Source organism: Chenopodium quinoa, unplaced genomic scaffold (assembly GCF_001683475.1).
Source record: "Chenopodium quinoa cultivar QQ74 unplaced genomic scaffold, ASM168347v1, whole genome shotgun sequence".
NCBI lineage: Eukaryota > Viridiplantae > Streptophyta > Magnoliopsida > Caryophyllales > Amaranthaceae > Chenopodium > Chenopodium quinoa.
In genome coordinates, this window is record NW_018742393.1 from 1448711 (window position 1) to 1571346 (window position 122636).

The window sequence follows — 122636 nt, forward strand, 5'->3', positions numbered from 1 at the left end:
AGTTCAGGGGTCCGAATGTTCTCTCGCAAAGTTCTCAAATGTGAAAATGACCAAAGTCAGCACTTCCTTATATAGGCAAAGTGAGAAGGCGAAGGGTCGCTTCCAAATTCAAAATTTGGGCGGGAAAATCTCTCGGCCATCTGCAAGGTGACACCTGTAGCAGGTCGTCGCCTGTCACCATGCGACACCTGTCACAGGTGACATGTGACCAGTCACGTGCCACCTGTGAGGGGCAAATGATTAGGGGATTTTTATCCACCAATCGCCGTCTGACAAGTGGACCAACCAGGTTCCGCCACGTGTCCTTCACGTGGGCCAATAGGAGCCTGCCACGTGTCAGTCACAGATATGTCCTCTACGGACCAGTTGAGACACGCCACGTGTCCACCCATGCCAAATGGGAAAACCGGCCACCAAGGCCCAATCCTGTTATGAGGCCCAGTCAGCCCTAGGTTTACCCTAAACCTAAGACTGGCACGCTTCTCGAGGTTATAAATACCCCTCTTAATCCTCATTAAGAGGGAGAGAACTCGAATAACAGAGATTACACACATTAAACACTCTCACCTAGAGAGACCTAATCACCTTTATTTCCGCATTTATTACTCCTTAATCAGGTACTAACTTGACCGTTGGAGGCGGAGCTCCTACCACAGGGAGTCTTCGTTGTTTTGCAGGTACAGGCGTCCGGTTCCAGTCTCGGTGTTGTAACTCTCCCGAAGGACATCAGAAAACCCCGAAACACGTTGCATTTGTTTATTCCACATAAGTTGCCTCATTTTTGTATTATATAACAATTAATTATGGGAAAAATTTTATTACAACCGTGCATCGTCCGGGCACTAATCTAGTTAAGTCTAAAATGAATGTTTCAAGTTGGAAAATTTGGGCAATTGGTCAACTCTTTACATTCCAGACATGTAAATTGAGGTTTGATTTTATGGTGAATATGTTGATAAATTAGTTACCATATATATTTTGATAATATCAATATTTTATATTTATATTAATACAAATATAAAATTAAAAATATTTTATGTATTGGCAAATGTGTCCAGTCACACTACTGCAATTAAGAAAACGCACTTAATGACCACCACTATTGGGTTGATTTGGTGGCAAGTCTAAGAGACTACTCTTGTCCTTGAGGAGCAAATTGACATTCTAAAATGCACCATTTACATATATATTAATGACTAGGGTAATTATAGAGTACTCTACTATTTTCATTATTGATTAGAGTACTTACTCCATTATTTTAGATTGTTGACCTTATTCTTTATTTTTACTGATTCCCTTTTATAATTATTATTACTAGGTTAGAACTTGGGCGATGCATGGTTTATATAAAATCTATTTTTATAATTTATACATTTTTAAAAAAAATAGATAAATATAAATAAGAATTATGCACCCTGTACAAGAATATTTGTAATTTTAAAATTTTAGATTTTCATCAAAATTATGATATAATACATGTTCAACGTCGACTAATACATATTTCAATGTAGGAGTCCATTTATTAGTGTGCTATTTACAATTGTTTTTTTTTATAGGATAAATTGATAGATTGTAGTTGTAATGTAATATTCAAATTTCAAAATTGTTAAATATGGTAGCTCCACAAAAAAAAAAAAAAAAAAAAATGACATCATTCTTGTATTTAGGCGGAATTTTTTTTATTATGAGAGTGACAAATGGACCGTGATGAAATCAACAACATTTTATTTTGGTAATTGTTAATAGAATAAATTAATAGATATTTACTAATTTTTTCTTAATTAAAATAATTTTTATTGAACTAAACTTATTTTCATTGAATTGAAATTAATTTTTTAATAAATAATTTTTTTTTTCAAGGTGATGAGAAAAGGACCTTCATCCAAGACTATAAAAGCCGTGAAATCATCGTTTTTATCTTTCCCTCCTTCGTTAAGAAGCTTCTTTCAGCAGCGCCAAGTCCCAAAACCTGTGCATTACTCGTTGCAGCAGGTAATCAAATCTCTCTCCTTCCAAAATCATATGATTTGCATTTTTATCCTAGGGTTTCCTTTGAAATTTATCATAAATTTCTGTTATATTTATACAAAATACATCATGAAATTCAAGAATTTGGTTAATTTTCAGTATATTTTGGTTGATTGTTACTAATATACTACGTACATTTCATTGTGTTTTAAATTCTAACTGCAATTTAGCTTTGAAACTCTAGATTTGTTAATGTACTCTTGAAGAATTTTGATTCTAGTACTTTATTTGTATTATACTTGTGCAATTTTGAGGGCTTTCAATTTTATAGCAAACTACTTTGTTGCTGATGAATGGAGACTAGTAATTAGTAGAAATTAGCCAGTGGAGTGAACTTTAGTTGGAGCGGTCGGAAAGGCGTTACATTTCCGGAGTTTGTGTAGGGAATTCTCCTCTCATAAGGAGCATGCTTTAGAAACATGGCTGTTACATTAGGAATGATGGGTGTAACAAATAATCAAGTTTAATCTGGGGATACTGAGCGGCGATATTTCTTTGTACGTGGATGCATTGTCTCGAGTTTCTTGACTTGGAGAGGATTGTTTGTTGGGATATTGCTTTGTAAATGGAATTTGAAGGAGCTAATATATTGATTGTGAATGAACTATCATTTCGAGTCGTGTTGATTATACTAGGCTGAAATTTTTCATAGCTATTGCTACGTGGTTTTCCTTTCCCCTCATAAGAAGAGTCGTTGGGTTTTTCACACTGGAGTAGATCTTTTAATTTGGCATCAGTCTATACAGGGGTTTATTGTATATATTTTACCAATCCTAAACCAAGTAAGCCGTTTTCCCACATGACAACTTCCTCTACAAAGTATTCTTCTTCTTAGACATCTTTCCAACTCGTTATACCTCTTCAATTTCACACTAGCTTCATATTTGAATATTTGAATCATCTTAGGTGCTGTCCATCTCAGCTCCGTTCCCCTCCCAAAAACCAAGCCACTGCAGTACACCCCACAAAATGGGTATATGATTACTTGTTTGTCTATATGATTACTTGTTCAGAGTTCTATTGCAACACCCTATCTCCTCTAAACCCTATTAAGATAACCTAAGGGTTGTGTAGATGTGTGGGCATTGCTCTAGGAAAATAAATAATACAATGCCTTCTAGAACGTGTAAGTTGCAACCAATATATAGTTCCATCTGTTATGTACATTCTTATCAAGAACGATTACGTTTGAACTTTGAAGTGAGATAGGTTTGTAGAGAAAATTGGTCACAATGTATTAGTATAACACAGTTTACATACTATTACTAATATTATGAGAGTAAAAAATAAGCAGTCTTTTGCATTGGTGGAAAAGAACTTGTGGTGACGGATTTACTGATAAGTTATATAGATACAAAATAAAGTACATCAAGATTGACTACAATTATATAGCAGTGAATTCATTGTCAGCAATTTTAGGAGTACTCTGATGAAGATTTAGATGGCTTAATGCATGGAATTGATGGTTAATGGAAAATTCTATGGCTTATCTATACATTTCTGCTCTTGAGAGTTCCTAGAGCCACTTAATGAGTTCATTGCTCTTAGAGTATAACTCCTTACGTTGCCCAGTCTCGACTCATCCAAATCTTTCATTGTTGTTCTGTATTTCCTTTTTATTTTAACAATCAATATTTCCAGGGAGGTGGATGGGGATATAACTGATATATCTTATAATCTGTACCTGGTTTGGAGAAGTTTGGTGGTTCTCTATGTTGTGCTTGGTTTCAAAAGAGGGTTCAAGATGCTGCAATATTGTTAGTGAAAGATACTCAACTCATGAGAGTGATTGCCTTTATCCACGGGGTTAGCAGGAGGTTCTGTTCTAGTATTGGTATTTTGTTCGGAAAATAGTATATTGTATTATGGTTGGATTGTGCAGTGTTAAGGCTCTTTTCTCTATGGTTTAATTTAGCCCCAAATAGAGTACTTAACTATTAAGTTTGGCTAATATATTTTTTTTACATATTTGGATGAAGCAAGGATTGTATGGACATCTATGTTTAGAGAATTTCCAGCTGAATTTCACTGCACGTGTGGACGTGCCAACATGTATCATATTATAATTCCCCAATATATTTATTTAAAGTCAGGACTTCAACTACTGTGATCTTTTGCAACTTATTCTGCCAATCTTGTTATAGATTAGCTTACCCAATCCCAGAGATAAATTCATTTTTGCATTTCCATATGTATAATGGTACTAGTGTACTACCTATTGGGAAGTAATAAATCTCTTACATTGTAGTCTGACATTTCTTAGATATTGTAAAGATCGTTTGTGATGCACATCCTAAGACTTAACCAATTTTTGTCAAAATGATAGGGGTTCTTGTCACCAAGAGCTTCATCAAGGGAAGAGGACTAGCCCTTGTATTTGGAGGTTTCCCTGAACTGAAGCAGCCTTTCTTGTCTATTCTATGTATCGACGGAGTAAGATCATATTATATTGGACCAATGTGGATTCTAATGCTAGTAAGAGGATCATATTGAAGAGTAAGTTTATTTTAACAATTCAACTGCCAAATTCTTCATTGGATGTTATTTAATCACCTCATACTACTATAAAATAATTGTATAAGTGTCCTTACGTACCGTTCTATTCATTGCTGCTATACCTACTAATTTATGTGCAGAATGTGCTGCATGTTGTTCAAATTTACTAATAAAATCTGCTGTCTACTTCAGTATTTGCTAACCTTTTCCATAAGTACATTAATTAATTCAATTCTTAATAACTCTTTTGTACTTCTCTTAAGGCTTAAGGCTTAACACCATGAAAAGTCAAGGAGGACAAACACTTGGAACAGAGAGGGAGTTATAATTTATGGTCAAAGATTAAACTTGTATTCTAAAAAATTATGCAAGATGTTAATTATCAATATTAGCTAGATTTTTAAGAAAAGTTAATTGTTTATAAATTTTGTTCATCTACCCATGTACTCCATGCTAATTTAAATTATGTTACTGGATAGTTTATTAGTCTATATAAACTATTAGCTTGGTATCCGGTATCCCTTTTTTTTATACTAAACAATAAAAGGGGTAATGCTAAACTCTGAATTGATGGCTTTTGATTTTTTTTAAAAAAAGTGAAAGTTACCAATAACGATTTCTAAAATTTTGAGCAATTGTTATCCATTTATTTAAGTACCTCTTCCCTTCTTTTTATTTTTGGTTAGTTTTCTTCCGTGACTGAGGATCAGGAACCCCACCACCAAGTTGCCAGTATCTGTGTAACTATTACTTACGTGCACACAGTACCTATCATGCGACTACTCTTGCATCAGATTTAGACACCTGATATGATGAACCCTCATATTTTGTTATTTTATAAACTTTTTTCAGGCTATTTCCTATGTTTGATGCAGATGGGGACTGATTGTGATCAATATTTAAGGATCATGGTTCCTGACAGGAAGATTTGGGTCAGTAACTTCATAACTTGAGGCTATGGTTGAATGACATTCTTGAATCTTCATAAATAATTTTATGGCATGTCTGCATGATTACATTTTTGTAGTGTGGTGTCACTGGTTAGATGTGTATTAAGCTTGTCTGAACGCATGTGTGAAACTCTGATTTTATTGAAAAAGTCTGAAAAGAAGCAAATAACATGTAGCATCTCATTATATGTATGATAGTGGCAGGAATTCTCTCGATGTATTCTTGCCTGCACTAGTTTTCCTCGAATAGGATACTGCTTAAAAAGAGGCAGAGACAACGACTAATTGACCTAACCCCATGAAGAGGTAGAAACGGATATAAAAAGGTAAAATCATAGTCATCCTAGAGGTAGTGAACCCATGGAACTTTAGGTCTAGTTTGGTGACTCGTCTTCAAGGTAGGCTTCATTAGCAACCTCCTCTAAATCTCTTAGAGCGGAGTAAGGGCTACTGAGCTGCATGTCAGTAATCATCTGACGAAGTCCAGAAGCTTCTTCTTTAAGTTGAACATTCTCTTGAAGGACGCGGTCGTGGGACTCCGTAACATGGTTCAGCTTGTCAATGAGCTGGTGATTCTCATTTCTGAGCCAAACAACCTGGGACCAGAGCTCATCCAGGTGTCTCTGCTTGCGCATACGTGATCGACGTGCAGACTCTCTGTTGGATATCATCCTTCTTTGTTTCCTCTCATTAATGATACTTAACTGTTGCTCATCAGCTTCATCAGATGTTGAGTTATTGCTAAAACATGATGGAAGTGGATTGAGTTCTTGAAGCTGTGGACCAATCTGGATATTGTATAATAGGTTGGTGTATTTGTTGATCTGATATGGGGATATATCATTCTGTGCCATACTGGAAAAGTTGGGGTATGAGCTTTGGCTTGAAGGATATAAATATTGAAGACCTGCAACCCCATTAGACTGCATGGTGATAGGTTTAAGCTAGAAAACTTGAAAGGAATGTGAAGTGTAGCTGAATGGAAATTGATTATAATAAAGAAATGGGTTTTGAGAGGGAAAACCAATGAAAAATATGAGACGGGTAGGGAAGTGGGTAGCCAGGTCTTATATAGGATGGTAAAGATAGTAGTGGACATAAGTAGTAAAGTTATTTGAGAGAAATTATGTGGATTATGTCTGTGAATATGTAGTATTTATTCAAGTATTTACAGCCGGTAAGCATTAATCCTTCAAATTTCTTCAATGGATCATATAGGCACGCGTTATGTGACGTATTTACCCCGTGCAGTTGCAGACATACATTGACAGATAAGAGTTTTTTTTAATGATTTTCATGTGAAAAAAAAAAGGCTGCTTACATAAGAGAGAGAGAGAGAGAGAGAGCTCACTTATTTGGGGACATTATTATATTTGTGATGAATTTGAATGGATAATGAAAGAAAGGAACCAAATGGGGTCATGGAGTCAATTTTTAGAAGGTGGACTTCTGGTGCCAATCAAAGTTAATCTAGATGATTTTGGATCTCAGAACTCTTTGAGCTAACTGTTGAGTATGACGTATTTGAAGAAAGAGGAGTAAGGTTAATAATAATATTAGGAAGCTTCTTTTTCTTCACTATATATATTTAAAGGACTTAATGAGTCAGCCACTCACAAGTTGTTGGCAAATCTTCATATAATATAATCCTAATTTGGCTTTAACTCAGTTAATTAAGGAGCATCATCTGTAGGCATGTATCATTATGTGCAAATATTGTGTGATAGGATGCTTTAGTCATTTTACTATAAATAGAACAATGCATACCATAATAGGAAGGGTGCCCCATACTTCATTTTGCTGCAACATGCAGCCTGCAAGCTATTTAGTTATGTTGCTATAAATTTATCTGGCGACTTTTATTTCGATTGTCACAGAAGGTCTCCAGTGTTCAAATCAAGAACACCTTATCTTCATGTAGATAGCTAGATGCAAAGATATGCTTAAGGTACATTACAGGTTTACAACCATTATAAATTATTGTTACTGTCTATGTTAATGGCTTTGAAAAACTGTTTAAGCTCATGCAATAAAAGTTTCCAGTCTTGTGCTGTGTATGCTAGTTGCTTAATAAAGACAATGCTGACAGTGGTAGGTAGTGTCATTTCCATATCGTGGCTTTATTTTTCATTTCCATTGATGGAGGGGTAGGTGAACATTTTTGCTACAATATGACTACAGGAAAACCTGCATTAGTGCAACCTTTTTGGCTATTCGCTACCCCTGCAAACAACGGTTTAGACGTACGATGGTACATTTTTGAACTAGTTTAACAAATCGAGGTAGCAAGTTGGATTCCTGTACCAGTTCTGTGTACCAAAATATTATGAATTAGGTAACATTGTCCTGAATTGGTTAATGATTATTTGACTTTCAGGCAGCATGTTTTTAGTGCATATATTCTATATATATTTTTTTTTTGTGAGACTTCCTCTTAAACTCCCTGGTTTTGTTGGATATTGAGGGGAATGGAATATGTTATCATAGATAAGCATGCTTTATTTGGTCAGAGTGGACATCCTTAAGATTGTTTGTACCTCTGGCCCTTGAATTTCAAAATTATTTCATGATAAACTTGGATTTATTGACAAAGTGTACATTAGATTGCAAATCATTGTCATGAGTTTATGACTAAGTTGAATTAGTATTTAATGACCTTCTTAACCAATCAGGTTGTACTTGAATTATGATCAAGTTGATTTGCACTTTTAATCTTCAAGTTAGTTTTGCAGGTTTAGACAGGATCACATGGACAAGTAGTATTTGTCGCAACCATATATCGGAATTGAGGTTGATAAAAATCTTTGTTCATAAGATGGTGGGAAGGGACTGGCAGTTGTGGATGTGCTTTTAAAAAAAAAAAAAAAAAAAAGGGAAAAAACCCTCCACTATGAAAATGTGACCTGAAGTAGAATCCTATGGAGGTGAGTCTTTCTCTACTTTAGGTTGGCCCAGATTAAGTGGACTGTATTTTCAACAAGATAATTAAGACAGATGTGGACTAAACTTTCTTTTGTTGTCTTCTTGTGTTTTCTTTGATCAATACATCTTTCCTTATTGCAAATTTTTATATATATAAATTTTCTTATATTTATCTATTTTCAAATTCTTCTAGTAACATTTCCACATTTCACCTGTGCGCTCTGTCATTGAATACTATAGAAAATACTTGTGTATCTATGTTCTTCTGTCCAATGTACTTCTTGCCCACATAGTACTTAGCTTTTACATGTTTAGTTGCTCCACCACCTGGACTTATTCTTTTATTTTAAGAAACTGACCTCCCAAAATGGTCAAAATCTTTCACATTGTTGCTCCAATTATATTGTAACTTCTTCAGATTTTTCATCTAAAAAAATGTGTAAATGCTCTTTGTTCCTTGAAACTTGAATTTAGTTTTTCCTGCCAAGGTTTACTTTTCGTTGAATGGAAAATAGTTAGACTCAAACCTGATCATGCATTTGTACTTTATATTTTTATGGATGGAATCAACATTTGGTAAATTAGCCTGTTCATCATACTGACACGTATATGGATTGGTTATCCGTTGCCTTCGGTGTGATACAAAATGTTCTGTGCTAATTGTTTTATATAACAGCATTGTTGCGGTCTTAAGGAGACATACCCTCACAACTCAGTAACATGTTTTGAGTGATAGACCAACAACTTAAGTTGCTTGGACTCAAGGACAAAGATCGGTTGAGTGTGGATTTGAGTACAGCGCCTTTATGAGGCATTTATTCTTGTCTAATCTATATTAACTTCTGAATATAATATGTATCTTTGTTTCAGGCATTGGGTTAAAATGTAAAATCCAGTTATTAGTACTATTAAATTCATAAGCAACCTCCAATATATTTCATGTATTAGGCTACAGCCTACAGGTACCTCTAGATCTCTTATTTTCGTCGTTTTCCTGCAGTCCAAACAGAATTGGCACTCAAATCACTCATGAGATCACAAAATGGTTTGAGAAATCAAAATTTTCAGCAAGTAATCATGATATGATTTTTTTTTTCCTCGAGTTATCTGAATGTGCTTTGGAGCCGGCCAACAGCGCCCTTCAGGTATGCTAGTCATTGAAATTAAAATCACGCATTTGCTGAGCCTTATATGGTGTAGGCCTCAAACTTTTAATTTTCTATTTATTTATTTTTTATTTGTGATTATGCTTTTTGATAAGGCTCACCATTCTACAGGAGCAAAAGGGGAAGACAAGAAATCTATTTGGCCTGATCACCAGGTGATCTCTGGAGATTTCCCTGTTATTCTTTTGACAGCACTATGAATTATAATTTGTTACTGTGTCTGTTAGGATAGCAAAACCTTTTTCAACCTTTACTTTTATCTAAATGTTTATATTTACATTGGATTGAAAGACTTTTTGGTTGAAATTTCATTTTCTTTTCCTTCTTGAGAATACCTCCTTTGAGGTGTACGTGAATCTGCAAGATTTTGGTGAAACTGACTGAAAAGGCCAAAATGATTAGGAACTTCTGGAATGCAAAGAACAAATGCCCTTGCCCTTGCCCTTCCTCTTGTTTTGGCCTTTTTTTTTTTTTTTTTTTTTTTTTTTTTTTAAGTTAAAAATTGGGGTGTGGTTTTTCGGAGAGATTTTTTCAATCTTCCCATTAATTGCAATTTGTTAATGGTTTCGAACCACCTAAGTTTAATGCTTAGGAAATTTCTGTAAAAAAAAAAAAAAAAAAAACCACCCATCACTTTTTTACCCCCTTCTTTTTCCATCAATACACTTTCTTATCTTTAGATACACACTCTCTCGATCTAGTGATTAATTTCCGACACGAGGAGAAGTGCTCAATCTCATTGCATCATGAGTTTTTTGCTTCTTCCGTTTCGGTGTAATTGTAGTTTTTACTTCTTATGATAAATGCAAAAGCATATTAGGATGATTAGGGAAAAGATTAATCATCAGTCTTCTCGGTGCTTCATCCAGGTTGTAGACTTGATCAAATCTACTTTGATTGGGTCCAAGGGCTAAGATAAACAAGATTTAATCCAATCGTTTATTTCAGAATTTTTTCTTTCCCACCCCAAATACTTTACCTTGCTTATGTTGAGTTGTTGACTATGTTATTGGCAATTGTGAGTTGTGGTTATATTAAGAGTAGAAAGAGTAAGGCGAGTTAGGTGGAGTCTCCTTCTGTAGTGATGTATTGGAGGAGTAAATGTGGGAAATGGTAACAAAAGTCAAGTAGAGTAAGGATTGAGGATTGAGGAGAGTCAAGTAGAGTCCCCGAGGGAGAGAGTTAAAAAGAAGAGTGGTAACTTGGTGGCAAATTCTATTTTTATAGATACATTTTACAAAACCTACATTTGGGAAAATTATCCATAACTAATTAACAACTTTATATTTGGGCTCATTTCTTAATACATTAATATATTTTGAGAATGTAGACAAATTCTTGGGTATTGATTGGTTCAATGGTGTAATATCTTGCTTATTAGAAAAGAAAATCATGTATATGGTGTTTGGACATCTCTCACCATATAGTAAAGCAGGAGAATGATGTACTGTAGTAAATTTCATACTTATGGACAGATTAACTTTGATTGTCTTATAAGGCTGTTGTCTTTTGTTTTGTTTTTTTTTTTCTTTTTCCAAATTGCGTCAAGCAATCTCTCAAATACAAAATGCAATGATTGAAGTAAGCACCAATTTATTACTCCCTAAATGAGTGGGCTCGTCTTATCTAAGTACTTTTTTTCACCCAAAAAAAAAAAATTTAAATATAAAATTAAAAATAATTCTCATAAATCATAATATTTTCCACTCTCCACAATTTTTTCATAAAGTACCAAAAACAATGATGGGGACAATTTTGGAATTGAAGCGACTGACATTCTACCAATAAGAGGCAGTGCCCCTAATTTAACGGGTGAAGTTCTTGCATGGAGGGGTACCCTATTTTCTTACTTTGTCTGTTTTAGGCTTCTAGGCATTGGTCTTTTTTGTGTACTAGAGTACCTACCTATTAAACGCAAACACTAGAAAGTTAAAGCAACAAAAATCCCACTTTGTATTAAAATTTTTAAAAAAGAAGTCGACAGTATGAGTTGGGTTAAACTTGTGGCCTCTTTGAACTCATCTTCTTGAATTAAAAAGGATGATTTAAAAGGAGTAAAAAATCAATCATAATTTCTATAGGTTATAAAATTCATTTGAGAGCGTGTGTTCGTGTAGGCGTGTGTGTTACAAGCGTCAACTTTAAAAGCTGTACAACGCATTATGTTGCAGCTTTGGGCCAATATATCTATATATACAATTACAATATATGCCTATTGATACACTTTTTTTTTTGGGTGAAAAGACACTTGTTTTATGTATATGGATAAATTCAGTTTCAATTCTAAAAAACACCTTATGATTTGAGGTCGGTCTAACCTAGAATTACACCGACGTCAACAATGTTTAATCCTAACAAATTGGCACATGGGCATCAATTTGTTACCAGTTTTGATTGTGAAACTAGGTTGACCCTTTCTCCCTTATTAAATAGGTAATTGCTTTCTCCATCTCAACTTATTTGTTCCCATTTAAGACATCTTAAATAGAATTACAAGACAAGTAATATAAAGCAGATGGAGTAAGAGGAAAATGGTGGTGCACGATAACCACGACCCACAAGACCTTGCTAACGAGCGCTCATGGGTGTGGGATGCACCACCTGCTCACCTGTATTATATGGCCTGTCACTTCAACCAAAAATACTCAACTAAGAAGAAGAAGAAAAAAAAAAAAAACTCTTGGTGGTACCATTCTTTGTACAATTTGTGCACCCCATTTAGGTTACCTTAATTTCTATATTTCTTTATATCATGGTTTGGTCACTCTCCTGAGTCCCCACAATGATCATCAAATGGAATACACTACATTTTACTTTGGTTGTTTTTCTTTGACGATCAAAGTGTCACATCTTTCTCACTACTAGTAGTAAAATTTGGGACTCAGGCCATATGAAGATATGGAATTGATTGGTGCCTGAGGGCCGGAGCAGCAGGCAGCAGTGACTTACCCGAACAGTTTGTACAAAGTATTGTGTGTAACAGTGATACAGTAATTATTAAACATAGCGGCCATGATATGATTGTAGGGATAAACCTGTTGTTAAATCAACAATGTCTTGCTATACAACTCCTTGAAGGCAATGTTCCATTGCTGCTGGACTAAAATCATCTCAAATGTATATAACCATGAAAATGTATTTTGAAATTTTTTGTAGGTACATTCGAGTTATGAGCATGAGTGCATGACCCGTCTATCTCATGGATTTCAGTTCCAAGGACGGGAAGGTAGGGTAAACTCCCTACAAGCGCTAGAAGTTGGAACCATGATATAATTCTTAGTTTGCAAAACATGAAAAGGCGAAAGCAACAAGTAAATCATAATTTAACCATTGAATTAAAACAATATATTAGAAAACTGTTACTACTAACTTTTTAAATGGATGGAAAGTAGTGGAATCAGTTCAATAGATATAGATATATGACAACAATCATGAAGCTTAATGATGCTTTATTCACTTAAAAATTATTTGATTTGTATGTCAAATTCCGTGCTCTTGCGTACTTTGAAGATATTTGATATCTAATCCACTACTAAATGATGTGGACAGCAAGGTGTTTGATTTTTAATTAATGTAATTATTATTTGATAGATATGCCTTTTCCCTGTTTATTTAGTGAGATGACACAGGTCAATACAAATAATACTTCCTTGTATTATTTAGTGTATATTTTTTCGCATTAAATTTTACTGGTAAGTATTTTAGTACAATAATTTTGGCAGATCACTATTTCAAACAGACAAACAGGCATCTTAATCAACAATACTTTGTATAATTTAATTTTACGACTTGTTACTGTCATTATTATTATTATTATTTTTTTTAAGTAACTGTTGTTGCATTAGTATATTTTTTTGTTATTGGAAGATCATTTTTCTCAGTAAGACAATCTAGTGGACAAGGATAGCGGGTCATTCGTCAGCATATCGGTTCGAATTTATTTGGTCTTGATCTGATCATATTCGGGTGTTCAATTCCTCAAAAAAAAATATTCGGGTGTTCAATAATTTAGTTTGATTTTGGATTTCAAATCGGATCAATTAAGGTTCATATCATAGTCAAACTTATTATGAAAATCCAATTACTATTTTCACATTTTTGAGTTGGTCAAGTTACGATTGGTTTATACTTCCTCTGTTCCATTATTATTGCAACAACTGGACTTTTGCACTATTCATCACTCTTATTTGACCATATAATATGATTTCTACGTTAAGCAAAATATAGTCATGTGGATCTTGTAAATTCCTCTCATAAAATATTTTCACAATATCAACTTTTTATAATTTTCTCTTATGCAATTATAGATATTTAGCATACAAAATGTGCTTTAGGCTGCGTAATTTTATCCCTATTACAATATTATTGGAACGGATGAAGTATAGTGTTTGATCAAATACTGGGATACATGTTAGTTTTGTCTAGTCTACCAACAAACATCTTAATCACTTATGCTATTTATGCTAAGTAGTGATAATTGTTTTGATTGGTTATTGTCATCTTTTTTTTTTTTCTACTATGATTGCTAGTAGATTGAAACGTGTGAGGTGTTAAGTCTGTTAATTATGAGAAATTGTGAACCATGTATCCGCATAATTCCGGAGAAATGGTGTCTTTGTCAAAACAGGTTTCATTTGATTTTAGGTCTGACTTCATTTCTTTGGTGGACATTGATTAGTGTTGTCTTAAGTTCGTTTATGTCTAAATCACTAATTAATTAACTATTAATTTGATTGGCTTTAATAGTATTATATTTCAAGCGAATGAAAGATACTAATTACGGTTTTAATTAACGTTGGTGGGGAGGGTTTTAACTGGTTTTCTTCTTCCAATAATACATGCTTAAGTACTAATTACGGTTTTAATTAACGCCACAAGCTTAGCACACTGAGTGGCTTATTTAATTCAGCTAAGAAGTCATCAGTTGGTTGATACTCCCTACATTCTTATTGGTAGTCACATATTGAATTTATATGTATTCAAGGCACCCCTTTGATTGAATACGAGGTTTAAGATATTAATATATGTTTCAATGCATGTGGAATAACAAAAAAGAGGAACTTAATCTTAGCATTCAAAATGTTTAATACTTATGTCACATACCAGGTAATGAATACGAATATATAAAGTATTAATTAATATGTTTGGGAAATAACTTATGTTACTATTGTTTGAAATAACTTATGTGACTATTGTTTCTTGGTCTTATAAGAGAGCCACAAGGGCGGGTGTTGAAAATCGATCCCGTGATCTCCTGAAATCGGAAGGAAAACTCTAACCACTTGAGCTATCCTTCACTCTCTATGTGACTATTGTTTGAGTCAATGAGTGATGTTGAGAATAAATGCGTGTTATATAGAAGTATCGTATTTTGAACGTTTATCAATAATTCACATGTAATTTGGACTTAGTTTGTTACATTATTGTATTCCTTTCTAACAATTATATGTTTGAGTCCTTTGAGACAATCAAGTTGTTACTTGTTATAGTATAGTGGATGAAGGCATGAAGCACATTATAATATAATTACACCATTTAAGTGTTAGTAGATGAGTATATATATACTATTTAAAACCCTACTTAGTCTAATTATATTTATTTAATATTTTCAAAATTAGAGTGGACGAATAAGAAACCCACAGCGATTATGTAAGGATGATTTGAGTGTGACATTAGAAAATACAAATCATTGACACGAAGTTGAATCGTACCATAAAAATGGGTGCTCCCTTTACGGCACTTATTTACCAAGGCATCAAGATTTTATCGAGGTGGGGTGTTCTGTCGACTTATGCTTCTCAGCCCTCTTAGTTAATGAGCTAAGCTTAGGTATTCAACAAATTACTCACTTTCATTACGAATTACTTGTCACATTTTCATAGATTGTAGAACCAAATTCAAGTCTCTGATTATTTTTTGGTTGAATTGGCCATATATTATTTGATTAAGCATGTTTAAAAAAAAAAAAATTGCGGATTTTAATCTTATTACAAGGTGGAATATTCCATAATTTAGTGTTGGGTATGATTGTATGAGGAGAAACATGCTACATGTTTCAAACCTTTCAGGCTCTCAACTTGGAATTTTAACTATCCGTTTAAATTTTAGTTGAGTTGATTCTTTAGCACATTATTGTTTATTGACAACAATAAGAGTGAAAATTAGAGAGATGGATAAAAAATCTTTACTCTCGATGTGGAATCTAAGTGAAAAGAAAAAATATTACTATAAAACAGATGTGACTAGTGAATTGAGGCAATCCAAAAGGGAAAATGAGACCAAGTAAAATAAGATAGATGAAGTAATTTTCCATATCATACTTGTATTATATATTTTTATAATAATGGCAATGGTCAAATTGAAAGAAAAGTTAAAAGAAAATCCAATATGGTCGGCTACTTTACACTCGATGATAGGAAAAATGGTAAAATGATCACATTTTATTCATAAACAAAAGGAAATCAAAGTAGGAAACACAGAAGTAAAAGAAAAGACCGTGTGTATTCGCTAAAGCCAAAATGATAGGCATTACACTTTCTAATTGTAATACTACTTGGTACGAGAAAAAAGAAGCACCAACCATTTTAGGCATATCCATAAAGATTAAAGATTAGGGTTCTTTTATCTTTTACAATTTGATGTGTTTAATGCATAGCAAACAAATTTACGAAAGATTTCAACACTTTATGTAAAAATATGATTATTGATGTTTCTCTCAATCTGGGCAATAGATTCTTGTCAGCCTACGAAATCAACCCAAATATCTCAGCTTCTTGTTCGATAAGAAAAGAATATCAGGCTGCCTAGCCTATTTTAGCCACATTCCAAACAATCTTCACCTAATAATTCATCTAACATAGGAAAAAGAAAAAGGAAATTTATTGATAGACCAATAGTTATTTTTAGAATTTTCTCGAGATTATTAAGGATTAGAACAAATAAAATGGTGTAGACAATGTTTTGACTCCACTAATTATTTATGTCACGACAAGTTTTCAAATCGCTTTTTAGTCCACGAACAATTATATGTGATACTTAGAATAGAAATTGAGAGAAGAAAGCATTTGAAACTAAGATAAAGTATTGTTGAGATGTAATGTGATAAATTTTGAAATGCTCCAAGTCAAATGATCAAGTTGCACATTGTTCTCATAAAACATATCTTTCTCTAATTGTAACAGCTCTAAAAATCTAAGTTCAATATACCTTACTGGTAGACATGAAAGTGATTTTAATTCTAAATTTATTTCGAATCCTTGATTCCACAAACTGAAAGTTAGAACTCTAAGGGACTAAGTAACTTGTACCAAAACTTGATTTCCAAAATTCTTTGAGTGTCCAATCTTGATTGTTTTTATTCCTAAAACTCCCCTAGTACGTAAGAAAACTATAAAATTTCCTTCAATATAGATTAATTGGAAGATTTTTGTCGATGACCACACGAGAATAATTATTTTTGATTCATGTAGCCGACCCCACCTATGGCATTAAGGCTTTTATTGATTGATTGATTGATAGATAAATTGAAGGCAGTCAAGGGCAAGGCCTCCAATTCACAATTTGATAACGACGGAGTATTTGTTGCTACTTGCCTTAAGTGTAAGCTTGCGTACGTTTTGCTTTGTAAGTTGCCTTGCAATCAAGTAGCCCAATAGAGCTATATTGTTTCTCTCGGATCCAAATTTAGACTTCGTATAATTACATTAAATATTTACCAATTGAGATTACTTGTAGTAATTGAAGGTGGACGGTTGTTAACAAGGTGGTGACTATCGTAGTAATAATGGCTAATGGTCAGAACATGGATGAAATTGGTGAGTTAAGTGGTGGTTGATATAGGGGTTAGATTTTATAATTAGTAGGATTATAATGATAGTAATTTTGATAATATAAAAGAAGTGTGGTTCTAAATTGGGCTAAACGGTGGATTCATGGGTGGGTCGGTGGCTGTGGTGTGAAATGTAATGGTAATCGAAAAGGTGGCTGCAAATCGCAATTGCACCGGTGGTTGTAGTGAAATTCATTTAACAAATTGTTCTTGTATAGAGGTGGTTGCGGCAGTTTTTGGGTATATAGTGGTGTAAGGTATGGACTATGGCGGTCTTGGAATTGAGATAGTGATGGTCGATTGGTCGTATTGGTGTTAGCTACGGTGGATATAATCGCAACTTGTGATGGCTATGGACTACGGTGGATTTCGAATTGAGATAGCGATGGACCTAAAATTGCTATGGGGGTGCTGAGACTGCTGAGGGATTAAATTTAAGAAGTTTTTGAAAGTTAATTAATAAAATAAATAAATATGGCCATTATTCTCACTAAAAACAAGAAAGGAAACGTCCAAAATTTAATATCAAAATCGTAGAGATGTTAAGTTCTATATAAGCATAATGCCATAATATAGCCTACACTTGCATAGACAAGAGGCGACACTGTATATGGATTTGCTCCCTACAAATATCATTCCTAATTCTCACGCTTAAGGTTTAAAGGAGATATCTACGATTTGACGTCATAAATATTATGCTATGAATCTTTTATATAATTTTCCATGGGTCCCAAGAATCATCCCAAATCCCAATCAATAAATCAACAACCTTGACGCTAAACGATTTATATCTTGTTGTCGATAAATAATGTGTGAAGAAGGTCAAGTAATGAGGAAAGAAATACTTTCTCCGTTTCATATTATGTGCAACAAAATGGGTTGTAAATTTCCCAAGAAGAAACTTTTAAGATAGATTAATTAAAAAAAGAGCAAATAATTAAGGTTATAACAGGACATCAACACCACCACCAGAAACTACCAAAACCCACCTCCACCCACCTTGCTACCACCGTAAACCTAGAAACGCAACAACCACCAGACCTACAACCACCCAAGGTCCACCAAACCCACAACCACCCAAAACCGACCAGACGCAACCACTAAACCCAAAACCCGCAACCTCGTAAACACCCTCCCCTCTCCCACCCAGACCACCAACCACACACCGTCTCCCCAAAACCACAAGCACCCACCCTCGCCTCTCACCGAAACCCACAACCACCAACTCACCCTCCCCTCTGCACGAAATCCACAACCAACCACCCTAAAAATATGAAGAAAAAAAGCTTAAATTTGGAAATTATTACCTTCTCATGGCTAATTTGGGGTTTATTTGGTCAAATTTGACCATAAAAACCTCAACTTTAAGCTTTAATGGTGTTGTAGAAACTATAAAAGAAGAGAGAGGAGGAAGCCGGCGATCCGAATTGACGAGGAGGGTGGTGGCGACGACTTTAATGAAATATCTTATGGTGGTGGTGGTGTAGTGGTTGTGAGAGAAGAGAGAGAAGATTGGTGGTGAGGGTGGCTTGAAAGAGAGGAGAGAGAAAATAGGGTGGTGATGGGTGGTGGTTGTTAGAGAAAAGAGAGTGAAAGTGAGGGTGACTTGAGAGAGAAGAGAGAGAAAATATGGTGGTATGGGTAGTGGATGTAGTTGTGAGGGAGGAGAGAGAATGCGTGTTAGTGTTATTATTGAGGGTTAATTAAGTTGGGTTAATAAGTTAATGTGTTAATTGGATTGAAATAAGGGTCTTTTAGTAAATTTACTCAAAAAAATTTACTGTATAAGAAAACTTTTTTTTGTTGCACATAACTTGTAACATCCCAAAATGACAAATGTTGCACATAATATGAAATGGAGGAAATAGATCAAATATCAAATATGGGATGGAGGAAGTAAGGATGTTTTATTCAAATGAACGGACTAGTATTTATTTCCCACTCAAAAAAAAAAAAAAAAAAAAAAATAACAATAATAATAATAATAATAATAATTCCAAAGGGATATATTGTACTCAATCAGAGCCAACACAAATCCAGACTTTAATGAGTAAAAGCCCATCCCCAAACCCAAACAAAATCAAGCACCTTCTGACTTATAAAATAATCCAAAAGTTCGAGTACAAGAGCTCATGTACAAGTTATTGCAATGGTTTTGGTTTCCCTATACTCAACCTTGCTCAAAGAATCAAATCTAAGAAATTTACTCCGTATCTCATATTCTACTCGTAAATCGTCACTGTTGTTCATTCTATCCTTTTACAACGCATACACATATATATCACTTATTCCCCAAGCATACAGGAATCGGCTTCCTCCTACTTATTCCTGAGCTAATTAAGGATCTCGAGCTAGTGTCAAAGGTATCAAATTCCTCAGTTGCATGCTGCCTCAGCTAAGTACCGAGCAAAGCATTCAACAGAAAAATAAAGTAATTCTTATTCATTTACAGGGGATATCTCATGGTAAGCTACCAAGCTTATCAACTAGATTAAAATTGTTTTATAAAACTTGATAACCTAGAGTCTAGACAGTCATACCAGCGATATTAAGATTTTCCTAAACCCCGATTTTTTATTTTTTTTGCTAGGTCTTAATCAGATGAAGAGAATCTTAGTGACGGGTAGATCTAGTTTTCCATCTGCAGATTGACCCGAGCCTCCAAGATTCTAAATATAACATCTTTCAACAAACAAGTACCTATTTTCTAACAAGAATGGCAGGTAGCAACATTGATCTTTAAAAAACCCTGCTGCGTGAGACTGACACTCCCTACGTGATATTAAACTTGGATGGTTAAGAAAGAGAGCAGCCTCTCCCAAGATCAACAGCAAGATCTAAAACTGGAAGCCACGACATGATGTACCTTATGGCCTCAAAATCAACTAGCATAACCTGCCTATAAGGATGTAATCTAAAGTTTTGGCAAACGCTTACATGCTGTTTCCTCTGGTCTGCATGATATCAGTTATTCTCTCTGATATACACTCACATTATCTGTCACTGACTATGTTTTCCTCTAAAGAAATAGTAATGCCACCGGCCATTTTTTTCACTAGCCATAAACTCTATGTCCAGTAGATTGATATCTTGAGCACAATACTCAATTTGTTCCAACTATACAGCCAAGGTTAAAATTTATAAAGTTACAGCTCTATTCCTCATCTAACTACTGTGATAGAGAACCTGACTTTGCCATTACAATTTAACTTCCACTCCCATGAAGTATAATTTCAATATGTTATCAGAAAATAAAGGTAGTCACTCCCAAGGCTACGACACTGCCAACACAATGATTCCAAACAAAATAAAAAACTTCAGGCCTAAAAGACAGCAAATGGTTAGTCACATTGATCACTGAGGCTCTCCTAACTCTGGATCACCAACAAAAGCCTATCTATACTTCCTCCTCTAACTTCCGTGATTCATAACCTGACGTTGCCATTCCAATTTAACTTCCACCTCCACAAAGTAAATTTCAGTTTTTTTTTTTCTGAATATAATGGTGTTCACTCCCAAGGCTACGACACTGCCAACACAATGATTCCAAACGAAATGAAAAACTTCATCAAAGACACATTGATCACTCAGCCTCGCCTCGCCTAACTCTGGCATCACCAACAAAAGTATATCTATACTTCCTCATCTAACTTCCGTGATTCCGAACCTGACTTTGCCATTTCAATTCAACTTCCACTTTCATGAAGTACACTTTCAGCGTGTTTTCAGAATATAATGATATTCACTCCCAAGGCTACGACACTGCCAACACAATGATTCCAAAGAAAAAAAAAAAAAACTTCAACAAAGACCTAAGAGACAGCAAATGGTTAGTCACATTGATCACTCGGACTCTGCTAACTCTGGCGTCACTAACAAAAGCATATCTATACTTCCTCATCTAACTTCCGTGTTTCAGAACCTGACGTCGCCATTCCAATTTAACTTCCACTTTCATGAAGTATAATTTCACTGTGTTTGCGGAATATAATGGTGTTCACTCCCAAGGCTGCAACACATCCAACACAATGATTCCCAAAAAAAAAAAAAAAAAAAAAAAAAAAAAAAAAAAAAAACTAAGAGACAGCAAGTGATTAGTCCAGATTGGTCACTCAGACTCAGACCTAACTCTGGCATCACCAACAAAGGTATATCTATACTCAACATGCATAGGGAAACGACAACATCCACAATTCTTAGCTCTGTTTCTTTTAAATAAAATTAAAAAAAAAAAAAAATACCTCAATTTGATCACTCTTGAAGCATTTGTCGAGGATGCAGGCTGCTTTGGCTATGAACTACCAGATATTCTATTCAATCTATTTTACATATTTGACTCAGGAATATTCAAAGTCAAAAGAAATCTCAATCAAATGCACATATGCATCCAAACAAGTATCGGCCTTTTTTTTTTTTTGGCAAACAGATTATACAGTATTCCACATTACGCTTAAAAAACATGACCATTTGCCAATTGAGTTGAGCAATTGCCATTTTTCAATTTTAGAGTACATTTGACAAACTCGCTTGTTTTACCAACTTAGCCTCCACTTGGGTTAAATGGGCAACTTACCCATTCAAATCAAAGGACTGAGCATTGAGCAACACTAGACTTTGCTTTCAAAAGAAGAACATATATCTTAACCACATGTCCACATCATATTAGCAATCACAGAGGGCCACAAAAAGAATTCTACAACACCACATGATTTTTTTTATACTTGTGCTATATTTACAACTTAGCTACATCATACAAGCAAATCATACAGGGCAGCAAGAAAGATACCAACAATGGCACGAAATTCTAAATACTTGCGCCATAATTTTCAACATATATACTGTACAATTTTCCAATTTTAATTTAAAATTACAGTTGCTTAAATTTGCACCAGAATGATCCAGCTAACTTTGTTCTGTTGCATTGACTATATGACATTTAAATAGCTCCAATAAAACAATGGAGGCATCCGACACTTATCAAGACACCAACATTCATCAACATCATACATGACGATCAAAGAAACACATGGAAATCAAGTCTAACCTGTGCATCCCGTGACAAATCTTCATGAGCATCAACATTCAGCCCTTCTTCCATCTCCCTTTCCCTCTTCCTGTACTCATACTCAGCATCATCAGTGGGCAGCTCATGCCGACAAACAGGACAAGTGTTTCGCATTTTCAACCATGGAACTATACAATCCCAATGGTAATAATGCAAGCAAGGAAGCTGCTTCACCACATCCTCCCCTGAAACTTCATCCTTACATATTGCACAAACCACCTCACCCTCCCCCAAACCCTCACAAGACAATAGAACACTCGGAAGGTTATCAATAACGGAGTCAGCAGCCGGAGGACTTCCCCTCCATTCGTTCATACGCTCCTCCACCTCACCGAGAATTGCCTCGTACATATCCACATTGAAGTCCATATCATAAACCTCCCTATTGAAATTATTAACAGCTAACAAGATTTCCCACTCCAAATCACGAATTGCTTCCTCGCCACCGAGTTCTCCCTCCTCATCAGATTCAATAGCAATCTCCTGCTGTTCCGCCCTCATTTGATAAGTATCGAACACATTCGATACATCAGTATCCAGCTGAATTGGTGTTTCTTCATCATCATCATCAATAACAATAACATCTTCTTCAACAAAAAACCCATCAAAATTATCATTCACAACACTAACAACATCAGATTCTGGCTCTTGAACCTCAACATTTTCGCTACGATTTCCATTGTTAAACCCCAGATAATCCCAGCAATACGGCGGACGATCAAAATCACTAACCCCACCAAACCCTCGATTCCGATGATCACCATTCTCAGAATCTGAATCAGAATCATCAATATTCACAACACGCAAACCCTCAAATCGCTGCGTTTCTTCATTCATCGGAGATACATGATTAAAACGACAACCAACATCAACAACACCTAACCCTAACCCTAATTCTAAATCAACCCCATTATTATTATCATCACTCAACCCATTAATCCTCTCACCTTCACCCAAATTCCCACAATTCGGGTCACCCGACCCGGTTCCCAACCCTAACCCCAACCCAATTCCAGCATCAGAAATAAACGCGTTCTGAGAAGAACTACGCTGAAACAAGTTCGAAGCAAAGCTCACCTGATCATACCGACGATGATGATTTCGAACATCTTCTTCATCAGGCTCAAAAATCGGGTTCGAGTTCGGGCCCAAATCGCAAGAATCGGGCTCAGAATCCGAGAGAGAAGGAAGCGAAGGATTAGTTGGGCTTTCAAACCCAGCAAAGAACATAGAAGAGAGAGAAGTGAAGGATTGAACTCGCCGGCGTTGGCTATGGTGGGGTTGTTCAGATGGGTCCACTTCCGCCATTGCTGTTAAGCTTGAAAACAGAGAAAAAATTGATTTTTTTTGTGAAAGATGGAAGTTTTATCTGGAAAAAACCAAAAAAAATAATGAATAAAAAATGAGGAGAGAGAAAAAAGAGTATTGGGAAATGGGAGAAAGAAAGGACACGTGGGTGAGGAAGAAGGAGGAGGAAGAAGAAGGTGGTGAAGTGAGTAGTTGTTATCCGAGTTCCCGGCGGCGGTGCCGTTTGTTTTCGTTTTTCTTTCTTTCTCTCTCTTCTTGTTTTTCTATGGTTTTGAGTCTTTTGACCTTTTTGGTTTGGGTTAAGTGAGGAATAGTAGGAAACAAAAATGACCAAAATGCCCATGTGAGAATGTCTAGTTGTGAGGGTATTTTTGTAAATTACCAGTGTATTGTCTAATTAGAGTGAGAAAACCATATTACTACTCCCTCATTTTTTAAATGAAACGTTTTGAGTTTTTCCATTGCTCAACCTTAACTAACGTGCTTTATACCTAAAAAAACATAGTTTTGTGGATATTTATTGAAATTATCTCAACTACGAGTGATAAATTATTAATATTTAATTATTATAATTTTTTTATTCGATAATTAAAGATATTGATTAAAGATTCATAACAATATAGCATAATAGTGTTCTTTTTTTTTTCTATTACTATATAGTTTTTATGTGGATCACATGTGAATATGTGACGGAGTAAGGAGTGATAAAAAATAAAAAAAATAATAATAAAAAAAAACATATAAAATTCATAAAATTCTATTGGTACTAACAAAGTTGTGTAGGAGTATTAAACTTCAGCTTACTTGGTACCAAACTAGAGTGAATATAGTGTGTATTTACAAACTTACCCCTTAATAAGTTTATAAAATTATCACAATTAGAAATCGGACAACCCTTGTTTTTTTTTTTTTTGGAAACAAACCCTTGTTTTAGACTATGTTAACCTATTTTCTTCCCCTAAAAAGGTCATTTTTTTTTGGGTTGGTAGGAAAAGAGTCATATCAGGGCGGAATCTCTCACAGGTTCTCCTAACCCGAATTAGTGGGCTAGGAGCTTTGAAAGTGGGGGAAAGGATAAGGAAATCCTTACCCTAAAAGCCTAAAGTGGCTCTAGTGAAGTTTGATTTCACAACCTCTGAAATAATGCGTGGTTGGTGCACCCGGGTGCCTCATGTGCATGGTACACCCAGAAAGAACATTAGGTATATTTAAAAGAACATGAGTGAAAAAAGAACATTATAGACATTTATAAAGAACGCGAGCATAATATGTTCTTTGAGTTTGATTATTATGTTTTTTGAGTTTGAAATATATGTTCTTTACATTATACAATATGTTCTTTAATGTATGTACGTACAAAAATGTTAAATTCAACCACCTGAGTAACTAAGAAAAAGATCATGTTCTTTAATGTATTATCATATTCTTTTTGTAAGGACTTTATGGACCTAATCATACTTAGCCCAGCCCGAAATTTTATTTTTTTTGGACGGGTTTGAGAATGTGTTTTTATGCATTTTTAGTTGTTTTTTTTGGCCCGGCCCAAAAAGCCCGCACGACCTCGCCATCTAGGTGGGTTTAGGCACAAAAATTCTAGCTCGAATCTTGGCCTGACCCGAAAAGTGGGCTATTTTTTTGCTCTCGGCCCGCCCAATGATCACCTCTAAGAGTTAATGTTCTTTGTAATGCCATGTTCTTTTGTCAAATATAGGGTTCTTTTTCAAACACATTTAATCACCTGAGTAACCATGAAAAGAACACGTTCTTTTTGTAAAGACTTATGTTCTTTGTAATGCCATGTTCTTTGTCAACACACAAACATGTTCTTTTGTCAATTCAAACACGGGTATGTTTTTTTTTAAATTGGTAAAAATAATCCCAACTTTCACGTATTTGCTTTTAATAATCCCAACTTTGTATTATTATTAAATAATTCCAAATTTGGGGTGTATTTGCTTTCTTTGGTCCCTAACCGGTTACTAACATGTTATAACAGGTTTTTGGGACACGTGACATCACATAATTGATTTTAAGAAAAAACTAAAAAACTTTTTTTTTTTTTGGAAAGGAAACTAAAAAAAAAAAAAAAGCTTAATAAAAAGAGAAAAGTTAAAAAAACAAACCCAGCCCCCCACTACCACCATCTCCACCACCAACCTCCGCCCACTCCCGGAACCCCCATTTCCGCCGGCACCAAGACGCCCAATCCCGCCAGTACACAGCAAGCTCCGCCGCGACAAGCACCAGCCCATCCACAAACACACATCAATCACAACCACCACGAAACCACCTTGTGGCAGCCCCGCAAAAAATGACCACAATCCAACCAAGTTTCTCCTTAAATTGATCTGGATTTTTCGCAATCAAGTCGCAAAGCTCTGTTAAAGCTTCTATTGATGATTCTACAAAGATTAATCTAGAAATTGCTGCAAAATCTAGGGAAAATTATTAGGGTTAATTGCAAATATCAAAGGAGGTTAATTTTTGCAATGGAGGTTATGGGGGTTTTGGTGGTTTAGGGGTACGGAGGAGGGGGCAGCTTCGGAGTCAGCACCGTCGCGGGGGAGAGGGGGTCTGGGCGCGACGATTAGGAGCGGCTGATGTTGCCGTTGGTTCGGTTTTTTAGGTTGCTTGCCGTGGTTCGATGGTGGCTGTTACTTGTTGCATTGGGGGTGTGGGCAACAGTGTTGGGGGCGATTGGGTGGGTGGCAGAGGTTGTGGTTGTTGGTGTATGCGGTTGGGCGGTGATGGCAGGGGAGTTTGGTTCGGTGGGTGTGAGTGGTGAGGAGCAAGAGAGTTCTGGGTGTGGAGATGCGTGGTTGTTGGTGTTTTCGGGATGCCGACAGGTGGTGCGGTAAGCGCAAGTTGCTGCGTAGGTGATGGTGGTTACAGGGGTTGCTGCACAGGTGATGGTTGGAGCGTAGGTGGTTAAAGATGATGGTGGTGATGTTGCCGTTCGAATTTTGACTGTTTTTTTTTTTTTTTTCACATTTCAATCAATCACGTGGTGACACGTGTCACATAAACTTAAAAAAAAAAATTACCTCTTTAACAGGTTACTGGTCGCTTGGGACTAATTTGAGAGAATACACCCTAAAGTTGGGATTATTTAATAATAATCCAAAGTTGGGATTATTAAAAGCGAATACGTGAAAGTTGAGATTATTTTTACCAATTTTTTTTCAAATACTAGTATGTTTTTTTTTCAAATGCTAGTATGTTCTTTTTTTCGTTCATGTTCTTTAAAATATGCCTAATGTTCTTTGCGGGTACACTATACTATTTTCACCCGTGAAAAATGCAAACTTTACCTAAGACAAAGGTCAAATTAAACATAACATTCAGTTACTCATTACTAAGTACACTGTCCAAAACCCTACCCAAAAGCCCAACTAAAAGCGCGCGCAATCTTCCCGCTTTCTTTGACTGCCATTATATACTTAACCCTTCGCTTTCTTCATCCCCTGCTTCGCAAATCGTAATTAGTGAATTAATTGCTTTCCTCTCTTTGTAATTCAGGTTATTTTCTTTCATATTATGTTCGTATTTTTCTAATTTAATTTCATTCATATGCATTATTTTTGTTACTACAATCATCTGGGTTAAGTTCATGAATCTTAACATAATTAAACTATTGATTAATTTTTAAATTGGATGTATTGTGTTCGTAATCTTTGCTCATGTTATTGTGTAATTGTATTTTGGTGCTAGACGATACTCCGTAATCCTTATATTTACCTATGTCCGGCACTCCAATTTCCAATAGAAAGCGCCGTCGGAGTACTATATCGAAACAAGTTCGTGGCAATACCTCAGGCAAGTTTTGTTATATCCGTTCTTTTTTAGTTGACACGTTTCTTTTACCAAGTATTATATTTGCCAATCCATTAAAGTTGAACTGCCAGTATCTATCTTTAATTATCAATGGTTAAAAATTAGGAAAAGATGATGTTTGATTGTAAATTGATCATATATATTTGTTTTAATATTAGACTATGGAGAAGCCCCATTTTATCATATAGACAAAATTCGTGATCGTTTATTTAGTGGTAAATAAATCAATTAAAGTCTAATATATCTATTAACTATTACTAAAACAAAACATTTTCTGACATCATCAACTTTTAAATTATCCTACGTGTCATTCTCGCATTAAAAATTTTCCCTCCATTACTAAGTGTGATGTCATCAATTTTTTTTCTAAAAATCTACACTATATTTTTCAAACAGAAAAACTAACCAATATGTATAATAATAATTTTTTTTAAATCGTGCCACGTAATGAGTCTAATCTAGTTTTTGTAAATAAATAAACATTTAAGGGTCCACATTTAATAAAAAAAAATAGGCAAAATTGGCCGCAACACTCTAAAGTACGATTTAGGTGCATTGATCACTCTAAACTTTGCGTAGTAGCCAAAACACCACCAACTATGGTGTTAGGTGCAACGCGTGCCATAAATGAAAATTTCCGGCAACTTATTTCACCGTGAAGAGGTGAATCTTCACTCTATACAACAATTATATAGTCTTCCATCCACTTAGCACGCATGGATTTTCCTCCTCCGATGAAATAAGTGGTCGAAAATTTTCATTAAAGTCATGCGTCGCACCTAACACCATAGTTGGTGGTGTTTTGGCTACTACGCGCATAGTTTAGGGTGCTCAGTATACCTAAGCCATACTTCAGCTTATTGCGGTTAATTTTGCCAAAAAAAATATTATTTTATTCGTGAAAATGCCACCACATAAAACCTTTTTTTTTTTTTTTTTAATCGTGATGATAAACTTGAATTTTCCTAAGCACAATAGAGAATTGAAAGTAAAGTATTTGAAATAGTGTCAAAAGTCAAAACTGTGTCGACTAAAAAACAAGTAACTAAACTTGTGTAAGTGACGAGTATGGTGTTTTACTTATGTTTATCCTTGCTTTGTTTAAGGTGGAGGAAAATTTGAGGATTCTGTTTTCATGGAGATGATGATGTCCGCTATCATAGAACACGGTCTTCCATTGACATTGTTTGAGCATAGTGGCACTAGAGACGTCTTGGCCAATCTAAAGCCGAATGTTAAACACATTAGTACAGATGCGGCCAAGGGAAAGTGTATGGAAGCGTATGAAAGGGAGAGAGCCAAGTTTAAACATGATTTGGGGAGTATTTCGGGTAGATTATGTTTGACAATCGATATTTGGGTGGATCCTTGTACTAATGACTACCTTTGCTTGACCGCGAATTATGTGGATTCTAATTGGAAATTGCAAAGCAAGTTTTTAAATCTTTTTCGCTTGTCTTTTCCGTGGGGTGCATCTAGCCTGCGATCAGCAGTTTACGATGTATTGTGCAAGTGGGGAATCGAGAAGAAAGTATTTTCTATCACTTTCGATAGTGGAAGGTGTGATGAGACTGTACAAGACCTGTTAAGGGAGTGTCTTAATGGGAAAGATGGAGCTTTACTTTGCAATGGTGACTATCTTCATGTTTGTTGTGGGGCTTGCTTCATGGATCATATGGGCGAAGAGTGTTTCAAGCTGATTGATAGCCCTATAAGTAAGATCAGAGAGGGTGTGCATTACATAATGGGTCATGAGAAGAACAGACTCAAGTTTGAAGAAGCTGCATTACTCATATTCCAAGGTGAATTTGAGCCTTTGTGGTCAGATAGCTACTTAAGATGGAATTCCACTTATTTGTTGCTCGAGAGGGCAGTTAAGTATCGGTATGCCTTTGAACATGTGATGATTGATGACGAGTATACTGATTGGCATTTGACAGTAGAAGAGTGGTCTAGGGTTGAAAAGATGTGTAAGCTTCTGAAGCCTCTTTATGACACAGCAAATCTGTTTTTTAGGCACTGAACACCCAACAGCCAATTTATACTTTATAAATGTTCTGAAGATTGGTTTGCTCCTTGTGGATGCATTGGAGGATAAATACCTTGAGATAAGTAACTTGGCACGAAGGTTGAAGGGTGAATTTGATGTGTACTGGGATGCTTGTCATGAAGTTCTTGCGTTGGCTATAGTATTTGATCCTCGCTACAAACTCAGCTTTGTCAAGTTTTGTTAGACAAGGCAAGTGCAGAGAACAGGTATGAGTGCACCCGTAAACGGCTTGATAGGCTCTTCAAAAGTTACAATGATCAACTGTTTGAATCACACTCAAATGAAATGAAAGATGATATTATCAAGGTATGTAAATTGTATATATATACTAGTCCTACATGTTGTAATGTTGTATATTTGTCCTGTTTTATGACATATTTGTTTCAAAGCAGGGGTTTGACATATATTGCAGAACGAAGGAAAACAACTCAGTTAGCTCAAGTCTGAATTTGTACTTGAATGAACCGAGTGTCCGCTGCCAGAAACAGATGGATGTTCCCTCTTGGTGGAAGGAAAATGAACCGCGTTTTGGACAAGAACTAACCCTTATGGCAAGGGATATATTAAGCATCCCTATTACCTCGTTTCCTAAGGATTCAGTTTTTGGCATGGGCTACAGAGTTAAAGACAGATTGAAAGGTGACTGGTATTCCAAGTGTACAGAAGCGCTGATAGCTACTCGAAACTGGTTATACGGATACCCAGGTAAGATGATTTTTTCATCAAATTGATCTTTTGATAGGAGTTTCAAACTGACTTGAGTTATGCATGTTTTCAATCTTTTGATTGTTCACTTATTTCAACTTACACACTCTTATAAATATATACTTTGTAATAATTTTCCTGCTCTTTCAGTTGAACCTGCTTACCCTGGAGGACTTATGGGCATTGAACAGCGATTTTGGCGTACCTCAGGTGAGGAAGAGTCTGATTGAACGTTCCGGAAGTAAAATTGCTAATTTTAAACTGCTGTACTTTCTGACAGATTTTAGCTGCAATAATGGGAGTTTTTGTACTGATATATGTGCATGTTTTTGCAATCAGAACATTACCTAATTCTGAACTGTTAACAATCTGTGGCAGTGTATTATAGGTTTTGATGATCAGAGCTAGTGGTTTAATTATATGCCATGCCCAAACAGCCCAAGGTTACATATTTTTGTTCAGATCTCGATCCTTTATGCTGTACTACTCGAATTTAACGAGTTTTATCTGCAAATCCGTGTTAATGGAAAGATAGGCCCGTTTGGTAAACTAAATGTGCAAGACTGCAAGTGCAGTTACATCATGTTTTTTCATATCATATTTATTTAAAAATACAGGGAAAAAACCCAATGAGAAGTTTCTTAAAAAGTAAGTATTTGTCTTATTTCATACAATAGGATGTGTACTCGAGCCATTAGTATACTACCTCCGTTTTTTTTTATGTGCAACTTTGAGGAATATTTGTGAGACATAAAATATTCCAAAGTTGCACATAATAAAAAACGGAGGTAGTATTTCATATCCTGTTTCAAATCTTATTAGCCTAATTTTATCAGTAGTTAGACACTTTGATGTAACCAAACTGCTTAGGATTATCAGACTGTGTCAAAGTCTTGAGATCATTAACAATCCAGCACTTTAACTTCTCCTCATCGTAGAAAAAGCCCGCACACTTGCAGTCTTCGCTACACTTAGACTTACATTTCCTTTGCGTTATCCCCTCACCTTCTGTGTACAGGCTACTGAAATGTCGAACGCCTACAACCTTGTAGTACTTGGCATTGATCTCCCCACCATTGCATTCCAACTTTGGTTGTGCACACTTTTCGTTCCAACCCAAGAGTCCTCTAGGGGAAGGGCAAGCCACACACTGGTTTTTGTAACAAACACCAAAATCGCCACATTTTTCAGGCACCTGACATTCAGTTGCTCCTAATTGATCACCCGGCAATGGTTCACCCTCGAAAAGAGTGAACTCCACTGTCCATATATCCCTATTCAGAGGATCAAAACTATAGGTACGTAGTTTACCATCGATGTCTAGTCGAAGGAAGGAGTATGTGCTATTGTACCACGTTTCGGCTAACAGCTGATTTGAACTAGATAGCCAATCTGTGGTTATGTATTGTAGGGCTTGGAATGTAAAATGTGAAGCAAAGTTTATAACCCCTACAATATAACTGAATTCTTTAGAAGGTGTTGTCCCAAAAATTTGATCAATTCTATAGTAAGGAAATGGTGCTGGAGTTTTTGGACTCTTATAGTACAAGGACACATTGTTGGGTCTCATCTCTAGGGTGTAGTTCCCTTCAAGATCACTCGTAGGCGATGCACGACTTACAAGCTTAGTAGTTAGCCCAACCTTAAGAGACTGGCCGGTTAATAGTGTATCCGAGGGGTAATCAAAACTTTGCCAGATAAAGTTGTTTTTAGCATCGTATAATACCATGTTGCCGTTTTCAAGCATCTTCAATCCTACCACACCCTTGTTGGCCGTGTTGGTTTGCCAAATAACGCGGTCATCAAAATCGACTAGTACAAGATTGCCATCTTTTCCAAGGTAAAGAGCAGCCCCTTCGCCAACCGGAGCATTCCGGTTTGCGGCCCAAACCCATTTAGGTGAGAACCCCATGCCTATACCAAGGGTAAAAGATTTCTGGTCATTAGTGTGAAAGTATAATGAGAACCTTGGACTGTCTATAGTTACACGTCGGAAAGAGGTGTCGAATTCACCAGTGATATCTTCAAAGTCACCTTGATTGACATAGAGGAATATTGAAGGCGGGAAAGATCTAGAAGGGAAAGGAGCTGGAGCAGGGGAAGGAGATGAGGATTCTTGACAAATCGACGGCGAAATGAGAAGGCAGAGAGATAGGATTAAGGAGAGGAAATAAACAAAGGCAGACATGTTCATAAGCATGTGTGTACATACATGATATATCCCATTTTATAGGCTTAATTCTCCAACAAAGGGTAGATTTCAATCAACTTACATATCACTTCATAATAAGACTTAGGATTATTTTTTTTCCAAGTTGATAATTTTATATGATGATACTTGAGATTGAAACAAGTTAATAAGTTATAGTTGTAATTTGAGTATGAAAAGTCAAAGTTGTATACGTCCAATAGTCCAACATCCCCAGTTATACTCAACTGCATGCATTGAGTTTATCTAAATGACTAGATTCCAAATACACAAGTTAGAGCTGTAGTGCAAAAGCCGTCAATGACTTAATTGAAGCACATGGTGACGATGGTGTATTTTCGTGTTTAGTCGTCTAGCCTACCGCAACATTAATGAGCTTACTGAGACTAGACTGCATCATTCATGATTTTAGGAAATGCTGAATGTTGAGACTTATACTCGGCTTCTGGGCTGCTGCAGTCATCACTGTTTAACAAGTTTCTTAGAATTTTGAATGAAATAAATGCTGCAGCTGAATTGGCAGGTAGAGTCAATTTATACTCATCACTGCACTTCAGGAACTTAAATTAGTCCTAACATAGTAACATGAGCAAAGAACTGATTCTTGCTGCAGTAATTCGTGTTTTCGATAATGAACTTATTTATGATCGTAAAATGCTGCTAAAAGTCCTAAAATATTGGCAGTGAATTAATTGATTTTGTTTTCAATAGCTAATATAGTTAGTTTACTTCTTACTGGTAAATAATAAATAAAAAAATCGAAGTAGGAAACAGTTAATTTCGAGAAATTACAAGAGCAAGATAGACTTAAAAACAGCAGATTTAGAAATGAAAATTGACATAATTATTTTTTTTTTTCCCTTTCTTTTGGGTGCACATGAAAATTGACATAATTTGATTAAAAGAAAGTCGAATGGAATTGTGAAGATTTAAATAGTACAATGCAAATGTCAAACTGTTGCAAGTAAAAGAGAGGGAACGGAGGAAGCTAAGAATTATACAAAATGGAAACATTACAATTGTCTAATCCGTCATATTTCCATATATCATTTTTTTTTTTTTGTTTTCGAGAAGGAAATATGTATTCAGGTCTTATTCCACACTATGAGTTAGTACAGTATAATAATGCAAGATTGGATAAGTAGTAATTGATGAGCTTTTTAGTGCATTTCATACCCTAAAGCAAACTTCTTAGCCTAATAAATTATTTTATTAGTTAGACACTTTGATGTAACCAAATTGCTTAAGGTTACCAGTTTCTGTCAAAGTTTTGAGATCATAAACAATCAAACACCTTAACTTCTCCTCATCATAGAAAAACCCCGCACACTTGCAATCTTTGCTACACTTAGCCTTACATGCCCTTGGCTTCATAGGCCCCTCGCCTTCGGTATACATGCTACTAAAATGCACAACACCCACAACCTTGTAGTACTTGGCATTGATCTCCTCACCACTGCATACCAACTTCGGTTGCACGCATTTTTCGCTCCAACCCAAGAGTCCTCTAGGGGAAGGGCAAGCAACACATTGGTTTTTGTAACAAACTCCAAAATCGCCGCATTTTTCAGGCATTTGACATTCAGTTGCTCCTAATTGATCACCCGGCAATGGCTCACCCTCGAAAAGAGTGAACTCCACGTTCCATATGCTTCCTACCCTATTCAAAGGATCATAACTATAGGCACGTAGTTTACCATCATAGTCTAGTCGAAGGAACGAATACGTGCTATCGTACCACGTTTCAACTAGCTGTTGATTTGAACTAGATAGCCAATCTGTGGTTATGTATTGTAGGGCTTGAAATTTAAAATTTGAAGCGAAGTTTGTAATTCCTACATAATATGAGAATTCTTTGGAAGGTGTTGATCCATAAATTTGATCAATTCTATAGTAAGGAAGTGGTGTTGGATTTTTCGGACTCTTGTAGTATAGTGACACATTGTTAGGCCTCATCTCTAGGGTGTAGTTCCCCTCCAAATCGCTCGTAGTCGATGCACGACTTACGAGCTTAGTAGTTAGCCCAACCTTAAGAGCCTGGCCTGCTAATAGTGTGTCGGAGGGGTAATCAAAACTTTGCCATATAAATTTATTTTTAGCATTATATAATACCATGTTACCGTTATCAAGCATCTTTAACCCCACCACACCCTTGTTGGCCGTGTTGGTTTGCCAAACAATGCGGTCATCAACATCGACTAGTACAAGATTGCCGTCTTCCTTTAGGAAAATAGCGGCCCCTTCACCAACCGGATCATTCCGGTTAGCTGCCCAAACCCACTTATATGGGTAGCTCATGCCTATACCAAGGGTATATGAATTATCGGTGTTGGTATAAAAGCATAACGAGAAATGTGGACTATCAATTCCTACTCTTCGAAAGTAAGAGTCCAATTCACCCGAGTATTCCTCAAGGTCACCTTGATTGACATAGAGGAATAGTGAAGGCGGGAAAGATCTAATAGGGTAAGGAGCCGGAGATGGGGATGGAGATGAGAATTCTTGACAAATCGACGGTGAAATGAGGATGCAAAGAGATAGGATTAAAGGGAGGGAATAAATGAAGGAAGACATGTTTATTATAAGCATGTGTGTACGTGCTTGTGATCGATCAAGTGCTAATACATACGTCCATTTATAGATTAAAGTCAAGCTTGAATCAACTTAAGTATCACTTCATAGTATAAGACTTTGGATTATTAATTTTCAAGTTGATAATTTTCTATGATTCCATTTTGAAATAAATTTAGTTGTAATTACATGTAAAAGTCAGAGCCAATGTATATATCCTCAGTTATACTCATAACAAACTTAAAAAACTAAAGGATTCAATGCTAATTAAATTAAAGCTAGTTGATGTTTGATTATTAATGTTAGTTTTAGTAGACTAACCGACATTTTTTTCCCTCTTAAGATACAATGAGCTCGAGTTTATTTAGATGACTAGATCTCAAAATAGCCATATTAAGAGATGCAGTGCTAATTCCGCAAAGGACTTACTTGAAGCACGCTGTATATTCATGTTAAGTTGCATAGCTTGTTGAGAAATTAAACGAGCTAATTAAAAGCAGACTACATTTACACCCTATATGTTTTCGAGGAATAATGTTGAATGTTCGGACAATAATACTCTTGGCATCGCGCTGTAAAAGTGTTGTTTAAAGAGGAACACTCCAATAAGGTGTCTCGAGATGATGGAGAGGATTGAACGAAGAAGATGATACCATCATTGTGCTTTTGTACAATACATGGAATTGGCTTTGAACTGTAAATTTTTGCAAATAGAATTTAAAAAATAAGAAAAAAGACTTACATTAAAAAATAAAGTTGAAAGAAATGCATACGTGGAAATATATCCAATCACAACGCACCATATCTAATATTTTGGTAGTCATTTTTCAAAAGATTACTGTAAATAATTTTTTATAAGAGTAGTCATGGAACTCGAGCTAAGAAAGCAAACTCTAAGTGCAATGATCCAACGATAAACCGGAGAGATACATGACGCCTCGAAGCCATGGATAATTGAGTGTGACTGAATTGGGTCAGTTATTGCGGGCCGTTTTGGTTGGGTATGGATGGATAATTAGATATAGGGTCATTTCAAGTCGATTCATTTTGGGTCCACTATGCCTTCGGGACGGGTTCATGTAATGTCAGGTCAATTTGGGTTTCGAGTCAAGTCAGGTTTTGAGTTGAGACTTTAAGTCAAATTCGGGTCGGTCGAATTTTTGGATGAAGTTTGGAACGAGTCATATCAAGTCAGATTAAATCATGGTAGACACTTCAAGTCAAGTTCGAATTGGGAAAAGTAATGCACCCCCTCATTATCAAAGTTCGTAATCCTCCGTTCATTTTTGTTCTTTATGTTTTGTATATCAAGGTCTCCAATGTCTATCTTTTACCACTGCACGAATATATTCAATAAGATATGAGTAAAAATTCTAAAGGATTGTTATTTTGTAAATATATTCAAGCCAAATTTAACAAAATGTTACATGATATGACGAACAATAAAGTGATTAATATGTAATCATTTACTTATCCATAACCAAGGTTAGTCATAGATTATTATTTCATGTTCCACACTATAGGATATGATGATTTTTGACATTATTATAATAGGTTCTTGATGAACCATTAGTAATCTTATTAGCCTGACTAAATTATTAGTTAGACATTTTGATGTAACCTAAATGCTTAGGGTTATCAGTTTTTGTCAAAGTCATGAGATCATAAACAATCCAACATCTTAACTTCTCCACATCATAGAAAAATCCCAAACACTTTCTATCTTTGCTACACTTAGCCTTGCATTTTCTTGGTTTCATAGGACCTTCACCTTCGGTGTACATACAACTGAAATGTCGAACCCCTCGAATCTTGTAGTACTTAGCATCTGTCTCATCACGACTACATCCTCCCACGGTTGGTGGCGCGCAATCTTCGCTCCAACTCATGAGCCCTCTAGGGGAAGGACAAGCCACACACTCGCCTTTGTAGCAAACTCCAAATTTACCGCATTTTTCAGGCATTTGACATTCAGTTGCTCCTAATTGATTACGCGGCAATGGTTCTCCCTTGAAGAGAGTGAACACTTCGTACCAATTTCCATCAAGATTAGGATAAGTATTGACACGTAGTTTACCATCGTAGTCTAGTCGAAGGAAGGAAAGTCTGCTATCGTACGATGTTTGGACAAGTTCTTGATTTGAACTAGATAGCGAATCTGTGGTAGTGTATTGAATGGTTTGGGAAGTGATAGGATTATTATAATCTTTCATTGATACAACATATCTAAATTCTTTGGAAGGTGTCGGTGCAAAATTTTGATCAATTTGATAGTAAGGAAGTGGTGTTGGGCTATTTGGACTTTTGTAGTACAAGGACACATTTTTGGGACTCATCTCTAGGGTGTAGTTCCCTTCCAAATGACTTGTATTTGATGCACGACTTACAAGCTTAGTAGTTACCCCGGCCTTAAGAGACTGGCCTGGTAATAGTGTATCCGAGGGGTAATCAAAACTTTGCCATATAAATTTGTCATTGACATCGTATAACACCATGTTGCCGTCCTCAAGCATCTTCAATCCAACCACACCCTTGTTGGCCGTGTTGGTTTGCCAAACAACGCGGTCATCAACATCAACTAGTACAAGATTTCCGTCTTCCCCTAGGTAAACAGCCGCTCCATTGCTAACCGGATCATTCGGGTTTGCAGCCCAAATCCATTTAGATGGGAAGCCACTGCCTATACTAAGGGTATAAACAGAATTATCGGGGAGTGTATAAAAGCATAATGAGTAACGTGAGCTAGAGATTCCTACAACCCGGTAGTAGGAATCGTATTCAGCCGAGTAATCATCATGGTCACCGAGATTGACATAGAGAAATAGTGAAGGTGGGAAAGATCTAGAAAAGATAGGAGCCATAGATGGGGAATAATCTGAGAAAACTTGATCACAAATCGACGGTGAAATGAGGATGCAAAGAGAGAGGCATAATACGAGGGAATTTATGAAGGCGGACATGATTATATAGCTTGTGATCGATCAAGTGCTAATACATAAGTCCATTTATAGAATTAATTCAATCTCCAACGAAGAAGGGAAAACTTAAATCAACTTAAGTATATATCACTTTATAATAGGACTTGGGATTATTATTTTCCAAGTTGATAGTTTTCTATGATTTTATACAAGTTGATATAAATTATACTTCGAGTTGTAATTATACAGGCATGTTAAGCAGGGCAGTAGTGATAATGCCGCAAAGGACTTATATGAAGCAAATCGTGCACATGGTATGTACTTTGTATATGTTAAATAATAAGTCTCCTAGCTCGAGAAACGATTCGAGTAAAGATCATATACTTGGTATATGTATAGTTGTTAACTTGTTGGGATGAATAGCCAGATTACTGCTTCAACTCTTCCAAAGGGAAGATGAGGAAAGCGCCCATGCCCTTAGTCTAGTGCGGTGGTTTCTACATCACTATAAACTTGGCAGGGTTGACAAAAACTTTTATGTACACCCAAATGTATATAAAGGTGCGTGCATTCAATGTGGTTTTTTTTGCTCATTTGAGGATTTTAAAATGAGCAAAAAATATTAAATGAGCATAAAATATCATAGGGTGCACCTTAGACTCGGGTGCATATACCCCTTAGCGTAGGCCTTATCTTGCACCAGGAAAACTAATGTAAAGCTTATGTTTGATGGTTATATATACCCTGTCAACCATATATCATACACAAACACATACAAATATACAATATTAAAATGCAATAAATCAAGAACTAATCCGAACAAAAATAATCAACAAACAATCAAATCAGAATCGTGAATAAAATTTTCCAATCTTTTTACAAACCATTAGTTTAATTTGTTATATATATACGAATTACTATATTATACGTTAAATGACAACCTATTAAATTATTAATTATATCCATCATAATCATAATTTGCCCCTCCTCCAACAATAGGGTCATCATAATTAGGAGAGCTTGCTGTATGTGGCGGACTAGATGGGCTTGGTTGTTGTGGCAGACTCGAAACTACGACAGTGGCATTAACACGCACTTTTCCGTTAAGTAATCCGGCGTCAACATGTAAATCTACTAGTTCCTGTTAGGTTTTCAAGTAATTCTAAAAACAAGAACTACTTTAACAATTGTGGGAACAAAACCTAACTATGTATAATTGATAATGAATTATACAAAAATCCAAATACAATTCAATGTATTACAACCAAACACCAATTTATCAAAGTAATACAAAAAAAAAAAAAAAACACAAAGAAAACACTAGTTGTGAAAGATATTTTACTTGCCTCTACTCCAAGCTATTACATCCAACATGAACATGAGAAAACCGGTGACCACTTGAGTCTCAATCCTTGACACACTGACTTAGGCGTATGAATACATTCCTAAAGAGTTTAATTTCCCCCACAATGGTGCTTGGGTTTGATCCGGAAATACTCTTTGAGATACAAAAGTCAGCCCAATTGTTCTTTGCACTAAGAAACAAATTGATGATAAATAATTCACAAGAAAGATTAAAATCAAGAAGATTTCTCACAAAAGATTGCAAGTTTTTTGAGAGAAAAATGGAGAATTACTTAGGGAGAATAACAGAGAAAAGTTATGTGTCTATTTCTTTCGACCTCTTCTATAAAAATAGAATCAACCGTCGTATAAAACCGCAAAACGGCAAGAAGCGCGGGCGCGAGCGAAGAGGCGCGTGCGCACCACCACAGCAGCGCGAGCGCGCCACCATGGTGCGCGGGCGTGCCACCTGCCTGCGCGGGCGCGCCACCTGCCCGCGCGGGCGCGCCACCTGCCCGCGCGGGCGCGCCACCTTCTTTGCCTAAAATCTTCGAATTTCCAGAAAGTTAGCGCGACTTTAGCGCGGTTTAGGCGCGGGTCGCGCCATGCCATGGCGCGGGCGCGCCAACCGGAGGCGCGGGCGCGCTTCCAAACTTTTCCAGAATTTCCAGAAACTCATCGCGGTTTATGCGCGGATTTGTCGCGGGTCGCGCCTAACTAGCGCGAGCGCGTTTCAGAAGCGCGAGCGCTCCTCCGACACTCTAAATTATCAACAATCCTCCCCCATTTAGAGTGTCTTCTTTATACATTCTCCAAATCTATCATTTAGCCACATCTTATGCATCAATGTTAATGTCCCTTCGGATTGAATTAACACCTAGTACAACACACTTAACGATGATCATATCCCATGATTTCCATATGGATTGAATCACACGGATATATCCAACCATTCGAAGGTGAAGCACACATAAGATAAATCGAATCATTCATCACTTGACACTTTTAAACAGCCATGTGTCCGTATCTTTCATAAGTTCATCGAAGTCTGTATGTCCTTTTAGACTTCTTGAAGCGGCTAAACTTCGAACTTATATAGGTAGGTTCTCATATACGTAATTGTGCCCTTGTGACAAGACACTCACATTTAGAGCTTCTCAACTCTAAACCTTTGAGAACTTTTAATTGACGCTACCTCATATATCACAAGTACCATAGCAATATGGGTCATTAAACATTGCTAACAAACATCAAAATTGCGATTCAACCACATTGAATCTAAGACTTGATGTTTCTTCAAGCGTTAGATTGGGTTTCACAAGTTTGTGTTTTTTGGACATAAACCCATTCCATTCATAGCAAATATGATGGAATGTCTTGGCATTGCCTTGGTAAAGCAATCCGCCAAATTCATCTTTGTTGGAACATAGTCAAGACTTATGACCCCATCATTGATAAGCTCTTTCACTAGGCTATACCTTAGTGAAATATGCCGAGACTTACCATTGTACACTTGACTATAAGCCTTTATCAACGCCGAATTGGAATCACAATAGATTGCCACCGGTGGCATTGGCTTTGGCAATAAAGGCAACTCTATCATGAGATTCCTCAACCACTCAGCTTCTTTACTAGCTGATGCAAGAGCTATAAACTCTGCTGCCATAGTGGAATTAGCGATGCAAGTTTGTTTCTTGGAAGACCATGAAATGGCTCCTCCTCCAAACATAAATACCCAACCACTTACAGAAGAGTCATCCTCTTTGTAAGTGATCCAACTAGCATCCGAAAATCCTTCTAAAACCGAAGGAAATCCACTATAAGATAGACCATAGTCTAATGTACCCTTAAGGTACCTCAAGACCATCCTTATTGCAACCAATGCTGTGCACCCGGGTTACTAGTAAATCTACTTAGTTTTCCCACAGCCAATGCAATATCCGGTCTTGTACTAGTCATGGCATACATCAAGGATCCAATTATCCTTGAATATTCCAATTGGGAAATTGTTTTCCCCGAATTCTTAACCAATTTGACATTTGGTTCCATGGGGGTGTTCACGGGACACTTATCAAACATATTGAACCGTTTGATCATTTTCTCAACATAGTGAGATTGACTTAGAATAAGTCTTCCATTGTCCCGAATTATCTTGATGCCTAAAATGACATCCGCCTCCCCCAAATCCTTCATCTGAAAAGATGAGGATAAGAATTCCTTGGTCAATTCTACTTGTTGTAGACTTGTACCAAAGATAAGCATATCATCAACATATAGACAAATGATGACACCATGACCTTTGTCATCAAATTTGCTATATATCACTACACGAAAAGGGCAAATTGGCAACGGTTCAAACCCCCCCAAAGGCAACGGTTTTGAACCGTTGCGTATTTGAGGGTTGCTAAATCCCAAAATAATTGGCAACGGTTCAAAACCGTTGCCAACTCAAGCAATTGGCAACGGTTAACCGTTGCCATTGACCTTTTTTTTTTTTTTTTTTTTTTTTTTTTTTTTTTTTTAAATAATTGGCAACGGTTAACCGTTGCCATTGACCTTTTTTTTTTTTTTTTAAATAATTGGCAACGGTTAACCGTTGCCATTGACCTGTATTTTTTTTTTATTTTGGTAAGTAAGCAAAAGGCTAATAATCTCAAAGGCAACATTTTAGGAGGTAATCATTTTTTTTTTTTTGGTAGGTAAGAAAGGGATATCATTACTAAAAGAAAAAAGGGCAAGCCCTCATAAAGTACAGTCGCACCGTGTCCTCATACACAAATAAATACGCTACGTGAAAAAAATACAAACCCCTCCAAACTTGGAGATTACAAACAGCAACAAACCAGAAAAAAAAAAGAAAGAATAACAGCAGCAGAAAAGAAACCTCCAGAATCAGCAGCAGCAGCAGCAGCAGGCAGACAACATCAACAGGCAAAGAAAAGCAGCGACAACAAGCAGGGACAGCAGCAGCAGGGATAGCAGTAACAGCAGCAGCAGTGACAGCAGCAAACCGGAAAGCCAGAGCTCAAACAAATCCTCTGCGTACCAGACAGAAAGTAGGGCAGCAGCACCAAAACCAATCACAGCAGATGAAAGAGGAAACAATATAAAAGACTAGACTCTAGGTATAAGTCTTCCACAAATCACTAATTTATTATTGGTCAGATATCAGTGACGAATTAAACATTCAGCTCTGGTTTTCCAGCAAAGTGTATATTTAAACACTTTTAAGAATCAGTTTTCAATGTGCCATAAGATTATATGAAATACTTAGTTTCAAATTCCACTCAGAAATTCAGAATATAAAAGCATACAATTGAAAGTCTTCCCTTGATATGAATGTACTAGTATAAAACTATAAATGTACTCCAAGGAAAATGAAATTCCCACACACACAAAAAAGAAAGGGTCAGTCCATTACACACCACCTCTATGCCCTCCCTCAGCCCCTCAGATGATGAACTCTCTGTCCTTAAATCCAATCATGGGTGACATCTTAAATCCATCAGAGAGATTGTAATTTGATCACAAGAAATGAAATCCTGTTTGTTACCTCAACAATGTTATAATTGGAGCAAATCAAACAGGCCATTTCAAAATCAGCTGAGTCCCTTCATCATTTAGATTTAGTAACAAGAATGATCTCTCAAATTAAATAATTGAGATCTTAGGGACTCTATATTGCAAAATCAGACCACGACAAAGGGACTCACTATATTGCAAAATCAACCACCATAACCCCAACAGGGAGTCACAAAGCATGTTATTGGCAACCAAATCAAGCACAACAAATTAGTCTAGCAAATCAAATACCAACAACAAAATTCACACACCCCCTGGCCAGCAACTAATGTTACTGGCAACCAATCAAGTACATACAAACCTCCTTCTCAATGCAACCAAAAAATAATCAATAAAGATAAGGGTTCAGAAATCGTCACCGGAGGAGGGTCAATTTTCCCCTCATTCGAACCAGGACCTGACTTCACCAATGCAAACACACACCAAACAAAGCCCAGCTCAGCAGCACACAGACAGCAGCAAAGACAGAGAACAGAACCCAGCTAGCAACACAGCAGCTCAGAACAGCAAAAGAGTTCAAACAAAGCAAAACAGCTCAACAGACTACTATAGAGCACAGCACAGCAGCAGGGGCTCACAGCAGCACACAAACAGGATCCACCCAGCTAACCCCAAACAGCAGCAACAGTTACAGAGCAGAGCAAAACCAGCAAACAAATAGCAAACAGCAAGACCAACAAGCTCAGCAAGCTATAGAATTTAGAGTTTCCTGGGCAGCAACACAGCCACACAAGCCTTAGGCTCAGAGTAGCCCCCCAGCACACCAGAGAAATCTTTTGAACCTAGTCCATCAAATAGGGTATTTTCACTCAAAGCAATCTTGAAAGTGGGTTCCTCAACAGAAACTTCAAGTTGAAGTCGCTAGAGCTTCCTCACTTTACAATAAGCAATCAGTTGAGTCCCTTCATCACTTGGAACTTACACACAGTGATGCATTATATGTGTCGGGACTCAGTGCATCTAGCAAAGGACCTAATAGGGGACTCAGATGGTATTAGGCAAATACACTCAACATCATACCAATAAAAGCTCACATCAGAACCTCAAATTAGGCAACACCAGGTAACATCAGGCCACCATAATGGTAACAACAAGTAACATCAGGCCACCAAGTAACATCATACTAACATACTAACAACAAACAGGCCACAAATAAAACCAACCAGGTAATTCTTGAAGTTCACTATTAATTACCAACCTTCCTCAACAGCCTAGAACACCAACAAAAGGGAAGATTACAACAAAAAAAAGTTGCCAAATATATCTAGCACAAAAATTAAAAGCCTTAAATCTTTAACAAGATGATCAATTATAATCACATGAAGTTCCACGTTTATAACTGAAATAGGATCAGGACCGTTTTCAGTAATCAGCAAACTGCATATTGTTTAATACGATAATCCATCTAGATTACATGTGTTAACCCTATATACGAAGTATAGATCAAATTTAGACCCAATCCCATTTATGGCAATCAGCAAATTGGTCCCATAAGCAACTCAATTGACAGTTTCCAGTTCCCCACCAACTCACCAAGCATATTTCCAAAAGTCCAACAAATTTCTTACCTTTATACAAAGAACGAACTCGAACAAAGACATGCTCATACAAGGTTTAATACTTAACCATTTTTCATGAAATTTGTTGCAAAACACTCCTTAAACATAGCATAACAACATGGAACAAACAATTTCAAGAATAATGGACCGAATTGAAAACTCCCAAATTCGAAATTTAGGGTTTTTTTGTTCGATTTTTCCCAATTTTGACCAAAAAAACTGTAAAATTATTTGACAAAATCTAATAACCGAATGAAATATTAAAGACAAAAAATAACTTAACTTAACCTCTTGCCTCGTATTTCGCCTCCTCCTTTCCGCAATTCGTACCCCAAAAATCCCAAAAATATACGGTTCTGAATTACCCCAAAAAGGCGAGAAAGACGAGAAATAAGGGGAAGGAGAAACAGAAGGGGAAGGAGAAACAGGAAGGAGAAATAGAAGGGGAAGGAGAAGAGAAAGAGATTCAAAGAGGTTAGGGAGATTCAGAGAAACAGGGGGAATAGGGGAAGGAGAAGAGAAAGAGAGCGAAGGAGAGGAGGGGGAATAGGGGAATAGAATGTATACGGGTTTTTTTTTTTAGAGGTTGGCAACGAATCGTTGCCAACCTCTACCCTTTTTTTTTTTTTTTTTTTTTTTTAAATAATTTAATCAATTGGCAACGGTTAACCGTTGCCAATTTAAAAAAAAAAAAAGGGGTAGAGTTGGCAACGGTTTTCATGAACCGTTGCCATAGGGGGGTTGCCTATTTCTGTTTTTCTACTAGTGTATACACTTATCAGCTTGATTCACCTTGAATCCAAAAGACAAAATTGTGTCATCAAATTTTCGATGCCACTGTTTTGGTGCTTGTTTAAGTCCATACAATGACTTAACCAATTTACACACCTTATCTTCTTGTCCTTCCAAAACAAACCCTTCGGGTTGTTTCATGTACACTTCTTCCTCTAGATCTCCATAAAGGAATGCCGTTTTGACATCCATTTGATGGATTACTAGATTATATACCGAAGCCATTGCAATTAATAACCTTATAGAGGTGATTCTTGCAACTGGTGCATAGGTGTCAAAATAATCAACACCATACTTTTGCCTAAAGCCTTGGATAACCAATCTGGCTTTAAATTTCACTATGGAGCCATCCGGTCTCCTTTTCCTAGTGAAAATCCACTTGCAACCAAGAGGTTTGCAACCGGAAGGTAAATCCTCTAAGACCCAAGTGTTATTTCCCATGATGGAATCCATCTCATCATTTATAGCCTCTTTCCAAAATGCACTATCTTGGGAAGATATTGCTTCACTATAAGTTTTTGGGTCACTATCCACATTGAAACAATATGGAGTAGTGGAACTAAGGACATCCCTAGATCCTTCAAACAAATAAATTATGAAGTCATCTAGAGGATTCCTAATTTTCCTTTCTCTAGTACTTCTCCTCAATTGAGGAGTTTCAACATTCTCATTATCGAATGCACTTTCATGAGTTTCAAGTTGATCATTCAACTCTACTATCTCCCTATCATTGGCACTAATTTGTAGATCTTTCGGTCTACTCATTGATGAAAATCGGTTTTCATCAAAAATTGCATCTCTTGACTCTATAACTGAATGAACAGATATATAGTCATTTTGTTCTATTACATAGAACCTATAGGTTTTGCTATGCTCAGCATACCCTATAAATATGCAATCCAAGCCCCTTTCACCGAGCTTTCTTTTCTTGTTGCCGGACACTCTTACGATTGCCCTACAACCCCAAACTTTGAGATACTTCAAGTTTGGCTTTCTTTTGTATCAAAGTTCATAAGGAGTAGATTCTTTTCCCTTTGTGGGAACTCGGTTAAGAATGTGACATGCTGTCAACATAGCTTCACCCCAGAACCCTTCACTCAAATCTGAGTAAGACAACATGGAATTAACCATTTCTTCTAGGGTTCTGTTCTTCCTTTCAGCTACACCATTTGATTGTGGTGCATAACCAGCTGTAGTCTCATGAATTATACCTAAAGATTGGAAATAACTTGGATCATAGTATTCCCCTCCCTTATCAGTTCTAATTCTCTTAATAAATGAATCTACTTGCAATTCTACTTCCCTTTTGTAAATATCAAACTTGGTATCTTTTGTTCCCCAAAGAAGGAGTACTATGAAAATCACACAAGTCACTATGGATTAGTTCTAAAATGTTAGAACTTCTCTCAACTCTCTTAAATGGAGTTCTAGTGATCTTGTTCAACATGCAAGTAGAACACTTATTAGGAGAAATATCACAACAAGGAATTAACTCTTGTTTGGACATAAACAGCATTTTATTATAATTAACATGTCCTAATCTAGAATGCCACAAATCAAACAAATTTAAATCAACATGATTATCACTTGCATCAACATTCATACAAACATCATCAAATCCATACATGTCTTTCAAAGAAAGCTTAAATAATCCATTACATAAATAACAACGACCTATGAAATTTGTTCCTCTAGTAATTATACACCTATTAGCTTCAAACACTAATTTATAGCCAAGACTATTCAGGGAAGGCCCCGATACAAGATTCCGACTAATATCCGGAGCATACAACACATCCCTAAGAATGATTGCATTCCCCGAACTAAACATTAGTTCTACTTGTCCTCTACCAAGGACCTTGATGGTTGAATTGTTTCCCATAAAGAGATCTTCTCCATCACCAACCTTGTGAAAGGTTTTGAACCAATGCCTCATCTTGCATACATGCCTTGAAGCCCCCGAATCAATCCACCATGAGTCATCATCCTGCACCATAAAAATGTTAGGATCCGTTGCATTTAAATCCAAACCGGAATTAAATTCAACCTCATGAATTGGATTACCTTTGGTGGGTTGTTCCTTGCTAGTGCTAGCATGACCCTCCTTGGCTTTCTCCATCCTTTTCTTGTAAGAAAAGCAGTCCTTCTTGCGGTGACCAACTTTACCGCATTCCCAACAAGCAAACTTGTTATTGTTTGCTTGCTTCTTGGACTTTCCCTTGAAAGAGGTATTATTCTTCCTCTTTCCAATAGTGGAAGCACAAGTTTTTCCTTCCTCTACCAAATTAATGGTAGATGAGCTAGGATTCTCATCCTTAGCACTTTCCATGGCTTTTATCCCTTCTTCAACTTGAAGATGGGTGGCCAACTCGGACAAAGACATGTCCTCTTTCTTGTGTTTAAGCTCATGCTTAACACTTTTCCAACTAGCAGGCAACTTGTCAATTATACTTGAAACAACAAACAATTCACCCATAGAAATACCATGTTGTTTCAAGTTCCCATAGATTCGTTGTAATTCATGAAATTGGTCCATTATGGACCGACCATCAACAAACTTGAAATTATTAAAATTACTTACTAAAAACTTCTTACTTGAAGCATCTTCAGCCATATATTTGCCTTCTAAGGACTCCCAAAGCTCCTTAGCTGACTCCACATTTTGATACACATCAAAAAGATCATCTTCCATACCATTCAAAATATGACCACGACAAATAAAGTCATCGTTGTCCCATTTTGACATTTCCCGAACATTTTCCAAGGATTCTTTCTCATGTTCACTAGGCCTTGCAGTACTAATAACGTAGGCTACTTTCAAAGATGTAAGAAGAAAGTACATCTTCTTCTTCCATCTCCGAAACTCCACACCGTCAAACTTCTTGAGTTTGACAAAATTTGTGGTCAAATCTTTCACACTAGACATGCTTGCTAAGTATTAAACTCTTTAGATTGTTAGGTTTTCAAGTAATTCTAAAAACAAGAACTACTTTAACAATTGTGGGAACAAAACCTAACTATGTATAATTGATAATGAATTATACAAAAATCCAAATACAATTCAATGTATTACAACCAAACACCAATTTATCAAAGTAATACAAAAAAAAAAAAAAAACACAAAGAAAACACTAGTTGTGAAAGATATCTTACTTGCCTCTACTCCAAGCTATTACATCCAACATGAACATGAGAAAACCGGTGACCACTTGAGTCTCAATCCTTGACACACTGACTTAGGCGTATGAATACATTCCTAAAGAGTTTAATTTCCCCCACAATGGTGCTTGGGTTTGATCCGGAAATACTCTTTGAGATACAAAAGTCAGCCCAATTGTTCTTTGCACTAAGAAACAAATTGATGATAAATAATTCACAAGAAAGATTAAAATCAAGAAGATTTCTCACAAAAGATTGCAAGTTTTTTGAGAGAAAAATGGAGAATTACTTAGGGAGAATAACAGAGAAAAGTTATGTGTCTATTTCTTTCGAAACAACCTCTTCTATAAAAATAGAATCAACCGTCGTATAAAACCGCAAAACGGCAAGAAGTGCGAGCGCAAGCGAAGAGGCGCGGGCGCACCACCACAGCAGCGCGAGCGCGCCACCATGGTGCGCGGGCGCGCCACCTTCTTTGCCTAAAATCTTCGAATTTCAAGAAAGTTAGCGCGACTTTAGCGCGGTTTAGGCGCGGGTCGCGCCATGCCATGGCGCGGGCGCGCCAACCGGAGGCGCGGGCGCGCTTCCAAACTTTTCCAGAATTTCCAGAAACTCATCGCGGTTTATGCGCGGATTTGTCGCGGGTCGCGCCTAACTAGCGCGAGCGCGTTTCAGAAGCGCGAGCGCTCCTCCGACACTCTAAATTATCAACAGTTCCGGCGGACCAGGTACAACAACGGTATCATTAACGAGCCCTTTTCCATCGAGTAATCGAGCGTCAATACGTACATCATCTGTGAAAGCTAAGACTACCAAATAGAGATCAATGATATAATTGAGTAACCACTTCATCTTCAACCCTATAATTTTATGATAGAGAATTTAGAGGAGTGCGTAGTTATGACTTGTGATTTTGAAGCAACATATAGCATTTGAAAAGGCAATAATTCCAAATAGAAACTATTTTATTTAATTGCAACTAAACAACGTTATGTGCTTCCCATTTTCTCCACTAACTATCTTTATATATTCGATTATTCGCTATCTTAAAAAATCCATACTAATCTATGACTTACTATAGACAATAATAAAACCACGAACTTAAAAAAATCAAACAATTATTCAAATCAATAATCTATTTGTAACATGAATATCAGAATATGCCAACCTTTCCAATTTCTCCCCTTCTCCTAAAGGCCTGAACAATGCACAAACTCCCCTCAAAGTACGCCGCAGTATAGTAAAGACGTGCTACGCGTCCATGATTGTGATCATGTTGTATTCTCTCTTAACAATATCGTAGCATCATTACATAAATTCAAAGAAAGAAATACATACAACTACAAGTCTACACCAAGCATAGATGTAAAGCATATATTTCATAAACAGCAAAATCATCAAACCTGACGAAAACTATCATCTGCATTCTTTTCTTAGGATTGATAAGGGTGACTCAAAGGTCTCGACGTAAAACATAGCATCCTGATAAACATCCTTGTCGAATATGTAGTACATCCAATCAAAACTTCCAGTCGCTGTTACAACCGAAGAATAAAATTCAAGAATTCTGAGGTAAGTCTTCAATGGACACAAAATAATCAACCCATTCAGAATCCACACGAATCCAAACCATATCTGGAATAATAGTTGAATGTATGCCCAAGAACCCATTTATTTCACATAATTGAAATTTCCAAGTTACACAAGTCAATTGCAATAACTCTGACGGCCCTAATACCGTTTCAAATTCCTCATTCTCCAAACTAAAAACGACGATGAACACATCTTCAGAAAGTAAGTGCTCAGTGGTTTCTTCTATCCAGTGCAATCTCTCATTAACCAGAACCCCTCTTCCTTCAATTAGATACGCAGATAGTTCATATCCACTCGATTCACTGAGTGAATACCGATATCTGTTTCCATTTGTTGACCCGAAGTGAATAAACAAAAATCAAGTCATCAGAAGACTTACAAAGGGCAGCAACTACAATCTTGTAGTTATCTTCAGACCATACATACCCAAATCCAGTGCAAATTTGCATTTCTGCATGATCATATCCTGTAAGCGGGCTATCCTCCAGGGTATGACATTCATCGGTACAAGGATTCCAAATTCTAAAACAGCGATAACCACGATCAGCATAGCACACCAAACCGTTGCAAGAACCCACCATATGGCAGTACATAGCTCGAACAGTATCAGGTTCCTCGTCTAAAGCATCAACCGAACCCTAAATATAAACTCGGTCACCCCTCTCATCCTTCCGAACTGCATAGTTCTCTAAGAACCGAGCAGGATCCTCGTAATTTCGGATGAAAGCTGACAAGAATACACTGCGCCGAGACATCACCGCTTGTCATCATATAGCGTTCAAGGTGTGACCACGAAAAATCACTGCCCGAAATTGTGGAATACCACTCTTTAGAAACAGACTTAAACCGGAGCAAAGACTTGACTAGAAGTCTTGTGAGGATTTCATCAGTGATAAGGTGCTGTGGCAGTTCACGTCGGAACTCATCATCAGGATCATACTCATCAATATTTTGTACCATTGTGTACAATTCAACAGGGGGGTGTTAAATACCGCCAACAAAAATGATCAAAACCGCCAACATTTAGTGTGAATGGACAACCATGCCCTTAGTACTTCACCACTATCTTCCCTCTTGCCACCAATCACTGACACCTTGACACCACCACCCTAATCGGCGACAACCACCACCACACTGACCGGCAACACCACCCTGACCGGCGACGACCACCACCATCCCCTCAATGACGACCCACCACCTTCCCTCGTCGGCGGGAAGGTAGTGGTATTTTTTTTTTTTATTTCCGGCAACCGTACCAACTGGAGCCCAAAACCGGTTACCGGCCACGGTAATCGGTTTTGGGCTTCGGTTACCATGGAAATCGATTACCGCGCACGGTAACCGATTTTGGGCTCCGATTACCGCGGTTGCCGAAAATAAAAAAAAGCCGCCACCTTCCCGCTGGCGAGGGAAAGTGGTGGGTCGTCATAGAGGGGGATGTGGTGGGTCGTTATAGAGGGTGATGTGGTGGATCGCCGGTAAGGGTGGTGGTGGTCGTCGCCGGTTGGAAGGGATGGTGGGTCGCCGGGGAGGATAAGGGCGGGGTGGTGAAGTAGTAAGGGCATGGTGGGATGTGGTGGGTCGTTATAGAGGGTGATGTGGTGGGTCGCCGGTCAGGATGGTGGTGGTCGTCGCTGGTCGGAAGGGATGGTGGGTCGCCGGGTAGGATAAGGGCGGGGTGGTGAAGTAGTAAGGGCATGGTTGTCCATTTCCGCCAAATGATGGCGGTGGTGATCATTTTTTATGGCGGTGTTTAGCAATCCACTTCAGCAAAGGTTCTTTCAGATTTCAGATATTATGGATAGAAATAGGGTTATAAGAGACGGTTTTTTGGGAAGGATCAATTTATAGAGTTGGATAGGAAGACAAATGGATAACCCAAAGGCTAGGAATAATGCAAAAACTGTTCAGTACAGCTGCAGTTGGAATTATCCATGGTACATTTAAATGCTGCCAAATTCCAAAATCAAGAAAGATGAAAAGTCTCACTATTCTCCCAAAATAAAAGAGGAAAAATGCATATGAAACAATTGCGTGCATTAATGATAAATCTATGGAAAAGTTTCAAGTAGAATACCATAAAGGAGGTTGAATTCTCAACTTCTTCCCAATATAAAAAAATGGGTAATAGTGTATTGGCCAAAAATATTCCACCTATAACCTATGTACTCAAGAGTATTGGATTTTCAACTAGCCTGTGTAGTAATCTAAGGATGCACTAGCCGCTGCAAAATTCACTAAAAATTACACGCGCTTTACTGCAAAAGCCGAACCTAAGTTCCTCACTAAAACGGGCAATTTTCTGCTTTAAGAAAACACACTGCCAAAATTGCAACTAACACTACAAGACTTGCCGAAATTACATACTTGACATTTAGCCGCCCTGCATCAATTGTCCTAACTGTTTCAAGCTTGGAGTCCAAATTCTGTGGTTCCGACTTGAATTCGCTGTCCAAAACATCCTCTGGAGACTTCTGTGCCTAGAGATTGTACAGAATAAATTACTATGTATCAGTAATGCATTATCATAAGCACCATATCAAAATGAAAGCAAAGACCCCAAATTTAGTGCAAAGTGACACTCCCGGTCCTATATATGTGTGTGTGTATGACTGAGGTACATCTAAACTTAGCAATTCCCCACCGCCAAAAAAAAAAAATCTATTGTTTGTCAAAACATTAGCTGCAATTCTTGTCTAATTAAAAATTAACGCTCAGTAAATATTGACAAACAAAAAACAAAACTACTGGAGCCAACCAAACCCAAAAAGAATGCATGGTTCTAAAAAAAATGGTAAATTTCAAAGCTAAATTCACACAGAGACCACACCTACCAAAAATTAGTCTACATTTTATTATAATGTGGTATGTATTCCTTCAATGATTATCTTCATTTCACCCTTATCATTTCATTATAATGATATTTTGTGAAGTAAATTTGTCACCTCCATCACTATATTGAGGTATTTGCAAAGACGATTCCACTCATACCTCTACAGCATCAGACTCTTCTTTAATTTCTTTCCCATCATTGGCAGAATGCACACGATGCGCAGAAGATAGAACCCCTTCCTCAGTTTCCCCAACTTCATGATTCATAGAATTGGATGAGACTTTGTTTGCCATGTGTAGTTTATCTACAAGAGCTCTATTTTCCATCATTAACCGTGATAGCTGCACACAACATAATCAGAAGATTATATCTTGGACATATTCATGGACTACACCAAATTTCTTATGGTTATGTGCATCAAATTTGTGCAATAGCAGTTTGAAGTTGGCTCAAATCATGCAATGTATTCTGTTTCAAGATATACAGCACATACAATATATCATCAGCCATAACAACGATGACAAATCTTAGAACTCACATACCTAAATAGAAAGGTAAACAGATTTAAAGCCACACAGTTCCAGAATTCCAGCTCTTAAGGACTTAATATAACGTATATTAACATATTTTATATGCACACACTTGAAAAACAGCAAATGTCACTATACCACTGATTTGACTTCACTAAGACTCAATATTCAATAACAGAAGCTGTTTTGAAAACTGAAGATTGTTACACAATGAACCCTAAGCAAATAACAACTGACGAGAGAGTACGACTGAAATTTGCATATTCCAACATTCATACATTATATGAGACAATCAACAAATTACCTGTTTGTGAAGGCGTTCTCTTTCAACGGCCAGCCGCATGACCATATCTGTTATCACTTTGCTACGAATACTTATATCCTTTGCAGTTGCTCGTTTAGTTTCTTCTGCTTGTTGCAAAGATGCCTTCAAGCATTCTAATTTACCCCTAAGGAAAACCAACTCTTCATTCTGCTCTGCATGGCTTTCGGATAATATAATGCATTTATCTTCTGCACTGTCAGCCCTAGCATCTGCTTCTAACACTTTTGACTTCAGTTTCTCAATTAAAATCTCCATGTCATCAATCGAAGTATACAACATGGTTTGTTTCTCCTGACTTGCTTCCACTGATGCCATAGCCTCTTGTAGTTGTATATCTGTCTCCCTTAGTTGCTTTTCCAGTGAATTAACCTTCTCAACAGAGACTCCACTACTTTTCAGAAAATCCAGTTTCTCATTAAGTTCTTTATTAGCTTCTTCTAGCGACTTGGATTCAGCTTCTACCTTCTGAACCCTGCTTTCAGCTATGAAGAATTTTTCTTCCAAATCTTTAATCCGGTCACTCTTGCCATCCAAAGAAGCATTTCCATTTACCATTGCAGATTCTGAAGCTTTTAACTGCTCCTCCAAGAAATTCACCTTCTCTTTCAATGACAAGGCCTCCAATCTGTTTTTTTCTGCAAGTTCCTGCATAGCAGCCTTTTTTTCCTCCATATTTTGAACAGTTTTTGTGCATTCTTGAAACTCTGTGTTCATTTCATTTTCTCTGCGAAGTGCACAATTTATTTGTAGTTGGCTTGATTGGAGCTTACCAATTAACTCTTTTGAAATTCCCATGAGCAAAGCTGAAGCAATGTCAGCCTCCAAGAAACGGGAATAGACAGCTGTGGTTTCTTCTTCAACAGACAAGAATTTTTGTTGCGAAAAACGAATCTTGAGTTTCATCTCATTCCGAGCTTCCATACATTCTTTAAGTTCGTTCTCCAGTTCAAGTTCTCTTGCCAAAGATTTTTCCAGCATCCTCAGTGTATGTGTCTGCGAGGTTTGTATTTTCAGCTTTGCCATCGTGTTTAAAAAGTCAATATCCCCTGAATCTTCCTTGTCTTCATCAGCTGTATTAAAAATTTTATTACAACATCTAGAAAGACAAGTGAACATTAATGACACATTACTACCTCAGAAACATAATTTATTGTTTTTCTTTTTGGGAATTCGAGAAGTTTATCATGATCCATAACTTGATAGGCAAGGAAAACACAATCACAGGACAACGTTTTTCAGGAAGTAAGCTTCTAAGTTACACACCATAGACATTGTTGATAGAACTGGGAAGGATTGCAATCAGAAAGAACAAAGACAAGGACCTCATGTAAGATGTAGTAAAAATATCTTGAGGATCCAACCACTATCGACTAGCATATAGCTCATAATCTTCACCGTCAGCAAAACAGGAAACAGAAAATAAATCATGCACAAGCATTGGAGAAATCTTTCATATGTTTCGAGCCAATAATCACATTAGAAATACAAGGACACAGTGTTACTTTCATGTTCTTTTTCTTAACCATAAATATACCAGAAGTCACAAGCTTGACCAACAATACTGGCACCAATACCTAAATTTCCCTTCCACAAGAACAAGTTAAATTACAGTTCTTTAACATGAAAACTAGTGCAATTAGTCAAATTGAAAGGGTTTCTTACACATTTCCTCTTGGTTGACACCTGATAAGATCTTCTGGAAATTGGAAGATTGCGCCATCAATTCTGAGACCTGTTCTTGTAATTGCTTTATTGATTCTTCAGCATCACGCAACTTCTCTCCTAATGCCAAAAAACCTTCTCCTAGATGTTTGTGTGAAGAAATTACTTCACAAGTATTATTGATCTCTGACTTTATTTTACCAATGAAGATAGCCATCTCCCTGACTTCTGAATCAAATATTCCAGATAAAATATCAAATTCCAGTGCCCTCCCATCAGAATTAACCAATGTATCCTCATCTTTTGCTGAAGCAAAATCTTCAAAGTCATTCTCCCTTGCTGATACATGCATCATAAGTTGGTTCAAATTAGCCAGCTTCTCTGAACAACAAGCTATATCCAGCTCGATCCTAATTATAGCACTCCCAGCCTCTCGTTTCACCTCTTTATTAGATGAGGCATCCTCCGATTTCTCCTTAGCAATTGATACTGCCTCTATGCTACCACCAAGATCATTTTCGACAACTGAACCAGTTGTATCATGAACAGAATTTGTATCCATCTAAATGATGTTGATTGTTGATCTTGTCTCAAAGCCTGATAAAGATGGTGACAAAAAAGAGCCTGTAAGTTCTAACTTCTAAGTAAAAGCACATGTTTACCAAGAACATTCATCAAGTAAATAGTGTCTTTGTAATCTAGCACCCCTTCCCAACCCCTCCACCCCGCATTCCTCTTGGTCTCGGTAGGATGGTGGTAAGCTGAGAGAGTACAAAGAACAAAGGTATCGGCAATTTGTCATATTGCAAATCATGCCACAAAGCAACATACAAGAGATGAAGGAAATGAAAACACACATTATGAGCCTGACCGGTTTGATTATGACAAAAACTTCAAAGTTCTGCAATTAGTATTCAGCAGATCGCCCATTTAACTACAAATGACATTATATTGTGGGGTTTGTAACAATAGTCCAAGTTTGATCTCGAAAAGTAAAAGCCGGAAAAATACATGCCTTTCCTGTATAAGCTCAATAAATCAATAGAATACATACTATAAGTTGAATTTACAATGATTTGTTCACTAAAATACATAATTATAAGCATAGGTTTAATGCCTACTATTCAAACTTTCCCCTGATTTCATCAAGTATAAAAAGCAACACAGATTAGATTTGGGAGGGTGGGGAGAGCAAATTGGCCCACACAAAAAAAAAAAAAAAAAAAAAAAAAAACAATATCAATATTAACATCAAAACTACTCCTATTATGTATTGCAGTCCTAATAAATGATGTAAATCAATCACATTAAATATGAAGGAAATAATTATAGTCATAATAATTAATGCAAATAATATAAAAATTGAAAATTAAAATCCCATCACATTGCAAAATATTCTAAAATTTCCATAAATTAACCCCCATTACAACTACTAAAAAAAGCTCACAAGAACCACCTTTAATTTATACTATAGTATCATAAAATCCCATCAAATAAAGACACAATTTTTACAAGAAAAAATAGAAACTACCCATCAATTATATCGGCATCTAATACTAAAATACCCAGATCAATGAGCTTCTTCCCAAAATTATAATTAGATTTCAAAGCTCCATTTTCATTGAATTGTGAACAATTAAATTAAAATAGAAATTGAAAATAATCATCAAAAATGAAATATTTACCTTAATTTTTAAGAGGAATTGTGTAGTGGGGTTTGTGGAAGAGAGAGATGAAGCAGAAACTGCAGTTTGCTTGGAATCACCGTAGCAGATGTGCTCTCCAGCTTTTGTTGTTTTCTCTTTATTTTTTATTTTTTTTTTATATATTTCCCTTTTATGAAAAAAAAAGTAAATACTGTAATAAAAATTCAATTGCATTTTTCAGGAAAAGAATAGAAGAAACGAAAAGAAAAAGACATGATTGCAGCACTACACGTGTATAGTAAAGTGGGTTTAAATGTTTAATCATGCTTCACACGTGTCAGGATAGACGCAGTCATTTTTTTTTAATCCGAGGGCAGATCAGAAAAAGAGATTAGAGAAGTAAAGTTATTCATCAAAATACATATTCAACTTTTACATGAATATGAGGATGTCTTAATTGAGTTAATTCATCAAATAAGTTGTTCGATTTATTTTAACGTATATTATTGGAATATCAAGTTTTTATTAAAATTTCATTTTATATAATAGCAATAAAAAATGGTCAAAGTTGATAACAAAATAAAAAAAATTAGGTGTGTCAATTATTTTGAAACGAAGAGAGTAAATCATAAGTGCTTTACAATTAAAAAACTTACTCCGTAATTAATCTTATTGCGACTAGTTTTGGACAAGGTAGAACAATTGTGACCTAAATTTAAACATTCAACCTTAATTTAATAATATTTGTATATAAATAATTTATTGATAATAAAGCATTATCAAGCTCAACTACTAAGATTATGTAATATAATTTTATTTTTTTTAGTGAATTTATAAAAACACACTCCTCTATGAAGATCATCTGTCAAAGCATGTTAAAGTACAGTAAAATGGAAAACAAAAAAAAAAAAAAAAAAAAAAATTGTTACTATTATATATTCATAGTAAATAAAGCTCTAAATCTCTGATTACAAAGATATACAGTAGACTGTTGTCTACACGCCCTTCATCATTCTCATCTTGCTCACACAACCAAAAATTAACTTGGTTTCAGCAAACCCAGTTTCTCTTAAACTATCTCAATAATGTACCTATCCCTGTTTGTTCAAAAGCTTTAAAAGTTAATGGCGGGAGTCATTCCAAGTTGCAGGTCTTTGAGAGGCAGAAAAGACAAACATCAGCCATCAGGACGTCACAGCTATGTGAAACATGCGAATACAAAGCATCCTGTATTTTGCTTCAGCCATTCATTGGTAGGGGAGCCATTGCTAGAGTCCGAAAGGGAGATCCATATCATAGGCCAGGCTGTAAGAAAATGGTGGCAAGGTCAAGATGCTCAAGCATCTAATTATGAATCTTAATCTCTCCAGGTCAATTATGTGCTTGTAAGGCAAAACTGATACTAAAATTGTGCACATACAGCTCCCATCAATAACCAAGACGGTCATTCAATGATGTTCGGCCATCACCTGATTGTCCTGCATAAGGTATTAGAAACACACAATCAGCACAAACAACCATCAATAGATATGAGATCAACAGTGACACATGGATAGATAGCTAACCTTCTGGAGGAACCCATGTTTCATAGTCTGACTCTGGACGTTTCTCCAGAAAAGCAGGTTTTTCAGGGCCTAGCACCCGTTTAGCCCTTTTATTATCTTGCCCAGATTTCTTCTGAGCTTTTCTGCCATGGCTTCTGAGGTCTGCTTCTTCCTCCCCTGTATAGATTCCTCGTTTGTGTTTCAACAATAGAGCAACAGCATTTTCCACATTCATATCAGTTCCTATAGGTTCAGGAATTGATGGGTTTGACATTTGACCCTCAGGTCCCTCACTCACTTCAGCTGGCTTCTTATTCCGTAATATAAGACCTGGGGCAGCACTTTCCAAATCAGACTCTGGCTTCTTTCTAGGTTCAGAATCAGTTTCTAAAATCTTCTTCCTCTCTTTATAATCAATAAAGTCATCAGTCTCATCACCCTCATCGGTGTCGGATCGTTTCTCTAGTTGGCTCTCTTTACTATCCCTGGCCTCCACTGCCCCAAGCCACTGAGGCTTTACAATTTTATAAGTAGTTGGTTTATTTTCTGTTGCATCAGTTACATTCTCTTTGGATTTTGATGCCTCGCTTACTTCTTTAATCACACCAGGAGCTACTTGATCTGCAGAACTACTAACAGGCTTTTCAGTCTGACTGGCGCTATTTTGTCCAACTTTGGATTTCTCAAGTTTCTTAACATCAGAACTAGAAGATGCAGATTCTTTAGACTTAAGCTCCTTGGGTGTTGTCGCCCGTTTCTTAGCAGTTTCTCCAGTAGGGTCAGCTATCTTCAGCAGGTAAACTATCCTATCCAATTCTTTCTGGAGGGAAGATATATCCTTCTCAACTTGCACAGTCTTATCAATAACTAAACATAAATACAAACCGTCAGCAAGGTTGAAATAAAATAGTAACACTAAAGTAAGACAAATTGTAGCCAACTTGCTTCTATATAACAAATTAATACAATATAAGAATGGCCTTCTTAGTGTACAATTATGCATCATGAGAATGTACATTCTGAGAATTTTACAGGTGTTGCCACAATGCAAAACATCATCATGGTTTTATAGTGTTACAGATAACTTAGATTCATCCTGGAAATCCTTCATACTGCAATTTTCTAAGTCCTTACAAATAGACCTGGTAAATAGGCAGGGCAACCCAATAGATATATTTTTAGTGTCAAAGTTAAAGGCCTTTAGTAGGACAGCGTAGATATAGGGCCAAAATGGTAGCCCAATGATTTTGGAAAAGAAAATAGTTATGATCAGTAAAAAAAAAAAAAAAAAAAAAAAAAAAAGAAAAATGTACGGTTTCAAGTTCACTTAATTGTTTTCTCCCCTAACTTTATTTTTCCTTGCTCGTTTATTGGCCTGCCCACCCACTACCAACCTGCTATGAACCTACTTTGGCCAATCTTATCCATTATAAAGCAAACCCTTTAATGACCCAAACTTGTATTGACCGACAATTACCTTGACCCGAACTGCCATTAACCATGTCTACCAACTAATATTGAATACCACATAAGCATGCAAAAACAACTTAATAACACTATAAGTTGATTTGGAAAAATTCAGCATTTACTTTTAACTTGGCATTTCCTTAATCATCCATGAGTTGAGAAAAGGTCAGTAGGTGACCAAAATAATTATCATTTGTTTACTTAGCGGTTGCATTCAGAGAGACAGTGACAACAGCCCTTTTAAAAATATATCAAATATGCCTTAAGAGGATATCAAGAAAAGAAAACTTACCAAGCTGAGTTGAGAGATCAGACATATAGGCATCAAGCACATCCCCCGTATCTTGTTCAACCACAGGTTCCAATACCTTATGCTTCTGTTCCAGAAGCAATTTATTTTTCTCATCAATTTCATCCAGCAATGCCTCTTTCTTATCCAAAAGAGAATCAGCCGTCTCAACTGATTGTGCATCGGTCGCTTTGCTACCCGATTTCTTCTTTGTTCGGTCATAAAACTCATCATCATCACTAAACATTCAAATTTGTGAGAAATCATCAACCATAATTTCATTTCCATATAAAAAAAAAAAAAAAGAGCTACATCTCCAACGCTGTAGTGTGCAGCACAGTTGACTCAAATCACCTCAAGAATATTTACCTCAAAAGCTCATCCTCATCTTCGGCAAATCCCTTATGCTTCCCACGAGATGACTTCCCAGAACGTGCTCCCATACTTTCTCGAATACTGTCATTTAATGTTTCTTCTAAACTCTCGAGCTCCTCCAGTATCTGTGAAAAGTAGAACGAAAATAAGTTCTAGAGAAAACTCTTGAGCCCCACCAGTATCTATATATAGAGAATATTTTTTCCAAAAGAGTTCAGAAAATCTGAAGCATATATTCAACAAGATATGATTGTCAAACCTGTGATATCCTTTGCTCATTCCGAGCAATCTGAGTTTGTTGTCCCTGAGTCAACCCTCCTTGGGATATATCTTTGGCACGGATTGCAGCCATCTCTTTCTTCATATGTGCGATCTACAGCGAAAGTAGTAAAACAATTAACACAACAGGGATATTTCTCATTCTATTCTCACGTCATAAAACCTCCATTGCAGAAAAGGGTCAACAAAAAAAGCAATATATGATTCATAAAGGTTTGAGATGCAAAATTTCCAGGAGAATTATTATACTGCACATGCTGAGGCTATTTATCCCTACCGCCCTCATTAACAGAAACATAAAACTAAAGCAATATAGTGCCTGCAAAAATAAAAAAAATCCAAGTAATTGACATGGGAATGAAACCATAAAATTTGATCTGCATGTTGAACCTTTTCCATTCTCTTCAAGACTTTCTCCCGAGTTTTTTGTTGCTTTTCAGTGAGTTCTCCTTTGTAATTTTGCCATGTTATCTCATCACCATCATCCTGAAAAAAATTTAAACATACATGAAGAAAGAGGGACAGATAGAAGAATAATATTTATATATATATATAATTTAAAAAAAAATAAAAAAAAAAAAAAGAAAGCTGTAGTAAAATTATTAGCAAGTCTCTCCCTTTCACAAAGGTTGTTACTGTTCACTTGTTGAATGTTTGTAAGAAAAAAAAAATACATGAAGTAGTGGAATGTTTGTAAGAAAAAAAATACAGTAATTTAATTAGTGAAATGTTGTAAGAGAAAGAATTTTTAAAAAAAAAACATATGTAGTGGAATGCTGTAAGAAAAGAATAAAAAAAAACGTTAAGTAGGGGAAAAGTGGCTAAAGAAGTACGAGTAACAAAGCATTAGAAAAAGTGAAGTGTAACAATCTTTGTGAAACAGCGAAACAAGGAAAGTGTAACAATCTTGTGAAAGGAGTACAAGGAATTTCTTATCATATAGTTTTCTGTCTCTTGATTCTTTCAGCTTTCTAATAAACTGTGTCATGCCTTTTTAGCATGTATTAACATTCCAATGTACTGTTTGGCAAACAAAAAAAAACATCCCATCTTCTCTAGTAAAGACACGAATATGTGTTAATGCATGCATCTGCCTTGGAAAAAACTATAGCATTTCGTCTATCAAACATCCTAATCAGCCTACACAAGCAAGACATACTTCCTAGGGCATGCAGGGCTAGGCGTGCTATCGCAGCACAAGCCCTCGCATAGGCCAAGCTAGCATGCGTGCTAGTAGCGCTAGCTGTTAGCCGAAAGGCCAGCCCGCAAGCAAGCAGCGCCCAGCAGCAAGCAAGCAGGCCTGCTATGCTTGTTGGCCTAGCCGAGAGAACAAGGGCAGCCTACAAGGCACCCTTGTTGCCCAAGGCAAAGGGCAGCCATGTGGCGTATGCTTAGTGGGGAGGGCTTTTGCTTGGCGAACAAGGGGAAATGTGGTCCTCCCTTGTGGTCCTCAACTAGCCCTACAGGTTAGAGAAAAAGAGTTAGCCAAATTTTGAAGAAAAGAAGGAAAAATCGGACTCACAGTGCTGTAGCGCGCCCGACCGGGCGCGAGAGAAAGAAGGATTTTGGCCTATAAATCGCCCGACCAGGCGAACATCCGCCCGACCGGGCGCGAGAACAAAGATCGAAAAAGAGTCAAATTCGCCCGATCGAGCAAGCACCCGCCCGACCAGGCGCGAGAGGAAGCGAACTTGGAGTCTTAATCTCGCTCGACCGGGCGCGAGCCCAGCGATTTTAATTTCGCCAGATCGCCCGGCCTATTTTTACATTTTTTTTTTTTTTTTAATTTCTAGTCCTCATTAGAATCATAAGAAATTTTAATAAGCTTTAGCATGTTCAGAACCAGCACGTTTTTACAACCTAAAATTCGGTCTGTGTTTCCAAACCTTCTAGGAAGGACCAAATAGTATAACCAGAACAAGACAACCCAGACGTTATACCTGTACAAATATTTACAGTAAAGCATGATTACAAAAATGTGAATGTGACTCAAACCAATCTTTATTGTTAGCCCTGATTTTCTGAGTCATGAGACTGAATTTTATACTAAATATCCTCTTTAATGAGCTGCTACAGGTATACCTCTATTTTTAAAAACAAATAATGTGATTCCACAAAACACCATTCCTTGCATTCCACATGAGGTAACTAGCTGCTTGAATTCCAATGAGACATACACATACTCCTGTTGTGAACTTGTTCCCACTATGTTTTCTTCTAGCCCATCTGATGACTCCATTGAAACTCTTAAATTGAGTCCTTATAAGAGCTATAAGAGTTGCAGGAAATGTTAACTATAGTAGGCTTGCCCTACATTACCAAGACTTAGATACGGATACAAATTCAAGTATCCAATACTGTAGGTTTTAATAAGTTAGGACATGGGTATAAAGACAGGGAATGATATAAACTACCTCCTTTTCCGAAAGATCCTAATACTTTCCAATTTGGTTTCTTTTTTTTTTTTTTTTTTTTTTTTTTTTTACTGGCACTTTGGTTTTTTACTTTCCAAAAGTTCTTAACACTTCCACATTATTCCATTTTTGAAAACCTCTTTTACTACATGACCCCTCTTACCTAACAATATCTTCACCTTTCCACTCACTCTCTCTTACTTTATCTACTTTTTTCTTACACCCACCCATCTTATTACATTCTCTTTCTTACTCTAACCGCCTCTTTCTTACACCCACCAACCCTCCCATCGATTTTCTTAAAATCTGTGTAAATAGTAAATGTTAAGATAAAATGTAAACAAAGGTAGTATAATTTTTCACCCAGAAGTTCCTAGGATGGTTTCACAGCATGGATGGACTATAAAAAGTGCTTGCTGCGGTCATTTTGTTTCAGTGCATGGTCTACGACTCCAAATGGACAAAGTGAGACCCAAAATTATGGGCCACTTAAGAGCTGGGAACTTGCCCCAATACTTTCTACCAATGTTTGTAAAGGATCTTTTCAAGCATAAGGTACAGCCACATGTCAAAGCAACCAATACAAGGTTTCCAGTCATCAACAGCCACTGAAGAAATCCAGGATGGTTTACTTTTATGTCTACATTTATGGGCCATTACAAAAGGAAACTCCTAACTGACTTGTAGCCTTCCAAGTGGGACCATAATGCATAACTCCAAGTAAAACTGGCCAGTGTTCATAAGCCAAGAAGACTTCGGTCCAATATCAAGAAATTCTAAAGGTGTAAGACATTTTCCAAGCAATGAATCCCGGATATGGTACTCGTATACAATGTCAGAGCTCATTGGGCAGCTTGACGGGGCTTTCCTCAAGTTCTTCTTGAAATCTTTAGCCAGCCTCCAGAATGGTCTCAGAAATGGAAGGTGTGAGCTAAACTTTAATAAACACTATTGGTCCACTATTGTTGCCTCTGTGGCTAATTAGGACCATAAGAAACCTCCACAATTTATTGAAAAGCTGAAGTGACTCCTCTCAAAATTCCATTGAGACTTTCAAATTTCAACCAATATCCAAAATAGGTTTCTGTTAATCCCTGAGTGTGACATATATTATAAGGTCCAAAATACTTTCAAGCTATCCAAGGAGGTGCATTAACAGTTTCTATCAAGACCAGACTTTACAGTCTTGTGACATCAAGATCCTATCAAGACTTTAAAGTTGTGTCCAAATAGGTCTTACAAGCTTTCCTCAACATTAATTGGCAATGACATGATGTCTTAATCTCGCTCTTATCCTTAACCTCAAGGCAAAATGATGCCATTGGCAGGCCTCGGCTTGTATGACCTTACCTTGGTCTTTATTAAAGATAGTCTTTTGCATTAAACATGGTCATGGACAATAAATACTACTTATTTGGGACTTGGATTTGCAAAATAATTCTTGAATATGAAGTATTCATATTGTTGATAGTTTTTCTACTCAAAGAAATAGTATACAACAGCACATTATTTTGCAATTTGAAACAATCATAGAAAATAAATACTACTTATTTGGGACTTGGATTTGCAAAATAATTCTTGAATATGAAGTATTCATATCGTTGATAGTTTTTCTAATTTACTCAAAGAAATAGTATACAACAACACATTATTTTGCAATTTGAAACAATCATAGAAATAATTTCAACAAACCTCAGCTTCTTCAACAGCATCCTCTCTCATGCCCCAAAGAATACCATCCCCATGAGATGCATTTTCTTTAGCCCTGCGAAGGGAATCTTCTCGATCTTTAGCATACCTGATACTTGACAAGTCGGCTTCCTACCAAAAGAGAGAGCATAAAAGAGATATAAGCATTAAAATGGCATGTGTACTAGTAAGAGCTAAAGATTCAACTAGCAAGATAAGTAGGCAATATTTAGGAACATAATCTAGGGGGAACAATTATGAAATAATGTAATTATGCGAGTATATTCACAAATTTGCACACCTACTCATAATTCCATAAACCTTTTTCAGTAAAGATCTGAAGTAGCTAGACTAATTTCAGTCTGCATATTGTTCAAACTAAGAAACTTTGTCAAGAGGAAACCATCATTCCTATTTCAAGAGCAAAAAGTCTTGGTGGTCAGTTACTTAAAGTAAAGTGTAGTTCACAAGATAATGATTGATACATTTTAGTACAAAATAGTAGAACAAAAGCTCAATTTACAATGCTAATGGCAAGGTCGCATGCACCAAACATCTGGCTTCAATTTACCAAGTAAGCCAAAAAGATAGTCAAAGTATATTACGACCTTTACATTCACAAAAATCAAAACCAATAACAGTCTGAGACTCAGAGTAAACTAATCTGATAGTTTTCCGGGGTTATAAACACCTCCATATCCAACAATAAGAAGAATATCAAGTAAAAACAAGGATATCACAATATTCTACCAAAACATAGCAATATGAACAAAAGAAAAGGCATAGCTAATTAGCAAGGGAGGGGGATACATTCATGGTCATTACAAGTTTACAACACTTCAACATTCACTCTTTTCATTCAAAACATGTACAAAAATGCAATGGTAGGTTACTTATTAACCTTTTCATCCACTTGTCCTCTACCATAGTATAAGCAAGCAAGGATCTGACATGATTTTGAAATGAGGAGGGCTAACTATATTAATCCAGTCACTTAAAACACTAAAACACATGCTATGACATACTTCCTCCTTTTTTTTTCACTTGCAAAATTTAGACTTTAGCCCGATGATGATTTACAATAAAGAAAAATTATAGTCATGTGAGATAATAGATTCATCTTGATTTATACTTTCATAAAATCAAATTATTAAAATTTTTACTTATCGATAACAAGAGATATATGATTAAATTAATGCATTGGCAAGCATGAAATGAGAAATGTGGCAAGTAAAAAAAAAAAGAAGAAGAAGAATATGCTTCCCTCCTGTCCCCCAACCCTCACCTTTTTCCCACATCTTTAAGTTGGTTTTATTTTGGCGTTTGACCAATGGGATTCTTAAACGGGCAATAAAAATGTAGTGGTCGCTAGAAGGCTTCTAAAAACTTCACATACAAGGCAGTCAACCACACCTTATTTGCTAAACTATATCCCCTCCCCTTCCCCGCAACCCCAAGACCTTCATATTTCTAACAGCAAGGCCAGGAGATCATAAACAGTCCACTGTGGTCTAGTTGAAACAAACTACTACGTATAACAGGAAAATTTAATGAAATCATAGAATTAATTGAAACCTAGATAAATAAATAAATAATAGAATGAAGGCTTACTAGAGGCATCAATTCTTCTGGACCTTGGAATATGTATAATCGAGTAGAGCTGCAAACAAAGAAACAAAAAGGTATCAGTTAAAAATAAGGAAATGAAAGTAGTAAGATGTATATGCCATATGAACTCTATACCCAAGATGCATTATTGTCAACAATCAAGCATGAATATGTTGTGTGAATATTGGACAAAAATACATGACTAATGAGAAAATTTAACAAAAAGGTTATCATGACACTTTCATCTAGGGGGTGAGGACAATCAAACCCTAACTTCCACACCTTGTCAAATCTCAGGAGGTTGTAAGTAAGCCTTACTGAATTTGGGATGGGGAAAATGGGGCCATTGGAGAGGGGGATTTATACAAATATGAAGCTTCAGCTGTAAGGCAGCCTGCAGCCCGGCTAAGCAACACATTTTATGGGAAAAAAATAATAAATGAGAATGGGAGTGCAACAAGAATAAAGGGATAGATAGGATGGAGCAATATGAAGATCATACTGAATATAAATTGGCAGTCACAAGAGGCAGAGATACTCACAGGCCAAACCTGATGACATCGCCAACACGTAATTCCACATACTGTTTCTTACTTACCTAAGTAGAAGACAAGAAATTGTGTGTCAGTATCACTCATCGTATAGTACAACAACTGTCAACAAGGAACTTGAAGTACAAGTCATATACATAGTGGAAGTTGTACACACAAATCAATACCTGTTTTTTGTTAACAGATGTTCCGTGTGTACTTCCAAGATCATAAATATATGCAGCTTCATCTCCTCTAAACTGAAGTACTAGCATAGAAGAAAAAAAAAAGGAAGAGAATACATGTTATAAACAACATTATATAAAAAGCATAAGTAGGACTATAAGTAAAAAGGTGATGTTGTCAAATTAACACACTGCATAATAGTACAGGTATGTCCCCGAGAATCAAGTGCAGAGTTCTATCATTACAAGTCCCGGTATCAAAAATTTAAACAACAGTTCAAACCGAAAAATCAATCACAATGACATGCAACCTGCAACTTAGATCCCTAATAAATACTGGTTGATTACATAATGCTAATCAGCTATCAATTTGCTTCCTGCAAGACTGCAACTCCTAGAAATTGTATATTTTACTGTATTCAATCTCCTAACCTCGTTTAAGTTTACTTGAACTCGAAATTCTGCCTAAGAAAGCTAAAACGATACATTAATCAAAGTTGAACGACTTCTAATCGTAATGTCAATAAATTAAATTAAAGGAAAGTAAAAAATCTAACTAATTCCAATTTCAAACAGAACATATTATTAATTAAACTCACAAAAAACTTACCAGCATGAAACCGAGAGATTGTAGGATGTTCAAGAATGAAATCACACAAATCAATCCTCCCAAACATATATGCACCTTTCTTCGTCCTAACAAAATTTTCAAAATAAATCAAATTAAACGAATTAAATTCAATATAATGCATCAATCAAATGAATTGAAGAGAGAGAAAGAGAGGAGGAGAGAGAATACACGTCATAATGATCGATAATTGCGCCATCTTTAAGAACTTCGAGGAAGAAAGGAAGAGCAGGAGCTTCACTCCATGGAGGAACGGAGTAAGGAACTGAAACTGGAACTTTCTCCTTTACACTATTCGAAGACGACTCCAATGGCTTCTTCTCTGAGGCATCGGAAGACGAAGGCGGCGGAAGTTCGGCGACGGAAATCTTAGGGTTTGGTGGAGGAGCCATTGATGAATCCTTTGGAGCTTCTTCGATTTCTGCGGAAGAAGACGAAGTAGGAGATGAAGTGGTGGTTTCAACGGCGGCGTCTGAGGATGGCGGCGGTGGAGGAGGAGGCGGATCCATGGTGGTGGAAGTGGAGGTTGTCGCCATCGTCGAAAGGGAGGAGAGAGAAATTCCTCCGTTTAAAGTTTTTATTATGGAGGATTTTGGGCTATTACTTTGGGTTTCGATTGCAGGAAGACTTGTTTCATACGGAGTAAAATTGTGCATTATATTTGGAGGCCGCCTTAAAGTAATTTCCGTGAATGATAAATAAGTTTCGTTTATCATAAGGCAAAATAAGGTAAATTTTATTTGAAGTAGTGAATGTAAAATTACTGCCACAACTGATTTTGCTCATTTTTATCGTTAAGTTTACAGTTTTGCCCTTGTAATGAACAAGCGGGATAAACTTAGATTTTCTCATATTTTTTCCTTTTTTTCTTTGTTATACTCCAATATTGAGTATCACATGTGAAATTAATTTGTTAATTGAAAATTATCCAACATATTATCTATTTTTTTATTTTTTATTTTTTTTTAGAAAAGAACATACTATCTATTTCTAAAAGAATATTAAAAAATATTGACCTATTACGAATTACTTCGTATTTAATTACTCAAAAGATATATTACTAGTATTGAGTTCTTTTTTGATTTCAAAGTGGATCAAATGAAACCATCTTACCCTCATTTAGTAAAATTGCAATCATTGAAGAATTGGCAAATGTTGTTAAATCAAATACTTCCAACAAATTAATTTGTTAGACCTAGACCAATAACAAAAATAGGAGATTTGAAACTCTTTTATCAAACTAACTACAATTATACAAGTAATATTTACATGAATTACATCTATTGATCATTAAAGATCGAAATTGTACACCCTCTGTTTTTAAAAGTTTTTGGTGATTGTCTCACGAAAAAGTTAAAACAGAAATGAATAAATAAATAAATAAATAGAAACAAATACTAGTAGAATATCAAACAAAAAAAACGGCTGGAAACAACTGTGAATGCATATCAAAAGAAACGCAGAATTCTAATAATGGAATTACAAAGGATCAATAACATACGTCTTCACACTAGCACAATCAATTCCATCGGAGTAGTTTCATACTACAAAACTGAGATTTACATAAAATAAATAACTCTCCAACTTTTGATTTACACTCTTTTTATAATTAAAATCTGGCAGAGTGGTTAGCTTTTAATCTTTCCAGGGACTCAACTTGGAAAAACATATTTGCAGTTGCCATTTGGCATCTTTGGAAAACTAGAAACATGGCTATTTTTGAGCAAAAAATGTTTTTTATACAATCTACTTTCAACAAGTTCTTGGTTGATTATCTTTTCTCTCTAAATTTAAAGCAGGGAACTATGGATAGACCTTCTTCTAGTGCTCCAGTTACCAGAGTCTGGGGCCCTCCTCAAAAGGGTTTCTTCAAATTAAACACTGATGGTTCTTGGATTGGACTTGATAATGCGGGTGGGGGAGGGGTCATAAGGTGTAACAAAGGTCTCTGGCAGGAAAGATATGCCATAAACTTCAATGCTATGAGTGGAGCTGCTGCTGAATTATTAGCTATCAGGGAGGGTCTACTTACAGCTTGGAAAAGGGAAATCAAGCACTTAGAACTAGAAACAGATGCTGATGCTCTGCGCAAGATGTTGAAGGATCCCGATTCTTTTAAGGATCATGATCTATGAAATATTATAAGGGATGTTGCTTCCCTTTTGGATAGGAACTGGACTGTGATTATCTTCCATACAAGCAGAACTGTGAATCAAATTGCTGACAGGCTTGCTGCAATTGGAAGATCAAAGGTCAAGAAGGGTGAGAAGGAGACCTACTATTACCTTCCTGCAGTCATCTTTGAGAATTATGCAGCAGAAATCCCAGACCTCACCTCTGCTACTTAATCTGCTACTGCTTGTGACTGCTGTAACACCTCTAGCTGCAATTGTGTTAGGAAATTTTTTTTGAACTATCGGCTAGTTTATATTTCTGCCTTTACTGCTTTAATGTGTAATATAACTAAACTTCAAGGTAGCTTTGGGAAGCATAGTAGTGCTCTCACCTACCCTTCTTTTGTGCAGGTGGTTTATTCCACCTTGATGTAATATAATATATTTCCCTTTTGCGTAAAAAAAATACAAAACTGAGATTAATGCAGAAGCATTATCTCACACAAAACAAATGCTTCTATAATTTCACATTTATACTAGAATTAAAAATGAAAACTACTAAACAAATAAGCAAAGAGTTTGAATACTCAATTTTTTTTTTTTTTTTTACACAAGTCAGCAAATGGTTGTTGACAAATACCGATATACTCCATAACTACGATGGTGAAACCTGGTAAATACGATGGTGGAAGTGGAACCCGGTAACTACGATATTGGAAGTGGAACCTGATAACTACGATGGTGGAACCTGATACGCAGATTGCACTTTCTTTTCCAACATAGAGACATATTTGTCAAGCATTGAAATTACAGCTTCAAATTCTGTCACTTGTTGATCTATAGCATCGATCTGCTGAATGTACCCCTCAAAATTACCACCCTTGTGCTTTAATTGTTCCACAAACACCCTCAAGCCAGAAGCAACATCACCATAATTGTTATACTCTTCCGCAACTTTAAGATTCATCTTCTCCAAAAGTTCAAGTAGGTTGTTTGATCCCTAAACCATTGGAACAATTTTTGAACTTTAGACGTTAAGCACCATATACAAAAATTCAAAGGTAAAAACAAACATATCCCAACTTTTAACTCATTTTTTGGAAATCATGGTTATACTTCATAATAACAAGTACTTTGTACTAACATAAGCTAGCTAATTTAGATCAACATAAAATTAGTATGAATATACAAAGTATATTGTGATTTTAAATTTATCATAAGAGCTACCATAACTATGATACAAGATCGAAATCAATCGTTGAAATCTACAAGAATCAACCCCTTAACTCAAACGACTAATTATAGAGGTAGTATCATTGTATGAATACACTTTCATGTTGGTCCAAGAGAAGAAATCCGAAATGGATAAGTCTAGAAAACAAGCCATTATACTGCCTCACTTCCTAATCCACGGGCTATTGTTGAGATGAATGAGATCTAACAATGCCAATTTCTTCTCAAATGCATCCAACAGATACCCAATCAACAAACCAAATCATGTAAACTTCAATAATTTGCTCAATTAATATATTGCAACAATACTACAACTACTACTACAGCAACAACAACAACAACAATAACAATAAAGCCTTAGTCCCAAAATGATTTAGAGTCGGGTTGGCTAACATGAATCGTCATAAGTAATACAAAGTAGTTGGTAAAGAAATGAAGCACAACAATATAACCAAAAATTAATCAGCAATTCCAGAAATTACTAGCGTGCAATTACCACCAATCCATCACTATACGAATATCATCATCATTATACGAACTTCATCAACCAATAAACTTAATTCCAATCATCAATTCAAATCAATTTTCGAGAATTTGATAAACCCTAGATCAACAAAGAATTTAGTAATCCTACAACTTTTCTATGAACTACTGCTGTTTCAATGCTAAATACTAAAACAGCAAAATAAATGAAAAATAAAAAGAGGGAAAAAGTGAACCTGAAGCTCGGATTTGATCATGGTAGAAACACCATTAAAGAGATCGTCAAGAGCATCGGAAAGTTCGTCGGGTTGGGCTTGTTGTTCCTTACTCACCTCATTTTCCGCCATTATTGAGCTTGAAGTAGCAGAAATTGAAATCACAGTGACAAATTTGGAAGATGAAAAAGAGGAGAGAGAAAGTGAGAAGAGACAGTGTGGTGGAATGGTAGATGGAGGTTTAGGCAACCATGTTTGGAATTTTAACTTTAAAAAAAAAAAATAATAAATAAATAAGAAGGCATTTGGGCTTCTGGACCATCGGTTTGGGCTTAATATTGCGGTCAAGTGTCAATTTGGGTGGGTATGTTGTTTTGGGGGGAGATTCGAAATTTCGAACCAATAATCTATTTTACACGGACCTTCATTTTTGGGGGTTATTGAGCCTTGACGTTAGCTAAACATTCTCATAACTGGAATATGTTTAACAATATACGGAGTAAACCAAGTAATGACCTTGTATTCTTGTATCAGAATACAAGGGATAGTTTTGTCAGATCACAAGGAAATGTAATTGATATGAGCAAAGATGTGAAGAAGATTTTATCCATTTAAACTTTGGAAAATGGTTTCGTCCCTTAGGGTAAGGCATACCAATTTTGGGCAGTCTCCGTCATCTCAGCAACAATTATAGACTTTTAATTGTATGTTCGAAAAAGACCTTGTATCACATGAAGCATCATCACTAACTTCCTCAATTCTATCAATGGTCTCATCGCATGTTTAAATGTAAGTTGGTAAACCTTGTTTGCGTTGTCCGCACTAGTTGTAATAACTTAAAGGTAAATGTCGTTAATGACCTTTGTTGGTGTTGTGTAACGACTTTTTATGCCTATAGTAACTTATGTTACTTTCTTTTAGTTTGTTGTAAACTCAGTTTAATCAGTATAATTTCATCCGTTTTTAAAATAAATAAAAAATTCCAAAACAAATCTTACAAACAATTGATACTCTACAAGGTTTGGTCACTTTGGTGTGTGAAAATAATATTTGAGAAATTAAAGGATAAAGAAAAACTAATACTCCGTACTTTTTAAAATAAGTTTACTTTAAATTCTTATAAAGCCCGCTCTACTCCATAATTGAACAATCATATAAATACCCGCCCCATTAATTTATTAGACAGATCTAAGTATGTAATGGCAGGTCATGGATTTGAATAGGGCTCCAAAGCCTCGAACCCTTCTATCCATTGAAAGCACTCAACGTTCACCATTAAAGTGAAGTTCTCCTATGAACCAAATCCCCCATTGAAGCAGCTTCTGAGATAAGTTGTTTGGTTTTTGTTATTATCATATCACTTTCACAATCCAATTTAATTGTCAATGCATTAAGTGTAGAGTTCGAAAATCTGAACAATTGCTCCTAAATTCTAAGAGTATGAAACATCATAACCAAAAGAAAAGAAAATTATGAGCCTAATTTGATTATTGAACCAAATATCCCTAAAATTATGGATTTTTCGAGATAATCCAATAGGCCAAATTAGGGATTTTCAATTTATTTTTATCTTTGACACTTCATTTTCATATGTAGTGGATTAATTTCGAGTGAAGCCCATAATTAGGGCTTTTCCGTTTGTCAACTCTTCAATAAAGTTTTGACCTTTGACATTTGATTTTCCATAAGTGGTGGATTAATTGAACTAAGTAATCTCACTGAAGCCCAAAATTAGTGGATTTTAATCTGTCTCTGTTTTATTGAATTATTACAGTGAAATTAAGCTCAAAATTATGGTTAAAACTTGAATTCTTGTGATATATGCTGTTTATAATTGATGATTGAACATTTCTAATCCGCAGAATAATGTCTATTCTACCAGGAATGTCTCCACATTTAGTAATTACTGCAGCTGTTTTGTGTGGACATTGGGCGAGGCGTTTCAGATGTATTATGAACAATAACACAGACCCTAGCAAGGTATCGCATGTTTTTTATTTATATTTTTGAATTTTGGAATTACTGAATTATTCTTGTACCAAGATTCTGTTGAATAGGTTGACAAGACATCCGATGATGGTGAGATTCCGATTTCTCTTAATCACGGGGATCGTCTCACTGACCTCCCAGATGAGATCTTGTCTTACATTCTCACACATTTGACATTACGCGATGTTGTGAGAATGACTACATTATCAAAAAGGTGAAAAAATATCTGGTTATCGTTACCAAAACTTGACCTGGAATGGTCGGTAATGTCAAGATACACAGGCTTTTCTCCTGTAGAATATCTTCAAGTATATAAACAAGTAGCATATGTGAAGAGCGTGCATAAGGTCTTACTAGATTATGACAATCAAGACATCTCATCTTTTCGCATTTCGTTTTCCTTTACTAGGCAATACGATAGTCATGTAGACTACTGGATTAGGTTTGCTTCTAAGTACGCCTACAAAGCCTTACCCTCCAGTTCATTTCTGATAGTTATTATGCTTCAATTCCATTTTTCAGGCCCGAGAATATGTATACTATCACTAGTTCCATTCTTTCCCGCTTTCCTTGTTTGAAGGATCTATGTCTCGATGTTTGCAACTTGAAGCTTCATAGTGACTTCAGGTTCAATAAATTGGTTCGCCTGGATTTATATTATGTAGTTTTAGAGGAAAATCAGTTACAATGGATGCTTTCCACTTCTTCAACAATTGAATGGTTACGAATTAGGTGGTGTAATCTTCCTGAAAAATTGTGCATTGGTGAAAATTTACAGCGACTGAGCTCTTTGATGATTCATGATCTTTCAGACCTGCGTGAAACTGAACTTAATGCCAAAAGTCTAAACTTCTTTGATTTTGTTGGTAGAGCAATTGTAAAATTCTCTTTCTTGAGTAATACAAAGCTGAAGAGCAGCCATGTGGCTCTCATAGATAAAAACTACAAAGGAGCAGAATGTATTATCAGAGATTTGGCTACTTCTATTCCTTCTCTAGAAACACTTTTGCTCGAAGGACCTTATTCTCTGGTGCGTGAAAAACTTTTAACAGTTTTTCTTTTGTTATTGGCTAGTGTGCTTTCTCTAGATTCACTATAATCTTCTTTTGTTTCAGTTACATTTAATACCTACTCACCCATCCACATTATTTCGGCGCGTTGTGCGGTTAAGTTTAATTTTCAAGAGTGAAGATCCTGAAGTTGACATGGTAAAGAGTTTTCCTCGCCTTCTCAATTCCTTTTGGCAGCTACAGAAGCTTTACCTGATGGTTAGTATGGTTAACTTTTTCAGAGTAATATTTAATGTATTTCTTTGTAAGAGAGCATTTATTTAATGTATTTAATGATTAATTGTTTAAGTATTATTCGAGTTTTGGGGAAAAAGATAGTTGATTTCAGAGACAGTTTTAGTTTAGTGTTATTCTATGACTGTATGAGAAAATAACAGATACTTCGTATATCTTTGTTTTCACATAGACAAGTAAGTGATAATGGGATATGTGCTGGTTGGTTTTTGTAGATGTAATGTTGGCAATCTTGGCATGTTGCATGGTTTGGTATAATCATACAATGTATGTAGTTTGTAGGTTGATGATTAATATTAGGGGGCATTCAATTATATAAGGGAATAGGAAAGAGTCTAAGAAAGGGATATAAGAGAAATAGAAACACAAAACCTCAATATCCTTTCTTGTTTGAAGATAACAAAGGGAATCACCCTTCTCTCTACAACAGTATCACTGCACTTCTCCAACCACCACCACTGCACTTCCTTCCCCTACCACCGCCATACTATGCCATAGCTATAACAGCCGCCGACGCCTCTATTTCTCTTTATATCATTTTTTAATCTCATAGATCTAAGTTTTAGTGGGTCATGGATGGGGTTTATTTGTGGTTAGGTAGGTTTTCTGGCGGCAGGGTCATTTCCGGTGGTAGAGGTGGACATTTGGGCAGGTGTGGGTGGGGTTCTGTGGATGGGGCTGAGGTTTTGGTGGGGTTTTGTGGGTGGTGAATTGGCTATGTGGTGGTTGGGTGGCTCATGGTTGTTTCAGGTGGTTGGGGCATTGAGGGTTGGGTTAAGGGTTGTTTTGGGTGGTTGGGGTTGGGTTATGGGTTGTTTTGAGTGGTTGGGGTTGGGTTAGGGATGCTTTCAGGTGTGTGGGGTTTGGGTTTCAGTCCTTTGGGATGGTTTCAAGGGGTTGGGTTTGTGTAAGAGAGGGACAAGATGTTTTAAGATCTTCAGTTCTTCACCACTTGGTGTGATATTAGATGTAATTCATATACCAAATTAAATGGTTTGCTCTTGTATTTTAATATCTGATATGCTGATATTCAGCTGCCTCGTCCCTCCAACTACAATGGAATGAGTTAGACTTGCTTCTTATTGCAGGTGCCAGATACTTTTCTTCGCAGAAAATATGATCTTCCAGGTGCCAGATACTGTTCTTGGATTCCATGGGCAAGTTATTTCTTAAAAAGTACTGTTGCGCTTGATCGCATGTTGAATAGTCGCCATTTATTACCAAATACACGTGAGGGAGAATGGAAGAGGTCTGCTGCCCATTCTTTTTCTCAACAAGAATGTGATTATATCCGTTTGGCGTTGCAAGGGAATGCTATCTCTCCAAATGCAGATTTAGTAATTCAGTGAGTTTGTTGACAAAATTAATTCATGTATATGTAAGGATGGCGTTGAGAATTTTCCGCTTTGGGCATCACTGAATTCAGTCCTCACCAAACTGGGTGGTGGTGATTTCAGTCCTCACTTTATTAATTGCTAAGGTGAAGGACCCTATCAGGCCATATCAGGGGTATAAGGCAACATTTTTTTTTGTATATAAAGGTAATGAAAAAGACTTTAAGACTTGCTATATGGTACTTTGTTCGTCGTTATTTAATGATATTGTGACGTAATATATTGTGTGATGTTTGATCATATAAAAATAAAAAAAAAAAAAAATAAAAAAAAAAAAAAATTGGAAGTAATAATTAATACCTGGTCTGACTCATATGTACACAAAAGAGGTGGCCAACACTATTGCAAAAAACAAAATTGAAGAGAAGAATGCATCAAATGGTCAAACAAAGTTTCCACTTCCAGTATTTGAAATCTAGATTGCCCTCAAATCAGTGTGGTAGATGAAAAAGAGGAGAGAGAAAGTGAGAAGAGATAGTGTGGTAAATGGAAGTTTAGGCAACCATGTTTGGAATTTTAACTTTTAAAAAAAAACAAAAATTAAAAATAAAAAGGCATTTGGGCCATCAGTATATTGTTTCAAGGTTGAGAGAGGGGAGATTCGAACCTATAATCTATTTTACACGGGCCTTTATTTTTCATAATTTCATGTATGTTTGAGAGAGGGGAGATTCGAACCTATAACCTATTTTACACAGGCCTTTATTTTCATAATTTCATGTCTGCTTACAAGTGGTAGTTGTGTTCCCTCCAATTGTAAGTTTTCTAGGATGTTAAGTTTTTATTTATTTATTAATTATTATTTATTTATATATATATACTCCCTCCGTCCCATAATATAGTTCTTATTGTGTTTTTTTCACGGTATTTAAGAAATGGGAGGAGAGGTGGAAAAAAGCTAAACAAAAGTACAAAGCAAGTGGATAATTTAAGGGGAAAATGTGAAAGTACAATTATAGACAAAAGTTAGAGAGAGAAAGTGGAAAAAAGTACAATGCAAGTGGATAATTTAAAAGTAAATTAGAAAGTTCAATTAATAGAGTTAAAAAAATGAGAGTATAATGGTTTTTATATACTATCCAAAAATAGAAACAGGAACAACATTTTGGATCTCCAAAATAGAAAAACAAGAACTATATTGTGGGACAGAGGGAGTATAATCAATTAGTGTCATACATGGTCATGTGTGCCAGTGTGGGATAGATGGATAGTGGTTGTCGTGGTTGGATGATGGATTGATGGGAAGCCACATGCAAATAGTTTTTATCAGTGCACATTGTCCTACCGGTGCACTCCCGGGTTCACGATGTGAATATGTACGTGTATTACAGCATTAGTGCATATGGATCTAAGATGTAATTAGTAGCAGATCCAGGATTTGGGGACAGGGGTAGCGCAATGTATACTAAGTTCAAAATGAGTCAAGACAAATTAAATAATACAAAATCAAATTTAAAAATTACATACTAATGTATGTTATTACATTACAACACAAGTACTTAAAAAAAAAATTACAAATGTTCACGACGAGTTTGCATATTTTGGAATTGATTTACAATTGCATCAAGACTTATATTCGAGAACAAATCTTTCTCCAAATAAGTAACTAAAGTGTCATTTAACAAACCATCTCCCATGCTATTACGTAGCTTGCTTTTATTTTGAGTCATTCCGGAAAATGCCCTGTCAACAGTTGCAGTAACCACTAGAAGAAGCAATACTAATTTCAATAGCAAGTACACCTTTTGATGATTTCGATGCTTTTTCGTCTCAATTAGTTTTATAGAAAGCTCATTGAGATTCTTTAGATTCCAAAACCTCTCATCATTACTATGTATCCGTCTATGAGATCTATATGGTGGTGCATATGATCTTACATGTAAACCATTGACTATATCGGTGTATATATGGTTGTCATACTTGTCACACACGTGAATACACAATGTGCTAGCTTGTGTGAGAATACAAAATTAGGTAACTATTCTAAATAAAGTTTTATAATTTATCCTCATCAACTACGGAGTATATGGAACAATTGAGTGATAGGATTACAAGAGATTAATTTAGAAACTAAACTAAACTGTTTGGCATACGCAGGTGACATCTTATACATTTATCTTTGTTTAACTTCAAAAGTTTAAATACGAAGTAGTAGTTTCAGAGATATGCACTTTCTGAAGTAGCTATGTGCAAGATGGTTCAATACTTCAATGGTATATTCAATATTGTGAGTTACTACCAACTTTTTTTTTACATCAGGTCAGTTATAAAAGACATAATCCTATTGTAAAAATTACACAAAATTTTGTGAATTCTGGGCAAATGTAATCCAGTGTCCCTTTTTTCTAGGTACACAACCAGTTGAGACCTATACAACAAAACACTATGATGTTGGTTCAGGACTTGGCATGATCATGAAGGCTTTGGAATCAAAGATCTCACATTGCTGTAAATGGCAATCACATCTGCTAACACAGCAACAAAGATCAAGAAGACTGCTAAGATTGTGTCCTTCGTCGTTGCTATTCCATGACGGTCCCTGAAACAACAAAAGAGAAGCAAATTCCATAAGGGTCATCCGAGGTTCAACGATTCTTTCATTATGAAATAATTATTAGAGATTGTTATGGTAATGCCACATGGACACGGGTCGTTAGACTAATCAGGATGAGCCATTGTGCCTTGTTACATGTAGTCCTGGGTTGGTAAAGCAATAAAGCCTAGGCTCTTCAATCTATGCTACACAAATTCTATAGCATGACCTTCTGTGTGCAGACATGAAAAACTTTTAAGTGGAAAAGGTAAGGATACTCAGCTTGAGCAGATTTATACTATATCACAAAACTTGAACATCAAAATCAGAGTTACATGATTAACAATTTATAATTGAAAACAACATCACGAACATGAAGAAGATTACGTACTTGAGGACGATGGAAGCAGGAAATATAAATAGGAGCAAAGATCCAGATGAGGCTCCAGTAAATTCAAAGGCCTGCCAGATACTAGGGATGAATATAGCTACATACAAGATCACAGACATCAATGTCAACGTGACAAACGTAAATCTCCAATTATCTGTCGCCAGGGGCCTTGCATGACGAAACATTAGGCCATCAAAATTTAGTCTAAGGGAATAGAATATAACAGGGAAGACAAGTATGATATGACCCGCATAGCTAACACGGACGATGTTGTTCAGCAACGAACTGTAGGGAACGCCAAGGTCAGTGTCAAAGTTGGAGAGAATATCGGAAGCGGTGGAGTTTGCAAAGAGCAAGAACCCAAATAAGCCTGTTAGAAGGTACACTATTCCAGAGAGTGAAAGGGAAGTCCTAACTACTGCTTGCATCTGGCATGGATCTTTCAGTTCATTTTGAATCGGATGAACTGCAAAGACAGATATCTGAATATCAGAGGATCATTTTGCCAATTCAAATTCAATAAGTACGCAGTTTTCAAGACATGAAAAGTTGATATAATAGACCAATAATTAATTTGAGAATACTGTCCTCTTCAGTTAAAAAAGCAAGTACTTAGATGTTATATATAATAATTGGGAATGACCAAGCGCCATTTCATATCAAATTAATAATTCTGAGTGAAGTTGTTATGTTGATGAGATCAGATTTTCTTACCATTGAAGTGGCAAAGGTATGCACAAACAAGAACAGGTACAGCAGTGAAGAGATTCCAAAACGATTCAAAGCTGTTGATTAGCGGAAACCATGCAGGCTCTTGTATAGTTCCCTTTCCTAGCTTGAAAGCTGTGATTGCAATGACGACGACTATAAAGAGCACTGCAAGTGCAACTGCTACAGCTGAAGTGTATCTTAATGAATCTGCAACCATCATAACAAAGAATAATGCAATCAGCCAATTCAATCTTCAATTTACTTCATCAATTTTTATGGTCATAATTCAATAATATAGTTACTAGAAAGGTTCTCTATTGCTAAATTCAACTTAAATCCCTATTGTTGATTCTGTAAGAGCAAGACGTTACTCACCTATGCGCTTACACCATATCAAAGGCATGAATGCAAATAGAGTTAGGACGAACAGCACAAATGCACGCCCTGTCCACCATTGTTGTCCTAACCCATCTTCTAGTACACCCGGGTGATGAACCCCACTTGAAGCAGTTGATCCAGAGAGCACATCCTCTTAATTAAGACATTAACTAAACAGGTGATTAGACTCAGACATGCTATGATTCTATAATTACATTCTTGCCCTTGTTTTAATTTTTACCGAAAACGAAATTTTTCACTCACCAAAAATGTGGAGCAGGACTGGATCGCCGAGTGACACCGAAGAGCCCTCAACGTCGGCTAGATGCACCGGAGAGACGCCGTCGACGCCGGAAAACGAGGTACGAAGCCATCTAAAACCACGAATTGGCGGCTGGCGTCCTACCGGGACGCCGCCACCGTAGCGGTGGCGCCTAGCCAGGACGCCGCCACCGTGGCCTTGGCGTCTGGCCAAGACGCCGCCACCATGGAAGCGGCGTCCTGGCCAGGCGCCATCGCCACGGTGGCGGCGTCCTGGCTAGGCGCCACTGCATTTTTTTTTTTTTTTTTAATTTAATTTAATTTAAAATTTGTTTATTTTTTTTTTTTGTGTTACAATTTTTTTCGTTTTTTTTTGGTTTTTTTTGTTTTGTTTTTAATTTTTTTAAAATGTAATGTAAAATTTTGTGTTTGATTTTTGTGTTTTTGATCGCTATGTTTTTTATGTTTATGTTTTTTTTTTTGTTTTTATTTTTTTGGTTTTTTTTTTTATTTAATCTAAAGTTTTGTTTATGTTTTTTATTTTTGTGTTTTGTTTTTGTTTTTTTTTTTGAATACTTTTTGTTTATGTTTTTTATTTCTTTGTTTGTTGTTTATATTTTATTATTGTTTTTGCTTTTGTGCTAATGTTGTGTCAAATGTATTAATTTAATCTAATCTTATGTGATTATATTTATATGTTATTGTTGCAGGATTATGGTGGAGACGGAAATGATTATAGTGGGATTTTTGTACACGATGGTCTGTTCGAAGATGCTCAACAAGCGGTTGATTGGGCGAAACATGTTGCAATTAGATCAGGTTTTTGTTTAGTAGTAGCAACTCATAAATCTCAACGGGATGGTAGAATGGATCGCATTTTGAGATGCGACCGTTATCGCAAAAGGGAGGAACGAGATTTCAGTCAAGCGATTCGGTTTGATACAAAGCGGAAAGGTTGTGGGTGTCAGTTCAGAGTAAAGGTTCGACAACAGCAAAGGGGTGACGGTTGGGAAGTGAAGAGTTACGGTAAATGGGGGTATCACAACCATGAGATGATCGCATATGAAGTGGGTCATCGACAGTTAAGTGGCCTAAGTCCTGCTGCGAAACTAGTTGTAAAAGAAATGAGTGATGCTCAAGTGAAGCCTGCTAAAATATTAGCATCTCTGTTGGAGAAATTTCCTGAAGACCAGCCAAACCGAAGACACATCTACAACGTCAGACAGAAATTGAGGTTTGAACGGTCAGAGGGAAGGAACCCTATACAGCAGCTTCTACACCAGGCACAAGCACGTGGTTACCTGTACTGGTTTGAATCTGATGAAGACACATCGGAGGTGACTCATTTGTTCCTTGTGCATCCTGATTGTGCTGATATGATTTCGTCTTGGCCATCTGTGATTCTGATCGATTCAACGTACAAGACAAACAAGTATAAGTTTCCACTGGTTGAGATGGTTGGGATGACTCCAACGAACCAGAACTTTTTGATTGGTTATGCAGTTATGAAGGATGAGACGGTTGCGAGTTACCGTTGGGTGTTGGAGAAGTAGAGAAATTACATCGGCCCAAATGTTCAGTCATCGGCCATCGTCAGCGATTGTGAGGGAGGTCTCTTTGCCCCTATAGCGGAGCTGTTTCCGGAGTCGAGCCATTTACTGTGCACATGGCACATCAACAACTGCGTGAAAGTCAAAGCCTACAACCTTTTCAACAAGAACTTAGATTCAGCAGAGAGATTGGTAAATGGTAAGTGGCGGAAGATCCTGCAAGCTACCACGGAGGCAGAGTACGACCGAGCCTTGGATAACTTCAAGGATGCATACCAATGGTGCCCGGCAATCGTAGACTATGTGATGCAGCAGTGGGTGCCTCAGAGGGAAAAGTTTGTCAAATATTGGACAAACCAAGTTCTTCATTTTGGAAACACTACTACATGTAGAGTTGAGAGCGCTCATAGAGCTCTGAAGGACTGGATTGATTCTTCCACCTCTGCTCTGGATACACTGTTCGAGAGAATAAACAAGGCTATTGATACTCAGAGGAACGACATCAAGAACTCTCTCGAGGACTCCAGACGGCGACATGGCACGATGTATAGCCATTTCATATTTAAGATTCTCCATGGTCGTGTGTCACACTACTGCTTGGGGTTGATTCTGAGCGAGCACACCAGGATGAGGGAGTTGCATGGTGGAGCTTACTATCCATGTACCACGGTTCTGCCTTGGTGTTCGCGTGAGACCGTCACCAGACCGGTAAGAGAGGTTGCTATTGGATTTCTGGGGCCGTCATACAGACATTTCATCCGACTGGACCTGTCACCCGATTTTCCGGTCCCACCGATTATACCAACGTGGTACACCATTCGTACAGCAAGCGTAGAGGGCTGGGATGCGCTATATCATAACCGGGTGCAGCAGTGGAACAATCTAGTTGCCTTTTCTATGTGACCTTCTATTGTTATTGCTATGTTTTTCCCATTTATTTAATTTTCGGATTCTAATTTTCGTATTTAGTTTTCCCATTTATATGTGAACTTGTATTTAATTTTCGTATGCCCACTAATTACAACTTAAAATAATAATTATAAAAACTAAAAATATAATGTCAAATTCTAAGAACTTAAAATAATAATTATAAGAATAGATAATGTTAACTTTTACAAACAACTAGGAAAATGTTATATAAATGCACTGCCGACATATCAATAATCTCTCTGTGACGCCCACTGCCACTGCTCAAGGGCCCGTTCCAGTTCATCAATAACAGCTCTGCCTGTTGCAGTCGTCATGTTGTCCCTCTCCTCAAAAAGTCTGTGTCCCAACTGCGTCATCTTTCTCATCCACTACACATAACAAAACACATAAAATTCAATAACGACGTATTATATGAAAAAAAAAACACAACTACAAATGTTTTATGAGACGTACCGCATCCACAGCAGTGGGCGGTGGCACATCATCATCATCGGCGTCGTCGCCGTGGTGGACGTCTCTGATCAACCTCGGGTGCGAGTGCCGGTTGTACCACTCCATGTAGTGCTGGTCACACATGGCAGCCACCCCAGTTGGCGGCCGCTGCAGCTGCTCAATCCATATGCGGGCAACCATCGGAAACTGCTCCCACGTGCCAATCATGCTTGCCGGCCATTGGACGACGTACTCCTTCGACGACGCAGATCGGACGGCCTTACTGGGCCATGCTGGTGGAGGAGGAACAACTTGGACATATCCAAGCTGGCGAAGACAGCGCTGCGGCATGTACGCCTCTACGATCTCACGATACTGAATCAGTCCCGTGTAGAGGGTCCTGGGTACCCTATTACTAGGGTTCTGGCCGAAAGGCATCCAGTTCACCTTCACATTTTTTAAAATTAGTAAGATTCATACAATAAACACATCAAACTATGGTCCGTCTCTACCCTTACGCACGTCTACCCTACGCGTCTCATACACATCATCAAGCCTCTGACTGAATGGACCGTAATCATCATATGGTCCACTCTGATCGTCCACATCCTCATCTGCATCCTCCTCCTCCTCCTCCTCCTCCTCCTCCTCCTCATCACCATCATCATCTACATCATCCTCAGAATAGTGCACCCGTTCTCTACGAGCCGAGGCCGAAATACCACGGGATCTAACGTGTCTGGGCCCCGAGCTCTCCATTGAGTTGATCGTACTTCTCATAATGTCCATACTCTTCCCAGCCCCAGAACGAAAATACGATGCCTAACACAATTTAGATAACGATAAATAATAGCAATTGTTATTATTATTATTTATATTAATAATCTATTTTCAAAAGTATCAACAACAAAAAGAAAAGTACACAATATCGAAAAAACAAAATTAAATAAAAAAACATAAAAAAAACATGCAATATAAACATACAAATGACGCAATATAAACATGCAAAAAGTAATTAAAAATAAATAACAAAACACGCAATATAAACATACAAAAAAATAACAAAACATGTAATATGCAATATAAACATGTAATATAAACATAAAAAAAGTAATTAAAATAAATAAATAAAACAATATACATATGATGGAAAATAAATTAAAAACATTACAAAATATTAACAACCTAAAAATAAAAAAATTAATAACCTAATAAATAAATAAATAAAAAATTGGAAAAAACAAAGCAAAAAAAAAAAATTACCCAAAAAAAACAAATTGGAAAAAAACAAAGTAAAAAAAAAAAATTAAAAAATAAAACGGAAAAACAAAAACAAAAAAAAGCAAAAAAAAAAATTTGAAAAAATAATTCAAAAATAAAAATAAAAGAAAATGGAAAAAAAAAAAAATTAGGGTTCCGGCGCCTGTCCCAGACGCCAGAGCCACGGTGGTGGCGCCTGGGCAGGACGCCGGTGCCACGGTGTTGGCGTCTGACGTGGACGCCGCCACCGTGGCACCGGCGCCCTGCCCAGGCGCCACCACCGTGGCTCTGGCGTCTGGGACAGGCGCCGGAACCGTGGTGGAGGCGTCTGGGCCAAACGCCGCCGCCCAGTCGCCGCCGTCCAGCCACCAGTCGCCGCCGGGCCGCCACCTTTTCCGGGTTTTTTTTTTTTTTTTTTTTAAAAAAATTAACAAAAAAAAAAAAACATACCTTTCCTCCTCCAAACCCCCTTGCTCCGGCCACCGGTGCCGCCACTTCCTTGCCTTGCCGCCTCGACATTTTTAAAAAATATTTTAGAGAGAGAAAGTGAGACTACAAAGTTAAGAGAAGATGAGAGTGTGTTTTTTACTAGAGTAGAGAGAATATAATTTTAGTTCGAGGGCAAAAGAATCATTTCACTTTTAATTTGTGGGCTTTATGTGGAGATTTGCGGGCGATGTTTAGCAGTTCACTAATCTTACCGATTATGATCAAATATATGATGCAAGTGCCGATATTGTTGATAACAACACAAAGCTGCACTAAGAACTTGCCAATTTTACCAAATGCATCTTCCATGACAGAAGAATAAGAAAATGAACAAGATGCATCGCTGAACCGAATTAAGAACTCAATTGAGGCCTCAGTCAAAAATCCAACAATTATAATCAAAATAAAACCAGGAATAACACCTAATACTTTGATAGCAGCAGGTAAGCTCATGATTCCAGCACCCACAATGGTGCATGACAAATTAAATACAGAACTACCAAAAGAGGCTCTCTTGTGAGCCAATAAAGGAATTTTTTCATCTTTTAAGACAATCGAGCTACACTTTTCAAAACTACTTTCAATGCCCTGAACAAAAGTCATCCTGTTGTTAATGAAGATACAAAATTTAGAACTAAATTACAGAATCGATGAAAGTCTAGAATTACAAAAACCAAGAATATGAATGAAAAAATTAGTTCTAACTTCTGAAATATGCTAACAGTCAGGATCAGAAGGAAATGTTTATTAATTCCAAACATGAATGTCGAGATCAGCAAAGAGAGAAGCTAAAATATGCTCGTAATGAATTTACTTTCTTGTAAATCATGAATATATATGGAATTGGTAGGAACCAAAAAAAAAAAAAAAAAAAAAAAAAGAAGAAGATGAAGACAGAATACAGTAGCAGGGAAAAATAATTGTCAACATCTTTTATTGCTTCTCCTACCGGCACTACAGCATAGTTAGCACGTTGAGAATTAAAGGAAGAACAGGCCTTGTGTCAACACCTTTGATTACTTCTCATGCCAGCACTACAGTTTAAGTACCCAAGGTAAACCTCCTAAGACCTTGCTTAGATACATACAAAAAATGACACAAGGGAGAAAAGAAGAGAGATAATACAATCGTTTACAGTTAGAAAAATAATTACCAGTAATGAACATATTGACAGTATTCTGAACACTTTTTTGCTACATACACACAGTACAGTTATTGGAGTTTTAACCCACTGGAGCAAATGCTACAGATATGGCGAAACAACAAACTCCACCGCCCCCCCCCCCCCCCCACAAAAAAAAAAAAAAAAAAAAAAAAAAAACTGCGGGCTTTCCCATTTCCTATTAAAAATTGAAACAAGGCAAAGCACCATTTTGAGGAGTAGCACAAATAAAATAGAAGAACTAAAAGGAAACAAACATTTCAAAGCGAGGAAACCGCATTGCTGTATATAGCCACCAGATCCGAAAATACAGCAAGAATGATCAAACCCCAGGAAATAATCTTGTCTCTCCTTGTTGAGATTCCGAGATGGTCCCTGGATATAGACAACAAACAGATAAAGATCAATGGCAATAATCAAAAGTATGATTTGTTCATAATTCATACTAAATTATTGCCTACAAGACTAGTTAAACCATCATATGTCCAAGGAAACAAATTGTTCCACAATGATAATTCATTTTCTGTAGAATAAAACTCTTGGGAAAAACAGAATAGAATAACAAACAACTTTTCAAATAAATCAACCAAATTTGCTGCATATGAGGAGAAAACTTTTGAAAATGTTCTACAATTGTCATCAGTGACAAAAGCTTCACAAGTAATCTTCGAAAAAATTCAGACTTAGCAATTTAGCATCATTATTCCAATTGAGGTGATTATACTTACGTTTAATTAGATCAAGCAACACATATATACTAACATAATAAAACATACTAAGATTACTAACCTCAGAACAATAGAAGCAGGAAATATGAACAAGATCAAGGCTCCAGCTGTTGCCCCAGTAAACTGAAAAGCTACCCAAATACTGGGAATAAAAATAGCTCCCAGCAGGATAACAAGTATTAAAATCAGTGTGATAATGGCAAATGCAGATTTCCGAGTATCTGAAGTCAGTGGAATGGCTGAGTTGTATACAAGGCCGTAAAAGTTAAGCCGGAGGGCATAGAAGACAACTGGAAATACCAAAACAATGTGGGCTGCATAGCTGAGACGGACCATAGCATTTAAGACTGAGCTATATGGAATACCAAGGTTGGAGTCAAAGTTGGAGAGCACGTCAGAAGCAGTCGAATCTCCAAAGAGAAGAAATCCAAATAGCCCTGTCATTATGTAGATTGTACTGCAGACAGATAGAGAAGACTTCACCACCCCAGGCATCTGAGATGGATCTTGTAGCTCATTCTGTATTGTATGCACTACAAAAGGAGCCACACAGAGAATTTCAGTATAAAAATGGGTATTACATGAATTTAGCCTCGTTTTCAAGGGTAAATGGACATGCATGAAATTACATCAAACAAATAAAAGTGATTCTCAGATCATTAGAACTAAGCTCAGAATTTATTTCATCGACAGGCCATGGTCAAACAAGTTAGCATCTTATAATATCCACACTTATTGAGGGGACTAGAATCTAATAGGAAATTTCCATTGAAGTCCAGAGGATGCATCAGTATAACAAATGACTTTTTGAAAGTGCAAAACTGACTCCGAAAAAAGCTTTAAGATTTTACCATTATAGTGGCAAAGGTATGCACAAACAAGCACAGGAACTGCAGTGAATAGATTCCAAAAGGATGCAAAATCATTTATGTGAGGAAAGAGTGCTGGTTGCTTTATTGTTCCCATTGCCAGCTTGTAGCATGTGATTTCGATAACAATAAGAATGAAGAGCACCACCAACCCAACTGCAATTGCTGAAGTGTATTGCAGAGCCTCTACAGCCATAGAAAAAGCATGTATATGCATCAATGATTAAAAAAATATTTCAGAGTATATACCAGACGATGATATTGAGTAGATAAGAGAGTATTGCAACAAAAATTTACAGCAAAATTCCAAAAAAATCACTAACCCATACGCTTAATCCATGCTGTAGGAACCAATACAAAAGCAGTCAGAAAAATCAGCACAAAGGCACGGCCTGTCCACCATTGTTCTCCGAACCACTCTTCTAAAATACCAGAATGGTGAATACCACTTGTAGTTGACCCAGAAATCACATCCGCTTACATAATCAAACATGAAAAAAATATCAGACAACTTATAGACAGGCATCTTGCACCTATATACAGCAATTATGAAGTTATAATATGGACCAAAGAAATTGCACAAGGCCAAGGACAATGGACTTATACCAATTATTATCAAATAGATTATGGTAATGCCAGTATTGTTGATGATAACACTAATTTGAAAAAAAATCTCTCCAAGCCTTCCAAAGGCATCATACATGAGCTGCCCATAGGTATATGATCCTTCTTTTTCACTATAGCGAAGCAATATCTCAACGGAGTACTTTGTCAAAAATCCTGAAACTAAAATCAAAAGAACCCCTGGGATAATACCAAGTACTTTCATGGCAGCTGGTAAGCTCATAATACCAGCACCAACAATAGTGCATGACAAATTAAAGACTCCACTTAAATATGAAGCTGTATTAGCATCATCCTTTGTTATAATCAAAGGATGATCTTGCAACAATGGCACTTTTTCACTCTTTTGTTCTATGTCTGTGCCCTTTGGAGGATTAGCCTGTTGACTCTCAATATCAATACTCGTCATCTTTTATGAACTGATAATCAAAGGATAACAAGAATAAATGCAGGAGCAATCAAGAATGCAGTTATAGGTATATGACAACAACTCAAGATAAACAACAAATTGATAGGTAGTTAACAATATATTTACAACAAGATAAACCAAAAAACATATACTTTGAGACTCAAATGTCTCAACAGTTCAGAAAAATGAGGGTTATGAACTAAGGCTTTGATGATATAGCTTTTTATAAGATATACTAGCTAGCACTCAAAATCCCCTCTTTCCTGTAGTTGACAATCTGACATAGAGTTGCACGCCTCGCCGCGTACATCATGTTAGTCATCAACTGAAAGTGATATATATTGGATTTGATCTTGAATGGTTAGGCCATTTCAAATTTGACGTGTCAAGGGACTAAAAAGCCGCATTATGGCTTTAAAAACGGGGAAAAAAACAAGGCAGCAGAACACTTCAAGTATGGCAAACTTGGTGATTCTACATTTGAAAATGGCATTAAAGTGATATAATATTGGGCAAAAGTGGGATAGAGCACATCAAGGACTTTATTAATCTTAATATTAAAAACTAGTCTTGCCCTCAAAGGGACATTAGAAGGTAGCAACCATAGTTAATAAAATCCATTTACATTTCCCACACGCAAACATTGAGCAGGATAGCTGGTTAACTCCTAAATCGAGATACAAATTCTAGAATAAGTCATTCCGAAAGTTCAAGAGAATGTGTTTACATACATCATCAATTCATCATAAACGCGTATCAGGAAAATCTTTGCCTTGTTCCATCAGTTGGTTTTATAAGCAAGGCTGTGTTCAAGCCTCCAGAACACACACCCCACATTCTACCCCTTCGAAATTATCTGCTACAAGAACTACCATATAACTAAATAAGATCCATTTTAATTCGTCCCAAAGATACCAACTTTAATAACACATATTGATCCTAATTTATACCCTCATACATTGTAATTAGCAAATTATAGCAGTAAGACCAAAAGGTGTCTATATATATGCTAACACAGTTGGTTCTTCTAAAGTTTAATCTCCAAAGTTTTTACTGCCACACACATGGCTATATGATTTCTTTTGTTCAAAATGAGTCATTCTTCCCGGAATCAGCAAACGACCATCGTTGTATCTAGGTCTAGGTACACCCGGGTATATAATTGACAGATTGGGTCACCCCAACAGCGAGCTATAGCAGATGCATACTACGCTACAGAAAATCTACTACCATCATACAACAATCTACAAAATGTAGAAGCAATTCAAAGAATGGTGAATTCTACTTCAATTTGATTCCCAATCGCATTCACCAAACAACATATATAACCATATAAGCAATAAATTAAATAACACACAAATTCTATATAATTACATTAGCAAGCCAAATATACTTTATATGAAGCAAATCACGTATAAAAAAATGCAAAAGGAAAGACTATAGTAGAATTATACCATCAAATTAATAATCCGCAGCAAATTCTGCATAAATTTCCCAAAAGCATCATCCATGAGCTGCCCATTAATGTATACACTCCAGGTATTCCGGAAAATTAAGCAAAATGTATATCCAATTCAATCATGCATGTGCCCAAAAACCCAATGCTTCAAAGTTCAAACATGTTGTCACATTTGTTTATGGGGTTGGTAATACTCAAACCATCTCTATTGCCTAATTATTCTATCAACGTAGTAATAGAAAATAGTAGTAGCAACGAATATAAGGAAATTAGAATAATTAATTGAGGTTGATGCACCTATGATTATGATTAATAGAGTATCTCAGGGAAAAAAATATTAAATTAAGCCAAGCTTAGCCTCATGAGTCATGAGGTAAACATTGTACATTTGTACATTATTTCACTTGTGATTCAATTGATCAATCCTCACTAAAGAAAATTCAAAGTGAATTTTTACCCTTTTCATTTACTCACTAAATCGAGTCAAATTGATTTGTACGGAATTTAACCTAACAAGGTAGTTTTTTTTTTCCTTCTTTTTTTTCCTTCTTTTTTTTTTTTCCTTGTAAAAACTGGCAACCTACCAAGGTAGTTATTTTTCTGAAAACTAAAAAAATAATAATAATAATAATAATAATAATAATAATAATAATTTTAATGTAAACTTATTGAGTATGTTTTACAAAAGATTAAAGTGTGCAACAGGCTGACTAAATAGAACCAAAACTAGATTAGACTCGTGCAATCCATGGATTGAAAAAAATTATTAGAATGAAAAAAATTGTTTTTATTTATTATTTTCCCGTACATACTTATAAATTAGATCATAAAAACGTATCTTTCATCATAAATTACTATGTAACAAAATATAAAAATGAAAGCCAATCTGATCTAATCAAACCATATGCATACGAATTTATATATCTAAGAGTTCGAAATACAAATTAAAAATACATGTAACTTAAATAAATTGAAGCGATGTAATAAAAAAAATTGAAGCACCTTGGAAATACTGTGAAATAATGGTAACATTTAACGACAACATTAGTTCATTTTTGTATAACAAACATCCATATTATTATTACATGACTTCATAGCTAGGTTGCTTGCACAATCCTTAATTTACAGACACACATAACAGTTAAACTTTAAAAAAAAAAATTTAAAAAAATGTCGTAGTTACCTAAAATGTTTTAGCTCAATATCAATTCTATTTATTCCAACCAAAAAAAATTATTTATTTATTTATTGACACAGTCAAAAATTGAAATAAAAATGATTAAGCATAACCAATTCCTAAAAATAAAAAATAATAAACAAACCAAAAATATATATGACATTGCATTAGGCGGAATTTTATTTTTATGAGAGAGCAATAGTATACAGTTTGAGGAGAGGATGATGTCAATAATTTTCTGTTTTAGTAATAGTTAATAATACATTATTTTTGGGTCAAATACTCAAATTATATATAGAGAAACCCTGTAAAATAAAAATTATATAGAGAGTAATGTTTCTTGCCGTTTTCCAAGGATAATCAATCGACCCCGTGAACCCGGGGTTCCCGCCATCCCTTTCTAAAACCCTAAAATCTCATCCTCCCTTTCATTTCTTCCAAACCCCCGCCTTCTTCCTCTCTTAAACCCCCTCTTTCTCTCTCCTCTCAATCCCTATTTTTCTCTTCAATCTCCAATCAATCAACAATCAATTATGGATGCTCAGAAAGTGAAATCCGACTTAGTTTTAATCTTGGATTTCGGTTCCCAATACACCCACCTCATCACCCGAAGAATCCGGTCACTTTCCGTTTTTTCTCTCTGCATCTCCGGCACCTCCCCTCTCAAATCCATCACCGACTTAAACCCACGTGTAATCATCCTGTCCGGTGGCCCCCACAGTGTTCACGCGCCTGACGCGCCGGTATTCTGTGACGGGTTCGTCGATTATGTCGAAACCAATGGCGTTCATGTTCTGGGTATCTGTTATGGATTACAGTTGATTGTGCAGAAACTTGGGGGTTTGGTTAAGGTTGGTGATAGACAAGAGTATGGAAAGATGAATATTGAGGTGATTTCTGAGAATAGTGCCTTTTTTGGGAGTAGGATTAAGGGGGATAAGCAGGATGTTTGGATGAGTCACGGTGACGAGGTTTCGAAACTTCCTGATGGGTTTAAGGTTGTTGCAGTCAGTCAGCAAGGTGCTGTTGCTGCTATTGAGAATCCCTCTAGAAAGTTTTATGGTCTTCAATATCATCCTGAGGTAAATTTGATTAAAAAAAGTTGAATTTAATGTTTAGTTGATTGTTTGCTGTTAATCTTTTGATTAATTGATTTAATTGGTCTTTGTTATAAAGTTGTTGCTGATTAATTTAATTTGATTTATCATGCAAAGGTGAAATTTTTATATCGAGGTGTTTTGCCCTTTTGCTCTGTAGTGAGATGCTCTGTGTTAAAATTATGATTGGCAACTTTTGTATGTATTTCAGTTAATTGTACTGTAATATGTAAAAAAGGTTCAATTGGGGGGAATATGACTTGAAGAATGATTTTGATAGTTTGTGCTGAATTTCTTATACATGTATGGTTGTGTGATGTGACCTTGTAAAAGCAATTGCTTGGGCCTGATTTCGGGTTTTGTTAGAGAAGAATGTTAGCTGTGAATGGGAGTTCTTAACTTGCTGATCAATGGGTGTTTTTTGCAACTTTTCTGTGGTTTTAGTGTTGTCAAGTGTCTGGTAGTGAGTAACAAGGTTGTTGAACTTACTATAGGTTACACATTCGACTCAAGGGATGAAAACATTGCGGTATTTTCTTTTTGATGTTTGTGGGATAAGTGCCGACTGGAATATGGAGGATGTATTGAATGAAGAAATTAAAGTTATCAAGGAAACTGTAGGTGCTGATGATCATGTCATTTGTGCTTTATCTGGTGGTGTGGATTCTACTGTCGCTGCCACTCTTGTTCATAAGGCGATAGGGGACAGACTTCATTGTATTTTTGTAGACAACGGCTTGTTAAGGTGAGATTTTTCACTAATTTCTGTTACAAGGGTAGTTAGAATTAGGTTATATATCCTGACACCATAGATTCTAGCAGCATTATTTTTAGCCCTTGATCATAGTTTATAATGTTTTTGTAGGTATAAGGAGAGAGAACGAGTGATGGATACCTTTGAGGAACACCTTCATCTCCCTGTCACTTGTGTTGATGCATCGGAGCAGTTTCTTAGCAAATTGAAGGGCGTTGCAGACCCTGAGACCAAAAGAAAGATAATTGGAAAAGAATTCATCTGTATCTTTGATGAATTTTCCCAGGAGCTAGAGAAAAAATTGGGGGATAAACCTGTTTACTTAGTACAAGGAACTTTATATCCAGATGTCATTGAATCCTGCCCGCCTCCAGGAAGTGGAAGAAATCACTCCCATACCATCAAGAGTCATCATAATGTTGGTGGACTTCCAAAGGACATGAAACTGAAGCTCATTGAACCTCTAAAACTTTTATTCAAGGACGAGGTTTGTATTCATACCCCTTGATATGAGAGGTATAGTGATCTCTTCCAATTCACATCATAATTTTTTTTATATTATTTATGTTTTCTTTGAAGGTACGTGCATTGGGGAAGATCTTGAATATCCCCGAGGGCTTTTTGAAGCGTCATCCATTTCCAGGACCTGGACTCGCTGTGCGTGTACTTGGTGATGTCACAGAAGGAAATCATTTGGAAATTCTTAGACAGGTGAGGAGATATTCTCTTTCATGGTTTAAATTTGTGTGTGTGCCTTGGTTGATATGAAATATTTTGCTCTTCAGGTTGACGAGATATTTATTCAATCAATCAAAGATGCTGGACTTTATGATGAAATTTGGCAAGCTTTCACTGTTTTCTTGGGCATTCTATCAGTAGGAGTTCAAGGTGATCAAAGAACGCATTCTCATGTTGTAAGCCTGCGAGCTGTTACAAGTCAAGATGGGATGACAGCAGATTGGTAAGTACTGAACATCTATCTTTCATTTTGCATGTTTCAAATACTGTTAACTTTTTGTTTCTAGAAAAAACCACACATGGACACAGACTGATGTTTGCTACCATTCTTGGAACTTCTTGTCCTCAAAACTCATCAATATGCTTGATTGATTGCCTTTTTGAATGTTGTGGACATGTGAAAAGGAACATTATTTCCTGAAGAACTTTGTTTTGTTGGAATAACCTCCTACATTATGAAATTGCTCCTACATGTACAATAAACAGCAGATTTTAGATGTTGAGTCGTGGTTATGTAAAGTTCACGACATTTACAACATACAATTTGGCCTTAGTCCTCCAATTCAGTGGCAAAAAATGAACCCTTCCTTGCCAAGCTTTAATCAGCTTTAGGTTGGAGTTTGAGCTTCGTCAAATAGTCCTTGATCTTGACCGTTTTGTTTGTGTAGATTCAAGCTACTATTCATGATGCAAGTCATTCGCTTTTATATCTACTGACTAATGGTTGTTGCTAAATATTTCCAGGTATCGTTTTGATTCAGAATTTCTCGATCAGGTGTCCCGTAAAATTACCAATAATGTTCGAGGAGTGAACCGAGTTACTCTAGACATAACATCGAAGCCTCCTTCAACTATAGAGTGGGAATGATATGATAATCTTAGCGAAATATTTGCTCTTCAAGCAAACTCTTTTCATTTATCCTATTGTTAATCAGCCCTTTATGAACAACTAAGGTGACTAAACTGAGAATTTATCTCATATAATTGAAATTTATTTCATTGTATGTGCTTTATGCCTAATTCTCTCATTTCTTGCAGAAATGCTACTAATAGACTAGTAGTACTGTATGGCCCATAAGGCCAAAATCCTACAGCACAAACTCTTATGAGGCCCAAGTAGATATATCTAATCTCAAATTATTGGATAGATGATACGATTTAGTTATAAGTACGTACTTTGAGTTGGTGATCTTGGCACAAATGCTCCAATCTACAATCGCAACAAATGATTTTACATAGTCATGAGTTAAATAGTGAAGTATCTTTGCAAAATTTTGCATTGTAATACAAGGTCTTTGTTTAGGGTTATCAAATCATCAAATCAAATCAAACAATCACTCACTCACATTCTACTATTATTGTATTGATTGTAAAACAAGGTCTTAGGGTTATCAAATCACTAAGAATCTTAATTTTAGGATTTTGATAAACTTGTTTTCTTTAACAATTGACTTGGACATGTAACCATTTTTATGTTTCTTTTGGGAACTTTATACCATTAAACTTAATCATTGTACTTCTTGGTATGCCACAAAATAATACATATTAAAAATTAAAATGCAATCTTCAATGTATGTCAATAGAGTGACTGATATTGTTGTAATAAAAAGCCTCGTTCTAATATTGGTTTAAACCTGGTGAAATCACCTCACGTTTACTAGATCAACTATGAGATTTCTTTATAAAAAGTGTTATTAGATGATCGCTGACCAAATAGTTATTATTGAATCAATACAAAATCTCGGCAAAAATTATCAATGATCAAGACATCATTGTTTGTATATATTGAAATCCATTAAATCATATATAAATTTGAAATTGTTTAATCTTGTTCTCATTATCAACAGGCCACTAATGATATCCATTAAAACACCAAACTTGTATTTTAACAATAAGCTTCATACACATATATGCATTTTGTTTCATCCCGTTCTCCATCGCACATGATTAGTATATTGTAAATGTAAACAGATACCAAAAATACTTATCACGAAAAATTACAAACTTACAACTACAGATGGCTCTAGGCCGTGCCTCGTGTCGGGCCCACGTGCTTTGGGGTTAGTTAGGCCCGACCCTATGCTGAGTCGCCTTACCCACTAGTTACGTGCCGTGCTAGGTCGGCCTGAAATTTTCAAAAGGTTGGCCCATGCATGGTCTAGGTCCACGCGCCATCGTACCGGGTCGTTTTGGGATTGCGTGCCTAAGCAAAATTTCATTGATTTTAGCGTGCTTTGTCGTGCCGTGCCTTATCGTACTTCTCCCAAATAAAGGCGGCTCAAGTCTGGCCCACAGCCTGACATGCATAATAACGTGTAGTGCCCGGCCTACAACGTGCCCGTGCTCGGCCGTTTTTTTTTGTGCTAGGCCATATTGGGCCTTGGTCCGGCCCGGCTCGACGTCATCTATACTTACAACCAATTATATAAAGAAATTCATACTGCAAAAAGCAAATCAATTTAAGAAATCACTATCACGAACCGTAATAAGCTTACAATCTATTGTATAAAAATTTTGCGCAATAATAAACTCTTCATCTACTCCCCAAGGAAGGTAACCTTCTAATTGGGGCATGTATCAAATGGCGAAAGTCTAGTAACCCCCTATTTGTAAAAAGCCATACACAACACAACCAACCAAGTGAACCAACCTTCTTCTTCTTCCCCACTACACCAAAATAAAAAAAAGAAAAGAAAAAGGAAAATTAAAAAATTACAACCAGCTAAACCTAAACAATTATCATCTTCTCCATTCTCTTTCTCTCTCCTCCGCTTCTCGCCATCATCGTCACTCCGCCCTGCTTTCATGGCGGCGTTTGCGGTTGTTCAATGTCGATAATCGGACATTTGTAAATTGTTAGGGTTTATAATTTTGATTTTTTTTTTTATTTTCCTGTAAAGTTGAAGTGAAGCTCGAACCGCTTATTCAAGGGTTTTTGTTTTTTGATTGCCTATAAAAAAGAATGAAAATTGAGGGTTAGGGTTGCTAATTGAAGGAAATTGATAACACACTTGTTTCGCCCATTTTTCGCTTGGTGGAGATTGATTGTTGATTGGAGTGCTGATTTTTGTTGGTAAGTAAATGGTTTTAATTTCATACATTTGATTTTAGATCTGGGAATTATTATTTTTACTGTCAATTTTGAGAACTTGAAGAAAACCGAACAATTGTTTGTTATTATTATGATTGATTTGTACATAATTTGTTGGTTTTTATTGTAGCAAATTGTTGTTCCTGTGATAATATTAATTTCTTGCTTTGTTATTGGTATTTCCCAGCATGGAATATAGCTGATGTTCTTTGTATTGCTTGCATTTATCGGATGATGTCTCGAAATGATGGGCGAGTACTTGTTTTAGTGCCAGGGGTGTGGGGACGGTTTAATGGGGATGTCACGGTGGTGTTGCATAGTAAGTTCTTTAGGGTTGGGAAATGTGATCACGAGTGCTTTCCCCCGCCTCCTTCAAAAATCCGAGACTCGTTGTTTAGGGGTAGGGATATTTGATCACGAGTACTTCCTTCCTTTAAAAATAGGAGACTGTTAAAGTTGTGCATATAGATTAAGCCATTTAGGAGTTGTTAGTTCTCCCGTTGCTACTCTAAATTGACTTGTTGTGGTGCATTAATGTGTTAAGAGAAGTTGAGTGAAATAGGGAAGGGAGGGAGTACTTTGCACAGATGAAAGTGTTTACTAGAATTTTGAATGCTGAGATCTGGACTTTGATTCTTACTGTTTTGTGCACGTCATTACATCTGGAGTATTTCTCCTAATGCCAATTGATTTTAGGATGAACATCACTCCGGGATCTCCTAACGGGCTTATCTCTCTTGTCTCCCCTTCATTTGTGACAACAAGTTTTGATCACCAAGTGTAGCTGTTTTAGGTGTTGGATACGGACATATGGACATATGGTGTCCAACATGGGTATGTCAAAAGTTAATGGAGAGTCTGAGACACTGGGTGATGGAAATACTAGTCACTTTGGCCTCTAGTTGGAATATTGGCTCACTGGATACCATGATCAATATCTCGAATCTTCATGAACTATTGGTGCATATTGTCGGCATATGTTTTTTTTTTTATAAAATTGTTCCAGTGAAGGGTTTGAAGTTTTGAACTGCTACCTTCACCCTAGAGGCTTTTAGGCTATCTTCACCTAATGTCTTTATTCTCTCAATACGCTTAGAAACCATATTTTGTAATGTGCGGATTTGTATGCGGAATAGTGTACTACTTGTTGGTTTGTTCTACAATGTTTGGTAGCAAAATGCATTTATGTAACTTTACCCCCCCTCCCCCCACCCAAAAAAAGCAATAAATGGGAAAGAGGAACTTCATTTACTTGTTCCATGAACCAGAAATAGTGCTGCATTATATTACTAGGCTGCCTTGCACTTACTGCTCTTTTAATCATTTTTAGCAAGCTACTGAACATTTTCAAATTTCTAGTATGTGATAATTCAGAAAGTTGGAGCTAATAAAGGTTAGGTCACTGGTTGTGAAATTGTTCAGCTCTTTCTACTTTGAATATCGGTCTATGTAATTGATGAGTTTTTTTTTTTTTCCTTTTCTTTTCTTTTCTTTTTGCTGAACCACTTTAATTGTTTTACTTATCAGTTTTCAGTATCAGATAAACCAGAAAGGTAGCTAGAACTCAAAGTAGATTAGCTAGATTAGAACTAAATCTTTTTATGGTTGGTAGAAAGAAAACTCTTCTTCCTTGACTTACAATCTTTTTCCTACACTACGAATTCTTTGCTAGGGAATTTTTTCTTAAGTGTAGTTGCCTTTTAGTGCTGGAACAATTTACTGAGCCTTAAAATCACCATTTGGCGCTAGCATGAACTAATCAAAGACTAACATATCATTTATCATCACGTTTCTAGGTGACTGAGCGATAAACTATTAAACTTATTCATTGCTGCATAGATAGCAGATTGATGCTGTTGGGACCTATAATTATAAAGAGATGCTTGTAGATGATCCTTTTCCATAGCCTCTCTCTCAGAGATCTATCTTGGATTTGGGTTCATGATTTGCAAAAGGGTAGCGGTAGCCTATTGATTTTGAACCAGCATATCATCGGCTTTTAACTACAAAATTCTAGCAGCTTGGTGATGGACTTTTAAGGTTTTTAGAAATTCCGATGCCCCTTTTTTTTCAATAATGCATCCATTGGGGCAAGTTGTTAACCATCAAATAATTTCTCTGGAGGCTCAAACCTTGTGAATTTTCCTTTGCTTACTAGTATAAAACCATATTGTTTCTTCCCTGGAATTGTGTAGTGGCTTGCAAGGTTTGACCAAAAGAATGATGTTCTCTTCTAGCAACTGTTGTATAATCAGGGTTGAAATTGAATTTTTATGTCGTTTGATTCATCCCTTTGTTGTACTTTGACCAAATACTTTAAAAATGAATTCTATTAGATTGCTGGAGAATATTTAAATATCTAAATAAGGCATAGCATTTTCATGGAGGGTAGCTGGAAGTGCTCTCCTTACAGTAGCCCATTGACTAGGGTCATTTTTGTGCAAAGCTGTTGTACTATGTTGCCTATGTAACCCTCTCATCCTTGATTGAAGTCTAGCATACTTTATACGTGGCCGCTGCAGTTCTCCTTTTGTATGATTTTTCTAAAACACCATCCTTGTTTTGCATGCTAGATTCTCTCTCTCTCTCTCTTTTTTTTCTTTTCTTTTTGTAATGAGCAGGAAAGAAGTTTCAGTTATAGTGGGATGTCTTTGCGTTGCATGGGGTTCCTTTCATTCTGGATTATCTTGTACTTTTCGGTGCCTAATATGTGCTGTTACAATATGGATTTTGATGCTCTTTCTCTACTGTACACTGCTAGGATGTACATACTTCATGCTTCACTGTCTGTCTGTCTGCTCCGGCCTCATTTATTTTTGTGTTATATGGTGATGTTAAACATAGTATATTTGGTTTTTATATTACCTAACTGTGAAGTGGACTATACAGATACATTTAAGATAAGGAAGCTGAAATATCTTACTTTGAACTGGGATGAATATGGAGCTGAAAAGTCCGTCTCTGAAATCTGGTGGCCTTGTTCCTCCTGATTGTGTCAGTGATCCAGATGAGAAGGAAATTAGTGATGATGATGATGATGATCGCAATCATAAGCATCGTAGGCGGGAGACTAGGTCTCAATCCTTGGAGAGAGATCTGCTAGAACAACCTTTGTCACATTCGTACAGAAAGCGCAGCAGGACTTTTGAAAATGGACAGAGTGATCCCCAATCTCACTATGGTTTAGATAGGGACTTCACAAAATTTGAAAAGAGGCGGCCTCCTGGAGTAAATTTCTCCCGGTTCCCTAGTGAGTATGGTTCTGGCAGAGGAAGGGGTAGAGATTTCCAACGTGATTCACGGTTTGGCACTGTAGATGTTGCTTCCCAAATGGGTCACCCAGGTTCTTTTCAATCAGCTATGTTCACAGGAAGAGGGTTGCCTAATGTTCCAAGTGCACAAAGTGCATCCTGGAGTGGCTTTGGACTACTTCCTGCAATCCCAAATGGGGCAATAGATGCAATTAATCCACTCGGGCTTCCAGGAATCCTTAGACCACAGTTGAACTCTTCACTCAACATGGGAATTCAGCGTCAGCGCTGTAGAGACTTTGAGGAGCGTGGTTTTTGTTTGAGAGGTGATATGTGTCCAATGGAGCACGGTGTCAATCGAATTGTCATTGAAGATGTGCAGGTATGTGTACTGATTTTTGCAGAATCAACCAATTGTAACAAATTGGCAAATTCCTTGTTTATGATGTTTTACATTAATTCGTACTGGTTTCTGCATAATTTATTTCATTTATATAGACTGTACCTGGATGATTTGAGTTAACGAACTTTCATTCTGACTCTCCTTGCTTGGTTTGTGCTGAGGAGGGGTGGGATTGGAGTAATTAAAATTAAACCCTGTTTTTGAAGTGGCATGCAGCAGCTTTAAAGTTTTTTGTTTCTCCCGAGATATGGTTAATATTTTATGTTAAATGATTTCTCTCTTACCATTGCTTTTATGTTACATAAGCTCTAATCAGTTTAACTGTGAGGTGAATGATGTTTGTTATGCGTAATGCTTTTGATCATCCTAAGTTAAGCATAATGTTTATTATTCCTGTACCTTGCATATATAACTGCTCACATGAATCTTTTGGTAGACTATTGTTTGGTTGTCCCTTTTTGGGGCTCACTGAAACTCTGGAAGGATTGTTCATGTGGAAAGTGTGTTTTTTTCAGTAGATTTGATAAGACAACACTATGGAAGATTACGGGTATGAAAGAGGCTTATTATAGATTACAACATGTGATTGTGCATTTGTTTTTGGTAGAGGAGCCTTTTTTGGTAGACATTTGAGATTTATAAATACAGGCCACCTTGGTGGCTTACTTGGTGTCTATAGCTGTACTAAGAATCTATTCTTTCGACAATAAAAGTAGTCAGTAGGCCCCCCTGGGGCTCCTAGTCTATGTTGTTTTACAGCATATGCACTTGTTCTGTGCAACATACAAACTGATTGCAGTATAACCTCTTTGTGACTTTATAATGACACATTTGTTTAGGTACCCAGAAAAAATTGTTTGATCCTGTGAACACTCAGGGGAATTTAGTTAATATCTTCTGAATACTTTTCTCCTGGTTTGCAGAGCTTGTCACAGTTTAACCTCCCAGTGTCACTCTCAAGTGCACATGTGCTGGGTACATCAGCTGGAAGTGGGTTTATGCCTTCAGCTGGTGTTTCTTCAAGTACTATGATGAACAGCCGAGGTATACACAGTAAAACAAGCAAATCTGCTTTTGATGATGAGAGCTTGGCTAGTGCTGCTATTGCTAGTGGAGCTGATGTGTATGACCCTGATCAGCCTTTGTGGAATAACGATAGTAATGAAACATCAACTCCACTTAGATTGCAACCACCCAACTTTGATGAATCTGAACCCTTTATGGATGCTGACCTTTCTGATCGTGTATTCCGTAGTAGTGGGGCAGGTATTGGTTCACAAAGCACTAGTGCAACTGTTTGGGGGCGACTTAATAATTCAAAGAATAAGCTGGAGCTTAAAGAGAAATTTGACTCTAGGACAAAGCCATCAGAATATCCAGAAAGTAAGTCAAAAGAGATCCGTGAGGCATCAATCAGCGTGCAAGGGACTTCTCATTTAGGAAAGCAAAACAACGGAGGACCTTTTGGCATGAAAGTTGTTGGTTCAACTTCCAAGATGCAAATTGATGCCGGGGCTAATTCTAGAAAACCATCCCAAAAGGCCCAACGTACTCTATTTGTCAATTGTATTCCCCTGAAAGATAACAAGAGAGAAAACCTTCTCTCCCATTTTAGAAAATTTGGAGAAGTAATTGATATTTACATTCCAGCAAATAGTGAACGAGCTTTTGTGCAATTTTCTAAAAGGGAAGAGGCAGAGAGAGCGTTGAAGGCACCTGATGCTGTGATGGGCAGCCGATTTATTAAGTTATGGTGGGCAAATAGAGATAGCATAGTTGATGAGGGTACAAACAGTGGTAACAGTGTGATAACGCCTCAGGGTGTGCCAGCTGCTTCAGGTTCTCAACTATCTGCTTTGAATAAAGGAAAAGATAATGTCCAACATGCTGCTATAAAAGTAGCTGTGCCTAAAACACCAGCTAGTCTTGCGACTGTTGGCCATGACTATAAACCAACTGCTGCAAACAGTCCTAAGATGACACCACCAGTGCAGAAAAAGATGGAAAATTTGGAGGTTTTGAGGGAGGAGCTACGTAAAAAACAGGAGATGCTGGAACAGAGGAGGATTGAATTTCGCAGACAGTTGGAAAAACTTGCAAAACAAGTAAGTGTAGTTCATACTTGAATCTTAATTACACTTTCTTTGTTTACCTCATTTGTGATGAAGCTTCCAAGTTTATTGCAATTATGTGTCCAACATGAAAATATATATGTTGTAACATGACTAAATGTATTTCTACTGTAGTCTTTTAATGCATCTAATATTAATTAGAGTAAATTGGCGTAGTGAATTAGTTTAGGCTAGATAGGAAGAAACACTGGAATTTTTATATCTTTTATTTGTTTATTTATTAATTTTTTTTGCATTAAGCTTGGGTGTTTTAAGTGTTTCCTTGAATCATTGAACCATGATTCCTCGTATTTATTGTCTCTTATACTGCCCTTTTTACATACTTGAACATCCAATAGACCCCCTTCAAGATGCCAATGAAAAATCTTGATGGAAATTGATAAGTAGGCTCCTGGATTACCAGCAATTGCCTGAGGCAATGATCATTAAATTATGCTGAAGAACCTGTTTGGACGTCCTTGAAAATTGGCAAATTTTGATGGGATCAAGTGAAATGGCAGTTATGCTCTGATTGCTCTCTGACAATTTGAAACCAGACCAAATAGAATGCCTGAATGGAACCTTTTTTAAGTTTTACTGGATTCTTCTGAGGGATTTTATTTCCGTAAAAAACAAAACCATGTTGGCATGAGTTTCTAGGCCTTTATGTCAAGTAGGAATAGAGATATGAAGTATTCTATGCTAATGAGTTTTTGTGCAGGCTACAGGGGTCAAGGGTGAAGTATCCACTGGGCAAGCTTCAAAGGAGCAAACAGTTGAAACAGCGACTGATTTGGTGAAAACTGCAAATGCAAAGTCAGCCAATGCTAATGTTTCTGGACCATTATTGAAGGATGAGGTATTAGCGGATAAGACGGTAAATATTGAAAATATTGCATCTCAGAGATCTATAACGAATTCAGCTGGTGCCCTGGACCCTTCAACCTTGAAGCAAGCAGTTCGTCCAATGGCGACTTCTGCAATTCCTTTTTCTTTGAATAGATATAAATTGGATAACCGACCTACGACATTTAGAATCAATGCACCTTTACCATTCGGTTTGGCAAATGTGAGTATCGCTCCTCCCCACTCTCCCAAACAATAAGCTGGTGCTGTTACTTTGCATGTGTTTGTATCTTTAATATGATGGTTGGTTATAGAATCTTATGCACCTTTTCTTGCGTTCCCTTATTGAGGATTAAGGTTCAGCTGAATGACTCTTGGATAATTTCCAGAGCACCCTTTACTGTTTTTTCCTGCTGTGTTTGGTGTTCAGCCTTTGAGTGGAATATGTTACAACAGTTAATGCTCCTGCTTATAGTCCTTAAATGTTGCATGAGATTTTGGGCTAGCTATGATGAAGGTACTTGCATATCCTTTACATGTCTAGGTTATAATGCATGTATTTTGCCTAATTTTAGCAACAATGTGTAGTATCCCTTATTCCCTTCATCCTTCCAGTCTTCATGTTTTTGCTGCTTCATTAATTTGTAGATGGTATTAGATACACTGTTTTGCACCTCACAACATGTGCTCCGAGTTCTCAGCTGTTTTTACAAGTAAGCTTAAAAGTAAAAGTGTCATCTTTTTCATGTCTACTAGGTTGTTGCTTTGAGGGATCACTTTTCAATGTACGGTGCTGTATCTAATGTGGAGATCGAAGACTCTGGTGAGGAAGAGATTCCTAAAGATAATGATTCTGAGGCAATGAAGCACTGCTCTGCTCGTGTAAGCTTTGCAACCCGTCAGTCAGCTGAAAGGGCATTCCTGAATGGTAAATCTTGGGATGGATACAATTTACAGTTCTCATGGATAACTTCAAGTATTCCTAGTACCAGTCGAAGTAGTGGGGAAAGTTCCTCGGCCCTCAAAGGTATTCTAAATGTTGAAGTTCAGTCCGAGGATAAAACAAAGCTTGATAATTCTCAGTCTGCATTGGGCCACAAAGAGAGTAATTCATCTCCTTGTAAGTCATCAAATGAACTTTCTGGTGATAGCTCCAGGTCTAATGGCAAAGTAAGTTCTCCAGCAGCTGCTGTTGAAAGGGATTTCATTTTTGAAGTTCAGTCTCCCGATAAATCAGCAAATTATATACCCCTAGAAACAGCCGAGCCAGAAGATAGAGGTTTTAAAGAGCAAGAGGAAGAAGACAGCTTCATTGAGGTGGATGAAGATTTGAGAATTAGTCCAAAACTACTTGCCGAAGAAAGACTTGCCTGAAGGTAAAACTTGTCCAGGGATGTCAAAATTTTGAGACTTTGTACAGTCAGGTAAACTGTAAAATCTATTGAATTTTCGTCTATAAAATTCGACCACCTTTGTTTAACAAACAATGTAGATGGGTTCTCCAGATATTCGTTCTTACAGATTGTAATTTTGAGTTCGCCACTTGAGGATTGGTTAATTGAGTTCTCAGTCCTCTTTCCCTCTTTTGTACTTCCATAGTATTTAAACATTTATACTGTTCCACAAACAGAAGATAAATTGCACTGTTTATCTCTTGTAGGAAGTAATTCATGGTAGTTTATATAAATTAATTGAAATGTACAATTCCTTGTTACATAGCACGAAATGAGGGCGATCCAGTTGGGTCCTGTTATCTACCAGAAAAAAAAAAAATAAAAAAAAAAATAGAAGTCAGGTCCTGTTTGGTGAGGAGAACTTATCAAGAGAACTTCTTTCGCGTCTAAGCAAACCCCTTCACACTATGGCAGATTAACAGCGCATAAGCTTCTGCCTGTAACTCCTATAACTTTGTTAGGCCTTCTTCTTTATATTCCATTGCTAGTCGTAATATGTTGTTATTCGGTGGAGTCTTATTAATGCTAGGCTAAATGAGTAAATGTTACCTCACCAATTGATAATCAAACACAACCTCTCATTAGATAAGCAAAAGAATTACCAACTATTCTATGCTGTAAAAGCTATTTGTACAGTAACATCTTTTAATTGAATTTCCTTTGTGTCCTTTACTTAATTTATTCTACTTTAATTTTGATTTTTTTATTTTATTTTGGTAGTGGAAGCATTCTTTTTTAGATAAGTACTTCGTATAATCTTTTTATAGATAGTTACTAGATTTAAGCCCGTGCGATGCACGGGTTTCTATTAATAGTTAAACTATTTAATCGAATAATAAAATATTAATACATAATATCACTATTTTTTTAACATATAATTAAGGTTCACACATATATAAACACGGTATATTTTATAATTTTTTTGGTTTAAACGAAGAAGAAAAATAGAAAGAAAATAAAATATGTGAAGCTATATGTATTTGTTTAACGAACTTTTTTTCAAATTGTGAACACGGTGAAAATATGATCTTCCAGGCTTCATCATCATTTGTAAATCAATTATTGATCATGCCAATTGGTAAGTTGCGTAATTAAATCTGCCCCCTTGAATTGCAAAATTAACATCCTTGCAAAATTAACACTTATGACTGACTTCTTAATTATGATCAATGTTCATCGCATTCAAGAATTTCATGGTGTTTAGATTCTAAACTAGGTTTCTTTGCCAGCAAAAGTTTTACGTTTATTTGTGTGGAACATTAGATGAGTTTATATAGGATTGAAAAAATACTGGATTTAAAGTGGTAATAAAGTTTATTAGATATGATAAATTTTATTAACGTAGAACTTAATCTTTTAGCCGAATAAATGATAAATGATGAACATTTTTTTTTGCTTGAAAAAGAGAAAGGATATATTTTTAGTTTCAATTATTTTTTTTTTTTTTTTTTTTTTTTTTGTATCTAATCCAAAACTGTTTTTGTTTTAATTGAACGTGATTTCATATTTTTTTTTGTTAGTATTTTTTTATAAAAATATTTTATTATAATCACTTATCATATTTCATTATTTTTTTTATCTAATCCAATTTTTTTTAATATCAATTGAATGTGAATTTCATTTTTTAAGTTTAAATAATTTTTTGTATCACAATTTTTTTTAATATCCAAGTTTAATTGTATTTTTTTTTATTATATATACGAAATAAATAAATTGTTTTTTTTTTCCCTTAGATGAAATTTCCAATTTAAAAAGATAATAATTTATTTTTATAATAAATTTAAACCTTTAATTTTAATCATACTTGGCGTTTTAAAATAATAATCCTACGTGGCATAATCGTATACGTAACGCTCTTAAAATACTAATCCTACATGGCACTCTAATAATTTTAAGAAAATCATAATCCTATGTGGCTCTCTAAAAACTCGGGAAAAAACTATCCTTTATATATATACTAGTTTTGTGCCATATGCCCATATGGTTGACAAAATTTTAAGATAACATTTTTACTTGAATGTTAATTAAGGCCAAATAATTCGTTCTAATAATGTAGGATATTTAGACAAACAATATCATATGGAGTGTACTTTGTGTAGTTTTGTTTGTAAATAGATATCTATGTTATTATTGTCTCGAAATTATTTTTATTGAACTAAAATTATTTTCACTGAATTGAAAGTATTTTTACCAAACTAAAATTATTTTTACCGATTAAAACTTATTTTACTGATTCTCTAATTTTTTTTAAATAAATTAAATAACAATGCATTTTGTATGCGTCTAACCACATCATCTGGCCGGACAAAGTAACCCCTACAAAACTGATCGAGTAACCCCTGTAATACTGATTGAGTAACCTCTAACACTGACTAAGTAACCCCTATCTATAACACTGATTGAGTAACCACTATAACACTGACGAAGTAACCCATATAACACTAACGAAGTAATTCTGATCTTATAATAGTTGGTGACACGGTTTGACCAGTTACGTATAAAAGTTATAAATGGATCTTATTTTAAAGAACTTTTTAAAATGAATTTGATGATGGAAATAGAATTGAGTTATATGATATTTATTAAAAGTTATGATTAATTTTGTATATATGAAATATTAAAATTTTATCGATAATAAAACTCTATGTAACAATTTTATCTTAAATAATCTATCCAAAAATCGCTTAACAAGCATCATATGTGTTACAATAATACCTATTTATCCCCTACGTGACGCGACACTTGACGAAAAAGTAGAATGCCTAGTGTCGCTGTCTCATGGCCTGGCTGTGAGACCCCCTTTATTTAGGCGATGCCCATGTAGTTGATAAATTTTAAGATAATATTTTTACTTGAATGTTAAATACGTTTAATAATTCGTTCTAATAATGTATGCTATTTAGACATACGATATCATATGGCTTATATTTATATGATATGTACTTTTTGTAGTTTTGTTTGTATATAGACATCTATGACTTGAAATTATTTTTATTGAACTTAAATTATTTTCACTGAAGTGAAAGTATTTTTACCAAATTAAAATAATTTTTACTGATTAAAACTTATTTTTATAGATTCTCTAATATTTTTTTTAAAATAAAATTAAATAACAATACATTTTGTATGTAGCTAGCCACACCATCTAGTCAGACAAAGTAACCCCTATAAAACTGACCGAGTAACTCTTGTAATACTAAATGAGTAACCTCTTACTCTAATGAAGTAACCCCTATCTATAACACTGATTGAGTAACCACTATAACACTGACCAAGTAACCCCTATAGCACAAACGAAGTAACTCTTGCAATAGTTGGTGACACGCTTTGGCCAGCTACGTATAAAAGTTTGAGATTAAATATATTATAAATGGATCTTATTTTAAAGAACTTTTTAAAATGGATTTTATTATGAAAATAGAATTGAGTTATTGGATATTTATTAAAAGTTACGATTAATTTTGCATATATAAAATATTAGAATTCTATCGATAATAAAACTCTATACAACAATTTTATCTTAAAAGATCTATCCAAAAATCGCTTACTTAGCATCATATGTGTCACAATAACACATATTACCTCCGTTATATTTGTGCAACTTTTGTCATTTTTGTTCACTACACATTACGTGCAACTTTCCAAAACTTTCTATTTTTAGTAAATTTTATATAATGAAATTACTAGAGTACCCTTATTTTAAACATTTCAAGTTCAATTAACTCTTTAAATAAGAACTCATTAAGCGATTAATCCAACTTAATTAATCTAATAATTTATCCCTAATTTAATTCAAACTCCAAACTATGTTAGATTCACTCCACTAAATTCATCAATACCTTTCAACTTCCCTCAGATCTCATCCCCCTTTTTCTTTGTTCATCTTTTCAGGTCGCCTTCGGCCACCACCGGCGGCCACGCCTCCGCCTCCTCTGCCGCCAAGAGCCATGTCCTCAGCCCACCCTGTTAACCCTAACTACCGCCCACGCCTCAACCACCAACGAGACCCCTGTCCTCGACAGACCATGCTAACCCCGCGTTCCGCCTACACCTCAACCATTTCGAGAGCCACCCTCCACCACCGTTTCTCATCCGCTTAAACCCAAATGAAGGCGTCAAGCTCATTCAATCTACCACCGGTTTCATGTTCCTCTTTCTTGATCTTTTTTTTTTTAATTAAAAAAAATAAAGTGAAATTGTTTAGATCTGGTGGGTTTCAAGCCGTTTCGCGGGTCGCTCTCTGTTGGGTTTCTCATTTTTTCGGGTGAGTAGGTGTGGATTTTGGATGGCTGTGTATGTGGTGGGTGAGGTAGGTTTTGGGTGTTTATGGTTTACAATTAGAGGTGGTTTTCGGGTGCTTTAGGCGGGGTAGAAGGGTGGTAGAGCAGCGGTGATTGGGGTAGAGTAGAGGGGTGGTGGGGTTTTGGCTGGTTAGGGTAGGGTAACCCGGTGGTGGGATTTTAGGTTGTCCAATGGTGACTTTCGAGTGGTTAGGTTGGAGCTACGGTGGTGCGGGTACCCGTGGTTGGTGCTGATGAGAGTGGTGTTGGTGGTGCGATGGTGGTGGCGAGGGTGTTGGGTGTTGGTAGTAGACCTGGTGGTAGTTTATGTCCCACAGTCCCACTTTTCTCTTAACTTAATTACATGCACTTAACTTTCCTAATCAATAATTTGCATTATTTGTCTAGGAGTCTGTGCCATGTCCTGAAGTTGCACATAATGTGTAAGGGAGGTAATATTTATTTCCTACGTGGCGCGACACTTGGCCAAAAATTGAAATGCCAAGTGTCGCAGTCTCGTGACCTTACTGACCGATTTTATTTATTAGTGACTAGTTTTGCACCCAGACGATGTCCAGATAGTTGATAAAATTTTAAATACAGTCAAATAATAATTCATTCTGATAATGTAGGATGTTTTAGACATACGATATCATATGCCTTATATTTGTATAATAGTATATTTTTTGTAGTTTTGTTTGTAAATAAATATCTATGTTATTATTGACTTGAAAATATTTTATCAAATTTAAATTATTTTCACTGAATTGAAAGTATTTTTACTAAATTAAAATTATTTTTACCGATTAAAACTTGTTTTTGCTGATTCTAATTTTTTTTAAATAAATTAAATAACAATGCATTTTGTATGCAACTAGTCACACCATCTGGTCGGACAAAGTAGGCCCTATAAAACTGACCGAGTAACCACTGTAATACTAATTGATTAAACTCTAACACTAACTAAGTAACCCCTATACAAGATTGAGTATTCACTATAACACTAGTCAAGTAACTCCTACAAAACTAACGAAATAACTCTTATAGTAGTTAGTGATACAATTTGGCCAACTACGTATTAAAGTTTGTGATTAAATTTATTATAAATGGATCTTATTTTAAAGAAATTTTTAAAATGAATTTGAGGATAGAAATAGAATTGAGTTATAGGATATTTATTAAAAGTTATGATTATTTTTCTATATATGAAATATTAGAATTCTATCGATAATAAAACTCTATACAACATCTTAAAAAATCTATCCAAAAAACGCTTACTTAGTATTATATGTGTCGCAATGCGACACTTGGCAAAAAACTAGAATGTCAAGTGTTGCTGTCTCGTAGCCTGGCTGCGAGACCGGCTTTATTTATTAGTGATATATGATATTAGATTGGTATGATATAATCATGTAGGGTGTCATTGGATTCATCTGAATTTCTATACTAAAGTATAAAAGAGAATCAATGGTTTGGATTGAAAGGGTATAATTTCTTCTGTGTCCTTCCTTTAGATTATAATGAAATACAAATTGAGATGAATTCAACAAAACCGTATAAATTACAATATTACATCATAAAGAGAGAGGATGTTTGATGTCAAAATCTTGATGTTGCAAGTAAAATGGAGTGGATGAAGTAATGTATTGTGAGCATTAAACCACTCCATTTTTTGACCTAAACTACTCTAAATCAAAAACCAATCAAAAGTCCCATTAAAAATCAAAAAAATAAATAAACCAATGAAGGGTCGGCGTGATTTTATATATATAGTTATATTAGTAATATTACATATGCAAAGGTGAAGAAATGGAAAGGAGGAAAGAAGGAAAAAAAAAAAAAAAAACTTGCAAAGTTAACATATAAGTACAACAGAAATACTGTAATTAGTTTTGGTAGATCCACCATATTAACAACCAGTTGAAGGCAGCTTCTTATGCCCACAAGCCAACCTTTGGTATACAATATTTCAAGTACAATATCAACATTGACATCGAAAAAATTTATCACGCACTTCTGGTCGATCTATTTTTTATTTTGCAAACTATATATAGACAATATACTTATCGTTGGTACATCATAACAAACACCGGTAGGATATAAGATTACAGTTTGCACGAAGAGCTACTCCCTGTATACATGACAAGCTGCATTTGCTCTTCATTGTAACTCTTAATACCCTAAGAGCAAGGACAAAGTCAATGCTCTGTTTTGTGCCCAAATAACTTAAAACGGAACATCAAGTGTCTTTCACATTTGACTGGTTACAGAACTCTTCTTGAACAGTGCATAGGCATCACTATATATTGCCACGACATTTGAGAACACTGCAAGGACAATCATCAAAATGGCCAAGGATTTTTCTTTGGTTGTGGAAATGGCATAGCGATCCCTGAAACATCAATTTGCAAGATGAATTAGACAACTGATCGATACAAGATGGAGGTTATGCTAAGTTTACTCAATACTTGTTTGTAATTTATGTATGTAGGTGAAGCATTTAAGTGGCTCACACAGAAATATTGCCGCATAATTGAGAAACCAAATTGAACCAAAAGTATTGTCCCAATTCTATAGTGATTATAATAACAATATCATTCGGGTGGATCCATGCCATCTATTAACTCTAATTGAAAATCAAAAAATGCTGCAAATTAGGATCTTCCATTTTAAGATAGGGGGAAATAAAAAGGCGATTAGATAGTGGTGTGCCCTGGCATCCAGCAGTAGCAAGATCATCACATTTTGATTTGCTTAAGCCTGGTAAGGAATATTCAGTAAGCGGTAGACTACTAACAACACTATTAATTTTTACCGAAAAAAAAAAAAAAAAAGAAATTCATGCTTTGTTATCAGGTCAAACTCATGCACAGAAGTAATACAAACATCAGACAGCATCAACATAGAGTAATTTGGATAGTGCATTTGAAGTTCTATTTTTTGTGGAACTAGTGCAGTTAAGAATGAATAAAGAATCTATCACCAAGACACAAGTCACACAGCTAAACAAGAACAATGTCAATCCCTGTTTCACTGGTCTTATTTATAAAGAATGTTTAAGAACGAATAAGTGACAGAGGTACTCACTTTAAGATAATAGATGCAGGAAAGATAAACCCAAGACAAACTGCAGCCGTTGCTCCAGTAAACTGAAACGCATCCCAGATGCTGGGTATGAAAGTTGCTCCCAGAAATATGAGTGTTATAAGCACCGTCGTAATAAGAGAAAATCTCTTGTTGCTGTTAACCAGAGGACTTGATGAGGGGAAGAAAAGGCCGTCAATATTGAGCCTTAAAGGATAGAAGACAATGGGGAAAACAAGCATCAAGTGTGCAGCATAGCTGACACGTACAGCATCATTCAGCACGCCACCATATGGTATTCCGAGGTCAGTATCAAAGTTTGCAAGGACATCATCCAGAGTTCCATCGCCAAACAGAAGAAACCCAAATAAACTTGTCATAACATACACAGAAGAACAGAGACCAAGTGCTGTTCGAACAACAGGTTTTATTTCAGTAGAGTCCTCGAGTTCATTGTCAATCGAGTGAACTGCAAAATTCAAAGTTTTGGTTCAATAGTAAATGAGCAAATAATTTTTGTTTGTCACAAAAGACTCTATCAGTCAAACCAATCAGTAATCTATGATAGTTCAATTGGTGCAGAAAGAAGGCACGGGAGTTTAATTTTGCTAAATATAAACTAGTAATTCCATAAAAATTACTTATCCTTTAGCATACCCGTGCAACGAAACACTAAGTTGCATCTGTGCAAGTTTTTTTCGTCGTAGAAAATGACTGGTTTAAATTCATGGGATAAAATGTCCCATATATCTCAAGATAAGAAAGCAACATGGCACTTGTAACTCTTCAAATGGCGAATTCTCACCTCCTAATTGCTACAACAGAATCTCATTTGACTTGTTAATGAGTTCAGAGAGCACCAAGTGAAGAGTAGTTGGCACAATTATATATACGAAAAATAAATAGATACATGAATGGGCCATATTCCATCTGCAAGTCATCTTTATGAAAAATAAAGGGATTGCGTTAAAATGAGATTGCAAGTCCAACATAGATACTTTTAACCTTCAAAGAGGAACGTTTTCCTTCTGGATACTATATTTTATTGACTACATAGAGTGACAAGTATGTGAAAAGTCTTTTTTTTCCTATTATTATTTGAGAAAATGAACTGTTTCCATTTCATGGAACTTTGGTCAAATCCTACGTTATCTATGCTCTTCAAAAGTTCAGAAAACACCAAAAAAAAAAAAAAAAAAATGCTGAATTGACATACCATTGTAGTGACATATATATGCTGTGACAAGAACAGGTACGGCAGTGAAGAGTTTCCAGAATGAATTAAAATCAGTAACATCAGGAAGCAATCTGGGCATCATCACAGTTCCACTTATCAACTTTATAACTGCAATTCCTACCATAATTACAAGAAATACAACAGCCAGGCCAACTGACAATGCTGACGTATATCTCAGAGAATCTGCAACACAAACACCAATTATGAGTACTCATCATAATAATCAACAAAATATAGGAAAAAAAAAAAAAAAAAATCGTTTCAGCAACAGTAAATACAAAACCCCTCCAATTTTCTTTAATATTCTATCCAACATTGCCTATATATTCAGGAAACAACAGACAACCTGCACCAAATCAAAGATTGTACCCCTAAGTTTTGATATAGTACCATACTCTAAAATTGGCATCAAATGTCTTCAATTGATCCATATAATGCTAAAGATGTATGCCCACATAAGTTTGAAAATTGAAATAGTACCATAGTCTAACCACCACCCTTTATTATCTGCAATTGATCTAAGTATCTCTAATTGGTCATCAATAATGTATAACACGACACTTGAAGAGCAAAGAGTCAACCAAGCATATCTTGTATGTCAATAATAAACTTATGAACTGAACTCGCAATGGCAGATAGCAAGATCGCGAAAGATGTCACATTTGCAGATTTGCTAAAGAGCAAGTGCACTTACTAAATAGCAAGTATGACTATCAAGACCAAACAATAAAGCAACAACTCACCGATACGCTTGAAGCAAGCCAATGGAGCAAACACACACAAAGTTGTGATTAGGAGAATCCAAAACCGGCTGTTCCACCAGTGATCTCCAAACCAACCTTCCAAGACACCAGCATGATGAACTCCACTAGCAGATGTTCCTGATAGCACATCACCTTCAAAGAAATCCCAAAACCTTCAGCAAAACCGAGTACGAAAAGCCAACAATTAAAAAGATTAAATGTAATCATGATATAATATAGTTATATACCTATGATGATCATGTACACAATAAGAACACCAATATTGTTGACTAAAACAGCAACTTGCAGCAAAATTCTACCAACTTTTCCAAAAGCATCCTCCATTACACCACCATAAGATGAACACTTTCCAGCCCTGCTAAACTTAAGCAACATTTCAATGGATTTCTCAGTCAAAAAAGCCATAAATATGATCATAAAAATCCCAAGACCAAGACCCAAAATCTTCATTGTTGCTGGCAAAGCCATAATTCCAGCTCCAATAATTGTTGTGGACAAATTAAAGACTGCCCCAGAAAATGAAGCTCCATTAAATTCATCAAATCCAGCTTCTTCTTCACGTTTTCTGGGTAACAATGGAGCATTTTCATCAGGGATTTGCTTCGATTTCTTTGGGTGTCTCACTCTCTTCGATTCCATATTATCAATCGTCATTTTCCCCCCAAAAAACTTGAATATATAGACCCTATATATTAGAAATTTACAGGAACAGAAAATTAAGAGTAGGATTATCCAACCTTATTTGATACTGCTCAAAACTGTCCTGAATCGCTTATGATTGGGTTCCAAAATTTGAAATTTATACAAACTAGGTATCTAGATTTTATGATTCGAGAATCCCTGATTAAAAAATTGGGGGAAAATTTAGGGTTTTGGGTAATAATTAAACAAACAAGATTTTTTTTGACACCCAACTGACTAAATTGGATATTTGAAAAACTCTAGTTGACCCCAAAAAAAAAATACAGATGAATCCCAGAAATTTTATTGCAGATTTAGCAATAAAACCCAAGAAATTCACAGATTTTGCTGTGAATTGACCAAAATTAGAGACGATTGAAATCAAATGATTGAAATTGACATAAACAATGGTAATTAAAATAAAAAAAAAAAAAAAAAAAAAAAAAAAAAAAAAAAAAACAGTGACAATTGAGAGAACTGATAAGAATGAAACAGAACCAATCAAACAAAGTTGATAAATTGAAAAATTGTTTGTTTGTGGGATTTCAATATTCAAAGGTGAAGCTTAATTCAATTAAGATAAGCTTCAAAAGTAGGAAAAATGAAGTGAATAAAATGAACACGCAAACGGCAAACTTATATGAAGGGATGTTGACATAACAAAACGTTACTCGTAGTATGAGTAAGATACTAACGAGTACATAGTATCGGTTTCTATTATTTGCAACAAATGGTATTACGGATTATTTGATAAATATAAAATATTTAATTTTGTTGCAAATAATAAAAAATGAAGGTAGTAATACCGTTAGTGATGATTATTTACTTCGTAAATTTTTATCAAAGATCCCGTATAATGTAGGGATATGAGTCATTTTTTTAGGATGGAATATGAGTCATTTTTTTTAGGACGGGATATGAGTCATATGACTAAGATTTTTTTTTTTTTTTGAACGGAATTATTATTAAAACTAAATCAAAAGCTACATGTGATCTAATTAGTCAACACCTACCCTGTGATATAAAGTCTTATGATTATGTCATCTGTATGTCAAACAAAAAATTTATGTCATGAGCTTCTAAATATATGATAATGACTTAATGAGTTCATAGTATGTATTTCATTAAAAAAAAGAAAAAGTTTATATATCAAAGGTCTATACTTCGTATAAATTATATTTGTGACTTTTTGCATTAGAACAATAAGATTACTTTAGTATGGAGTATGAAGTCTTTTTTTTTTTTTTTTTTTTAGTTTAAAGTGATTTTATTAGTTTCAAATTTTTGATATAAAATAGTGATTTCTTTATTTATTACGGAGTAATATGTTTGATAATTTTACTATGTATAATAAATATTATTAGATTCAGTAATTAAAAATGGTAATTTAGAAATATAATTATAGTAACAATTAATATAAAGGGTCGAAATTGTAGATAACTTTTGTTTTTGATGTAAAACTTATTACAAAAGGATGACATGAGTCGTATTTTTTACGGAGTATATGTTTGATTAGTTGGTTTAAATTAATTAATACAAATTATATATATAAGTAAGGAATTAAGGACAAGCCTTACTAATACAAATACTAGATAAAGGTTTAACTAATATCATTGAAATAGTCTCTCAAAAAAAATAATCATTGAAATATAAAAAGACAATAATATCCTTATTATAGTTTTGATACCATCCTCATTTTTGGATTTCAAAATATTTGCAAGATTCTGGTCATAATTGCCATATTACAACAAACGAAAAATTGTTATCCTTCGTACAAGGTAATCTATTATCACAATTTTGTTTTATAAATAGTTTATCACAAAAATTCTGTGTAACATTACTTGTCAATTTACAATATAGTTTAAGAAAACTAGAGACAAATCTATTACGTACTACGTAGTATTGTTAAGTTGCTAACTCATTAACTCATTAATTGTGTGCCACGATTATAAAGTAGAGATTAATCAATCAGTTTAGCTCTTTAATTGTGTACATAGTGTAATAACGTTAGTTTGATGATTTCAACATTAATAATTCTTTAATAATTTAGCTGAAATTTACTCCAAAACAAAGGGACGATTAATTGTAGCGGCCCAAATAAAACAAAGACAGGCTGCCGAATATTGTAGACGTAATACTATATACTATTTGGCCTCATCCCTCATGATTAGTTTGTTAAAAAAAAACAAGAATGTATTGTTATCAAATTCAATATTATTATTTACACCTTCAAATATTGAATCACATATAAATTGGAACAACACTGTATGCATAAAACGGGCTAACAACAATAGGCAAACACCTAGGAACGGAATACATAACCAATCTTCTTGGGCTCTCATATGGACTTTTCCTCAAAGTGAGCCAAAACTAAAATCTATTTACGAAATTGGTTGCGTGGCAAAACTATTTATCAAACTAAGCTTCTAGGGTAAAACGCTGCCTCGGACAACGTTTATGCCCTGATTTTTTTTAAAAAAATAAATTCATTTGGTAAAACGCTATCTGGGGCAGCGTTTTACGTACAAAATTTTTGTTGCACATTTTTTAAAACGCTGCCTCAAACAGCGTTTTTCTACTGGACTGCATCACTAGCAGTCAGCAGGCTGTCTTCTCTAATATTTGCCCCATTTCTGCCCCCAATAAGCCACCCATAGCCTTCAGTAAGCCACCACTCTCAACCTTTTACTAAAATACCCTTATAAGGGGATGAAATACATATGTAAAACCTTTTGGTATCATGACAGGCGAAATTCCAATTTCCCTTCTAGAGGCCTTTTTACCTAGCCAAACCCCCATGGGGGGTTTGTACGGTGTAGATCTCGTCGAAACACCCAATTTGAAAAAAAAAATTGCCTCGATCGGACACCCGGAGACAAAGTTACGGGTCCCCAAAGTTTAAGGATAAAATCTCTCAACCCGGGCATCGGGGGACTTATCCAAGTAGACGCTTGCGTAGTGCTCTTGGAGATAAGGTGTTTCAAAAAAAAATCGCCCCAATCGGACCCCGGTGCTAGGATTTATGCCCTTTCGAGTTTACCATATCCTCGGGATTCTACTCAAAAGTAGGGAATAATGCGATTTTTGCACTCGAAAATGCTGTATTATCGCAGATCTTGATTTTTTCGTATGAAAACGAGTATTCACTTGACCCGAGGGGTTTTGTATTTTGTATTTTATGACAATTTAAAACTTTCGTTTTATTTATTTCTAACAAACCGCAATTCTCCTTTGTGATGTTATAAAGGTATATACTATTTATCTGCACCAATCATTCCATAGTTGCGCTTGGCTCAGATGGTTGGTAATTGTCATTTCATATATTTACATCACAGGTTCGATCCCCATATATGACCTTCTTTTTCTTTTTTTTTTTTTTTTTTTAAATGTACATAAAACGCTGTAGCGATTTACCTATTGAATTTTTTTTAAAAAAAACCAGGGTAAAACGCTGTCCCAGGCAGCGTTTTATCAATTGATTTTTTTTTTTTTAAAATCCAGGGATAAAACGTTGTCCGAGACAGCATTTTACCCTGGAAGCTTAGTTTGGTAAATAGTTTTGCCACGCGTCTAAAGTGGTAAATGATTAGGGTAAAAATACCCTAGCCACGTGGCCCAATCCGAGGCTGGCACTTGTCAGTCCCAGAGAGGGCTAATGGGAACCAATCCCAGACTGACACGTGGCAAGTCTTCATTTGGCTGGGACACTGTTCCCTCTGCCCTATAAATAGAGGATGATACCTCATTTATTGGGTATTCACAAATTCCCAAACACAAAAAACACAAACAAAAACTACATTTACTCTCTCTGAATCAGAGAGAAATCTTTACTTTCCGCACTATTCACTTCGTACGCGTTCTAACTAGATTGTCGGAGGCGGAACTCCATCCAACCGGAGTTTCGTTGTTTTGCAGGTACAGCCGGTCAGCAAGCTCAGTCTCGGAATTGTAACTCTCCCATAGGACACAGAAAAAACCCCGAAACAGTAAATATTTTGCCAATTTGGCTCAATTTGGCGAAAAATCCCTCTCATATCCTCCCGGTAATTGAACTTTTCTTACAATCTCCGAGACAGGTATCTTATGATTTAATTGTAGAGACAAATCCTCGAACTTAGCAGTACAAGCTTCAATATCAACAAAAACTTTAATCAACTTGACAATAAAATCTAAATCCATAAAATCATGCTTATATTTCACAATCCTCTCAAATCTTCCTCATTTTTAGGCAATTTCTTAGCAATTTCCAAAAGTAATTTATTAGGCAAAACATAGTCAGTACTCTCATTGTAACATCCTAGAAATTTCTTTCCTTTAAAATATCTGTTTTGCCCTTTTAAAATACGAAATAGGAAAATTTAAGGCACTACCGCCACCGTGAAAACGGCTAAGGCAATAATCAAAGACACACAGCGGAAGACTATCTTTAAAACCATTCAAAACAAGTCAACTCAAAAGTCAAACCAAACGAAAGTAAAGTCAAACAAAGTCAACCTACAAGTTGGAACCACTGTAGGCCCTTAAAACCAAACAATACTGAAAACCTACTGATAGGGCGTCGTCAACCTATCAAGAAATAAGACCTAACTCGATCCTACTAAACTAGTAGCAAGGGCAACAAAAGGGTCGAACCCATGAGAGGCGTTGAATCAACCACCAAATGCTATTGTTTAAACAAGCTAGATTAAGTTGGGGGTTTTAAGTTGGTATTACGTCACACTATTCTAATTCAAATCAACTAATTCTAAGAGGTGATTAACAATATTAAGAAGGTCTAGGGCATGGGTTACACCTCTCAACTTCATCACGGACCACAAGTAGCATGCATAGAAATGGTGATTTAGGGGATAAATTAGAGGAAGTTATCTAAGGCACCCAACTACTCTCTCAAGCTAGAGGGATTACTTGACATCAAAACCATAACCTACTCTCGTGATTATGGGCAAGAAACAAGTGTTAAAACATCATCACGATAACATGCAAATTCCCTTGACTAGAAATTCCTATTCTCATGGCAAATCAAGTCAATCAAGCATAAGGGAGCTTCCTCAAGTTCATCTCTCGATCCTTCGTTGAGGAAGCTAGATAAATAATTCAAGCAATGGCCAATTACAAGAATTAACAATGAAACTTCTTAAACTCAACTAATTAACACCCCATAATTAACAAATTAGTACATGCAACAAGTGTTGGTGATTACATTGAGGGTTCACCCAAACCCTAGAAATTAGACTACTCACAATCCATGGAAGTTAAAGCAATTAGAGTTTTCAAGCAATTCATGACAAGTTTAAACTAGGAGATTAAGCTAAATTAACAAGCTAAACATGCAAGAATTAAACTAGCAATTAACAATAAACTAGAAATAAATGGAAAACAAGAGTTAGAAATAGTTACTATGAAGCTTCAAATTGAGCAACAATGGAGGAACTTGTGTTCTTACAATGATTGAATGTTGAAGAATTCCAAAACAATGATTGAAAGCTAACTAATTAATGGAGAATTTAATGTTTGGGAATTGAAAAGCTAAGAGAATAATTCTAAAAAATCTCTAGCTCCCCTCAAAAATGGCTGAAGATGGGTATTTATATGACCCCAAAATAAATGGACGGAGAAACCAAGAAACGGGCTAAACTGCAGGTACGCACGGGCGTGCGAGATAGGCACGGCCGTGCAGACCAATACGCACGGACGTGTCAACCTACGCACGGCCGTGCCGATCAAGGCAGAAACTACTTCAATCACGAGCTGGTTACGCACGGGCGTGCATATACAGGCACGGCCGTGCGGATCTTACACGGGCGTGCTACATTTGGCACGGCCGTGCTAGCCTAGGAAGCAGTTCTTCTTCTGGGGCTGACATCCAGCACGGACGTGCTTAAGTATGCACGGTCGTGCCTCCGAATCTGCACGGTCGTGCCCTTTTTAACACGGGCGTGCAGGCCTTGGCAGAACGTCCAATATTCTAGAATACTCCTGCACGGGGCTGCAAGTTCTGGCACGGCCGTGCAGGGTCTTCTAAGCCCTTTTCTTCATGTTTTCTTCTACGATGCTCTTGTACTTGGCTTCTTTCCATCATTTCCTTGCTTCTAACCTCGGTTTGGTAACCCTGGGCTTCATTTGGTCGTTTTTGGGCCTAAAATCTCAACAAAGACACTAACAACCCGTGAAGCATAGGATACACAAAAATTGCGTAATAATAGGGTAAAAGTGAACCAAAACACAACTTTGTTCAAGTAAACTAGGTTCAAATACGCCCTAAAACCGCATAAAATAGCAAGTTATCACCTACGCTAGTCTCATGAGCATAATAAAATAAATAATATTCAAAACAAATAAAACACATCATATTCCTATGAGAACTAAGCATGATTCGCTCTTCACTCATGCCCATCATGAAAATGCTACATCTCCCGAAAACTTCTCTCTAATTGTCCCCACTACTCGCCATTAGAAATGGGTCGTCGTAGGGCCAAGGTAAAGACAAGGCCAAACAAACATACAACACACAATCAGTAATGCTGAGTACATAAGCGTAATAAAACACATATCATACTTTCATCCTATCATCACACAACTTACCTTGTTGCACCTGTAAACAAGCATACAAGACATTCAACACTTAACTAGACAAATACCAATGTCCATTTAATTTTTTGATTACGCA

At 36.1% G+C, this 122636-nt stretch overlaps 15 protein-coding genes across 17 annotated transcripts; 4 read left to right on the forward strand and 11 right to left on the reverse strand.

Moving 5' to 3' along the window:
• Positions 1 to 5597: 5597 nt before the first annotated feature.
• Positions 5598 to 6628, reverse strand: LOC110703179 (basic leucine zipper 43-like). The gene has a single exon (XM_021880921.1). It carries the CDS (start codon positions 6401 to 6403, stop codon positions 5849 to 5851), a length of 555 nt encoding a protein of 184 aa, XP_021736613.1. The 5' UTR covers positions 6404 to 6628; the 3' UTR covers positions 5598 to 5848.
• A 15450-nt stretch (positions 6629 to 22078) lies between these two features.
• LOC110703184 lies at positions 22079 to 24047 on the reverse strand. Its single transcript, XM_021880934.1, has one exon. The coding sequence runs from the start codon at positions 23761 to 23763 to the stop codon at positions 22405 to 22407; it is 1359 nt and encodes a 452-aa protein (XP_021736626.1). The 5' UTR covers positions 23764 to 24047; the 3' UTR covers positions 22079 to 22404.
• A 4478-nt stretch (positions 24048 to 28525) lies between these two features.
• LOC110703203 (zinc finger BED domain-containing protein DAYSLEEPER-like) lies at positions 28526 to 30701 on the forward strand. 2 transcript variants are annotated; one of them, XR_002507656.1, is made up of 3 exons: positions 28526 to 29953; positions 30040 to 30352; positions 30503 to 30701. XR_002507656.1 is itself a non-coding variant. In XM_021880962.1 (3 exons), the coding sequence occupies exons 1-3, from the start codon at positions 29933 to 29935 to the stop codon at positions 30580 to 30582; spliced, it is 414 nt and encodes a 137-aa protein (XP_021736654.1). In that variant the 5' UTR covers positions 28528 to 29932; the 3' UTR covers positions 30583 to 30701. The 2 variants fall into 2 exon arrangements, 1 of the variants encoding a protein (XP_021736654.1); XM_021880962.1 differs by having other exon boundaries at positions 28528 to 29953.
• A 196-nt stretch (positions 30702 to 30897) lies between these two features.
• On the reverse strand, positions 30898 to 32648 carry LOC110703193 (EP1-like glycoprotein 3). Its single transcript, XM_021880947.1, has one exon. The coding sequence runs from the start codon at positions 32550 to 32552 to the stop codon at positions 31185 to 31187; it is 1368 nt and encodes a 455-aa protein (XP_021736639.1). The 5' UTR covers positions 32553 to 32648; the 3' UTR covers positions 30898 to 31184.
• Positions 32649 to 33425: 777 nt separating this feature from the next.
• LOC110701542 (EP1-like glycoprotein 3) lies at positions 33426 to 35212 on the reverse strand. Its single transcript, XM_021879177.1, has one exon. The coding sequence runs from the start codon at positions 35148 to 35150 to the stop codon at positions 33774 to 33776; it is 1377 nt and encodes a 458-aa protein (XP_021734869.1). The 5' UTR covers positions 35151 to 35212; the 3' UTR covers positions 33426 to 33773.
• Positions 35213 to 36516: 1304 nt separating this feature from the next.
• Positions 36517 to 38137, reverse strand: LOC110701549 (EP1-like glycoprotein 4). Its single transcript, XM_021879186.1, has one exon. It carries the CDS (start codon positions 38090 to 38092, stop codon positions 36731 to 36733), a length of 1362 nt encoding a protein of 453 aa, XP_021734878.1. The 5' UTR covers positions 38093 to 38137; the 3' UTR covers positions 36517 to 36730.
• Positions 38138 to 42009: 3872 nt separating this feature from the next.
• Positions 42010 to 57262, reverse strand: LOC110703213 (WPP domain-interacting tail-anchored protein 1-like). Of its 2 annotated transcripts, XM_021880981.1 has the most exons (6): positions 57115 to 57262; positions 55430 to 56026; positions 53747 to 54837; positions 53071 to 53253; positions 52447 to 52559; positions 42010 to 42432 (listed from the first exon to the last, which is right to left on the reverse strand). In XM_021880981.1, the coding sequence occupies exons 2-6, from the start codon at positions 55989 to 55991 to the stop codon at positions 42420 to 42422; spliced, it is 1962 nt and encodes a 653-aa protein (XP_021736673.1). In that variant the 5' UTR covers positions 55992 to 56026; positions 57115 to 57262; the 3' UTR covers positions 42010 to 42419. The 2 variants fall into 2 exon arrangements, with proteins under 2 accessions (XP_021736673.1, XP_021736664.1); XM_021880972.1 differs by lacking the exon at positions 42010 to 42432 and having other exon boundaries at positions 52099 to 52559; positions 57115 to 57261.
• A 663-nt stretch (positions 57263 to 57925) lies between these two features.
• Positions 57926 to 68788, reverse strand: LOC110703224 (kanadaptin-like). The gene is made up of 12 exons (XM_021880994.1): positions 68255 to 68788; positions 68066 to 68151; positions 67459 to 67538; positions 67283 to 67338; positions 66744 to 66792; positions 65136 to 65264; positions 61420 to 61515; positions 61010 to 61123; positions 60745 to 60875; positions 60379 to 60614; positions 58641 to 59486; positions 57926 to 58553 (listed from the first exon to the last, which is right to left on the reverse strand). The coding sequence occupies exons 1-12, from the start codon at positions 68737 to 68739 to the stop codon at positions 58504 to 58506; spliced, it is 2358 nt and encodes a 785-aa protein (XP_021736686.1). The 5' UTR covers positions 68740 to 68788; the 3' UTR covers positions 57926 to 58503.
• A 1902-nt stretch (positions 68789 to 70690) lies between these two features.
• On the reverse strand, positions 70691 to 72400 carry LOC110703233 (biogenesis of lysosome-related organelles complex 1 subunit 2-like). Its single transcript, XM_021881006.1, has 2 exons — positions 72150 to 72400; positions 70691 to 71197 (listed from the first exon to the last, which is right to left on the reverse strand). The coding sequence occupies exons 1-2, from the start codon at positions 72258 to 72260 to the stop codon at positions 70931 to 70933; spliced, it is 378 nt and encodes a 125-aa protein (XP_021736698.1). The 5' UTR covers positions 72261 to 72400; the 3' UTR covers positions 70691 to 70930.
• Positions 72401 to 73170: 770 nt separating this feature from the next.
• Positions 73171 to 77595, forward strand: LOC110701556. Its single transcript, XM_021879191.1, has 4 exons — positions 73171 to 74108; positions 74640 to 75147; positions 75233 to 75385; positions 76510 to 77595. The coding sequence occupies exons 2-4, from the start codon at positions 74650 to 74652 to the stop codon at positions 76768 to 76770; spliced, it is 912 nt and encodes a 303-aa protein (XP_021734883.1). The 5' UTR covers positions 73171 to 74108; positions 74640 to 74649; the 3' UTR covers positions 76771 to 77595.
• A 1632-nt stretch (positions 77596 to 79227) lies between these two features.
• LOC110703251 (amino acid transporter AVT6A-like) lies at positions 79228 to 87035 on the reverse strand. Its single transcript, XM_021881031.1, has 5 exons — positions 85963 to 87035; positions 80826 to 80981; positions 80454 to 80657; positions 79740 to 80205; positions 79228 to 79354 (listed from the first exon to the last, which is right to left on the reverse strand). The coding sequence occupies exons 1-5, from the start codon at positions 86351 to 86353 to the stop codon at positions 79228 to 79230; spliced, it is 1344 nt and encodes a 447-aa protein (XP_021736723.1). The 5' UTR covers positions 86354 to 87035.
• Positions 87036 to 87040: 5 nt separating this feature from the next.
• Positions 87041 to 89717, reverse strand: LOC110703243 (amino acid transporter AVT6B-like). The gene is made up of 5 exons (XM_021881018.1): positions 89116 to 89717; positions 88833 to 88985; positions 88492 to 88695; positions 87702 to 88173; positions 87041 to 87287 (listed from the first exon to the last, which is right to left on the reverse strand). Exons 1-5 carry the CDS (start codon positions 89540 to 89542, stop codon positions 87173 to 87175), a joined length of 1371 nt encoding a protein of 456 aa, XP_021736710.1. The 5' UTR covers positions 89543 to 89717; the 3' UTR covers positions 87041 to 87172.
• Positions 89718 to 92506: 2789 nt separating this feature from the next.
• Positions 92507 to 95787, forward strand: LOC110703259 (GMP synthase [glutamine-hydrolyzing]-like). Its single transcript, XM_021881042.1, has 6 exons — positions 92507 to 93260; positions 93770 to 94020; positions 94141 to 94516; positions 94609 to 94740; positions 94815 to 94990; positions 95512 to 95787. The coding sequence occupies exons 1-6, from the start codon at positions 92712 to 92714 to the stop codon at positions 95633 to 95635; spliced, it is 1608 nt and encodes a 535-aa protein (XP_021736734.1). The 5' UTR covers positions 92507 to 92711; the 3' UTR covers positions 95636 to 95787.
• A 1345-nt stretch (positions 95788 to 97132) lies between these two features.
• On the forward strand, positions 97133 to 106190 carry LOC110703269 (zinc finger CCCH domain-containing protein 41-like). The gene is made up of 5 exons (XM_021881053.1): positions 97133 to 97840; positions 100748 to 101491; positions 102436 to 103617; positions 104345 to 104692; positions 105226 to 106190. Exons 2-5 carry the CDS (start codon positions 100793 to 100795, stop codon positions 105841 to 105843), a joined length of 2847 nt encoding a protein of 948 aa, XP_021736745.1. The 5' UTR covers positions 97133 to 97840; positions 100748 to 100792; the 3' UTR covers positions 105844 to 106190.
• A 5868-nt stretch (positions 106191 to 112058) lies between these two features.
• On the reverse strand, positions 112059 to 116429 carry LOC110703279 (amino acid transporter AVT6A-like). Its single transcript, XM_021881063.1, has 5 exons — positions 115516 to 116429; positions 115268 to 115420; positions 114504 to 114707; positions 113291 to 113756; positions 112059 to 112595 (listed from the first exon to the last, which is right to left on the reverse strand). The coding sequence occupies exons 1-5, from the start codon at positions 115940 to 115942 to the stop codon at positions 112454 to 112456; spliced, it is 1392 nt and encodes a 463-aa protein (XP_021736755.1). The 5' UTR covers positions 115943 to 116429; the 3' UTR covers positions 112059 to 112453.
• Between the last annotated feature and the right edge of the window lie 6207 nt (positions 116430 to 122636).

Bases quoted from the DNA above. Each gene is read 5' to 3' on its own strand.
- LOC110703179 (XM_021880921.1), bottom strand. From the start codon at position 6,403: ATGCAGTCTAATGGGGTTGCAGGTCTTCAATATTTATATCCTTCAAGC.
- LOC110703184 (XM_021880934.1), bottom strand. From the start codon at position 23,763: ATGGCGGAAGTGGACCCATCTGAACAACCCCACCATAGCCAACGCCGG.
- LOC110703203 (XM_021880962.1), top strand. From the start codon at position 29,933: ATGAAAGATGATATTATCAAG. The intron at 29,954-30,039 runs GTATGTAAATTG...GTTTCAAAGCAG, and splicing joins TGAAAGATGATATTATCAAG to GGGTTTGACATATATTGCAG. The intron at 30,353-30,502 runs GTAAGATGATTT...CTGCTCTTTCAG, and splicing joins CTGGTTATACGGATACCCAG to TTGAACCTGCTTACCCTGGA.
- LOC110703193 (XM_021880947.1), bottom strand. From the start codon at position 32,552: ATGCTTATGAACATGTCTGCCTTTGTTTATTTCCTCTCCTTAATCCTA.
- LOC110701542 (XM_021879177.1), bottom strand. From the start codon at position 35,150: ATGCTTATAATAAACATGTCTTCCTTCATTTATTCCCTCCCTTTAATC.
- LOC110701549 (XM_021879186.1), bottom strand. From the start codon at position 38,092: ATGTCCGCCTTCATAAATTCCCTCGTATTATGCCTCTCTCTTTGCATC.
- LOC110703213 (XM_021880972.1), bottom strand. From the start codon at position 55,991: ATGGATACAAATTCTGTTCATGATACAACTGGTTCAGTTGTCGAAAAT. The intron at 54,838-55,429 runs GTAAGAAACCCT...TTTTTAATACAG, and splicing joins TGTCAACCAAGAGGAAATGT to CTGATGAAGACAAGGAAGAT. The intron at 52,560-53,070 runs GTATGAGTGGAA...TACAATCTCTAG, and splicing joins AAGAGTCTGATGCTGTAGAG to GCACAGAAGTCTCCAGAGGA.
- LOC110703224 (XM_021880994.1), bottom strand. From the start codon at position 68,739: ATGCACAATTTTACTCCGTATGAAACAAGTCTTCCTGCAATCGAAACC. The intron at 67,539-68,065 runs GTAAGTTTTTTG...CTTCTATGCTAG, and splicing joins AATCTCTCGGTTTCATGCTG to TACTTCAGTTTAGAGGAGAT. The intron at 59,487-60,378 runs GTAAGTTTTCTT...ATTTATGTTTAG, and splicing joins TGATCTCTCAACTCAGCTTG to TTATTGATAAGACTGTGCAA.
- LOC110703233 (XM_021881006.1), bottom strand. From the start codon at position 72,260: ATGGCGGAAAATGAGGTGAGTAAGGAACAACAAGCCCAACCCGACGAA. The intron at 71,198-72,149 runs GTTCACTTTTTC...CCAATGGTTTAG, and splicing joins TGATCAAATCCGAGCTTCAG to GGATCAAACAACCTACTTGA.
- LOC110701556 (XM_021879191.1), top strand. From the start codon at position 74,650: ATGTATACTATCACTAGTTCCATTCTTTCCCGCTTTCCTTGTTTGAAG. The intron at 75,148-75,232 runs GTGCGTGAAAAA...CTTTTGTTTCAG, and splicing joins TCGAAGGACCTTATTCTCTG to TTACATTTAATACCTACTCA. The intron at 75,386-76,509 runs GTTAGTATGGTT...TTCTTATTGCAG, and splicing joins TACAGAAGCTTTACCTGATG to GTGCCAGATACTTTTCTTCG.
- LOC110703251 (XM_021881031.1), bottom strand. From the start codon at position 86,353: ATGACTTTTGTTCAGGGCATTGAAAGTAGTTTTGAAAAGTGTAGCTCG. The intron at 80,658-80,825 runs GTGAGTAACGTC...TGATGGTTGCAG, and splicing joins GATATGGTGTAAGCGCATAG to ATTCATTAAGATACACTTCA. The intron at 80,206-80,453 runs GTAAGAAAATCT...CTGTCTTTGCAG, and splicing joins ATACCTTTGCCACTTCAATG to TTCATCCGATTCAAAATGAA.
- LOC110703243 (XM_021881018.1), bottom strand. From the start codon at position 89,542: ATGACGAGTATTGATATTGAGAGTCAACAGGCTAATCCTCCAAAGGGC. The intron at 88,986-89,115 runs GTATAAGTCCAT...TGATTATGTAAG, and splicing joins AATCTATTTGATAATAATTG to CGGATGTGATTTCTGGGTCA. The intron at 88,696-88,832 runs GTTAGTGATTTT...CTATGGCTGTAG, and splicing joins AGCATGGATTAAGCGTATGG to AGGCTCTGCAATACACTTCA.
- LOC110703259 (XM_021881042.1), top strand. From the start codon at position 92,712: ATGGATGCTCAGAAAGTGAAATCCGACTTAGTTTTAATCTTGGATTTC. The intron at 93,261-93,769 runs GTAAATTTGATT...AACTTACTATAG, and splicing joins GTCTTCAATATCATCCTGAG to GTTACACATTCGACTCAAGG. The intron at 94,741-94,814 runs GTGAGGAGATAT...TTTGCTCTTCAG, and splicing joins ATTTGGAAATTCTTAGACAG to GTTGACGAGATATTTATTCA.
- LOC110703269 (XM_021881053.1), top strand. From the start codon at position 100,793: ATGAATATGGAGCTGAAAAGTCCGTCTCTGAAATCTGGTGGCCTTGTT. The intron at 101,492-102,435 runs GTATGTGTACTG...CCTGGTTTGCAG, and splicing joins TTGTCATTGAAGATGTGCAG to AGCTTGTCACAGTTTAACCT. The intron at 104,693-105,225 runs GTGAGTATCGCT...CATGTCTACTAG, and splicing joins TACCATTCGGTTTGGCAAAT to GTTGTTGCTTTGAGGGATCA.
- LOC110703279 (XM_021881063.1), bottom strand. From the start codon at position 115,942: ATGACGATTGATAATATGGAATCGAAGAGAGTGAGACACCCAAAGAAA. The intron at 114,708-115,267 runs GTGAGTTGTTGC...TTTGTGTTGCAG, and splicing joins GGCTTGCTTCAAGCGTATCG to ATTCTCTGAGATATACGTCA. The intron at 113,757-114,503 runs GTATGTCAATTC...TGAATTTTGCAG, and splicing joins ATATATATGTCACTACAATG to TTCACTCGATTGACAATGAA.